The sequence below is a fragment of the Meleagris gallopavo genome, chromosome 2 (assembly GCF_905368555.1).
Source record: "Meleagris gallopavo chromosome 2, MGAL_WU_HG_1.1, whole genome shotgun sequence".
Lineage (NCBI taxonomy): Eukaryota > Metazoa > Chordata > Aves > Galliformes > Phasianidae > Meleagris > Meleagris gallopavo.
The window spans coordinates 45,017,852-45,162,030 of NC_139405.1; the positions used below are offsets into that span (position 1 = coordinate 45,017,852).

The window sequence follows — 144,179 nt, forward strand, 5'->3', positions numbered from 1 at the left end:
CAAACCTCTGTAGCTTTTGTGGGAGCAGTGGATCACTGAACAATCTGCGCAAGGGCTCTGGAGACACACTAACACTGCAGAGCTGGGATGTTTTCTCCAAGGAAGGGCCTGGACAGTATAGCTGAGCACCATCAACTTGCACAACCATGAAGCAGGTCTTCAGAGTTCAGAAGTTGTGCAGCCCTGAGCAGCATCCAGGGCCTCATATGGGCAAGGAGGGACTATAGGGTCTTAAATGCATTTTAAAGCACGTGACCAATCCCACTGACTTGCAGTTAGCATATATGGAGGTGCTAACTACATGCAAACCCACATAGCCCTGTTGGACTCACTGCAGTTCAGTTTGCAGCATACTGCTTTCCAAGCAATTAGATAGGAGGGGAAACAGTGCATCATTGATACTGTTACTAGTTAATATCATAACTTATCATAACTTGGCTGGCTTCGGCATCACGCACCGGTTGTGTTGCCCTGCCTGCACACTCAGCAGTTTGCAGGAGTTTTGCTGAAACAAGGGACCAATGTGGTGATTTTGTTTAAAACGAGCCTGCTGGCTAGAGCAAAAGCTGATCTCTCCTCTCCCTCCCATTTGTCTTTCAGCTGGAGGGAACCATGCCAGTCAGTATGTTGTAGATTATTCAGATCCTGGCAGGAAAAGTCAAAATCAAAAGGCAAGTGAATGGGGGTGGGAAGGAAAGGCTTTGAATCAAACGTACTCTTTATTCTTTTTATTGGGTGCCAAGAGCTCTGAGTGATGTGTGTGGAAGCTGTAAGCACTTGAAACCCTCTCTTCAGAGTCATCCAGACCAGTCTTTAGGCCATGCAATAGGATGAGTGGGAGTCTCGTCCCCTCCCTTATATACCTGAAGCTAATTACCTAAACCCAAGTCAGTCACCTCGAGTCTATTGGAGAGAAAAACCTCCTTCATGTGCAGTTCTTCTTGCCTTAGAATATCTGGATGCCCACTGGCTATAGAAGGAGGGTTGGGTGCTTTCATCGGTTTCAAACCACTTTGAAATGTCTGAATTTAATATGAAAATTCCCTAATTAAATTCTGAAAGAAAAATATGAGTAAACATACTGGATGAGACCCAGAATCCACCTACTCAGATGAATGGTCGCATGCCTCTCTCCAACAGCAGGTGGCTGGAAAGGACACAGAAGTAGGAGAAGACTATAGAATACTTTCAGGCATTAGTAATTTCTTATTTGGAGATTTCATACCACCAAGGAGCCTCAGTCTAATTTATTTATTTATTTATTTATTTATGGAGGAATTAAAACCAGTAACTGCCAGCCCAAGATAGAAACTTTTCCATTCCAATTTTGAATCATAGAATCACAAGGTTGGAAAAGACCTATAAGATCATCTAGTCCAACTGTCTTCTCATTACCACTGCTACCACAAGCTACTAAACCATATCTAAATGGTTACTAAACCATAATGGTTACTAAACCATATACTAAACCAGCTCCTCATCCAGACGCCTTTTGAACACCGCCAGGGATGGCAACTCCACCACCTCCCTGGGCAGGCCATTCCAGTGCCTGACCACTCTCTGAGAGAAAAAGTTTTTCCTCGTGTCTAACCTAAACCTCCTCATGTACAACTTGCGGCCATTTCCCCGGGTCCTGTTCGTTGCCTGGGAGAAGAGGCCAAACCCCTCCTCACCACAACCTCCCTTCAGGAAGTTGTAGAGTGCAGTGAGGTCTCCCCTGAGCCTCCTCTTCTCCAGACTAAACAATCCCAGCTCCCTCAGCCGCTCCTCATAAGACTTGTGCTCCAGACCCCTCACCAGTTTTGTTGCCCTTCTCTGGACACGCTCCAGGGCCTCAATAGTAGTGAGGGGCAATCTCACCCAAGATGATTTGCTCCATTACTTTCCCTGGTATCAAGGTCAAGCTAACAGGCCTATAGTTCCCCGGATCCTCCTTACGGCCCTTCTTGAAGATAGTAGTCACATCAGCAAGCCTCCAATCCTCCAGGACCTCTCCAGTTAACCAGGAGTGCTGATAGATGGCCGCGAGCTCCCTCAGCACCTGAGGGTGTAGCCCACCCAGTCCCATGGACTTGTGACAGTCCAGATGGAGGAGGAGCTCCTTTGCTTTCAAATATTTATATGCAACATCAATTCAGAGGTTGCACGCTCTGAACACAGCCTGCTAGAAATATTTGGGCTCATGAATGTCTGAAAACTGCCTAATTTAATGGAGATATATCATGTGTGAAGATTTTCTTGTGTAGGTACAGATGTAAGCTAGTAAATGGACATTTAGGATTGCCTAAACTTGTGTCACTTTATGTTTCCTTCTGCATCTCATCTGCACCCCCTGTGCCACTCTATCACAGTGTGGGTCTCCTGTAGCTCTGCACTGTATCTATGAGCCCTGTGCAGTTTTCTCACATGCCTTGTAGCATCTCTGATGGCATTAGAAGATATTTGTGTTTTGGCAACTGAAACCTGCTGGTTAGCTGAAATGTTATCAAGGTGCTGATTGCCATTTCAGGTCCATGAGCTATAATGGCACCTTAAAAGCACAGTGCATATGGAGAGTTTCACCACAAATTAGATTCTATTACAGGTGCCCACCACTTTCTTCTCATTGTTGAATGTAATAATTGATGCAATAATAGAATGTTAAAGCCCCATCTCTCCTTTTGGCTTCCTTGATTTTTAAGATTAACTAGGAAATTAAGATAAAAGTTGTACAGTTAAAAACAACAGCAAACAGAAATATGAGTAGCAAAAAAGGCTTCAAATAGTAATGTTAGCCTGACTAGGCTGCTTAATAAGGTCACTTCCAGACATTCAATGCACAGATGCACCCCATTCATTCTAATTTAAAAGAGACATGAATTTTATCTTGCATGATCCCTGTCTTTCCTCTCCAATTTAATAAATAACTCCATATTTTAATGCCTACATACAACGCACATTTACCAGCTGTGCACTGCAATTTTCACACTGCATGACTCCACACTGGTGTTTCAAGCTTTGCACTTTCTCATGCGAGGAGATTTCAACTCCTTCACCTAAGCTCTGTGGTAATACTTTCAATGGGTATGAGAGGTATCTACTGCACCAGATTCCTCTGTGTCTGCAATGCTTCTCCATGTTGGAGAGTCCGAGGGCTGAAGCCAGCAGAGATAGGAGGCAGCCAGCATCTCTTTGAGGTCCAGTCCTGAGCACAGTTATTCCCAGACTGCACTCTCAGCAGTTCCATTTTCCTCTTCCATCATGTGGGGAGGTGGATCAGCTCCTGTGAGGGGTGAATTTCCTGTCCTAATTTCCAGTCTGCCTCCCAGCACCGACATGATCCATCACAGTGCTAGCACCTCTTGGCCCACAGTAGCATGAAGGAAGCCCTACAGATTTGATTCTTACATATCTGAAGGACAACTGAGCTGCTAGTTCCAGTTATGTGAACCATCACCATCCAAAAAGCTCAGTTAAAAGGGTGAACATTTTCCTCTTATTACCTGCAAGAGTCAATACTGAAAGTGTAGAAGGTTTGCTTGCCAGAACTCCTTAAATTTTAGTTCCAGCCAGATGTGGGCTTTATTTTTCTTTATTTACCAAATATTCTTGGAATTTACCTTTTCATTTACCAATTTATTTATTTATTTTTTAAAATCTTCCTCTCCTTTTCATCCTTGTGAAGGTTCTAAAGTCTAGTTTTATTGGTTAGGATCTAGAATCCACATTTTCTGTTAGATGACATTTCTTCAAGCTGGCATTATACTCGGGAGGATCGTTTAAAGGTAGTTCATTGAATGCAAGAGAGCATGCCCTCTGACACAGAAGGTAATGTGTCAAGTTCCCAAAGAGAACTGCCAGAGTAGCACAAGCTGATGCTCTATTTATCTGAGAGCGCTTCTCTTTCTTAAGCTGAGGATGTTTATGTGCATCATAAATATATGCATGTTATAAACATTCAGACATCTGCTGTGAAAAACACAAGTACATTGAAAGTGATCCCAATATGTTCAGGATTCTGTTTCCATATCGTCCAAGAGTCCTCAAAAGAAAGACCTGTGTACAACACTCTTCTGCAATATCCAGACTTGATGTCTGGAACTGAGAAGTTGATCCACCATGATCATTCCAACATACTAATTAATTAGCCTCCATCAAACAAAAAAAACAACAATTCTTAACTTTACAGGCTCACTCATCTGGAGCTCTCTCTCATCTTGTTTAAGTCTTCTTGCCAAGAGTCATGGGGAAAACTGTCGGAGTCCAAAAATATTATCCCAAAACAAAAACAATCTTTTATTTCCAACATTCCAAATCCCCCCAGAAGACCCAGCTGGCCAGCCAACAATATTTGTAAAATTATCATTACAAAATTAAACAAATAATGTTAATTTTCATTTTTGGTCCTTCACAAGTAGGAAGATTAGAGTGAGGGTTAGAGATGGGGCAGCGTAAGGAGTATCTACATGCAAAGGAGGAGAGGGAGAAAGAAATGTAGGTCATACGTCTGGAAACATTTTCTCGCTCTTTCAGTGAGAGATGTGTCAAAGAAGCCTTTTCAAAACTGAGAGCAGCAGGAGGATTTCATCTGTGAAAGGCCTTCTCCAGTGTGAATGCTGGTGGAAAGCAGGGTTCTCCATGTGTGGGCTGACTGCCTTCCCATACCTGAGTTTCCCAGGTGGGATGTATCAGTGGGGTTCCCAGAGCTCAGCTGAAGCAGGGGACAGCAGCCATAAAAACAGCATGGCATTTAGTGGCATACTCCATGGATGGCAGCAGTGTTGCTCTCTGTGGCTTTGCATCAGTGCTAGTTGTGCTACCAGCCCTACCAGGCCTGAGCTCATGTGGGATGTCTGCACCTCCTTTGGCCCTATGAGCACATCTGCACCTGCCTCTAGAGCCCTCCCTGCCTTTCAGGATGTCAGCTGCCAAAATGCACTACTAATCCCAGGTGGCTCCATGCAGTCAGAGCTCATAGAGCCAGGGCAGACACAGCTCACCAGCAATACAGGGGATAGCAGTCAAAAGAAAACAGAACTAGAGTTGGAGAATCTGGATGGACTCCAGATGTCCCACTGCATGGTGTTCCCAACAAGGGCTGCATCAAAAGCAGGACAGCAGCCCTTCTCTCCTCGCATAACGCAGAACAGACTGCACTGCCTGGTTCCCTTGCAGGAACTAATTGAAGGCAACAATCCCAAGCAAGCATGGGGCTTACTACTTCTGATTATGGGGACTTCATGTGCATTAATAGAGTGAGGGTAGGATCCATTTCACCTAGCAGCTGAGCAAGCAGGTCAGGCTGCCTTTATACCTTGAGAAAAAGACTTCATTTAGCTTCCAAAATAGATTTGCTCTGTGCAAATGCATGGTAGAGCAGGATGAAACTAGTTCCAGAAGTCCAGCTTTTCAGACCTCTTTTCCTGAAAAGTTGCAATTTACACACATTGATCCATATTACACTGAATCCAGTCACTCTACTTTCAGCCAGCACAGATTCCAAGCAGAGGAAATTAGTTGTAACACCATAATCCAACGTACACAACCTTTGCCCTTTCTTATTCTCAACCACTTAAGATTTTATAGGCTATTATTTCAAACTCTAAGCATAGAGAAGCAGGAAAATGGGTGTCATTTCAAGTACACAAGATCAGAAAAGCAGTAGCAGAAACCACTTGCAGACCTTACTATTGTCTACAAGTAGATGCATATTTTTCTGAATTGAAGGTGACTGTTCATATAAAATAAATCTGTTTAGGTGTGATCTCTAAGAAAATCATTGCCAGATGTTTAATAGAAGCTACATATCTAGGATCGCCCCTCCTTCTTCCCTCTCACTTAGAAACATCTGTGATTTCTTCAGTTTGAGTTGCTAGCCTACAAAGTAATCTCAAAAAAGTAAGTCTCCTTTACAATCCACCTACCTTTGCTACATGTGATTATTACCTGAACATAAGTAGCTACTGTAGTAATCATGAAGTGTACTTAAAGATTAATTATTTTGAAAAAACACATCTTGTTAAAAGTGTACAGTAAATATTTGTGAAAGATGTTTACGTTCTCATTTTTCCAAGTATAAATAAATTGGGTCAAAAGAGGCTATTGCATTAGCAGCCGGCAAGCTGCTGACTTTATCTTGTCTCCATAACTGTAGAACTCAGAGAGCAAGGACAGACACTGTGCACTGACAGGCTTCCCTCTCAAACTGTTGTGATCTCATGTGCAAAATGCACACCCACGGATACAACCTTTGTGAAAGTTACATTTTGCTAACAGGCCTTCACAGAATGGCCAGGGTTGGAAGGGACCTCAAGGATCATGAATCTCCAACCCCCCTGCCACATGCAGGGCCACCAACCTCCACATTTAATACTAGACCAGGCTGCCCAGGGCCCCATCCAGTCTGGCCTTAAACACCTTTAGGGATGGGGCATCCACAACCTCTCTGGGCAACTGCTCCAGCACTTCACCACTCTCATAGTAAAGAGCTTCCCCCTGATACCCAACCTAGATCTTCCCTCCCTCAATTTAAAACCATTTCCTATGTCTCATTGTTACCTACCCTTTCAAGAGTTGATTCCCCTCCTGTTTGTAGGCTCTCTTTATGTACTAAAAGGCTGCAATTCGGTCACCCCGCAGCCTTCTTTTCTCCAGGCTGAACAAGCCCAGCTCCCTCAGCATGTCTTCATAGGGAAGGTGCTCCAGTCCCCTGATCATCTTTGTGGCTCTCCTTTCTTGTACTGGGGGCTCCAGACCTGGACACAGTACTCCAGATGGGGCCTCACAAGAGCAGAGTACAGGGGGACAATTACCTCCTTGTCCTTGCTGGCCACCCCTCTTACTGATCTTGCCTGATCTCCTGAGCTAAGGACAGTGCATCCAGCTCCTCTTCTCCACAGAGTTGCATGGGATCACAGAATGGCTTGGGTTCCAACCCCCTGTCATGGGCAGGGCTGTCACCCGCCAGATCAGGCTGCTCCAGGGACCCGTCCAACCTGGCCTTGAACACTTCCAGAGATGTGTTCCAGAGATCCACAACCTCTCTGGGCAATATTTTTCACTGTCTCACCACCCTCTAAGCAAAGAATTTATCCCTAAGAGCCCAAATCTCCTCTCTTTTAGTTTAAAGTCATTCCGCCTTGTCTTATCACTATTAGATCATGTAAAAAGTCAGTCCCCCTCCTACTGGTAAACTCCCTTCAAGTACTGGAAAGCTGTAATGAGGTCTCCTCAGAGCCTTCTCCTCCAAGCTAAACAGGCCCAACTCCCTCAGCCCCTCTTCATAGGAGAGCTGCTTCAGCCCTTTGATCATCTTCATGGCTTCCAATGGACCCACTCCAACAGCTCCGCATCCTTCCATTATTGGAGGCCCAGACCTGGACCCAGTACTCCAGATGGGGATACTCAAGCCAAGGCCAAATGGCACTGAAGTCATTATTGCCACGTGTGGCCCAGTGTCTCCTCAGTCCTTTTGTACCTTCTCACCACTACTGAACTCTGTGGTTTGGCCATTTTAAGCTCCATTCCCAAAACTAAATTAATTTAGATCAAGTGAAGCAAGAATGCTATGTATCTGAGCACCTGACATACTGCACAGTACAACAATGTCCAACTTCATCCTAGACAGGCTGCTAGTAATGAAGTTAATTAGCCAGTCTGGTATAGAAAGAGCATAGCTAAAGGGTCAGAGCAGTATACATAAAAGTGTTGATGGAGAACAACGTCAAGGCTTGTTTTAATATTTTGTATTTGCTAAGAAAGTAAAGACAAATTGAAAGTGGCTTGAAACCCTGTGTGCTGTGAGAGGACAGATGGCTGAGTCTAACTCTCCAGGTCTAAAGCTATCATGAGTGTCTGAATGTCAGCATGATCCTGCTGCCATGATTGGAGCTGTAAGAAGTCTCAGCATCATCTTATAGCTAGGTGGTCCTTCCCTCTGCCAGAGCAGCTCTCTTCCCAGCACCTGGCATCTGATGATTCCAGTCTTTAATCTTATCTTTGCAGATTGAAGGCATCTGTAGACCAGAATTTGAAATTCCCATCCCAAAGACTGGCACCTTGAAGGCCTTATTTGTTCACAATTGTTTATTTAGATCTGCTGCTATAGGAGCAATGCTAATCTTGTTCTTCCTTTGTTCTCACCTGAGATCACACTGCACACTCACCAAATAACAAAAGCTTCCAAGCAGCCATGCCAGACATACACATCCCACTAGCCTGGCCAAAACCAGACAATTTTATATGTTCAGTATGGAAAGTAGTTGGCTGAATTCTTAATTCTGTATCTCAAAACAATTATAGATACAGAAATAGACATAATCTGAGATTATTTCCTTAGATTTTTCAATGTACTTAGGTTCTTCTAGTTCATCAACAAGCCAATTCAACAGCACTCCAAAATGTTGTTGTTCATCATTTCTCTCTCTTTATAGCCAAAGATTTCTGTAGAATTTTTTTGGGTACTATTTTATTAGAATAAAGCCTCAAGGTGTCTCTGAGGACCTCACTTGCTTTCCCTTCCTACTGTCTAGTTTACTGATAGAGTCTTACAGATTTCAGACTTGATTAGATCTTATATCTCCAAGAATGCAAATAAAACACCCTCCAGCTTGCTTGCACTGAGTTCCTTTTATTGTGATAATTCTTCAGAATGTAATTTGCTTTTTTCTTCCTTACTTTATATCCTAGGAAGGAGGTTTAGATAATTTTTTTTGACTTTCCTTTTTTAAGTTTTTATTGGCTTTATAATGTATTTCAAAATCCACGTATCCAGGTATGTTTGTGGCAAAGTTGTAGATCTTACCCATTACATATCAGCATAGCAGATGACCAAACTGCCACTGGGAGAATTTTGTTGAAAGAATACATATATTTTTCCCATTTTGTAAGTTTATGGTTTCACAGGTCCATTGGAGATCTTAACTCAGCAAGTGTTTGCTGTACTAGTTCTGGCATGGAAAGTTCAAAAAACCATTCCAGTGAGACTTTATGCCAAAACAGCAGAAATATTGCACATGGTTTTCATTCCTTAGAGCTTTCTTGTTCACACCCAAGATGTGTGAACAAGATGCAAGAACAATTGCCTCTGAGGTTGACAAGTTTCTTCAAGTTTGGTCTTAAGAATTACATAAGATTTCAAACTTCAAGCGGGAAAAATCTATTTCAATATCAGATCTATGGCACTGGTGAATTCTCTAGCAATTACTTTCTCCGGAAAAGGAAGCTATGCCTAACTTAGGCTGGTTTGAAAACCATTAACAGCAGTTTTCATATGCATTGCACGTGTTTTTATTCTATGGGGAATTTTAAGGATCCTCAGGCAGACCAATTACAGCTGTGTCCTTGGAAAAATGGCAGGAAGGAAACAATTATTTTGCCAAATTAAAAGAGTAATATATGCATGTTATGATAGAAATAATTCTTTGCAACTTAATGTCCTCTTAATGGACACCATACTTCAGCTCTCTTAGCATAAATAGCTAGGCTTTTGTCTTCCCTCAAAGAGTACAACTATCTCATAGATAATACATGACTATCTTGTTTTCTACAGGGCTTCACATCATCTCATCAGTGGAAAAAAGCAACCTCAACTAAGTCCTGCTGAGTTCTCACATCTAGTAGCAAAAGATTCCTACAGAATTCTCGTTTAAATGACACTTTGATTGGAAGTATCCACACACAAATACTTTTGCCCAGTAAAGGATTGGGTTTTGCTACCTCTGTAACTGCACCAAAAAAATAAAATAAAATAAAAAAATAAAAAAAAAATTGATACTTAGTGACCAGTATTTATTTTCGTATCTTTCAGAGTTCTCACCAACAAAGATAGAGAGAACGGATTTACTTAGTTTGCGCCTTCAGGTTTTTTTTTTTTACATGATAAGACAAGTAGAAACATACACACATACACCCTAAAATTGTCTACTCTTTTGGCTCTCTGTCATCCTTATTGTCTTTACACAGGTAACACAGTAAGTATTGTGAAAAAGCTCACAAGCCATGTTACGAGATCTGACCCGTTGTGCATACACTACAGGCTGCAAGGATTCCATACTACAGAGTGCTGTGCAACTTCCTCCTACCACCACGGTCAGAAGATAAAAACTCCCAGAATTAGACAACAGCCTCACAGATCTATAAATACTGTGTAATGAAGTAGAAAGCACAGCAAAAACAGCAAGCAGTGAGGTCCTAGGCTGCAGCAAGTGAGGACTTGCTCAAATGCAACAACCATGGGCACAGGAATAAAGGAAAAAAGGTACTTACCTTCAGAAGGCCTCAGGTAAGAAAAGATCTCAGAAAAATACCCTTGCCTCCACTGCCAACCCTTAAATGAAGTCTGGGAAGGGATGGAGCCAGGATCCACCCCTTTTGGACACTCAGGTACACTGCATGCATCTGAGCTCCCCTAGGTTGGCCCTGCCTTCCCACCAAGTGTTCAGTCACTGCTTCTGGCATTTCCACTACTTGGCATTTCCACTATATACTGTAACAGAAATTTTATTTCTCGCTGGATAAGCAGTAATATTACACCTATCCTGAAATGAAGATTCTGCTCTGAATGGAGGCACGGCCTTGTCCAGAGCTGCTTCCTCCCATGCTGGCTCAGAATCTTCCTTGGCACCTTCCTGCAGATCCAGGTCCCTGAACTCATGTCAGCATGAAGATAGCACAAGGCTGGTTCTATCTACAGCTACGGCACAACAGGAGCTAAGAGAGCAAACAGCATTACAGTACCAAGGGCTGGAGAACATGTGCTGGGTGCAATGATCTCACACTGTTTATGCCCCTACCCCCAATACCCTATCCAAATTTGCCAGCAGATTACACTTACTGTATATTGGACTTGTCCATAGCCCATGGTGTGCATGTTCCAAAATGCAGTGAACTGCAATGGGACATGCTCTGTCCCCAGGTGCTTCAAGAGACGTTACCGTTAACTTGAATATGTAGTGGGTAGGAGCTACAATTTCAGCTAGGTCTGTATTCAGAGGGAAACTGCAAAGGTGACAAGATAGTGGCCAGAAACATCCCTCAGTGACAGGATTGTTGCGTTGGCTGCAAGGAGGCTGGGGCAGACTGAGGACAGGGAATTTTCAGATACTTCTTAGGCACTGAGGCAGGAGGTGGGCTGTGTGTGCTGCCTGGGTCAAAGCTGTGGGCTGCACCACTGCCTGCAGGCCCTGAAGTCCTACCAACATTGTCCTTTAGAGAACCTTGCCAGGACTGTACACTTTTCATCTTCACATTACTACTGCTGGCTTTGGTTTTATGCTTCACAGTTTGGAGCCTGCAGCTATCTCCCACTGTATCTGCAGCACTACAGCTTGGATAGTTGCTTTTGCCACTGTTTTGCATCTTTGTTTCATTGGTTCCAGAGGAATGTAAAATGAAGCTGAAAAAGCATTTCTGTAAAACCATGTATCCATCTCCTTTACTAAGGGCAGGATCAGCTCCATCTACTTCTGGCCTCTCATCATTCTGGGAATTTCACAGCCCTCCTAGAGAATCCGTTTCAGTGTCTGCTGGCCTTTGTTGAGAAAACATTTTCTAGTGTCTAACTAACCTCAAACCTCTTGTCCTTCAGTTTCCTTCAGTACTTACAATCCTACTTGGAGGAAGCAGACGAAAGAGCAAATTCTCTTCCTCTATGCAGTTTTAGATGTCTGAATACATTTATTATTTTTCCTCTCCGTTTTTTTCCTCTGACAAGACTCCTACCTTTCTTTTAACCTTCCTCAATTCTTCATGCCTTACAACAATTCTGGCTATTCATCCCAATAAGACATCTATTTTTTTCTGCAACTGTCTGACACTGTTGATTCAGTCTATCACCATGTCTAATCCCCAGGTCTTCTTCTAAAGACCTACAGTCTTGCCAAATTATTACATCTTGTACTGAACCAGACATTTTTTTTCCTATCCAAGCATGGTACTTTGCACTTTGTTTGCTGAGTTTTTCCCACATCATTTCAGACCTCTGCTTCAGCTTGTCTCTCTTTCAGAATTTTGGAAATTTGGCAGCAAACCCAATTTAATAAGCAGACTCTTTATTTCATCTTTACAGTCACTGAAACAGTGAATAATGCTGTCGCCAAGTGTCCAACTCAGTACCCAACTTCCGATGCAATGCTGCCTTTGTAACAGCTACTCTTTTATTCAGTTTTCCAGCTGGTTTTGTATCCACTTTGTTCCTCCTTCCCAAATTCTCTTATAAGGATAATTTGCAAAATACTGGGACAAAACTTTACAAAGTAAAGATGTATTACATCTCTGCTTCTCCCTGATTCTTCATCTTTGATGAGACGAAGGGATGAAATGATTTGCCATTGAGTTATCTGAGTTAATTGTTCTTCAGTTCTTTTCATCTTCTAGGAATCCGAACATAAAGTATTTGATGATTTTCAGATCTTTCTCTGGATAACTAAAATTATGCTGTTCAGTTTGTCATTCCCTCAATCTTGTTCTCTAAGGGAAGGTCACTATCTTTTTCTCAGTCTCCAGGAACACAGACTGTCTCCCTCAGGCTCTGTAAGGTTGGTGTATCTCTGTCTTGCCTCATGGACTTCTCCAGATCAGGTCTGTGGCCTTATGTGCAACATAATCATTCTTGTTGGGATTCTCCTTGCCATTTGGAAGACTCATATAGGCTAGATTTATTCTCACCCTGGATGCTGTAGTTGCACTCCCATATATGACCCAGCTTCTGAAGATGGAAGACTTAATACCCCCAAATATACTAAAATACACATGGAGATGGCAGCCAGACTATAATGATAATTTTTGAACTTGTGGTCCATTTTCATTTATTTCTTTAGGGTTAAAAAAAAAAAAGTCACTATTTTAACATATTCTGATACTGAATTCTGTTTCAAATCCCAATACTCCTGTGCTCCTATTTGTTCTTCTAAGGTGTTTCAAGTGTTTCTGCAAGTATCAATGTCTCATTTATTTCCCTGTCTTAATGACTGTATAGAAAAGAACTTTCCTTTCATTTTCTTTAAACTGATCACCCTTCTCAAATATCAGCTTTGCAACTGGAATCAAGTATTGTTTTCATTGCATTCATGCTTTCAGTTTTATTTTTTTTTAATCCTGAAAATCAGCCTTCCTGGTATTCTGAGCGTCACATGCTGTCTGTTCCCATCTGCCTCTTCTTTTGTCTATTCATCACAGCCACATCCTTGCTGTGCGGTTCGCCAGACTATTGGCTACCAGCAGCTTCATATACCATATCCTGACAGACAGTGCAAGGGAATTTCCATCTTGCAAAAATTGAACTGGCTTTTTACTGAAACAAAAGTTTCCGGAGATGCTATGATCAAGCTAGCACTCTGAGCAAGTACGTGCAAGCTGACTTCCTTGCTTCCCTATAAAATAACTCCATCTTGTCCCACCCTTGAAGATTTCATGCAAGCTGTTTTGTTCAAGAATGATGGAGTCTAGAAAGCCCTGTGCAAGCTCTTTCCAGCCTGGGGAGGCTTCAATTTGCTGTCCCTTGATTTGAACCAGCTCCTCTGGTATCCTGTTCCATGACTTGGTCCATGGAGGTGGTTGAGAATGCATACGGACCCAAGACAGTCCTAATAAATCATATTATTTGCTGTGGAAACACTTGATGACTGTGCAGACAACTACAAAGGAAGAGTAGGGATTTGTTGCCTAAGTAAATAGCCCTCTTAAATATTTCACTCACTCAATTCCTTGGGCAGCTCAGTCTCAGCAGTGAGCAGTTTTACAGCCACTTCATAAGGGAGGAGGACGGGAAGCAGTAATTAAACTATCTCCTTTTGGCAGCACAGCCCCTGTCACTCAACCTAATGGGGAAGTCTGGTGCCAAGCGGGAAGGCGCACTCAGAGTACAAGATCTGCAGCACTCCCTGAGGATGCATAGTCTCCAAAAATACCTTCTGGGGACAGACTGTACCTGAGTTCTGTTCAGCCCTTATTCTCCTCTCCCTGCCCAGATGGGGAGGAAGCAGGTGCTGGAGCTGTAAAAAGGATGAAGTTCTTTAACATGCGTGCACACTTCCAGCTGTCTGGGCAAGAGCTTTGTGCAGTTATATTTTTGTCCTGGCCCTTCAATCTCACAATTATTTTGTATCATTTACAATACATCCAGCCTTACAGTTTTGCTTGGGGAGCATTTCTCTCAGGGAGCCATGGACAAGCTGGAAAACATTGATCAGTTTTCCAAGTGCTGGTATTCCACTCATACTCTCCAAGCTGCCAACAGCCTGCTCTTGAATTAGCCAGGCCTCGAATTAGCCACAGCACCAGTAGACATGGAGATGTTTGACTGGGGACTGATGGAGCCAGCTCTGCACAGAGAGCTGCTGGGCTTCTCTAGGGATGCAGGTCAGCAGCACTTTAACAGGATTTGACTGAAGGGTGTTTGTACCTGAGATTGTAACCAACATCCATTATGGATGACAGCCTTCCCACAGGAATTTCTGCTCAGACTTTCCTTCATTCGCTGTTTCTGCCTGGGAAGCTTAGGCTTTTGTCTTCACCCAGAAGTACTCGGAAAGCAGAGGATTCAGCGTTACCCACTCAGTGTGTTACCCACTGAACCTGAACCACTGCACTCCTGTGAAGGAATTTGCCCCCTTTCAGTCACCAGTTCTCCCATTGACACATGGCTTATCTGAGCCTGCTATGCAGCCAAGCCTTGGACCCAGAAATAGTCAGTTAAGTTCATTTATCTGACTTATTTTGTAATCCTTTTTCAAAAATACTATGTGTGATGGTTTTTCTTTTCCTTGCCTCCAGGTTTTTGAGCCCTCAAGACTATTTTACTGGTCTGCATTTTTTTTGGATCATTTTCTAAAGGAGATCAAGGCCAGCATTCCTTGCTGCCATGGGACTGCATATTGAAGAAATGTCACTGGATACTGAGCAAAAACTGTGACTGCTCTTTCTGCTTCCTACATTCATTTTCCACTGTGGAGTTGAGAGAAACACTTGTGGAAGTCTAGCTGCATTCTTCTAGTCACCTGAGACCTCTGATATTTGTCATCATTAGCACAGTAGAAAACCTGAATAAAGTTGGTACAAAGGAAAATCTTTTTTCTGAGATCGGCACCCCAGCTAACCTACCTAATTTACTGCATCTGGCTTGCCCATAAAAACACAAGACAAAGACATTTCCAGCATTTCTGTAACAAACTCATCCAAAAAGCACCAGCTAATTCTTACTTTATGAGACATTAGCTTGTCCATGACTATTTCAACACACCCTATCATTCCAACAGTTTGTAAAGCCTGGTCAACACCCCTGATTCCCTGAATGACTTCTGCTTTAATCCTCTTAGAGCAGGAATGCTGGCTTTATTTCTTGGCTCCAGTCACAGACTCTGTGGTTTTAGAGATATTTGAGTACCAATATTGGTTTTCTCTTTAACTGTTGATGCTTTCCAAAGACTGTATATGCAGTTAAACTGCCATTAAATGCCATATTTTTCAAATCTGTCTTGCTCATTACAGTATGAGATACAAGCTGAAACTGTAATCTGTATTAGAAGGCTGCGTGTCTTCTGGTATTGGGTAATGGAGCATTCTGAAGATATTTCCATGTTGCCAAAAACAACAATAAAATCAAGAGACAGCATGTCGCATTTCCCTTATAGACAGATCCAGCTGTTCTCAAGTGCCTGGAAAATCACAAGGGTGATCAGCCACAATAGTTAGTTCATCAACACTACTCATCTGGCTGCCAGAACCAGCTGATCTGAACCTTCAGTAGCTCCATTTTATAGGCAATGGCCTTAACTGTCTTGAGAGTGCAGACTTTTTCTTCCATCTAACCTGAGCTTGTCTTGCATGAAAACATGGACAAGAAGGAATGGGCACCCACTCATTTTCTCCTGGCCTGACAGTTGCCTATGGGCAGCCCCAGATAGAAGTCCTTTTGGATTTTCCTGATGAAGAACACCACGTGGTGGGCTGAGATTTGCTTGAGCCCTCAGCTGGAAGGAGTCAGGTAGTGTGAGTATTGTTCATACTCCTATGAAAGAACGGCAGAGTTTACATTGTGCACTTTCTTCAAGGCATATCCAAAACTGCAATTGAGATGGGTGTTCTCATCTCTGACTTGAACCTGAGTCTTAACCCATATCTAGAATGCTATTTCTCTTCAGGGGCAGACCTTTCAAAATGCTTTTATTTCAAAGATTGCCATGAATTGTGGCAGCACAAATAAACCGGAGAGTCCTTCTGCCCTCCTACACCAAGGCTCTTGTCAGTAATATTTTTTGGTTTACAGTGATTTTGCAGCCATTCAACACTCTGATGCCTACCCTGGCCGAGTGATCTAACCTGTGCAGAGCAAGCAGTGCAGCCTGCTTTGGCCCAGAGAAGGTCTCATTAGGGCAACCAGCTCTGAATTTCCTTGATATGGCAAATCTGTATGATATCATTAGCATTATTTGGATATGCTTCAATTTCATGCTCTTATGCTTTCCTTCTTTCTTAAGTCTTAAGAGACTTCACCAATAAGCTATCAAACAGAAGGAAGGGACAAGAAAAACAGCATGCTTTCCACACCCTTGAGTAAAGACGATGCTGGATAAATTCAAGCATAGTTAGCAGCATATCAAGGAAAGGCATACGTGTTGGAGCTTTTTAAAAGAAGCTGGTTCTTCATTTAGATTCAATTAGAGTTGGAAATCAATTCAGTCTAAACATTTTAGTTATGAATATAGTCCCTTAATGCCAGAAATTGTCTGTAAACAGATCATGACTTCTCCTGAAATACTTACTATAAGCTGCATGTTTTCCACCAGTAAACATCTGTCTGTGACTGGCTCACAAGCTGTTCACCACAACTATTTGTTCACGTATTTGAGCTACATAATTAGTTAGTATAAGCCATATTGTGTTGCTTGTCTTTTCAGCCACATCTGAATGTCTACAGAAGCAGCTTCAGCACAATGCTTATTGAAAATTCCACATTTATATGACCATTCACTGTCTTGCAGCAAATCCTGTCAAAAATAGAGGATCTGTCCCTTTCCTCTTCAGATTAGTCACTGGATTTATGCAAACATAAATAAATCATAATACATTTAAGGATTAACTAAAATATTTTCAAAATTCTTCACTAGGTTCTGGTTTCTGCTTAATTTGCCATACCTTTGTTAACAACACGTGCTACCTGTCATTTAAAGGCTTTGAATAATGGATCTTGTACTGAAAACTTTTATGAAGCATACACTTGTTGTTCTGGCCCTTTCAAGTGCCACAAGCAGAAGCTGAAGGAACTTGGTTATAAAGCCACTTGCAGTATGAATGAGCCCCAGCTATGTTTCAGAAATTGTGCTACACATTTCAGTGAAGTGTTATGAAATTATCATCCTTTCTGGCTGTTTTTTTCTCAAGCAGATCTCATCTACTTTTGTAGTACAAGATCAGCTTTTGTTGTCAGTATAACTAGACTTGCTTTCAATAATTATGATTGAAATACATGATTTTACTGTTTGAAGGCAAGAAAGCATGTTATTTCCCTAAGTGAGAGAATTGAAAACAAATACTGGAGAAAAGATAAAGGATTTTTCAAAAGCCTTGTTTGTCTGTGACTATTCTCATGTTGAGATGCGATGCAATTCAGGAACAAACTGAGATGGGTTCAGTCCAAATATTATTGAAAACCTCACCCAGGTTTTTACAGTGTTATTTTATATTCCAGTTTACTCACAAACATAGAATCATAGAATCATTATGGTTGGAAAAGACCTCTAAGATCTTCTAGACCAACCATCCACCTACCACCAATACTGCTCACTAAATCATGTTCCTTAGTACCACATCCATACATTTTTAGAACACCTCCAGGGATTCAACCACCTCCTGGGCAGCACATTTTAGTGCCTGATGACTCTTTTGGAGGAGAAATTTTTCCTAATATCCAACCTGCATCTTTTCTGGTACAACTTGAGCCCATTCCATCTTATCCTATTGGTAGTTACCTGTGAGAAGAGGCTGACTCCCCACCTCACCACAACCTCCATGAAACAGCTTTTGGCAATGACATAAGTTTCAGGACCTCATAATCTACAAAACAAACTGTTGAGCATTGTTAAATACTGCCTTTGAGGACTATGTAAGTTTCATGTTGAAATCTGCTATCCTGGTTACCTAGTCTTCTTTAAACACTAACTCTATTTTTGACTTATATATGGTGCTACTAAGTCCTGCAAATATTCAGATAGGACATTTGGGTGGTTTTCTTGGCTTTCTTTACCTCAAGTTCCTAGAATTACCAGTACCACAGGCTTGGATTTCTCTGTCCTTGCAAGTCTGTGTTCTGAAAACAAGAGTTTAAATTGGTTTTTAGGGGACAGAACTGTGCCCATTCCAACCCACTAAAGTTAATGGGACAGTTAATAGCGAGTAAGTGAAGGACTTGGCCCAGAACCTGCCTAATTAACAAGTTGTTTCAGGAAGAAGGTAGCTCATGTTTAAAGACATTGTCAGCAGAATCATAGAGAGGCAGGAATCTCCCATTACAGTTATTCCAGAAAATTTATATGCCAATATTTGAGTATAAATTGGGTCTCCAGCTTCTTTAAAACTAAGTAATTAGGAGTGACCATTAGTAAAATTTCTGTTTGAAATATTAGCAATTTTATTTTGGAAGTTTTCATTTCAGCAATTCTGTGAGAAAGAGCCTGGGTCAGTTTACATTTACAAATTTGGAGCAAATCCTGGCGAACTCTGCTGAGACACATTTAGTAGTGTACAATAGCAGATCTTGTCGCTTTGCCTAGAGACATATTTTTTTATTTTGCTTTGTTTTTATTTTATTTTATTTTGTCTACGTCTCCCTCCTATTCCCTCCACACCCATGATGGCAGTTGGCTGAGTCATTTTGAGAAGTCTGGATGTAAATTATTAGAAGTTTCTGTTCTTCATCTTCTGAAAGTTTTGCCAAGGTGTGTTGGCAGCCTAAAAACCCTAGCAAAGTCACGGCCAAATCAAAGGCCATCCAGCCATTTAAATTCACACTGGTGTCTAAGCTCAGCAAACTGCAAGTGTCAGGGAGTATTTTCCACCTAGAAGCCCACAGCAGTTCAAACTGATTCTGGCAGAGAGTCCAGCGAATTTAAGGAGAGCACAAAAACAGGGAAATTATGAGGACTGAGATACCTTTATGTCACATGGCATAATAAACTATTACAGGTCGCTTACATATTTTCATGGCTGGAGAGGGAGAACAGTCCCCATGAGTTTGGGGGGACCTAAAGGGTACTGGGCTGAGTTGGCGAGGGGCAGCAGCCTAGCCCCTAGCAGCTCTGCTGTTCCTCAGCTGTGTGCTCCACCATCTTAGGGACCACGAGCAAGCCAAGCCTCCCCACTGAGCAAGATGTACAGTGAAATGGCTTTTGTGGTGAGCTGGGTAAATATGCTGTGCTGGAGTGACTCAGAGCACATGTCATCTGTGGCCCTGAAAACTGTGTTTACTGAGAAATGTCGTCCAAACCAGCATCCTTCTGGAGAGAAGTGCCTGGTTTGGAAGGACATTTGCAGTAAGCTTGGGATATCACACAAGAATGTGTCATGATACTCTCTGATCTTCTTCTCTTGACGTGATGAAGCAGCCAGGATCTGTTTTTTATTAGTTTTGTGGTGCATGCATCACTCTGTCCCCTCCTGCCCTTTTGACAGGTGCTTCACCAGCATCTGTGGTTTTAGCCACAGAGCACTCAGACCCCTTAATCAAAAGACAACAGATACTCTTGTACTCTTTAAATAAATCAGGCATCAGCATGATGTCCATGGTGACTAGGCTGTTAACAAAACAATTAAAACAGCTTAAAACAGTGAAATGATAAAAACCATCAACATGATGTTACCAACTGCCTCAGACTAATCTATCTTCTTCCGTTGAAGGGATAATTCTCCTGGAAAATAATGGAAAAGCTTGAGTTCTTGTCATTCTCTACTCCAATTTTCTTATGCTAAACCAATCAAAACTGTCCAAGTGGAACCGCTTGCACATGGATATCTAACCATGTGCAACAGTTACCTGTGACATGCTGTCCACCTCAGTAGAAATGTCCTGCAAAATCCAGAAGTCTGCTCCATATCTTTCTCTTACATGCAGTTTGAATCTGATCATAGAGAAAACTTCTGTGAAACTTATTAGCAAGATGGAAAGACAGGAGAGAACAGACATCAAATGGAATTATTTTAATAAATTAGAGAGATGCTACCAAAAGTGTACTATTTTCTCTCTCTCTTTATGTTTTGTTTTGTTTTGTTTGCACATAGCTATTTGACCTTTCTCTATAACATTCCTGTCTGGCTGACTATTTTCCTTTTTATGTCTGTGCTTGCAGAACTTCTCATTCGTCTTTCACCAGTTTCCTTCATAGTTGAAAGTGGAGGACAAGAGGAAATTTGCAGCAAAGAAAGTCTCAGATCAATATGAGGGAAGACTGTTACTTCTGGGATGGGGAAATATTGCTTTCAGGGAAGGAGAGGCGATGGACTCCCCTCCATAAGAAGCTTTGAAAAGCAATGTGGGAAGCATCTTTCAGATCTGATCTCAAAGTTCTGAACCAGAAATGACTGAGGACTCTTCCAGCCCTGTGTTCCTATGGTTAACTTTAGGAGATGTGTCTCTTGAAGATACTATATACTTGAAGAGCTATAAAATTTAAAAAACGTATAGCTAGGTTTTGTTGTAAAATACAACATTTCCAGTCTCCCTCCAATCATAGGCATGTTATGTGTGCACTTTTGAATTCTCCTTCACACAATCCTCCTGTCACATCTGCTTGAGCAGAGGCCCACTGCACTGTCACAGCCCTTCTGAGAGTCCTGCTGGGACAACACAGCCAACACTAGCTGCAGACGCTGGGAACTAATTAGCCCCAAAACAAATGCTACAAATAGCATGATTTCCTGCATGTAACATGGTTCCTGGCTCAATTAAGGGCTTTCAAATGCTGCACTACACTCTGGGAGAATGGTGTTTCCTCAGCACATTCAAGTAAGTATTTATGTTCACAGTGCAAGAAAACAGCCCTTAGAAGCATTATAAATCTCTGTATTCCTACAATTAACAAAAAACTCATTTATGCCTTATAATCTTATGGATCTGTGAAGAAAAACAACTCCATCCCAGCTGAAACTAAGACAGCCCTCTGTTTTTCTCCATTAGCAAAATTCTCAAGAGGCCTCTTAAAAATGAGAACAAACTAACTGAAGGAAAGCATATCAGGTCAATCTCACTTGTTAAAAATAAGTTTTCCCTAGAAAATGTAAAGTCTCAAATATTCCTATACAATCTGTTTTGGTATATGAGGATGCTTGCTCATTCATTCATGCTTAAGTTTTTCAAATAAACAAAAAGTTTAGCAGCAACCTAAAATTATCTAATTCGATGGCATTTCTTTCCTGGTCTGCCAGCACAACACTTCAAAAGGCCTATCCCTCCAGAGGTGTGTCTGAGGCTGACTGGATGTGTCATGGGACTTGTCAGAAGGTGACAAGTGATCATCATGCCTTGTTCTCAGCTCAGTGCTGAGGATAGACTTCCACAGCTGTTGCTGGCTGGAGCCAAACCAAAAATGCTGAAGGAATGGTTTTCAAGAGACTGCATGGGATGTGTCAATCTTCCAGTAACTGTTAACTAAGCTGTCGTGGGAGATACTAACATAGCTTCTTGGCAAACTTAGCCAGCATGGATTGGTTGTGGTGCCATAGGCACCCCCTGCCTTTTCAGACTGCAGCAGTTCCTCTGCTCCTGCCCAGCTAAGGCCCACCAGCAATGGAGACGGTGGTTCTTGCGCACTGTTTGCCATCCACTTATCTTAATTCTGGGAGCCCCACATGCTCGTCTCCACCAGACTGCGATTTTTTGCAAGATGGCACCATAAAGGACACTTAGAAGAAAAGCCAAACCCTGCGTGTCCTGGACAGGGGAGTAAGTTGTACGGCTTTCTTCTGAAACAACTGCCTTTTGCCATTTCCTTTCTCTCTGTGGTTCTTTGCAGAAGGACAGCACGGGATTATTATCAAAAGGAAGGTATTTCTAATACTCACCTAAGCCACCTCCAGTATATGTTTATATTCCACCCCAGCTGCACCCTTTCCCTCTGTTATCTTTCTGGTATCAACAAATGGAAATGTTTAGAGATGACTGTGGCTGGACCTGACACAGAAGCTGGCTTATTTTAGCTGGGCTGTCTATTCTGTGGTTCGACACTGGCAGCCAGCCAGAGAGACAGAAAATGAGCATTATTATTTCCAAATGAATTCCCAAGAGTGCATTCAATTAGAAAGGTTGTTTTTTGACCTTTTGCAGGCTTCATTAAAACCCCTATCACTTTTCCAGAAAAAACAATTTTGAAAACAGATGGGAGTAAATGAAAAATTTATGCTTGCAATGCCACGTGGCTGAAAATGAGCAGTCTTGAATGATCTCTGCTATGTACCACAATGTGCAATTAAAAGGATGCATATGAAGCCTTCATACTCGGAAGTGCAAAGATTTGCCTATAATCTGCTGGGAATCACCTCACAAGACAATAATATACACTCTATTAATGGAACTGGTATGGAGTTTTGAATGTGGACTATAAAGTGACTCAGAAGCTGGGAGCTTGTGGAGGCTGGTATTAATCAGTATCTGATGATACAGAGCAGGAAAAAATACAGGAAAGAATTACTTCCTAGAAACAGCTTTCAAAAAAGCATAGGAAAACTCTGAGGAAAAAAAAAACAACAAAATAACAGGAAATATGTTTGGGAAAGACCCAAGAAAGTCATCTAGTCGTCTTAGGTACCTAAACTCTAAGAAATGCTAGAAAGATGGGATGGTTGTAGGTCAGTAGTGCAGGACAGTGTAACTAGCTGTAGAAGAGCTTTGGGTGTCAGAGCAGGACCAAAACAGTGTTATTCTTTGTTGAATTCAGAGCAATCATACTAGGTGAACACTGCACAGAGTAGGGATGCCAGGTCTTCCTGAGCAAGCTCAGAAGTTCAGTACAGTATTGCATAAAAATACTTGGTTGTCCACCTATCTTCAAAAAATAGTTTGGCCTTTGGCCACAAAAGGAGCATGCTGGTGCTTTTGTCATTAAGACCACTTAGTCTAGACACTGCCACTGACCTTTGCCATTTTATTTTAGTACATGCACAGAGAGGGACCCCAGTGTTCAGCATCACAACTTACTAACAGTTCGTTGGTATTTCCTCCAAAATTATTCCTATCCCTTCCTCCTCCAGAAGTACTTGCTGGTATCTATGCCCCTGGTCGGCATTCACATCATGCAGGAGAAGGGACCACCTGTTATCCATAGGAGGAGCGGTGACAGGTTCACCCCAGATGACAGGGCTCTGCATCACACTGCTGGGGGCTGTGAGCACCAGGTAGGTGAATCACTCCTGTCCTGCTGGGGGGAAAGGGAAGAGTTTGTTTGGTCTGCAAAGAGAGCATATGTTTAACTGTATGGAGAACATATGAATCATTTTCCTTATGCCCAGCTGCTTGCTTTGTTTCTCTGGAAATAGACTTTAAGAATTATTACTATCCATATGATGGGCAGCAATATGGATAAGCTGAATGTTGCCTGGAATAAGATTAAAAAGGGTTATTTTACTATGGCAGTTGTAGTCTATTTATGCTGGGTAAGAAGCATTTAACAATTATTTTGTCACAACCAATGTTTGATCATGCAGGCACATGACGTTTGCAGCTGTGTATATGACTAAATGTAAATTCTAAATATAAATAAATAAATCAAAGACCACGCCTTCCTATGGAAAAAGACACTTCTTAACATTGGCATTATTAAAGATCTTAACTTTATTTAATGTGTGAACATTTGAAAATCATATCCTGACCTATGACATTTTCTTACAAACAATTCCTAGTTCTTCTTGACTGGGGATGATAGGGCAGAGGGAAGGAGAAGTATTTGAACCTGCTTCTGCCAAGTTGACAAACTTGCAAAATTAGGCTTATTATGCTCATAATAATTTCCTGCTACAGCTTAGTATCACCCTGTAGTCTTTCTATTAAAAGGAAATAAACAACAATAACAAACATAAGGTTATAATTTATAACATCAGTGAAATCTGCTCCTCTGGAGATGCCACAGGCATGCGCTTCCTTCCCTAGCTCTGCAAGTACTCAGAGACTGCCTGCCCCTCCTATCTGGCTGCACAGTGCTGACACAGAGCTGCCCAGGAGTGTGTTGCAGTGCTGTCAGCCCCCATGTGGCTCACTGCCAGAAGACCCTGGGGGAAAAGTGCTTTGTGTTGTGCCCCAACCTAGATTTCCAAGAGGTTACTTAGCAAGAGTGCCTATGCTCCTATGGGTTTACTACAAGGAGAAAAATCTGCAGCTGGAAAGAGCAGCTCTAGGAAGAGACCTTTGCTGTCCTCAGTGTATCTGTCTCTAGACTTAGCACCTTTCTCCACAACTCTTTACAGCATATGCCTCATTAGGCCTTTGTGAGTCAGAAGCCATCTAGCAGGCAGGAAATTTGAAGAGAGGAACCAGAATATGCAGCAAGGCTTTAGATTAGAGGGTGCTGGGCCAGTATGAAAATTTTCACTACTAAGTGACTTCCCATTCTGTTCCCATTTCTTTTCAAAGCAATATGTTTAACAGTTTAAGAAGGAGCATGAGCCGCCATGGAGCATGAGAAGGAAGCTGCTTGCAGTTACTTGGAATTAACAATTGAAAGAGGAAGAAGATTGAAGGAGTTTCCAGAGGAAATGTGAATTGCTTCTCATTAGATTCAATTCCCCTCTGCTGCAGGGAGCTCCCTCTGAGGTAGACAATGTCACGGCACCCATGGCTGAAGCTCTTTCCAGCACTGCACTCTTCTGCAGGCTTTAGAAAGCCTGTCCCAGTCTTTTCTGGGATGTAGCATGTGTAACCAGCAGAGATCCAAAGTTACTTTAAGAAGCATTATACAAAGAGGAGAAAAGCTTTTCTTCTGTGCATCTACTTCTGTTTACATTGGCCAAGGCTTTGGAGGAATACCTAAAAACTGAGGTTTGTAAATGCATCAAGTCCAATGTGAGCATCATAATGTAATTAACACTTTGTGCCAATGATCCCTCTCTGCATGCTTCTTCCACATGATCCAGAAGCTTTGAGACAACTGGTGTAGTTAATTTTTTTATATGCATGACAGGTTACATGGCAATGATATTACACTCCTTATTAAACCCCTGAAGCTGGCCTATTGCTTGCTGTTAATTCATTTAGTGACTCTCGTCTTGAACTGAAACAGATGGAATTAGCACAAATCTGGTGTTTTTAAGGTTCAGCACTTGGCAAACAAAGGTGCTTTGTTGCTAGGAAAGCAATTTCTAATAGCACATTTTTAAAATAGAAATTAATGCTTTACTCTTTGCTTGTGTGATCCAGTGTCATGTGCCTCTAGAAATTCATTTCTCTTCTTGGAGCAAAAAATTCCACTCCTTGAGTCCAAACTTTCCAGTCTGCTTGGGAGCCATGAGCATACAGTACACAGGAAAAAGTAAGGTTTATCCAGAAACAAATTACTTCTCAGCGTTAAGAGCTGGATATTGTCTTCATGTTGAAGCACCTCTGTAAAACAAGCAGCCTTTGTTAGCAAGGAATTCAGGCCTATGTCTCTAATCCATGGGATTCTTGCTGGGATAATTACTGGCCCATAATCAAATGTGGCCAACATAACATTCTTGTGTGGAGAAGTGGAAGAAGTCATGTTACTGTACACAGGGACATTTGGAAAATGACCATGAAGCAGGCATGGATAAAATCTGGGTATGCTATCCACAGTGAAGCTGATGAAAGGCCATGACAGAGGTAGGACATTGCTCTAGGTGCACTAGCTATGCTGAAGAGAGATCAGGCTGCATTGGCAGAGTCCCGGGTAGCACAGCTATGCCAAGGGCCTGTATCTGCCTGCTCCAGCAGTGGGTGCTTCAAATCCATGGCAGAAGCAGTACCCTGCTGCAGCTGTATGCTGAGGGCTGGTATGGCAGCTAGCAGAAGCTGGGAGAGGTGAGGGAGAGCTGCAGGGGGAGGCAAGGGAAGGGAGAACTGTGTGGACCTGTGCGGGAGGGCGAGGAGAAGTCTGGAGCCAGAGAAGGGAGCAGGCTGAGAAGAAAGTTACAGTGAAGACTCTGTAGGAGAAGAGAGGGTGCCCAAGAAAGGGGGTCAGTTTGGCAAGCAATATAAAGAACCTTTATTTTCCTGTCCAATTACTGGCTGCTTTTATAGTCCAAAATTAACTGCTGTAGTCCAAAACAATTATTTGCTTCATTAAAACCATGGGAAAATGAGCTGTCAGACTAAAGAGCTGTCAGGCCTTTCATCTATGGAGAAAGTGAAAGGCTGCAGGCTGCTGTGAGCCACGCTAAAGGCAGCCCCAGCAAAGGAGCAAGGCTTTCCTCTGGCAATGGGATGGTGTGCATGCTGGAATAGCAAAGCCAGGTGGAATTGTGCCCAAAGTAGGCAACAGCTCAAGCTTCAAGAGCCACCAAGTAGGCAGGTTTGGGAACAGCTGCGTGGGCAGGCACTGCTGCTGCTGCTGGGCCCTCTTGGGAATGGGGCTCCCATATAACCTAGCAGTGTCTGGCAAAGCCATGTCAGACAGCCTCCATTTGTATACATGGCAGTCCTCCTCATGGAAACCATCCTCCAGATGCTCTTATTTCCTCCAGCTTGACAGTGTCATTGGCTGGGCAATGACAGGCATCTAAAGAGTACTAGAACAACTTTATGTAATTTGGGAGTGCAGAGGGGACCCACACTCTGCATCAAGAACAACTGAGATAGATGGCTCAACACATTGAAATGAGCATGCCATGGTTCAGCTGCTCTCATATCAGCAAGATGGTAGGCTTGCACCTGCCAGGTGAAATGCTGAAGAGTGCATGCTCAGTACACCACTTGTGATCGACACAGTATGGAGGACTCCTTACAGTGAGACCACAGGCCATCAATTTCATCTCCTCCTTCTTTCAAGTGTTAAACTTGTATACTTCCTCTTCTCTGAGACATGAAATAGAGTTTGAAGAATATTTAATGCTTAAAAAATTTGTGCAGCCGTGTTCTATTTAAGACAGCAGCTTTACATGGAAAATATGTTGTTTTTTCCAATATGTTAACTTTTCACAGCTCCGCTTGCCAGCTATGGATCCTTGCTTTCAAGAACTGATGAGCCTCAGCATCTGTTCTTCTGGGCATCCAGGCCTCTTGCAGATTCTTTAAAAGCAAAAGCCATGAAATATTCTTTTCATAAATTGACTGAATGTCTTCCAAAGTTGGAATCAATTAGTGAAATAGCCTCTCAATATATTGTTGACATACTATTGCAAGAAGAGGATTTTGAGGACTCATCTATTCACTGTAAAGCTAATACAGCCATTTCCTATGCTAATCTGAGCAGCAGAGGACTCCCAGGCACTGGCATGGGAGTGGAGAAGTCAGTCCTCCCAACAAATGGAAAATTCAAAAACCAGTTTTGAATATGGCTGAGCCTATCTGCTCTTTATGTCCAAGTTACAACATGGTCTCCTTACGTGGAAAACAGATCAAACATTTAAAAAGGAAAAAGTGTATGCAAAATCTCTGATTAAAACTCTAATGGCATTTTTTTCAGCTTGCAACACCAGACCCCTATGCTTTTTGGCCAACAAGAAGAGTATTCAGCAGATGTCTGTGAATCAAGCCAAAGTTTTGTGACAAAGATTGTCAATTCTTTGCTATCCAGCCAAGTTTTGGCTATGGAACATTTTAGTAGTATTGCTTTCAGCAATCAGTGACTCTCACACTTACCTCATCTATCACAGCTAATATCCAGGTAGACAGTAGGGCCCAGATTGAGAAGAAAGCCTTTTGCAAAGGTTCTCTGAAGGAGGGCTCATCATTTCTTATGGATATATGAGCTGAAAGAGATGCACAGAGCTCCACATTTTTATCACTGCTGAGATGATGGGGAGAAGATGCCTTTTTTCATGCTAATGACAAGCCTGGGAAAGAAAAGTGCGGCTGGCACATATGATGACTGAATGTGTTACCAGTGACTGCAAAGTGGCTTTCATTGTATCTTTTGCTGTGTCAGAGTTATCTGCACATTCTGGGCCACAGTCACTTTAGGGACACAAGGAATCGTAAACTTTTATGTTGGAAATGGAGACAACCCCAAGGTCTGTCTGTACTCTCATCCCGTGCATATCCCACTCCACCTGAACCTGTATCAAAATGGGAAATGATCAGAAATGAATTATAACTGTTTTCAGTGTATCTATCCCTTGGCCTAAACACAAGTCCATTAATCAAGATCTTTGTTTTTCCTTTTTTCCTTTTTCATCAAGTTAGTCTTCCACAAATATTTTGTCTCTCTCAATTTTTCCCCATTTAATCATGCTGGTTACAATAGCCCTCAGATAAATGTGTTCACAGACTAGAATTGAAACTGGTATCTGGAGATCCTCCTTGCTGCAGACAATTGTATGACTTCACCTGCAGTAGCCAGCAAGGAGTTGCCAATGGGTGTTCTGTTGCACATAGTGGCCAGGCAGATCCTGCCTCTCTCCTGGCACCCAGAGAGACCCCAACAACTCCATCCTCCAGTTTTCAGACTTGAAGGCACAAGAAAGACAACTTCAGTTGTTTTATAAACTGCTTCCTTACAACTTTGGAAATAGGAGAAGTGCCCAGGTCTACTTCATTATTTCTCTGCTGTTGCACAGATTGAGGACATGGATAGTACCTTTGATCTTGTGTCTGCTTTTCTGAGGCACATGCTCATTTTTGTGGCATCTGTTTTTGTGTCTGAAGGCCTGGCACTCAACAGTGCTTGGCCAGATGCACGTTTTAACAGATATCACACAAATGCAGAAAACAAAGGGTAATAAATTATTGGTGAATCATGTCACAGTGTGCTCTTTCTAGTACTAGTCATAATGCTGCGTGTGCTGTGTGGGAACAGAAGATAGCAGAAAACAAAAACTCCCTGCAGATGTGTACTATGAAGAAGGCCAAATTTGAGATGCAGCTTTACACATCTCTTTTACTTCCATTACAAGCTTTTAAGTAACAGGAGAAATATGTGCTTCCACCTGATAAACTTCAGCTTGTTGTAGGGCTTTAAAATGGCCACCACTGAGCTGTAGAGGGACAGAACAAATACAGTTAACTGGGGCATTATAAAAGAGACTTTTTTTTCTGCTCTGTTTTCCCACAGGAAAGTCGCTGCACATGAGGAATAAAGAAAAGCTGAAACTATGCACAAACAGATGAAGAAATAAATCCAAGGGAAACAGGTGCCTGGAATCAAAGAACTTTACACAGGATTGTGTGGTTTTTGACAGCACTGCCACCCACCAATGTGCAGAATCATCAGCTCCACCCACAAGGTCAGCCAACACCACTAACAAGTAGTTTCGCTATTAGGAACACAGCTCTCATGTAGAAGAGGTCAGATCCCAGTGTGAAATTCCTTAATAGCATGCTGTGATCAAAGCGAGTATCTATATAAAAATGTGCATAATTCCAAATTGTTGTCCATGTCAGCATGTACAACTGCTGATTCTCTTTTTCTGGTGCCCTTGGAACAAAATTTAATTAATAATTCAAAAGATCACTGCCATTTCCAGTCTGATCTCCTCAGAGTTTTCTTCTCATATAAAAAAAATAAGGTGAAAAGTTTGTCCACATGGTTGTAGGAGTGGTCCCAGCAGTGAGGAACTTGTCTGCTGTGTCTTTGTATCTTGTAATTACAACACTTTCTGGGACATCAGACTTCAGTGTGAGGTCCTCAGCGAGCTTTGCACAGAAAGTAGTATTATATTCACATACTAGCAAACATATTTTCTATCAGTCACATCAATCTCTTCCAAAAAGCAGAAAGTGGACAATGGGGAAGAAGCTGAAGGAACTGATACGGAGTGTGTTTACCCCAAAGCCCATAGGGACACTGAGAGATGTTGCTGCTGACTTCACTCCACCCAAGACAGGCATCTGCAGAGCAGTCTGTGGGGAACTTCGTGCTGCAATGGTTGTACTACTTCTTGTACTTAAATCACCTAGTTCAAGACAGGTTTATCCGTGCTATTCTGCACTTTGTGGTGTAGATGTTACCCTGGAAATCCGATTTCCTAATTAAGGAGTACAAAACTGAAAACTAAATTTCTGAAATCTTCTCCTAGCTATATTTAGTTTTGTATTGGCTTTGCAAAAACTCAGTCGAAACTTCAGTCACATACTACCATCCCCCTAAAGGAAAGAAATAAAATCAAGACAGAAGCTATCCCTCAAAATTTCTGTTCCATTAGAGGTTTAGTGGGGCTAGGTCTTGCTTGTGAAATGTAGCAGTCTGCCAGTGGGAGGATAGCTCACTTGTCACCACCTCCTCCTCCATGATGGTGGAACTTTTATAAGGAAAATCTAATTAATATCAAGATATGTTTTTTTTCCCTCAGTGTTAATTTCCTGTTCTCCTTTCATGTGAAAGACTACCTGGACCAAGCACAGTGCCTGGTTGTCCTGCTATGCCTTTCCACATAATGAAACCAGAAGCTATTCAGGGAAAATTTTTATCAACCAAAACGAAAGGTGTACTGTGGAGAGACTCCAACAGAAATTTCCTTTTTTTTCACCACAATTTTATATGGGATTAAAATCATATTCATCAGCCCTTTTGTAAATGTTTTTCACTGACATTACAGCTGCCAATTTCTGATGTTTTCACATATAAAATCTTTTATTAGACATCTCGATCAATTACCAAGCATAAAAATTTCCCCATGATTCCATCTGTGTTGTAAAAAGGAGTGTATTTTACCAAGATCTGGAAATTTCTGTTTACCATAGCCATCTGTTTGACATAGCTCTCTCAAATTTGAGTCACAGTGGTTTGTTTACTTCTTCGTTGGCTGGCAGTCTGACTACAATCGAGGCTTTTTTGTCCGTTGCCCCATTGGTGCATGTGAGGACTAACAGTGCTTGTACAGATACGTGAAAAAATCAGGGCTTGGAAAGAACGAAAGATGAGTAAGGGTCCATCTAAGACTGCAGTACAGTATGTCCTCTGTGGAGTACTTGTGCACCAGATGGCTCACATGCAAGGAGATTTCCCTCTCTGGTTCATCTTGTGAAAATGATCCTCTATAGTCTATCACTTCAGTGTGGGGACTAGTGTGTTGCGCCTAGGGAACAAGAAACCATACTGTAATGGATGCAAATGTTACAACGGTGAGTGAATGGCACATGTGTACACACTGGGCCTCTGGCCCCTCAACTCTGATTCTCACCGACACCTCCAGTAGCCTCAAGTTATTGTGGGAATTCGCACATGCATCCCAGTCTCTAATACCCTGTACAGGGTCTAGCCAGTCCAACTGCCAGTTTCCCCCACTGTCCCACAAATCTACACAGGGCCTGTCACTGCAGAGCTTCTCCCTCCATACCTGACAGTTAAGAATACCTTACCTAAGTCACAAGATGTTGTCAGATTCAAAATCTCCTAAAACACATTGAAAAAAATAAGTGTTTAGAGAGGAGATGTTGTTTTATTTCTGTGCAGAGCTCAGGGTGGGTAATTTCCACAAGTTGAGTGCATCCAACTCATCACACTATCTGCTACTTAAAATCCAGAAGTTCTCAATACACGTCTATCTAATACATAGGGCACACCGATCACATATTCATGAGATTATTGTGGTTACAAAGTTACCCAAACATATTTGAAACTTCTGTGCTTGTGTGGAGGGTCTCCACTTCCTTCAGTGATCCTTTGGGGAGGTGTCCCCGTGCTCATTTTGTTTGTATATGGGCAATTTTCTAAGGATTTTCTAAGGACACCTGGTTTCCACCTCGTTTCTACTGATTGGTTACTGTTTTGGATTTGAGCCCCCATTGAAAATGTTGCTCTTATTATAGAAGCCTCGTGGCTAGGAAGGACATTTATCATAGATAAGCAATACATACAGAAGCTACAGCAAGGACCTTAAATAGACAAAATGGTGGGCATTGCTCTAATTATCTTGTGCAGAACTACATATGGAAATCATAAGCAGCAAAAATGGCAAATAACTGTTTTTCAGACATAAAGACACAATGTGTTCAGCATGTCCTACCTGGCTTTAATCTGAGACCTAAATTAAATTAAACGGAGACTTTAAGGCCTGACCCAGCATTCATGGCCTCTGTCTCATCCCACTCAGTGGGTTGTGAGTAAGGTGAATCTTAGGAATTTCTCTGAATAGGGCAGTCCCTACTCTCCAGGGATCCCTAAAGCAGCGGGGGTCAGACAGTGACCAGGACGATCAATACAAGGCAGTTTATTGAGATTTCTAACAACTAATCAACTACTTTGAGGCAAAATCAGTCAATTTTCCAGCAATTAGCAACCACTTTAAAGCAAATTTAGACAATGCTTACTTGAAGAAGAGTAAGTGAAAGAAAACCTAGAGAAAAGAGAAGAGAGAGGAACAGAGGCAAAGAGATTAAGAGGTAGAAACACTGCCTGCAGCCAGCACTGCCTTTAGTCTGGGATCTGTGGAAGGTGGGTAAACAAAAGCAAACATGCATGTTCACTCTTATATAGTCTAGTTGGTCCAAGACAACCCTTTGAGTTGGCACTCCACTTGTGTCTAGATTTGAGAGTATTTGATAAGGATCTTTGGTGATCATGCACCCCCTCCTCCCTTTTCTTTTATCTGTTTATCTGCTGTGAGCAGCCATGAGGGGAACATAAACAGTCTATCACTCTGCCCTTGCAGAGTGATGTTCCATAGATCTTACAGCTTCCAACTTGTGTTGTTAAGGCTCCATTCCTTCATTCGCAGATGGCTAACTTTTTAGCCATATTAAGGCTAACTGACAGTCGTTAAGGCAAGTTCCATTCTGTCTAGTTGTTTGAGTCAACAATTTGCAACAGGATCTTTGTAAGGCTCAGACAGCGTCACTATGCAAACTCAGAGTGCTCTTTCAAGGTATTAAGATCCTATAAGAGCTAAATCCTGGCATGAAAGAGTTTTGCAGTGTGGAAAAGAGCATGAACTGACCTAGTACAATGATGCACTTCTCTGAATGAATAATAGCTTAAACAGCTTTCCAGGGTAATTCTAACAGCTTACCTTCCATACTTTGGACTGAATTTGCAGAAATCCAATTACTACATCAATTATCACCATGCTGCTTCCTTCTGCCACATCCATCACAATTCTTCCTGTTCACAATATCGTGCCAACAGGTAACACATTTACTGTATCATCTCTTCCAGACCTAGGTAAAATCTTGCTGGTCCGTGAAAGGCTATACCCCAAAGCCAGCAATGAACTCCTGTATTTAATGGCTAGGAAGGAAGATTTCCATTAATCAAGCCACTTCTGTTACTTGGCAGCTCATGCCAAGAATCAGCTTTGCAATAAGTAGCTGTGAATGATTCTGATTGCTGCATGCTGAGGACTAGGCAGCCATCATCTCCTGCAATGCCTTTTGCAGTCAGGCTTCAGTCTGCATTGCCTCTTGCCAAGAAGTGGCTCACTCTCTTGAAGGAGAGCAAGCAGCTATATATTCAGACCTGCGCTGTCTGACATGCAAGTTTTCTGGTGTGCTGGCAATTCTGATACTTTGGGATGTGTTTTCACATTGAAGTGCACCAGAAGTACCTAATTCTTGTGAGAGGAAATCTCAAGAAAAGAAAAAGAAATACAGTTATTAGGAAAACTTCACATAGAGATTTTAGAGTTCTGTGCCCCCCTCTGGGACTCTGTCCTCCTGTTACTGAGAGCTGTTCCATTCCTTCTGTCTTTAGACACTTCAGGGCCAGTAACACACAGCAAGCACAGCAGCTCCACATGCATAGCAATGAGACACACTGTCACAACCAGCTTATTATGTTTGGACAAAAAAACAATTAGAAGAAAATGCAATGGGACCAGATCTCTGAATCCATGCGTGGTTTATCGTTTTCTGGCATTGTATATACAGTTGTGACCTCAAATTGTTCACCATTAGATGTAAATCAGAAGAATAGAAAAATGCCTAGCGATGTTACAAGAGCAGTTCAAAAGCAGTGAAGAAGGTTGTCATGATTATGTGTGGCCATAAACAGCCCAGAATTGAGCAGGACTCCTCCCTGCTATATATAATCACCTGAAAGAGAAATTAATTTGGCTTTCACTTCTTTACAAATACCTCCCTTCTCTGTGGACTCAGAACCCTCCATTACCTTTTGTCAGTTTTCCAAACAATATTTGATACATGAAAATAAGTATTTTCAATCTTTAAATATGAATCTTAAAAGGTGGAGCAAACAAACAGCTGGAGAATGTATCACGAACATCTGCATGTATGGGTTCAGACATCATGGAAGAGACTGGGGAATCGAATGTCGCTTCTGCATTAGAACAAGATAAGAACTTTCTTAATTTCATGGCCTCTGCTACCATTTGGGTCCCTTCTTAGAACTAATAGTTCTTTTCAGAGGTCTTTCTACTTCACTGGGGTTCTCTGATAGTTTTTATTACTTATCCTCTAGATAAACCTTCCTCAATAACACATACTCAGTAAATAAGTAATATATACATATTATATATATATATATATATATATATATATATATATATATATATATAAAATATATGTATATATCTCCATAGAGATTAGGTAGATGGAATAAGTTACAAACATGAGGACTGCAGCTCCTGTCTGTCCAGCCATCTGAAAAACTTCTGGGCCTTCGCTTGAAGGTAAGCTACATGCAATAAATACCTTTACAAATCAGAAACCCCTTGATGTTGGAAGACTACTAGTTTTTGGTGCTGGACAGACAGGACCTGAGTAATAGAGAATTAAAGGAGGAGAAGTTAAATAATTAACAATTTACATATATAAGGTAGCAACAACTTTTTTATAGCCAGCATGAAAATATGTTATACTTCATCGCACACATTGCGAGAATATCCTGCACACATTAAAAGGATGAGTCAGGACATGCCTTAGGGAATGTCTGAAGAAGGTATTGAGGAAGGCCCTAGGACAGCTACTGATCCCTACTGTCCTGCACCTTTCAAAGTCTGAGGAATATCTGCCCCTCTCCCTCTTTCTTTGTGTTCCCCTTTCTGCTCTGTAAAGGCTGGGAGCAAGGTGGAAAGTAGAAAAAATTATGTCCCAGCTGTGAAACTGGGCTAGAAATGCCCATCTGATTCCCTGTGTGTTGCAAAGGCAGTATTTATCTTCTCCCTTTCCAAACAGACCCAGAGCTTGAGGTCATCAAAGATGCCTGACATGCCCAATGAAGGCACCCCGAGGGCATGGGATTGTCACCGTCCCCTCCATCCCAGTCACCAGCTACTCACCACTGTGTCCAAACTCAGGCTTCTACAGTAGAGGTAGCAATGGTGCACAAGGACTTAACCACTGGGGAGCAAGAAATGTAGGAAGTAGTCCTCAGATTGACTAGCTACAGAACTGTTTAAGCCTTTATGTCCTGGCTTGTCATTTCTCCAAGACTCCTGCTCTCCAGTTGCTTGGAGCAACTCAGAGGAAGTTGACCACACTCTGAACAGGCAAAAGCTTCACTTGAAGGTTTCACATTCATCAGTGTCCTGTTTCTTGTAGCACAGAAGTAGAAAGAACAGAAAGATCTGCATTTTCCACTGGCAGAAGAACGGGGACGATGTTTCCTGAATGCAGAAATAGTTATGAGGAATACAGTCTTATGATTTTAAAGAAAAAGATAACGAGCTACAGAATTGCTAATTACTGTTAAGTATCATCTTCCTTTGGCTGATTTGAGTTTTTCCCATTAACTAGAAGAGATAGGCTTAGTCCCTCTGGCATTGACATGTCTGTAATCAAGATTAATTATTGCTATTATTATTAATGAAATAGTAATAAACACCTCTGAGCCAGTAGCTCTTCATGGGATACATTCTGCCATTACTGTCCTCATCTTTTCAGAAAGGCAGAATATTGTGATAAAGATTGGGTGGGCTGTCCTTGCTTTCCCAGTCACAAAACTTTCCTGATTTAACACGCTATCCCATCAAACTAAATTATTTTTTTTTCCTTTTGTGTTTGTGTGGAAGAAAAATATTCATTTGATTGATGGCACAACTCAGGCTCCATCAAAATTAAAGCCATAAATTCCCCATAACAGCCAAAACCACTGAGCAAGAGAGTCTGGCTTGGCAGGATTTAGAGGAGAAACATTTTGGGAACTCAGAGGTGAGATGCCTGGAAGATGCTTATAATGTGGTGCAATTCATGTGAGAGTCTTCTGGCTGTCATGAGTTGTGCTCCAGAGAGGAAGAGCTAGAGAATCATTGTTTCTGATAGGCAAGTCAATAAAATTGAAATTTGTTAGTTTTACATATCAGTTTAAGATACAGTCCTAAAGCCAAGGAGCTCTATCTTGTGATGAGCTCTAAAAATCTTTCATATCACTAAAATCCATTAGATATCTGCTTTTCCCCAAGAACTAAGGTCCTTTCCATGCATGGAGATGTCCATGCTCTCTTGCCAGTTTTTTCTCACGTTATGAAGTAGCCAGTCAACACGAGCAGAGCATGCAGAGAGCACCGATCTCCTCACCAAGTGAGTATCTGGGACATGGCTGAAAGGGACAGGAGGCAATACCACTCTTTTAAGAAGGATTGGTTTGGCCAGAAGCAAACTGGGATAGGTCAGGCATGAAATGAGACTACCGAGGACCATAAGTACTCCAGCTGTCTCAGCTGACACATACAGACAAGTACATATGGCTTTAAGTCAAAACCTCACTTGCACGTACCTTCTACATGGAGTGGGAGACAGTTCAGAAGTGAGTGCAAGTACTCAGGGCCTCTGCAGGAGCAGTCAGCAGCAGCCTGACCCCAGAACCACGCCATGAGTGGAGTCCCCACCACTTTGTCCACTCGCATGTGCCACTGAGAGCTGTTGGTGCACAAAACTCCCACACCCTTGTAGCATCACAGTGCAAAAAAAGGAAGTCTGGGTATAGCTGGAATATATGGCCACTCCAGCGTGCCAAGGATTTACTTTCTAACATTTATAATGGCATTTCCGTTTGAAAGGTTTGGGAAGTTATTTGAGAAAAAAAAAAAAAAAAAAAGAATTTGGAAACATTTCTAAAAGGTCAAAATCAAAATAAACATTTGGAAAATAAAGTATAATAAAGTATCTGCTCACCCAGTCTGAAATATTCATTTCCTTTGGATTTGCTGTGCATAATTTCTTTTTTTTTCCAAGGCTTCAACATTTCTTCTTTTCTGGTCAGAAAAGAATGTCAGATTCTGACAGTTCCTGTGGGGCTGGAGGAACCTCTCCCACCCGGTCCTTCTCTGTGTGCAATGTTCATATGAGAAATGGGCCCTTGGATTGTACACCAGCTGAGCAATTTGCTTCCAAAAGGAAACCACCACCAGAGTAGAAAAAGATGTTGAGAACAAAAGTTATTGTTTAATGTGATAAAGGAAATCAGTGTTGAAAACAGCTTCCACTGCATGCCATCTCCTACAGCTTTGTCATCTAGAAACAAAGATCCCACTCTCCCTCCTCCGCAGACTTGACCTAAAGCTTATCTTTCTCCTGGTTGTGTGTCACTTGAATTCTATGAATTTTATGCTCCCTGCAGTCACTCTGACTTTGCTTGGCAGGTCCACGGGCAGGATACTTTTGTTACACATTTTCCAAAGCACAGCAGGCTACTGCTCCCTGATGCAGGCACTATACCAGTACAGATAATAAACAAAGAGGAACGTGCCAAGCCATACAAGAATTAGAACTTTGAAGTTTTCCTTCTTTTCTGTTTTTCTCATTGCAATTTTAATGTAGCCATTGAGAAGTCAATATATTTCACCCTTGCTGCTCACTAAATATTCTCAAATCAGCAGAGACGTAGAGCTGTTGAACACGCTAAAAGCAAGAACGAGAAACTGTTTGCCAAACAGATGTAGAACATTATTACTAATTTCTTGTTTTTCATCATTCCTCCTCAGTCAAGAAAAAAAAAAAACAACAGTAATTGAAGTCTGAAACTGGAAACAAACCTTATAGCATTTGGATTCTAAAGTAAAAAGAGAAATGCGGAATTGGCAGTTGTCCTTTAGCCTTCATGTGTTTGTTGTCCTTGGTGTTATTTTTAAAACATCTCTACCTCAGAAATTATCTTCTGACAAGAGGGGATTTCTGAGGTGTTGGTGGTGCCCACTCCATAGCCCAGTGAAGGGAGTAGGTTGAGAACACTGTGATATCCCTGAGTATCACACACAGGGCTGTTGGTAAGTGCAGGCTCAATTATCCTAAATGCAACAAAGCCATGTCAAATGCTGCTCTCCCGTATAGTGCAGGTTTCCAAATTCCCAGCAATGCTCCTCATGCATTTGGGATGCCACCATGCACAATTTCAGGACTCTTGATTTTCTTTATCTTACAAGACCTTCTAAATCCATTCCTTATGTGATGGGGTTTCAGAGCTGCATCAAATGCCTGCCATTCCCAGAAGCAGGGATGCCTTGTGCCCAACACTGGCACATCAGATGGCCCTACAAGCTATTAGCTTTGCTCAAAATGTGTGATATCAAAACAATAAACACAGGGCTCTTTGTGCTTTGCCACCCCCTTATACCCTTAGTCATTCATTTTGGATCATCAAGCTCTGATATCCAAGCAACAAAAATGGCCTGAAGAGAAACCAGCTTTGGCTTTGCAGCGCTCTCACAGCAGCTGCTGAGGGGCTGTGCCCATGTAAGCTCATAGTTCCCAACCTGCAGCTTGAGCTCTCTCCGAGTGTGGGAAAGGGTCTGAGGGCAAGGTGCCCCAGCTGGACCACGTTCACCACATGGTCGGCATTGCTCTAGGCCTGGATAGGGACCAGGCCCTGAACTCTTCTTTCTGAGTTTAGTTTTGTAACCAATTGAAAGTTTTGTGGCTGCACACTGCTCCCTCATGTCAATGCTAAAGGCAAGTAGCACTCAAGTGAAATCTTGTCCAGCCAAAGGTGAAGGAAAACCAAGTATTTCTATTGCCTTCTCATCAAGTAGAGGGCCCCTAGCCAGGAACACCTCAGGAATAGCGAGAAGCTCTAAGGTCTCAAAGTGGATCAGAAATACCCTCAAATGCTGTGCACTTGCCCAGGGATGCTGCAAGAGGTTCTGCAAATAGCAGCACAATGAGGAGCCAGAGGAGGCTGCCAGAGATGGAGGTGGTTTGGGAGAGGATTAGAGGAAGATGAGGCAAAGACTTTTCTCTAAACTGTGTGAAAGTTCAGCTTGAGAGTGGGTGAAAGTTGAGGGCTGTGCTGCCTTTATCCAAACCAGATTTCATAACTACTTCTTTTCATGTGCAGAATTATTTTTTAGTTACCGTTTCCTTGCTTCCCTTTTGCTTTTTGCAGTTATCCTGAAGAATATTCAGCTATTTTTTAAAATTTTGAGCTTCATCACCAAGGTGGGTTTTGGGGAAGGCCGCATGTTTGCCTGCATCCACAAGCAGTGTGGTGCAGTTGGAGCAGATCTCTGAAGTGAGTTGGTGCTGAGGACCAAGCCTCAACCACACAGCTGCTCAGAGCTCCCTTTAGTCCAGCTCCAGCCTGGCTGGGTGCCCACGAAGACCACACGCACCAGGAGTGCTGCTGGGCAGCACTTCTCCTCATGGGTTTGCCTAACAGAAGCCCAGCTGGAGCTCCTTGAGACCAGTCTGCAGCACAAATCTCAATGGGTTGTACCTGGGGAAAGGCATGATCATTTCATGATTTGGTGTAAACTGCAACAATTAGACAGGTTAAGGACTAGCTAAACTCTTGCTCTGACTTCTCTCCATTGTGCTTGTTGTCTCCTTTTTCAGGAGTGGATTCTCAACAATGAGAAGAGTTCAAGACACTGAACTCTTGGTCTTGAATGACCAAAGTCTTTTACTGGAGCCACGAAGATATAACTCCTGGGCTTAAGCGGGACATTTATTGAGTAGAAAACAAATATTCTGTGTTCTGATCCTGCAAATGACCATGAGTCAATAAATCTGAGAAAGCTGTTCATGCACATAACCATTTGCAGAACTGAATCCCCAAAAAGGATCTTCATTGTAATAATCAACAAATAATGGATAGAGGTCCAGTGCAGAAATTTGGATGCTTATTATACTTACGTAAACCTTTTGGATTGACATCACTTGGCTGCAAATACACAACCTAAGACAGCGGAAAGTGTTGTAGCACTTCTACTATTAGTCAGACCCCTGAAGAGCAGAGAGCATCATGGAGAAGAAAAAACACTGGAAATGAAATAAACCAAACTTTGCTGAAATGGCAATAAAAGCTTGTTGCAAATGGAAAGAATATGATATATTACCAGAAATTATTAGCCTTTGCAGGTCCATCCCAGCCAATGCTTCAGCATGTTTGTGACTTGAATGCTCTTATCTTCTGAATTTGAACGTGTCACTGCTCCTGATCCTGAGCACAGTCATGCTGCTGCCAGCATTGTACCAGCTGGTGGCATCTGTCCTACCATGCTTCCAGGACACTGTGGCAGCTGACCTGCAGCTGGTGCACGTCTCACAGTCAGAACCATGACCATAGGTACAAAGCATATAAGGAAGAAATCACAGATCTAAACAGGCAGTTCAGCTTAATGAAGGAATACAGTATTTTCAACTCTCAATGACTTCATAAAGCCACCATTTCACAATAAGCCTGTATTTCCTTCTTACTTTCCCAGTGCAATTGTGGCTACAGCTCCATCATGACAAAGAACTCTGCAGTGCATCTGGAAATGGGACTCCTTGCAAAGGAACATATGGGCCCCTCAGAGCAGCATGGTTGAGGAATCCTAGTGATGCAGTTCCCTTAAGTGCCAGAAATTTCATAGATCTTATCATGTGCATTGGCCATATGGATGTATGAAAACTGAAAAGAAGTTAAAGATTCAGGCTGTGAGCACTATGGACTTTGGTCTGGTGCTCACAGGGAGAAGGTGCCTACCCAGCAGCCTCTTCATGGATTTAGGTGTATGGATCAGATAAATCGCTGTTTCGCTTACTTTAATCCTTTGAAGTTTGGTGGTTAGTTTTTATTTTTAATTTTTTTTTTAATTTTTAATTTATTTTTCAAAATTTATTGGTTTTTGTGGTTTGACATATTTTACATATATTTAAAACAGGTTTCTACATCCCTCTGTTGCCCCCCCTCTTCAGCTCATGAGAGGAAACAAAATGCAAGTACTGAAGCTGAAGGCTATTTATTCTGATGCAAATTATCCTCTCAGGTCTACCAGGATAAAATTAGTGACTAATTTAAGTGCGAGCAGAGTATGGACCATTCTCTCTGCCATTTCTGCCCAAACACAGTAGAGAAGGCCAGAGGCACCACTGCCTGAGCAGGAGCATAGCCAACCGAATGAGGGAAGTAACCACTCCTACCCAATACTCAATAGCCCACATCCAAAATACTGTGTCCAGTTTTGGATACTCCAGTAAAATAAAGAGATTAGTAACCTGAAGAAATTTCAGTGGAGGGTGATGGCCAGGGCTGAAATACTTGCCTTATGAGGTTGAGGGACTTTCTGCAGAACAGTTTTGGGGAGAAAGAAGATGGAACCAGGTGCACGATGAGAAAACGAGAGAAATCAGGCATAAGTTGAAATAAAAATGATTCATGTTGGATTTAAGGAGAACCCTTTTCACCCTTCAGGGAATCAGGCAGGGAAAGAAGTTGCCCAGAGAGGCTGTGCAGTTTCTTTCCTTGGGAGTTTTCAAGATCAGACTGGGCAGCCTGCTCTGACCTCAGCACTGCTCCTGTCTTGAGCAGATGGCTGGGTTAAAGACCTCCCGGGGTCTCTGCCAGTCTGAATTTTCCTGTGATCCTATGACAAGGGAAGCCTGGTATTTCAAGTGAGTCCCCAAGGCAGACCTGACCTCTGAACCTCCTGTGGGCTGCTTATAGCCATTATTTCCAAAGTAAGAAGAGAACATATTTCATCATTCTGTCAATGGACTGACTGATATGTCTGTCTGTCAGCTTGTCTATTGCTAAGATTGGAGACAGTTGGAGGAGCCCTTCTCTTCACGTCTATGCAATGCTTGTACATTAAAGCAATATCTATTTCAGGTATAGCAGCAAAACTTTTATGACTATTCTGGGGGGGGGTCATTCTGAACTGAGTTGGATAATTACTAATTATTAATTAATAGCTTTAACTGTTCTACAACCACCATCAGTAAGAATGACTTAAAAGAAATATTATCTTTCAGCATCCCTTAATTGGGATGTTTTGGAAATAGTTAGCTACTCAGACATTAGAGATTCACAGAAATTGTAGTTGTTAAAAGATATATAAGATTGCCCACTACTTGGTAATTAAATACAAAATTAAAAACATTTGGCCCAGACACATTGATGCATAATAATCTCTTTGATTGATTTCTTAACTCTACCATAGGGTTCCTTTTTATTACTCTTAGTTTTATTGAAATATATTTCCTGGCATTGAAGCAAAAGAGAAAAATAAGAGCTGTTAGTTGTTAGTAAATGATTTAATTTTGTTCTGCCTATTGTAAACACAAATGAAAGTATCTTCTTTAGAATTGCTGAAGGTCTTCTTTAGAGATAGAAGTGTGTACAAAGATAAAGAGAAGTATGGTACAGAAGTCTGAGAGTCAGGAAGAGAATCATCTACATAATGTAAGGATCTATAGAAGTGACAAGGAAGCAGTCTGAGAGGAAGCCAGTATGAGATGGGCCTTGGTTGACTTTTTCAGATACTTTAAGAGAGCCAGCTGCAGCTTTCCTCGGGACACTTTATCATTATGTTATTTTTTTTTTTTTCTTCCAGTTTATACAAAATGCCAAAACAGTTCTTCTGTTGGTTGCATAGAGATATTGCCAGGATCCTTGAATTTATGAAACACAAAGCTTGGACATTCTTGCAAGAAAATGATATCTGATAACATTGCCAAAGCTGTATCTTGCACTGTCAGGCAACAGAGAGAAATAGTTAAATAAATATAATCATATTTGTACTGACAAGTCAACAGAAGGGATGAAATGTGCCCACCACTAGTTTTTATTTTGTTGTTTCTTGTAGATATCCTAGGTATAAAGCAAATTATCTTCTGTTCTGACCTCTGGAAGCATCAGGAACAGCTTTGAAGTGATTTACGTGGGTTTTGGCAAACTGTTGTGATGCATTCAACCCTTTATTCGCTCACCACTAGAAAAGGACCCTGGCTCTGCAACTGGTAACTTGCTCCTTCACCCAGAAGAAATGACACCTTGGTCTGCAAAGTACTTTTTGTGGGCTTAGTCAAAACTGGTAGTTGGTGCACTACTGACAGCTTGACACTATTGTAAACAGAAGGTGGGGTAATTTTGTTTTATTTATTTTAATTTTTATTTTTATTTTTCCCAAATCTTACGGTATTGATAAGAAAACTGAATTATCTCTATAGCTCTGACTAGAGTTTGTATCAAATATAATGCTCTTTCATGGGGGATGTGGAACATTTATGACCTATTATTTGATGACCGAAAATGGATTGTTCCTCTTCTGTTACAGATGTGATTTGAAATCAGACTGGAAAGGTTGCTGAGTGTACTGATATAATGGGATGATAATAGCAGGGTGGCAATATCTTTGGCTACAGCAAACAAGAATACACCCAAATACAGAAATGAAGGGGAAAAAAAAAAAAAAAAAAAGCTGCTTACCATTTAGAAGGTCTCAGGTAAGCAGGGATCTCCAGCAACAGATGCCCTCACTGCCACTGCCAACCCTTAAATGAGATCTGGGAAGGGGTGGATCCTAGCTACACCCCTTCCAGTCACTCAGGTATATTGCATGCATCTGAGCTCCTCTGGGTTGGTTCTGTCTGTCCACTAGGTGGAATTGATAATCAATGCCACCAGGTATTGATTATGATTCTTATCAATACCACAAGGAGGTCTGGGAAGGGGTGGATCCTGGCTACACCCCTTCCAGTCACTAGGTATATTGCATGCACCTGAGCTCCTCTGGGTTGGTTCTGTCTTTCCACCAGGTGTTCCATCACTGTTTCAAACCATGATGTAGCATTTCACTGAGCACTGAAGAATTCAGAATTAGTTCATATTTTCTATGTTCCTGCCTGATCTGAAGATCATGTTCACTGTATTAATTGTCTTAAACCATATTCAATTAAAAATCAGAAGGTCTAAAGGACACTGCAGGCACCTTTGAGGCATCTGGCCTTCCAGGGAGTTACTTGGTTCTCAGCAAAAGAAACATTCCTCTCCCCTATCCTGAAGGAAACATTGCATTCTAAAAGAATGTGTTTAGATATCTCAGCATTTTGCTATCAGAGAATGCTAACTTCATACCAGGTCTTCTGTATCTAGTGGATTCCTAAGTGAGACTTACAAAAGGTGGGAATGCTTGGGCTCTTCAGGGTGTTTAATGTGGGTCTACATTTCAATGGCATTCTAGCTTTTGTGTTATATCCATAAAGTGGAAAATGTACAACAGTAGTAGAACCTTTATACTTCTGAAAATCTACCCATGCTTCCAGGAGCTACAGAGATCTGAGTGGGATGTCTTAATTGCAAAGAGAAGTGATGAGGCTTGAAAAGTACAGGATGAGAGCTGCCCAGTACTGGTTTGTTTTGCGCAGCTGGCCATGGTCTGGATGACAAATGTAGGAATCTGCCTTAAACTTTCTAGTTTTATTAGATCTTCAGCTTTTCCCTCTCAACCCTTTCTTATACTTCATAGGTTTGAGAAAACAAAGTGTGGATGAGGGAGCAATACTCAATACAGAACTGGCAGTACCAGGTGCTGTGTATTTTGGAATGCCTTTTCAGCACAAGCTGAATAATGAAACCACTGAAACTCTGAACCAAACTGATGATTTTTCATTTCCCAAGGGCTTTGGAAATGACGGGGCTTAGGAACATAACTTTTAAAATTTATTTTCAGTTTAAAATTTCCAAACACTTCTGCAGTGCTCTTTGGGAAAAAAAAAAAATCATTCAGACACTTCAGTTTTTAAAGCCTTATTGGTAGTGAGGAAAAAGGTGAATATTGGCATATGAATAATGTGTGGATTACAACAAGGGTAAATACAAATTGTTTTAAGTGTTTTTTCTTATTTTCAACTCACTGTACTTTTGTCCTCTTTCCAGCTCAGCAGAACTTCTAGGCAGCTCAGATGTTTCCTCAGAGACCCATAAAAGCTCTACAGCTCAGAGCAAGCTCCATAAAATAAGTAAAATCTCCCAGTGTAATATTTTGCCTCCCTCCCACTCAGCAATTAACTCTTCTTCCTCTCACTTACATACAAGTCAGCTTCCCACACACTTAATGCCAAGTTTCCTGCTACTCGTTTTTCACACCAACCTCAGGAGAAGGGGAAGGGATTTTTAACCATCCACTCCTTTGATTATTCTGCATCCTTCTCATCTTTGGGTCTCTCCTGGGACATCTGCAGTCTGATACTGACTTGTCTTGAGTTTCTTGGCCATAGGACACTCAAATCTACATCCTTTCAAGGACTTCTCAGATAAGAACATATCTTACCCAACCTACGTGCTTATTCTCTCTGACTATCACCTATGCTGCTGATTTAGAAAGTGAACACTCTGGTTCCTGAAATCAATATTCAGGTGAAGGTCTCAACATTCATTTGGCAGTGCTTTTGCCTAGCTCTAGGAACACAAAAAGATTATAGTAAAACTCCATGGCCTCAGTTAATTCTCTCATTTCCCTGTGATCCAGTCCCAACCCTTTTCTAGTTCCCATCCCTCCTTTGCTCTTGATGGCAGACCTGCAACACACTTCTTTGAACGTACACATTAGCCTTTTCAATCTTTTTTTTTTCCCCTTTTATGTTCTGGAGGATGAGGAATGACTTCTACTCTTCATTTCGCTTTCTTACAATTCTAATTATTTAGTGGCTGAGTTTGTTCAGAAAAAGTACAGTGCAGTTTGTTTTAAAGTCCATGTGCAAGAGCAAAATATAAAATGTTGGTAACTACAGCACTTATAAGATGAAGTTCCCCCTCTAGCATGTTCATGTGAAGTATTCATCACATAACAACATCACAAAAAAACATTTGACACTGACTAATTGTTTTCAGAAACAGCAAAGTCTCTTCTGCAGCTGGCTTTCAGCCCCTTTACAGTTGGCTAGCTACTGCTGGTTTCACAGGGACAAACTGGATGAGTAAATGGACATGTATGAATGTGGCCTATTTACACTCAGTATAAAAATCTAAAAGCTTTGGGAGACAAATCTCAGAAATCAAGACATGTTCAGATGTGGATGCACCACTCCTTGAGATACTGTCTGAAGTTCAAGACTGGGTTAAGCATCCCATGTTGACACAGCGAACACATGGAATATCCATACAGCAAGGGAGCCAAATGTGAACCTGGCACCGCTCATCAGCTTCTCTGTGGTTGTTCCAGATATTAAGATCCCCATTTCCTACCTAAGTGGAAGAATTGTGATTCATCTGGGATTTGACTGTCTCTATCCAACCATATCTGTGCATTACGCCATGTTTATTTCCTGCTAGATCTACTCAGATCTTGGGGAAGAATCACATCACAGTTCAGCATCATAAGACACAAAACAACCTAACAGTAGCCAAATGAACTTTTCTCATAAAATAGGATAAGACACAGATAATGTGCTTGAAAAGAAGGCACAAGAACATTTGCTGTGTGAGTAGAACAGAACCTAAAGTCAGTCAGAACTGGAGGAAACACTTATGTGGTGAGTTTTTACATGCCCTTACATGGTAGCATTCATTCTTTCTAAAAGACAGATTTTCTTGTGGTCACTTCTAAACCTAAAAATTATGAGTCTCAGAGGTGAAGTGTAACAGAGGCATCTCTACTGATACACTACGTTGGCATATTGACATGGCTGCTCTGCCTTACTGGCAGCACATGGAGGCAGAAACTGCAGTGCAAACCCAAGCACAATCATTTAGTTTACTGCATCTGTAAACAGTTTGTTGTCCAATTTTATTCACCAATTCAAACTCAAGACCACTAACTGTTCTTCTCCTGAGGATGACAGCTTATGTGAAACCATAATTCCAACCCTGTTCTAAGGCAAGTTCTCCTAATTAATGCCCTATTTCTACAGGAAACCTCAGATTTCAGAAGGCATATTTTGCATTTTCAAGAAGTGAAAACATCTTCTGCTATCATTTAGGGAAGGAGGTGGAGATTATGCAGCTCTTCTGGAGCTTTCAGCTCCAGCCTCTTTCTTTGTGGCTGTTAGCAGATGGCTGACCTACACCCCACGTCTCTAGGAGCCTGTGATTCTGGCTGTTAGTTGAATTCCTGCTGAAGGAATACAGATGTGTGTGAAACATGCAGATCCTGTACCAGAGTGGCTTCTGGGAAACATTTCAGGCTCAGTGGCAATTACAAAAACAAAAGGTTGTGGAAAAGACACAAGAAGATTGAAAACAAGATCCAATGCTAAGTAGTTTTGCTTGTAACTGGACTTCGCAAACAATGCACCAGTCGCCCAGGAGAGGTGAGATTTAAAGAAACCCATAGACAGATTTTGATTTACTCTGAAGGATTCCCAGAATCACTAAGTCCAGCCCTGTGAAGCATCTTAAAGTGGTGGAGATTCTAGGTGATCCCTTTTATACTTCTTTAATTGCATAAAGCAACATTGAGACAGATATAATATTTGCTGGGTGATTCTCTGATATAGGAAACCACCCAGCCATTGACATGATTGCAATCTCCTTTGCTGTTATTCCTTGATAGTGTGAGATCCAAGAGGACCAAAGTAGGCTATGCTTTGTGTACTGCTACTGAATGAAATGCCAAAGTTGGATGTAGGAAGACCTCAGGTCTGGCTGAGTAATAAAGACATATATTGCCATCATAAAGGGACAAATGAAGAAGTGATGACAAAGCCAGCAAAAAAATGGAGGTCAGCTGGCTATCATACTAACTCCTGTCTTTTTCTCTGTTTGGAAAGCAAATGAATGTCATGTTTAATTTGGCTTATAGCAGGTGATAGTCATAGAAAAATGAACATTTACCTTATAGAAGTATATGCCTTCTAACAAAAATGGAGCCAACAAATAAAGCCTTGAATAGAGAGAAGAAGCTATTTTAAGCTATAAAAGTTATAAAAATCCCAATATTTCATATACTCTAGACATTAATCTACATTACAGTATTTTTATCTCCCAACTGATACACAGCTTGGTTATTTAAAGAAAATGATTTTCATAAGTTTGAAGCTCTTACTTGGTGCTGTGATACCTCAGATAAACAGAACATTTGTGTAAATGAAAATGTGGATGACAAGAATGGAAAACTGCAGTTAGGCACCAGGGTGATAGGAATGCCCTTCAGCTTGGAGAAAGTAGACACTTGTCTCCAGCAGCTTGCTTTTGCTATGACAGAGCAAAGATCTCTGAATCAATGCTTGCATTGGCAGCCTGTGGTTCAGCCCTTCCTTTTTGCAGAGAAAACCAAAGGCCCAGGAATCTCAGAAGTCTAAAGGATCGCAAGAAGAGAGTCAAATGTTGATGACTTAGTTGTTTGGAATCACTGATAGTTGCAAGGGACATTGTGCAACCTCTTGAGAATGCCATAGCAGGTGGACCACTGAAAGATTCCTAGATGTTTTGGGAATTTTCCAAGGTCTTTCAACTTGAACATAGGTTGCATGTGCACTAAGTCATCCTTCCTCTGTTGGCAGTTAGCTTATCTTTCCATTGTCTAAGGAGGATAGTTTTCTTCCTGCTGCAATGATTCTAAGGCAGCTCCAATAACCTTGCAAAGTCTGCAGAAATACATGGTGGTGGATCTTGCAGTAAACACAACTGGAAAATCGTTGGCCAGTTGAGCTATGGATAGCTCACAGAAGCTCTAACCTAACCTGGATCATCTCAGTGCCAAAAGCAAGTAGAAAAACTGGATATCAGAAATCTCACTGTTTCCTGACAGAGGAAGATTTCCCATCTCCTTGGAAATCATGTCATGCTTGTCAAAAAGACCAGTTCTGAGCCTTTGCAGGCTGAGGAGTAGTACAGTATCTGGCAGGGGATCTGGTAGGATGCACAGATGCTCTGTGCAGGAGCCTAGGCTGTTGCAGGACAGCAGAAAAGTTTACTAGTTTGCAGTATTGAAAAGAAAACAGAGCCAGAAAGTACTAAAAAAATTAATTGCAGAGATAAAATAACCCATTAACTTTATAACTTATAATGTACAGATATATCCCCATTCCGAATAGTTGTTTTGTCAGGTGATGCTGCCTGAAGGCAGTACTAATGATTTTATTCATTGTATAGGTTGCACTTTTCTCACATTCAGAGGTGGGAAACGGTAACATTCACAGTTTGGAATCATTTTCTCTTGTTTGTTCACTGCTGATTAGCAGTATAAACTGAATAGGACCTCTGCTGACTTGTGCTTACATACTCTGCTGTTGGGGTAGAGAAAACAAAAACACATTTACCCTTTGCAGCTTGTGGACCTCTTATTCATGTGCTGGTGCCTTTAGACAGCTCTTCCTATAAGAGTGACCATGTCACATGGGCTTGGGTTCTGACCCTGCCTTACCATGAGGGGCAGGACTGTCAGTATATGCTTATGGAGGCCTGGAGGTAAAAGGGGTGCAGCTCTGCAGGTGGCCTCTCCCTTTCTCAAGGCTGTCCCAGCCAAAAAGCAGGGGAACCAGGAACTTCTGGGGAGCCATTTGAAATAGCCCCTTCCTTCCTCACCACAACCTATTCAGGAATGCCAGCCTTCCAAGTCCGATGACACACACAGCATGGGGGAAGGAGCTGATCTGATGGTGCCTGATTGTAGTGCATGGGCTTGAAGCATGCATGGAATGTCCTACACTGTAAGGAGACCCATGGATAGCATAGGAATTGTTCATCCAAGGCAAGTTTTGCAGTGTGGACCAGGCCCAACAGTGGCCAGCATGAAGGCAGAAAGGCCAGGTGAGATGGAGGAACGGGGAAGCTTTGATCCAAGGTCATGTCCAGTCTTTTATCACCTCCATTTAATTCTTGATGCCACTTGCCATAGCGAAGGTAGGAATGCTGCTACTGGGAGACTTGGGGGACTTGCAGAGTTGTAGCATTAGCATCTCCTCTGTTTATGGATGAAGTAAGATGTGGGCAAGGCAGGTTAAGCATCTGCTAGAAGATATCAAATGAGACAATATCCATGGCTGCAAGGAGGGGAAGCACTGTGAAGCATTTTTGGACATATTTCACAACATAATTTTAGAACACAGTACTTCACTTATCTCCAAGAATATTCAGCTACAGAAGGAAGAGGTCAAAGGGGGTGGGGGGAGTGTGGAATTACAAGGTTAATGATGCAGGATCAGAAAAAGCTTATGGGGGTTTTATTAACAGTTTAAATAAATACAGTTTATGCTTTTAATGGATGAAGAGGACCTGCAGCTCAGGGAACAATTACCTTCAAAATGATGAACTGTTGAAAGCAGTTCACTAAGCAGAAATACCACTGCGATCATATTCCAGAAGAGTTTGAAAGCACATTTTCCTTCCTAGAAATGGCCAGACATGTTTTTGCTTCTACTGCAAGGTAAACTGGTTCTTGCTGCCCACAGTACTCCAGGGAAAAATCACAGTGATGGAAATTTTAAGAGCAACATCTCCTGAGAAAACATGGCAAGAGCACATTGTCTATTTGCACTTTGGTTCTGCTTATAACCTTCCAACGCTGTAGACATAACATCATAACATAAATTTTGTGAGGAATGGGCGACCTTTTTTAAGATGTTGTCTCTAAGGGCTGGGAATGGACTTTATTACACCTGAATCAAAACCAGGGTCCTGTTAATACTGTTTTCTTGCTATGCATGTACGATGCTTAATGTACATGCCATCTGCAATGCTTTTGCACATCTCTCCTGTAGGGAGCTGCTGCAAGACCTGGCCAAATAGCATCTCCTGCCATCTAGAGGCTTATTGCACATGTGTGAGGGTATCACTAACATTCACATGTCACCTGCTTCCCAGAGGCAGTTGTGAGCTTGCACAGATCATATTTGGAGAAGTACATGCAGGAACTACTCATAGTGAGCAATCTAAGCTCAGAAATTCTTCACAGGAGTCTACAAGACTTCTCTCTTTCCTTCTATTCTGTCACAGCTTTCCTTGCAAAATCACAGAATCACAAAATCACAGAATGGCCAGGGTTGGAAGGGACCCCAAGGATCATGAATCTCCAACCCTCCTGCCACATGCAGGGCCACCAACCTCCCTATTTAATACTAGACCTTACAGGCACTTAAGCCTTTATCTGTGAGCCACTTTGCAACTTACATTTACAAAAAAAAGATCAACTAGAAGTTTTTTGTTTTTTTCTTTAAATAACAGTGTTGATTTCCTAAAAGAAAATAAATAATGACATTGTGGTCTTGTAGACAGATTTAAAGGCACTGGTTTTCCATAGCAAGGAAACATTTCCTAGCACACCTCTACGGAATGACAAAGCTACATTAAGCCAGCTACAAGAACCTTCAGGTATGGAGTTTCCTTCACTTCTCTGGGCTGCTGCTCCTATGCCTGATCACACTCACACTAAAAATAGTTTCCTAAAACTTCACTGAACTTTCCCATGTTGTAGTTTGTTTCTGTTGTCCTCTCTCCTTTCACAGTGTGCCTCTGACAAAAATGTGGATCCATCTACTTTACAACCTCATTAGGATGTTAGAGATATCAGTTAGATTCACCTCCCTGCCAAGCTTTCCCACTCCAAGACCAAATAATTGAAGCACTCAGCATCTCCTGTATATCCTGTGCATATGCTGCTCCAAGTTCTCCTTCCTACTATGGCCATCCTTTTCACCAACAGTTGTGATGCAATGGGCATGGCAATGTGGCACAAGTCCTGTGGGAGTGCTCCTGACTTTATGAGACACAGAAGCACAATGAGAAAGGAAGCTGAAATACAAGGCATGGCTTTATTTTCAAATGTTGCCAGCTTTGACCCTTCAGACAGGCTGGCTGCTTTCTAGGGGTGGGATTTTTTAGACAATTGCTGATGTCAGCTTCACCTTGGGGGGAAGCAGTGCCACGCTGCTGCAGCATTGACCTCATTCCCTTTTGTATTTACCTCATTCTCTTCTGCTGGAGGAAGGCAGTTCTTCACAAGGAGAAGATATCTGCCAGGCTGCAAAAAAGGACATGGGCTTAGGGGGATAGAAAACCATGAAGCTTCTTGTAGGGAGAAACCACAGGGAGCATTCTACATTGTTCACTGGGCTGGGTTACCTCCTGCCAAGGCCTTCAATTATTTTTCCAAGTGACGCCCAATGCTTCCTTCATCACCAAAGAGCTCTTCTGTTCACATCCTGGGTCTGCATGCTGGGCTTTGGCTGCCCCCAAGAACTCTTGGCATTTCTCACATGCTGACAATTGTTCCTGTTGCCTTCAAGGCAAAAATCCCAATTCTCACAAAAAAATACGGTGGAGTGAGCATAGATTAGAATCTGGAATTGACCAGGGTCAGACAATGCTTCAAGCAACTTCTCTGCCTGTCTCTTCCTCCCCACCCCTTCCCTGCTGTGTTTTTTTTCCCTTTATTTGCTAGCTCTATAGAATTCCCCACCAGGCAGGGCCCTGGCATCCTCCACTCTGGAGAAACTTGGACAAGAGACAGTGCCTGAAAAATCTGCGTGAATATTCTCTCTGCAGGGATCCTCCCTCTTTTCCATTCCATTCCCTCAAGGATTGCTCAGAGGAGAAGACAGGGTTGGTGCAACACCACTCAGAGCCTGTGAATGGACATGGTATTCACCGGTCTGACGCCAGGGGCTTGGAGACCAGATGAAGATGTGGATTTGCCAGTGGGAGGAACATGGGAGAAGAGATGGAGGGAAAAACCCGTCCCTCTTCCTTTAGCAACATCCAGAGCAGTACAACATCCCTTTACAGATAGTGCAGTCACAAAGCTGCACAGATATTTTGATAGTGTAAGTTTTTACCTGGCACATGGGCACACTGTTTGTCCTACTGCTTGTTCTATGAAGACTCAGGACCATTGTGTCACAGGGACAGTGGGGAAAGGGTCAGCAAAAGGGTCAGGGCACTGCCAGAGCCTGAGAAAGAGGACCTGGATGAGAAGTGGCTTTTCTGATTCATGCGTCTTCAGTTTCCTCCTTCTGATCCCACCACCTTGTAGATAAAAAATGAGCAGTGTGCAGAAATACTATCATCCAGAAATAGTATTGTCTCTTCAGAGAACTACTTATTATGATAGTAATGTGTTACCTTGTTCATGGCGCAAAGCATGCAAATGCATTGATCAGATCAACTCACACAGCACAGACAGTTCATCCTGACCCTAAGATGAGGGGAACATATTGCATACCACAACTGCCTGAAGGAAGGTTGTGGCAAGGTGGAGGTCAGCCTCTTCTCCCGTGTAACTAACAATAAGACTACAGGGAATGGCCTCTGTTTGGTGCCAGGGGAGATTCAGGTTGGACATTAGGAAATACAACTTTTCCGAAAAGAGTGGTCAGGCGCTGGAATGGACTGCCTGGGGAGGTCTTGGAGTCACTGTCCCTGTCCCTGGAGATGTTCAAGAAATGTTTAGGTGTTGTACTGAGGGACATGGTTTAGTGGGAAATGTTGGTGATAGGTGGATAGTTGGACTGGATAGTCTTAGAGGCCTTTTCCAACCTTGGTGATTCTGTGATACTGTGGCATCTCGTGTGTTTTTCTCTTGTATCCTGCTGCTGACTTTGTCCTGGCTGGCTTAGCCTCGTCAAAAATTTGTATTGGAGAGTAACAATGGGCAACGCCCTCCACCCCTTCTCCCAAGCACTTCCCAATTCTTTCTCAGCTGAGGCTGTGGGAGAAAAAAATTACGCCCTGAGCTCTTCACTCTAAGTGGGACACCCCTGAATGGGACTGCTCCACCTCAGGAGTATTTCCAGCAGAGGATGAAGGAAACAGATCTCTGTAGGTGAGGAAATCAAAACCTACCCCGTGGTCTCCGAGGGTGAAAATGCAGAATGCATTGACTGTAGAAGAGAACATTGATCTTCAGTCAGCCAGATCGTGACTGGTGAAACCAGGCGCTGCTCTGCCAAGTCAGTGGCACATTCCATTCACTCATACTGAACACTGGGCTCTAGGCCAAGGCATGATTTTGATTTAATAACAGTAAAACTATGTTTTATTATGGAATGTCTGCTCTACAATCATGAAAAGTCACTGAATAATTTATATTGGAACGGATCTCTGCAGTGCTCATATTCAATCTGTTGTTCACACGGACCCCAAGTCCTCTTTAGCAGAGCTGCTGTCTAAAAAGTAAGCTGCAGCCCATGCTGCTGCAAGGAGATATTCCATCCCACACACCAGACTTCATTTCCTTTGCTGAACTGAGACTCCTGTCAGCTCATTTCTCCAGTCTGCTAAGGTCTCTCTGAACAGCAATTCAGCTCTCCAATATGTCATTCACTTCCCAGCCCCAGTTTAGTATCAGCTGCAAGGTTTTTGATGGTGCATTCCTTCCCATCATCCAGATCATTAGACTACCGCTCCCAGTCCTGGCCTTGAAGGTGTTGTGCCTATAATCAGCTGTCATCGGGACTTTTTGATCACAACTCTTTGAGTTTAGTCCCTTGGAAAAAATCAATACCTCTTCTTCCAAGAAAGACTTCAAAGAAGCAAATAATTTGTTACATTGTCAGGTTGTTTGACACAGATGACCAGAAAGGATGGAATAGAAATTGAACGATTTATCATAGGTTTATTAGGGAAAGAAGGTATATTTCAAGACCATATATTTGGCACTGTATGGAAGGAAAAGTATCTGAGAACAGTTAAAATGTTAAAACTCAAATAAAATGTCCTCTAATCACTTTAGTCCCTCTTCTCCCCGTACAATTTACAGTAACTACTGGAAGGAACTCAAAAGGTATTAGTGCTATACTAAATGTAAGCTGGAAGGAGATCTGGGCTATCAGAACAGTGGAGACTTACTAATATGAGCAAAGGTATTGAGGTGTTAAAAGGAAATTGTAAGATTTAAAAAGTTATTTGGTAAACCATTAGTGCTAGATTGCCCAAACCTACTCAAATCTTACATTATTACAAGCCTACAAATGCCTGCTAAAAATCATTATAACTTTCAGTCATGTCAGATTTTGCTTTCTGATCTGGATGGAAGAGATTTTGGTAGCATTTTAAAGGAAGTGTATCCCGATTTGTCTTAGGATGGATCAAAGTCAGAGGAGTTTCTTAGTATTGGAGTCCTGTAATGGCTTGATGGCTTTGGCTTCCTTTTGGAAGACAAATAAGAGCAGTTTCCCATTTGCAAGTTACTTATCTCATGCCTCCACAAAGTGAAGTGAAAGATAAGGAAGGAGCAAAGAAATAAATAACATACTCATTTGATGAAAATTGATTGAAGAAAGGTTGCACTAAACCTGTCCTTATCTCAACCTATAAGCTTATTTTTTCATTGTACTTTCTCTCCCATATCACTATGGAGGGAGAATGAGAGAGTGGTGTGGTGAAGCTTAGCTAGTTATTGGTGTTAAATGATCACAACTGTAAAGCACAGAAAATTTAACAGATGTTGATATACTGCTGGATAAGTGTTTCTGCTGGAATATACATTGCCACTCTAATATGGACAGAGGAGTAGATTCCTCGTGAACATCCAGTCGGTAGGTTGCCAAGGAAATGGGACATGGGTTTTTGATCAATAATTCATATATCAGATCAAGAGTACTCACAAGAAGAATATAGATCTTTTCTTGGTTAATATATTGTTCATAGCATTATCTCAAAGAATTAACAGCACCTTTTACATAAAAATTCCAAATATATTTATCTAGTGAACAAGAAAATCTCAGCATCTCTAAGCAGTACTTCTGCAGATGTACAGTACTGTATTTATATAGATATACATAGATATATATATCAAAGTGAATTTACACTGTGACCTGGTGATTAGTCCAGCAGCGAGTGAACCCACAGATAAGTCTTCAGGAAAATATATTGCTTGGGCGGGCGGCCAGCTACAAGGCATGACTGCATAGGAGAGCCCTGGCAGCACCCGCTGCTGGCAACGAGGGACAGTTTAGCATTCCATTCAGCAAGCACAGCATGCTTAGGTCATTCCTGCAAGATATAAGAAACTTCCATATTTTCATGGCTAACACAGTTCTAGTTTTCACAGGTCGCGCATGTTGCAACCACCTCTCTCTGCCTTAATGACCCAGAGGAGGAAGGTAGGACACCAAACCTAGATCCTGTCCATGCTTCCAAGCGGAAGTCAAACAGTACCAAAGATTTAGGCTCATGAAGGTAGGACCATGTCTGGTTTCGCAGAGGTTTCTTGAGCAGATGGTCTTCACTGGTTTGCTTAATTTGTGGTGTTTTTTTCTTTTTTTTTCTTCCTTTTCTGACTCAGCTGCTCACAGTCCTCTGGTAGAAATCATTTGAAAAACGTGGTCAGCCTGTCCTGCCTAAGACGGAAAAGCAGACTGCTACCATTTCCCTGGGATGGGCACACCGCACTCATACCAGCCCACATAGTAGTAGGGAGTTGTGTATCCAATGCGTCCAAATGATACAGGCTCCTGGCGGTACTGGCGGTAATACCCTGTTGGGAAAAGACACAGGAATCTAACAAAAGTGACAGACACAGTGGGAGTCAATCCTACAGTCCAAATGAAAGCATACAAGCTGTCTGCTAGTGAGCTTTATCAAAAGGCTATTTGTTAGGCCTGGTATTTGGCCTAGGTCTTTGTTGAATGATTTAACTCCGGTCTTTTATATTTCCTGCAGTTTTGATCAGTTTTACTGTTCAAAATCTTTTCAACTATTGTGTAATGCTGTGGTCTGCCAAAGAGCTTCTGCATTTCACTCCAAAGGTGGCTATATTTCAGCAACTTTTATGAAGTTTGCAGATCAGTTTAAATATATGAAGTACTCTAGGGCAAAAAATACCATCAAATCGTATTATCTCATCGGGCTCAAAAGACTATCAATAAACATCAGCTTTTCACAAAATAAAAAGGTATCATTTCATGCAGTAAATATGAATTTAAGCCCTTTCTGCCCCATCTGATAGACTTCTTCATTTGTTGAAAGAATGCAACTGCTTAATGCGTTAGGGGAGGCTCAGCATTCTTCTCTGCATAGCTTGTGCACTGGAACATCTGAAACACTGATATGTTGTGCCAATAACGTAATTCCTGCGTGCTCTTTATCTCAGTCTCCTAGACCTACTAATACACAATTCTTCATTCCCCTTCTGAACACAGAAATGCAATACTTCTCAGGAATATATAAATATCAGTGAGTACTTCAGTTTCTTCCTGGTAACACCACCACGAATATAAACAAATAGCATGGAAACTATTAAAGCCAGCTGAATAGTTTATATCAACTGATTTTTTTGAAAGGACTGGCTGAATTTCATGATTGGTTTTCTTTTGCGGAGTAAGACATCAGCCTGTTGGCTGCGTTAGTTGAGCAGTGTCTCAGAGGAGCTCCCTCAAGGTGAGAATTTTCACTTGGAAAGAAGTTTCTATCAAGCCAGAATAAAAGTGCTGCAGACTGACCTAGACACACTTCTATGTGTTTTGTACTTAATGAATTGGTCAGAAACCATTTGCAGAGCAGCCTGTTGAGCTGTAACTGTCTATTGTGTTAAGTGGAAGAGGTTCTGCCCTTTGATTCAATAAAGCATGTCTTAAAATTGGGAAAAAAAGATTTCATAAGACTACAAAATTTCTTTCTGCTTTAGTACTCTGTTCCTGTAAATTATTTGCATTACATGCCCTTCTTTCTCTTTCTTCCTGTGCAGTGCTCCCTACTCCTGAACCCTATAGATAGAGTGACAAGCACTTGGCCAGCAACCCACTCCCACACTGCCATACCTCGGATGGTGGGCAAGGCTTCAATGTACGACTGAGGTCCTGTTCTTCCATCCAGGTGTGAATCCACAAACTGGCAGTGGTCTTCACCCCTTCCCCAGCTATCCCCAATGCTATAGAAGGTATCTGAAGAGTAATAGAGACACGTTATTTGATTCAGCATTATTTTTGTTTGGGATGCTCTTCTACCACTGTGGAAACAGATATAAAAGAAATATAGTTAAAACGCATGCAACATCACCTGTGAACAAACAGTGGCCGAAAAGAGAGAAAATGCTACTTTCACATTACAGAAATAGAAATTATGGAAAACAAAAATGTTTTATAACTCAGTAAGGACCATTCTCCATTTTACAAGTTTATGGACGCATTGCACCAATGATGACGGATACAGAGAATTTCACTGCAATACATGTAACACAATAGCAGCCACTGAGATGATCCCAATACCCCAGATCAACAACAGGGAAAGTTTGGTTCATTATCTTTCAGCAAACGGGTCCAACTATTAACTCTTGGGAGTACCACTTACTCAACCACTGTGATACCAGCCGCCTTCTCCTCCATTCCTATCTGAATCTGCCCTGGAGATCTCAAGGGCATATTGCTCTGTTTGGCCATTGCATCCAGCGACCATCTATCTGCCTATGGGGCAGGCATGAATCTTCCCAGGAAGACATGTGGGGAGCAGAACATTGCTTTCAAGGGATAAAGCACAATATCTTTACAATACAACTGTGCGTACACTTTTCAAGTGAAACTTTCTCCTGTTCTCTGTCTCAAGAGCTCTGCTTAAAAGCTAATGCTATTGTAGGAACAAAATGCAGAGGCAATGCAGCCTGGCTATCACACTGGATCTTCTCTAGAGGACTCTCAGATAACCACCACACAAGACTCAGTGAGAAGTGAAGAAAGTGAGAAGACAGAGACAGTATCGAGTAATCATACAGCAGGAAAATAATCTCAGTGCCTACCTTTCAGGTCATCGCTGAGGTAAATCTTGTACCTTAAGGAGTTACAAAGAACCACTCCTACAAACTTCCGATACCAAGTTCGCTTCACATACTGCTTGCCACTACAATCTGAATAGGTAGGGTCATATTTGAAAGTGAATGGGATCCAGATAGGCTCACCACCTTGAAGAAAAAAGAATCAACATTAAGGACAGACATAATCAGTCTTAAATAAACATTCCCACTAATTTTATTAACAGACTTCTCTACCTACAGATTCCTAGTTCCTTTTCTAAACAAAGCCTGAAGGTAGTTCTGACAGTGAAGCTGCCTAAACAGTCATTTGCATTTGAACACAATGTACAATCTGTTGCTAAACAGATATTAAAAATTCTGTGGTGGCTAACAGACTGTGATGTGAAGGAAAGTCTTTTCTTACTATTGTCTTAAAAAGATGAAATTGGAAACCTACTTTTCTATTTTGTTTTCTCACATTACATCAAAACAGTGAAGGTTCCAATAAAAGCCAAGTGAGTCTTTTCGTGGGGAACTCTGCCCAAAGCACTGCAGTTTGATTATATCACAAAAGATTAAATATTCTACTGGCTTGCTTAAATGTTTGCTTTATATTTTTCTTGCATTAATGGTACAGAATGAGATAAAGAAGTTCCAATGCGGTAATGGTATTCTCTCTACCTACAGAGCAGAGCCCTGTTTTTACTGTTCCGTTTTGAGGTCAAAGGTATTTCCGTTAGTCGTTCTTCCTCCTTTTCTCTAGGCACATGATTTAAATCCTGCAGACACTTGCAGGTGAGAAGCAATCACTGATCAGTAACCCTTAAAACTCTACCAGTATGAAGACAAATGTAACTGGACTGACTTTATGCATTTAGTCACATGGCAAAAGGATTGCAGGATTTTGGCCATTGATTTTTTTTTAGAACAAAGTATTATCTATTTCTTGAATGCAATGCTATTGCTGTGAATAGTCCACTTTCACCCATCACTTTTGCTCACTTCCAAATTCCTATAAGAGATGAATATTAAATTGTCCCCTAAGAGCTTAATTCTCAGCTCTTCATGCCCACAGTTCCCAAACCGCTGCTCTGGTAGACCTCTTCTTGGTTTACCTATCTCTACCATTGCAACAACATGAATGTTAGAATCATAGAAAGGCCTGGGTTGAAAAGCACCATAATGATCATCTAATTTCAACCTCTCTGCTATGTGCAGAGTCACCAAACACCGGACCAGGCTGCCCAGAGCCACATCCAGCCTGGCCTTGAATGTCTCCAGGGATGGGGCATCCACAATCTCCTTGGACAACCCTGTTCCAGTGCATCACCACCCTCCTAATATCTAACCTAAACCTCCCTGTCTCAGTTTAAGACCATTCCCCCTTTTCCTATCACTATCCACCCTTGTAAACAGCCATTCCCCTTCTATTACCTTCCAAAAATCTCCTTTCCTTAACAGACCCACAAAATAAGTGACAGCAAAAAAACCTGGAGGTGACTAGGAGTATGGGAAGTCCACTATTCTTAGAGGCCTTCCATACTGGCTGCCAGAGACACAGCATATCTGTACATCATCAGAGACACGTGGGTGGACATGTAAAAAACAGGCTAGCAAGCATAATCAAAATAGGAGGGAGTAACATGCTGGACATTGTTTCTATGAACAATGTAGTTGAAAAGCCCCTGGACTAACCATTTAAACTGCTTAGGAAAGCTGACAAAGTGTAATAGCTGTGAAGGCCTTTTTCCTGCTTCCCTTACAAGAACATGTACTGCCTGGGGTTACATATCAGCAAGGCTGTTCCTAGCACCAAAATACAAGCTCTTCTGATTATAGGCTGAATGTGCAATAAGCCACAAAGGATGCAAAGTGATAGGCTTGAAAACAGAAAGCAAGCTCAGCAACTTCATGGCATGTCCCTGTCATACAGTTCAGTTACAAATCCTGGAATTTGTTATTATTTATAAGAGTATGACAAACAGTGCAGATGATTGTAACAGCTAAAGATTGGAAAAACTGGTTACGCTGTCCAAGCTATGCTCAGGCAGCTAAAGGACACAAAGAAGCAATACAGTTCAGTGCTTTTTACTAAGCAATGAAGGCTGACGTACCAGGCAGAAGGTGGGCCCAAATAAAGCTCATAATCTAACAAAACTTAGCACGTGTTTCTTTTCAAAGAGTAGGGGGTCCTAAAACTAGCACAGTGAACTATTTCCCTCTCCTGCTTAAAACTGCAAATTCAACTGTCTGTTGGGATGCTTCTCTAATATGTATATTCTGTTTTTCATAAATGTCACGCCCTGAATGAAAAAAAAATGGAAAAAGACTTACCAGGTGGTCTGACAATAAGGAGGGGATTATCTAGAAGAAGGAAACAAATACAAAAGGAATCTCAGTATTTTATTCCAAATCTTGTTTTATCAAATGAAACGTATAGTATCTCTCAAGAAAATAAAGATCAAGAATAACTGCCATTAGTTATGCTGTGAATGTGGGATTTATTTCTCACTGATTTGCAGAGCTAAACCATATGACTAACACATGCAGGCCTAACTTCCAAAGGAAAAGGTAACCTATCTTTTGCATGCAAACTTTAGTCCCAGACATTTATCATGTTTAGCTCATTGTTGAGTGGTATTCATTAACATGTGAAATTTATCATTTTAACTCCTCATGTCAGAATGGTAGAAGATTTTCAAGAGCCAACTGGACAGTGTCGAGCTCTGTCCAACACATCAGGAGCTTCTACTTGTTTGAAATTTTTTCTTGACATAAGGAGGATGGAATAGGTGTGGAATACGGATACATCAACAGTATCTAATAAGTGAACTTCTTGTTCATTTCAATGCCATATCCGCTGTCTCTTAACTGGCTTTTATTATATACAAAGTACCTGAAGAAAAAGTATGGTGCTTATATACTGATGGGAAAAATAAACTCAAGGGATTTTACAGTTTGATTAAAGAAAAGAATGGTTTTCTTTCCTCTTCAGTACATTACTGAAGGTAAGATGCAATATTTTCAGTAAGCTACTTGATCCCGTGGTAGCATTCTTTATGGGATACTCTCATCAGCTCAAACCTTCCAATTGTACTCAAACAGCGCTTAGAACCAGCAGTTTCTCACTTTCTTTTGATCTATTAATCACTGTAACTATACCATTTGGCTTTAGTTTTAGAAACTGCTTTTGTATTTGTGCCAGCTGGAAAGCCATCTTTGGCCATGTGACAAGTGCAGGAACAGTGCTGCAAATAAAACTTTAACTTCAGTGGATTTAACTTCTTACATAAAGTTCATAAGGTGGCTGATTTTGGTTGGAAAAACTAGGCTTTCAGAACTGCATATTGGCAGTTAGCTAATCAGCAAAACTCCCCACAAGGCACAGCATGCTGTATTTGCCCAATGTCAGACCTCTTGGGATTTATATTTGAGATTCTGCTACTCCTTTAAAAAAAAAAACAAACTCTGAACATGTTATGCAGGACCATTTACTTTTCTTGCATCTCTGTCTCCTTTCTGTGTAGCTTACATTCCATGTGTCTTAATGGCTCTACTGAAGTGAGCACTACAGGTTGAAGCTAAAGAGCAAAACCAAAAACCACATAAACCCCATACTGTCAAAAGGGTAAAATTCATAAGAAACAACTGAACTATTGCTCAAGTAAAGATAAAAGTATTTGTACTTTATTTTTCAGTGGAATCAGTGGCCTTTGGCTCAATGGAAGAAGAAATGGGTAAAAATAGCTCACTGAACACACTATTTTTAAAGGGGTGTTGCTCTTGAGCACATTATTAGCCCTGTGAAAAAGAAGCATGCTTTGTCAAAAAAGGAACAGAGAACTTTGCCCATTTGATGGAACAATTGTTTCCTATATTTCTTCCAGAGACAGCCACTTCCAACTGCTCAGCTGTTCACAATTAGGAAACCAATTTACCAAATGTTTGGTCAATCTATCAATTACATTAAACTTCCCATTGCTTCTGTATTTTGGAACATTAGTAATCTTTTGTATTTTAAATTTAACTTCCTTTTCCCCAGAATCTTTCACATCACTTATATTTTCTTAGTGGCATTATGACTGTGTATTATGTTCTTAGCTTTACTGAAAACAAATAATTAACCTTAAAAACTCTCAAAGTAGTAATTTCAGGATAATCACCGTTACTACCAAGTTACCACTGCTTTCCCACATCTTTTATTATGAATTCAATTCTGTGATGAAAATAAAAAGTAGAACGTACCAGACTCTGTGATAAATGAGACTGAAGAGCTAACAGGTCCATAACCAAAGGGATTCTTTGCTTGGACTTTAAAATAATACCTGAAACACAATGAGAAGAAAAATAAGATTGAACCATTGATTTCAGTGCAATGACTACATAAGAAATAATATTAAAATACGGAGACAATCAAACCAGCACAATTCCAGTGAGTTTGAGTGCCCTTTCTATTGTATTGTAGAATTGTAGAATGGCTTGGGTTGGAAGGAGTATTAAAAGACCATTCAGTTCCAACCTTATGCCATGGGCAGGGCTGCCACCCACCAGATCAGGCTACCCAGGTCCCCATCCAACCTGGTCATGAATACCTCCAGTGATGGGACATCCATAACTTCTCTGGCCAACACATTCCAGCCCCTCACCACTCTCTGAGTAAAGGATTTCTTCCTAATATCTAACATAAATTTCCTCTCTTTTAGTTTATAACCGATTCCCCTTGTCCTATTGCTATCTACCTCTGTAAAAAGTCTATTTCCCTCTTGTTTGTAATCTCCCTTTATAAAAAAAGATTTGGACTTGGATACTCAGCCAGGCTATGATCTGGCTGTTACATACAAATTTCATCTTTTTGTAATTCTCATTTATTTTTATCATCTTCATAATTACATCCACTTTATAAGTAACCAATAGCAGTAGACTACAAGAAAAAGGTTGCAAGGAAATAAATTTTGACCTCGGGAATCTTTATCTGGATTAGTTCCTAGGAAAGTAGCGGTATAAGCTGCAAAACTAAAACTGTATCAGGTTTATACAAGATCAGAAGCTAAGCTTTTGACCTTTCTTCACAAACTCTAGCAGCATCGAGATTATTTAAATCACATGCTTAAATTAAAGCACATGACTAGCCACTAGAACTCCATTCTTTGCCTGACAGAAACAAAATTATCATTCTGACTGAGGGAGAAGAATGCGTAAGCATATTTTTTACTTCGTTTCAAAATATCATGATTTTTATTTGCTGCCTACCCTGACATTTATTTTTATGTTTTTATCCAGTCCAGCAGAAACAAACAAGAATGGAAGATTACTGTAAAAAGCTCCAGCACAATATTTTTTAAGTGCCTGTGTTTAGGTTTCCCTTTCTTGCGTGCTTGCTCAGTTACACTCTTGTAAATAAATTAGTAAAAAAAAAAAAAGAACAACAAAACTCTGTAATATCCACACAGCCTAGAGCTAGCTTTTCATCCAAAAGCAGACATTTTCAAAACCACACTGTGTGACCCGCAATATTGGGCAAGCACTTACTCATAGGAATAGGTGCTACCAAGCATTGATGGGCAAGGTCCCATCCAAGTGGCAGTCTGAAAGCAAGCCTCATGAAAAGCATCAGCCTGCTCGTGGTGGCAAAGGTCACCCCATCGTGCAGAGAAAACCTTCAGCACTGCTGTACTTGCATGGCTCAGCAATGGGGTGCACTGGGCTAAGACAGAAAGCTTCACAGCAGTTGTGGTCTGCCATCCCCTGGAGGCTTCTGCCACCAGGCACAGTCTAAGTACAAAGTACAGATGCCATCTACATCAAAAGCTTAGCTCCCCTTCCTTCACTTCTGTGCACAAAAAATGGCAATGTTACGCACTTACATTGCAAGGACTAATGGCTTACTGATGAGTAAGATGCTCATGCTTTGCAAGCTAGCAGGAAGCAAGCAAATTCAACAGCATCCAGCTGCAGGAACCTTGCTTTTTTCAGCAAGGAGTAAGTGGGAGCAGGAATGGGAGTATTCAGGAACATTCCTGAATGTACACAAAGGGCTCGCAGTTTTCTTTTAAAAGACATACACACCGTGGCAAAATGCAACTACATTAAATAGTGAAATTTAGCAAGGCTATGTTTTTTGATAATTCCCAGCATAATCCTGATAAAAGTCTTGTCCTGTGGTTTCAACTGTTGGCCTTGATTTCCTGACAACAGCTTGCGAGTGTTCAGTGTGGCTGGGGAAGGACAGGGAGGCGAAATCCTCCTGCATGCCCCTGTACCATGGACTAGAGCACGAAGCAGAGGACTGCTTTAATTCCCAAGTTATCAGTGTTTCCAAGGGACACTTGCCACACTCCATTCACACCTCCTTTGTCACTCACACCTCTATGATCAGGTGTCCTACTGTGCACATAAAAAGCCCATCCGAGATACACGATTGTTGGGGTAGCCTGATTCACTGTCTGGAAAAACATGTGATGAATTTATGAGTACATTTCTCTTCACTAAATTGGAAAATTAGTTCCTAAGCCTTTAAATATACAGGAAGACTTTCATAGTGCCAGAAAGAAAGCCAGGACTCATGACTTGTTGACCTGTGATTTAAGCATAGACCATGCAGTGCTTGCTGTATTAAGTGCATCAATAAAATAATGAAGTCAGGATATATTTATTTCTCAGACATGACAAATAAAGAAGAAATTGCCAAAGCCTTTCTAGGCCAGGCGTCTGACATTTTCATTAGTCAGGATCCTATTTGCATTACAGTTGATGGATTTGCCAGGAAGTCTCAAATCAATATAACTCAACTGTTCTTCATCACATAAATATATGATGAAAAACTGTAGTGTGGAAGTTGATTGTGCTTTTATTACACTTTGCTCAGCCAGACTTGTAATAAATTGTTACCAATAGGCATATAAGAGTCTCCGCTGAAAGAGATGCAATACTGTGTGTTTTTAACACATACATTAAGCTTTTTTTTGCTAAAAATAAACCTCCTTTGAGATTTCATATACAACATCTACTGACATGTAAAGAAGGCATTTAATAAACACAACAGAGCAATGAATGTGATATTTATGTTCATCTGACTATTCCTATCCATACCTGTCACTTGGAGCAAAATGATTTTATGACTTAATTCCAAGTGTTTCCCTCCTGCTGAAAATTAATTGGTGGAACTTGTAGCTACAAAGGGAGATCATCGCTCAGCAGAACAGTTAGGGAAGCAGTTGTTGTTAGAAAGATTAATCATTCACAAATCACTTCCCAGGACCCACCAGCAGCAGCCTGAGATGATGAGACATGTAGGCTGTACCACACGCATCCCCTCTGCTCAACCTGGGACCACCCCAACACCACAGCTGCATGTCAGCAAGGGGTAAAAGGGACTGTGGCTGCTGATATCCCCTCAGTGCTGGAGGAGGGTGATGGTGGTTGTGCAGAGGCAATGTGGGAAAAAGGGACTATTTCTATCAGGAAGCAACTGGCATGTGCACCTGACCTGGCTGCAAGGAGGAGACCCACATGGGGTGCTGCCTCCATCAGAAAATGGCTCAGCACCATATATATCATGAGTATTTATACTAAATACATAATAATTCACTAGAGTGGGGTTGGAAGAGGGGTTTCCCTGCATGGTTGCAGTCAGATAGGCATGCATCAACAGGTCTACCGCTTGCTTGAGAAGAGGGCTTCATCCACATCTTACCTCTTTTATGCTGCTCTGGTGACACAGAGCAGCTGGTTGTGGCTGATGCTTTGTTTAATGGAGATAGAGAAAGAAACAGAAATTTTCAGCCCATTTGGCCCTCAGAGCTACAAGGTCTCGCAATTGCTCTGTTTGCAATTGTGATGCCTGAATCTGAGAGCCTCCTGCAATATGCTCTGCACAACACCAGAAGTGGTAGCAGACATTCTGGAGTCAAAAAAGCTGTGAAGGGAATAGAAACCATGTAGAAACGAAAGGTTTGAAGATAAAGCAGCAAAAGATGTTGTTGACATCAGACAGCTACCTAATTCCTTCTGTAAGGCATTGCCACGGCTATCCTGCAGAAACACAGAGAAAAGCCTAGCCATATTCAAGAAGGAGTTTGAAATGTTTATGAAGAGAATAATGTGACTGAAAGAGTTTGGATTTAGTGGTGAGTGGATGCTCTCCAGCCCTTATCACTGCCCTTCTTCTGTGATGGTGGAGAATTAAGATTAGGAAAGGGATATTGTCAAGATTGCCACTTTAAAGATTTAAGGTTTAAAGTAATATTAGCACCTATATTCCTATGTCATGAGGAAGCAATTCCTGTACCCACCAAAGCTGACCAGTGTTTTGCAAATGGGAAAAACTTCTATTCTCAACTGGACACCAGGCCAGGCCTCCAAAGAAAGCTTATTGCGTGGGCTAAATTTAGACTTCAGTTTTGTTTGTAAAAACTGAACACAAGGCAGACATTTTCCAGGACATGTTGACAGCTTCAAGTCTTCTCTAGAGCTGACTTCTGACACAATACTAACCCCTTTCTGGTCTTCTGTGTGCACCACAGATTGTACCACCAATAACCTTGCAAGGAACACCCACCAATCCATAGCATCTGCATACAGCAATCTGACTTAATCAGAGATATCTCGCACTATGCATTCCTAAAGCAAACACAACATTTTTAGACCAATTTCAGATACCACGCCATGTTTTCTTAATTAGGATGGAGTTCTTTCCCAATGGTTAGGGAGTTATTTTTAAGACTAAAAATATGCAGTCAATTCAGCCTGTGGATGTGGAGAATGTGAATGAGACTGGCTGATATGCACAAATTTTCTCTTGTAAAGAACCCTACTTCTCCACCACAGATCCCACACAACGCCTTTCTTTCTTTCATAGAGTATACAACAGAGGCCAATGGATTACCCTGCTCTTCAGAAATAACAAATGGATTTTGTTTGAATCTCTCTGCTTTGAAAAAGCTTTCATATTCAACAAAGGAGTCAGTATATTTGTGGATATGCAAAAACCTTGCTGTTTCTATAAAAATTCATTCTACTACTTTAATCTTCTGAAGCCTGGAGTTCACATACGTCTCAGCAGACATATTGCTGCCTGGCAGCTCAATTCCCACTGATTCCTCTGCTCAGAGTATGGCTGGGGCTCCATGGGATTTTCACTGCAATTGCTCATTTAGGTGACAGAAAACCTTTGAGGTTTTGGGCACAAGAAAGACCTATAGTAGACATTTGATACTGTTCTGAGGACAGCAGGAGAAGGAGGCTTGAATGAAAGACATTAATAGGACGAGGAGCTGGGGCTAGAAAGTGGAAAGGCCAGAGAAATAAATGATGGAAGATCTTTCATAGGGGAAGCTGGGGCACAAGGGCAGTGCCTTCCTGGCCTGCACAAGGCATAGTAAGAGTAGGGGAGTGGGAGAGAAACTATGGAAAACTGGTAAAAAGGAAAAGGGCTGTGGACGTAAAGGAGTCTGGGGGGTGGAGGCAGGTACTAGAGGCAAGAAGAGAGAAGTTTAAGGAAGTGATGTCCTCGTAGAATGAAGATGTACACACAAAGGCAGGAAGGTCTGCATCTGCTTCTCTCACTATCTAGGAACAGAGTTTAAGTCATCTGAGATGTCATCTGTCTTGTTCTAACAGGTGAAATCCAGAGGTAAACTGTGCCCCACACCTTCTTCAATATTTTTATAACAATGACATTTTATAATAAGGGCACTAGCAGATGCAGAACATCCAGTTGTAGTTATCTGCTGTACAAATAATCCTTCTTTAATGCACCATGCACATTTCATAAGGACTTAATTAAAACTTCTAGATAAATAATCATTAATATAGGTGTAACATATTTAAGCAATTTAGATAGACCCTTATTTCTTCAACACATTCCTGCAACAGACAACAAGGATATTGCAAACTCTTTACAGCACATTTCACAGCTGGTTCCTGCTCAGCATTACTCTACTGCTGACAAGGAATCTTGTACCTTAATATTGTTCCTGAGAGCTACAATAAGAGAATCGACAATAGCTGGGCAAAATCACTCTGAAAAGCACTGTGCCATGGTCAGAAAAAATATGCCAACTCACTTTTGAGACCCGAACACTATACTGCACTGGCTTTTCCTAAATAAGTTAATTAATTGTTCAGATGAATGTTCAGATAACTCTTCTACGTTTTCCAAGTTGAGGTTTATAGTTTTAGCAATTACCCAGAACCTTGAATAATATGAGAAGTTATACAGCAGTTAAAATAAGTGGGATGTAAAACCTTACTCTCAACTGCTTTTAACTCTCATACATAAGCCATTTTGGAACAAAAATATCCTTTAAGGAACACTGTTTCTCTCTTCTGTGCTGCTGTGGCTGTTCTAGGAATGACTGGTCTGATTTATACTTTCTCATCAAGTGAGGCATGCTAGTCACCAGGTTCAACCCCAGTGCATCTCCCATACTATCAAATACACGAGCAGCACATGACACCAGTGCTTAAGGGACTGTAGTCATCATAAAGTGAAGAATCATCATGTAGCAAACAGCAACAACAGAAGTCTTTCAGACTCAGAATTTGAGAGAACGGGATTGAGAGACACTATATATCTGTCAAAATCAGTGATTTTAACATGTTCCGTCTGTGCCCATTCACTTCCCACCCAATCACCATAAACTATTCCAACATCATGCACAGCAAGCACTCTTGCTTTGCATATTCTGTGAGATTTTTTGCAAGATAAAGAGCTACAGCTCCTGCCAAACTGACTTCTACGCAAGTGTCATGGCCTCTTTTACCGTGAAGCCTCCTCTACTGACACAACTGATGTAAGCAGACAGCAAAACCGGGCCACAGAGAGCTGGCACCTTTTCCCACCACCCCATAGCTACTAAATTTTGAGTACATTGGTATGTTGGAATGGCCACATTACATTACAACAAGAGTATACTTTAATACACTCTTCCCACAAAATTTGATTCAATTATGCATATGAATAGAACACAAAGTTTTTAAATTATATTTTTTCTTACTGGTAAGTGTTTTTATATACACAAACATATATACTTGTACACACAGTCATCTATTCTAGGATTAACATGGTAAATACGTCACATAAACTGCTGTGAGATTTACAAAACAATTTTCTGCCAAATAGAATGAGTACAATCTATATCAGGCATAGATATTTATACTAAGGCCAAGAAAAAAGAAGTTTGTAAATAATCAAATTTGTTTTACTTTCCTTCTAGAAATGAAAAGAATGGATCAAATTCTTACCGTGTGTTTGGCTTCAGGTTCTCAATTGGCAGATGAGTAGTACCTGCAGTCCTAGTTGACCACTTGTTTTTTAAAAAGTCATCGTAGGATGCACTGTACACCAGATAGCCTGTAAAAAGGAAAGACAAAAAGCTGGGAGGATTTTAAACTTAAGTAGTATCCCAAGCTTAGGTGCCATGTTAAATTTCATGAGTTAGAAGGAATGTAAGCATCTTTGAATTTGTGAGTTAATGCCTAGCTCTCCTGGAACTTCCAGGCTACAAGAATTTCCTGTCATTAGCCAATAACGACAGTGCACTGTATTACAGAATGGTACCAATATGTAATTACTGATTTAAAAGACACTGAAGACAAAAAGATGACAAATTCAACCTATCCGCTGCTTTAAGTTAGACACTGACTACGCAGAAACATGAGAACTGTATAGATGTTGTGCTAAGGGATGTGATTTAGTGGGAAAATGGTGGTGGTGGTGGATGGTTGGACTGGATGATCTTGGAGGTCTTTTCCAACAGTGGTGATTCTATGATATATAAATGATATTCTCCACTTCAACACTGTGGTGTCTAATTTTTTTTTATTTTTAGACAAACTGTGCTCTGTGAGGTACTGGATCTACAGCTTTGAAGAATTAAGTGCTGTAGGATAGACACCACGTGGCCTGTTCAGGTGCAGCCCGATTCCTTACAAACCGTTATTACCGCTTTGTCTCTGCTAGTTCCCATCTCCTTGCCACTGCTGCCATCCACAGAAGTGGTAGCACCAAAGTCAAGGCCTTTTCCATGACTTACTTCAGATATTCTGGGTCCAATGGCAAATAGGCTTTGATTTTCTTCTAAAAATATTTCAGTAATTTATTTATTTCAGTGTTTTCTAACAAGTTTTGAGATTCATTTTTGAAGTCAGTTTGTGCTTTTATGTGGCTCTTTAAAGGTCTGAGGTTGCCTTAGCTCAGAGGAGACTGAATGCAAATGTGAAAGATGCTCCAAAGGCAAATGTGGGAAGTGCTTGCAGTGGTGCTGAGAGTGCTACCCAGGAGCAGAAGTAGTCAGTCAAACTAAGTGCTATCACAGACACTGCACTGGTGAGAAGTAATGCCTTCAGAACTGCTGCCACAGAAGCGGAGCCAAAATCTGAAATATCTGGACCGGCATGAACGGATAACTCTGGCACTGAAGGATGACAAAAGGACCTTTCTCACCGCTAAGAAAGCAGCTCACCTCCCTCAGAGAACTGTTAATACAGAGAGAATTTCATGAGCAGTTGGCTCAATTTGATAAAAATGGTCTCTTTCAGCAAAATCTTCCCCCCTCAGGAGAACAGCCCAGCCTACCCATGTGCTGGAGACACCAGCTCTCCAGTACCTGTTACCATGTCTCCTCGAGCAGGCTTGGCCCAGTCCACGATGACAAAGGAGTGACAGCCTTCTACTGCCACAACAGTGATGTTGTGAGGGGCTTTGAGGGGATGTGTGTCTTTCTCTTTAAGGTCATTAGGGATGATCTCATCAAGGCTTTCCACTTGGAAGTGCTCCAGGGCCTCTGTCAAGGAGCAGGGGGCTGCTGGATCTTTATTTAGATAGGTCACGTAAGGTGCTGGAAGAGACAGGAAGGGTGACATTTAGTTAGCACTTCATAGATTTCAGAGTAACAGGCAGGCTGACAATACCCTGTGTGATTCCTACAGCTCTGACTAATAGACAAGGACCACTGTCGGCCAGCTTGGGATCACACCAGAATTTCCTATGTTTCAGTTTGTGCCCATTGCTTTCTCTTTTCAGTGGGCACCAAATGAGTAAAGCCTGGCTCTCTCATTTTTACAGTCCCCATCAGCTATTTATGCACATTGGCAAGGTTCCACACAGTCTTCTCTTCTTCACATTGAAGAGCCCCAGCTCTCTTAACTTCTCCTCACATATCAGAAGCTCCAAACCTTTTATCACCACTTTCATGGCTCTAGTGGCTTCCTTCATTTCTGCTTACCCTACCTAGCCAATCTGACTTGGGCAACTCTGGCTGTCCAAGCTCTACACATTTCTTTGTACTTTAAGGTGACAATTCCTGCACTGGTCTCAGCCAAGTTCTGTAGACTTCACTGTGCTATGGCAGTAAATCTGACCTAAAGGAACAACATAAATATATATCGTGGTAGAGAAATGATTAGTGCTGCTTGTGCTCTCTTTAGCCTTTCCTTAGCTTACGCCCCTCAGACCAGACTCTTGCACTTACCAAACTTAAATTACCAAAGGAATTTAGAAAGGAAAGCTAAGATTTTGGTGGTCTCTAGGTAAACAAGCAGTGTAGAAATCCCAACAGCTTTAGATTATAGCCTTGCCCTTGCCTGGCAGCCAGGAATCTTCTCATGCATGTTATCTCTCTCCATACAGAAGTCATCTGCACCAGGCAGATATGCAAGAAACACTTACTGGTCTTTGTAATCAGAAACTACTGCAGCAACAAAGCATGGCTCCTGCTCAGTTCGATTCATAAGCAGGGGAAAGTGGGATGCCAACATTTAGGGCAACCCCACATTCACAACTGTACCTAATTACCTAAAGAGAGGAGGTCCATTTTTACCGCAAGAGACAGAGGAGAGCAGTCTGGCTGCAAGAACCTCTGCACACTACCTACAGCTATTCTGGGATGTTGGGTGGAAACATCACACAGATTCTTGGCATTTTACACATGGGAACAGACCCTGCCAGGACCTAAGTATCTAAGACTTCACCAGGTCCTATTCAAACATTCTGAAACTAGGCTGAAACAACAGGATGAACAAGAATAATAATTCCAAAGTGAAGTCTGAACACTTAAAGCAATTAACAGAGTGATCCCCTGGGTATTAAAGGACTGGGAGTCATGAGTCTCCACCGTCCAGGAACATGACCTGTAAGCTCTAATTTTAGAATACTTATATTGACTGGAATTTCACTTTGGCTCTGTAAATAGATTAGACCATCTTGTTACTTATTTAAATGTCACTATAACATTCAAAATAAGGACTATAACACTTGCTTTTGGAAATGTTTATTCAGTTGCAATAAAAAAAAAAACCATTGAAATGGTAATATTTTTCCCTGGTGCCTTTAAATGCTCATAAACTAATGTTTCTTGGTTTACCTTATTGGATTTCATGCCCTTAGGAATTTTTTCCAGATCTTGCAATGAAGCTAATTTTAGCCCCTCTAGCTAAATGAATCAAGAAGCACTGTCAGTGAGAGAGCTGAACAGAAACATCATGAAATTGTTTGGACAGCAAAACTGAAGATGCACTGGAAAAAGTCTTGGCAAATATAAAAACAAATATTTCACTCCAGCAGCAGAGCTCTGCTATAAAACACGTGAAGCTTGCAGATGTTGGAATGGAAAGCAAGACATGATTCAAAGATGACTCTCCATCTCCTGAACTCACATCTGAAACACCAGGCAAGCTAGCACAAGACCAGATCTCATTTGAAAGCTCAGACATTTGCAAAAGAGTGCTAGGGGTCAAGCAGTCTTGGCTGGAGGCTGGAATACAATGCCCTAGCACCTCAAAATCCCTCTAGTCTGATCTCAAGCTGTTTCTCTGACAAAGAAGCAGAGCTGTTCTGAGATGAGAGCAGCAATGCCTATCTACACACTTGAATGGCTCACATATGCTAGAGCAATGCTCACTCTTCTTGCCAGCATACTGTGGGTTCATTCCCTATGTTCTTTCTGCAGAGCAAAGAAATAGCAAAGTCAAATTTACGTCTGCAGGCTTTACTTTTTGGAAAGGTCATATTCAAATGTCATTCACTTATTGACTTTCCCCATATGTCCTAAATGAAACACACCTTTGATGTACGTGGCGAAATCACAGGCGTTACATAGGGCAGTGAAAAGAACTAGGTCCTCCAGAGGATGACTCACATCTATGTGGAGACTTGTACTGCATGCTCTACTGGTGTGAATTTAAAGTGATGCAGCTGAGCTTATTGGAGCAGCAAAGCAGATACTCTTACTTTCTCATTGACTTCAAGTAAACTGAACATGATGCAGAATATAAAGCAGAGTACTTACATTATAAGAGTTGAGAAAGGTTTGCACTGCTTCAACAGTATTGGAGTGAGTCCACATGCAAACGTGCAAACAGCAAAGCAATGAGCAAAGAACTGTTGTTTAGGTTTCCCTGGTATCAGTCATTACAAGGACCCCACACTAGTCTGTTATTCATATTCATGAAATAGCCTCGGCTTAATGGCTGATCTTCCTAGAACAAGAATTGCAGCAGTAGCAGCAAGCTACATAATACAAAGTATATCCTTACCAGTGAACCGTTTCTTCCCAGCAATGTCATATTCTGATACAGGGCCAGTACCAACAACACTAGTCTCTGGATAGACAATTTCTGATTCTGCTGTTGTGGTGGTAGTGGTAGTGACAGTAGTGGTGGTCGGTAGCAAAGTGCTCTCGAAAAACTCATAATCTTCAAAGGAAACACAAAATGAAAATGTTAGCCTGTTTTGACATTCACAACATTTCACACTGTTTTGGCTTAGTTATAAGAAGGAAAACATTTACATGACCAGCCACAATCCCAAAGAAGTGCTGTGTATCCTACTATAGCTACTGCACATTTCTTGTGGGCCTCTAAGTCACAGTTAATCATACTTCAGTGTCGCAAGTGTTTCCACTAAACTGCACAAAGCCTTAGCAAACTAATGCCATTGCTGACTAGGACCTCATTCACACAGGTAAAAAGGGTGACAGTAAACAAATGTATATTCTATATTTTTATATAATCTATATTCTGAATCCGCTTTATCTGCCATCTCCTCTTACTACGCCTAAAAGAAGACAGCACAGTAATTGAATTCACAGCCACAGCTTTTTAAGCAACCTCCATATTACTAACCTAAAATCTTAGAGTTGTTTCCTACTGCTTTTAAATCCTTCAATAACTTACAGACACGGTGTCTTGTACTTGCCATTTGCAGTCCCGTTAAGGGCACGCAAATTGGCACATATGAACCTCCTGATATTCAGCTGTACTTGATATTCAGTACCATTAAATCCAGTGCTCTTTGAAAAGCTACCATGCTACTAGACTGACACAGAAATTGAAGGGAAAGAAGCATTTGACATCCCTGCCATGTCCTCATATGGGCTATGAAAACTCATCTGATCACTTTTCCTAAAATTGCTGCAGTCTCCTGTAGGTGACCTGCCCCTACAGGGAGCCCCAGAAGAAGACCTGCATGCTGAGGATGTGGGGATGTAAGGAAACTCGTGCAGTTTTTAATTCATTTTCTCCTCGTTAAATTCTAAATGTCAGCCTCAGTATGAAGCTTCTGGAATAAAAGTACAAAACTCTCAGCCATTTTTCTCTCAGCTGCTACACTCTTTTTCAGTGCTTTTTTTGACTAGTTGGTTTGACTTAAATTTCCAGGACCACATCCATCAAAAGAAAAACTTTTTTATTCTAGAGCCACAAATTATACTACTGATACTAAAAGGTTTGAGTTCAGCAGAGGCCTGTACTTATCTGCTTTAATATGTGGGTGTAAGAGCTGGAATATGAGAAATAAAAGCAGCAGAACATCAGAAACCAGCGGTGGTGTACAATGCATATTAGTCCCAGTAATTTATTATTTCCCTTCCTTCTGTAAATCGATAATTAAATGTTAAGACTTGAAGCTACCTGTTAAGCTTCGTGTGTCCTGACTTATAGGACCAAGGTGGCATGAACATAACTGCAAAAATGTTTCCCTCTTCTCCTTTTATCTGTTTGCAAATCTCTATAATTTAAATTCTACAAGGATTCAGCAGACTAATTATTTTATGCCTAGGTGATCTCATTCAGTGTGAAAAGATTTTATAGTCTAAATGCAGACTACACATCAAAAAAGACAAGAAAATATTCATAACACTGGATTCATAATTCACTGGGACTCTAGTGCTAAAAAAAAACACGTGTTTCCAGGACTCAAACAGTATTTTGATTTTCTATTTTAAAACAATTCAGTGATTTTGGACTAGATGTTGTACCAGAGAATGTCTAGCAGTGAGTGTATGAACCAGCTCTGAATGTAATTTATTTCCAGAATAGGTTCCTGTTATGTGGCAGGACTGAGAGAAGAGGAACCTCATGTCCATTAACAGTTGCATTTGCACCACTGTCCTTCATGTATGATGCAAAACTATGGAAAATTTTTCCAGCTCACCATTGCTTGCTTAAGTGCTGAGCATGTGCATCGATCTGCCATGCAAACTCAATTTCAAAGAAAGAAGAGGGGAAAAGCCAGCAACCCAAAATGTGTCATTTGCAATAGATACTTATAGTTAAACTGTACCATCATCGTATATCACATATGCCTCTGGAGTTGCTGTCACTTCTGAATCCAGTCCTGAGAATGTATCTACTGCAGGAAAAAGAAAAAAAAAAAGTTATAAAATTCAATTGTCTCATCCTCACCTTCCTATTAAAATATCATAATAAAGTTTAAAATAAAAATATTTATCTGGTTGATTTATAAAGAAATAAGACAATCACCAAGTTTGCCAGATAACACAGTGACAGTCCATTCCGCATATTTAGAATAACAGATGAATAGTTAACTGCAACAGCCAGGAGTTCTGCTGAAGGAAAATGGTTTGAGAGCTGCTACTGAAAACTGAAAGCAATAAACCTTCCAGGGGCTCTGCCCTGGGCCCCAGGGCTCTTGGAGTAAAGGCAGACTATCTACAACCACATAGCACTCATGTCAGGATTTAAAAATATTCTATAGTCTCAAGAGTTGCAAATATAAGAAATTCATATTTAAAAAAAAAAATTCAAAGCAATTCAAACAACTGAAAATTTCAATTCAAATATTTTTTGCAAGGTATAAAAAAAATTAAGCAATTCACAGATCCATATCAATGCAGTCCAAAAGATATGAATTTGTGCAATGATGCAATTTGTGCTGGGTGTCCCAGTGTCCAGCACCCAGATCTCCTCTGCACTTGCTCTAGTCTGATCCAGACATGTATGTTAGGGCATATACATGTAATTCTGAAGTACTGCTTCTGCCTTGGTTTCACCCAAAAGGAATAGAAATTGTTTACACAGAGATTGCCCCATAATACATATAGAAGCATGGCAAGTAGAGATGACTGGGAGGTGCACATCAAAACCCTCCAATTCAAACCAAAGGCTAATGCTAATGCTTCCTAAATTCCCGCTCACGTGAATCATCTTAATGTCTCTGCACATGAGGTATCCAACACCTGATACACCAACTGCCAGGTAGCTCAACTTGTGAATTCTGAAGGCTTTCCAGCATGCTTGGAGGAATTTCTCCACAGTATTCTGAGTACACAAGGCTCAGCCATGAAAAGCTGTGCAAAGAAATCAGAAGTGCGATGTCGAAATTCACAGCAGGTAAAATCAGAAGTCTTCAGTGAAACATTGAGTTTGAGGGGAGGGCAATATGCAAACAGAGAAGACAGGCAGCAATGACCTCAAGGTAACTGCTAAATTAGGAAAGTTCATACAGCACTTGATATGAGAAAAAGAAATGTGATTTTCACTAGGCCAGTACTATGAATATTGGAATTTTTCAACTGCAAACATTAAATAAATTACAAATTCAAATGATACATTTTGCATTGCTTTTTTAAAATTTAAAACCAACAATTATTGTAAAAAATGACGGATTTTTTCTACTACATGAAGTTTCTTTTAAAAATGAATAATACAGCAATAATTTTAATTCCAATATAAGCTACAAAAACATAGGAAATTGGTTAATTCTTGCCAGACTTTCATAGCAATTCTGATATTTTCTAAGACATGTTTAGGTCGCACTCTTCAGAAGATCAGCCACTTGAAAGACACCTTACAAATTAGATTTTCTGTGGAATTCTGCAGATCTTCTTTGACCCCATCAGAGTCATCAGAAGGCTCAGATAAGCTAGAAATTTGAAGTATTTTGTATGGTAGATTTCAACTCATTCACACACCTATTAGCTAATCAGCTTTCATTCATATACTCATTATATATATTCATGTATTTATTTATGCTGAATTCTATTTTCTATTTTTGTGTCTGTGCAGCCTATTCTACTTCACTTTCTGTATTTTGTTGCATTAGCTGTGGAATGAAGAGGATGGGGTAGTACCTAAAAGACCTGTCACTATTATTTTCTCCCCATAAACCAGCTGCATTTGTCCTGCTTGCTCCAAGCACCCGTGCTGGATCTTTTCATTTAACCCTACCTGTGCCAAGTAAGGCTAAGTCTTGTTTGCTGTGGTCTTTTGCCATCTGTGAAGACAGCAGACTGCTCAGCCACCACTTGATTTTTATCACACAAAGCAAATGGTTGAGGTTCCACTTTTATTCCATGTGAGATCACAAAAAAACTAACTAATTTCACTGGCAAATCACTCCAGTGTGGTCAGTCCCCTTCCTGAAAGTTCAAGACTTTTGAATCTAGTGAAAAGTTGATAATAAATTCTGCTGGGTTAAGCAAAAATTCTGCCAGAGAGTAAGAGAATTTGCCAAAGCTTAAGTAGAACATGTGGCGGTGTTTTTTGGCACTTGCAGACTCTGGCTGTTTAGGAGTAAAGCTCTTAGAAACAAAATAACAAGCTTTGGAAGAATAAGCATTTCATTAAATGAACTGGAGCGTGTTCCAGATGCAGATTAAAAGGAAAGACAAAGCAGAAATATGATTTGGAAACTGTCAATGGAGAGCAGCATGAAATGTTTTGATAGTTCAAGTAGTAGTTGTTTATCCCTCTTGAAACAGATACAGCACTTGTTAAACAAACAAACAGCAATCATTAAGTAAATACTATCATCATGCTTTCTTTCCAAGGAAGCTCCTCTGTGAACAGGCAGGTTGTCTTGCTGCATTCATAAACTGCTGGCCACTAGGATGAAGGGAAAAAAAGAAAAAAGATGCTAGAAAATCCTAATAATCACTCTTCAGACAAACTTTCATACTTGTTAGGTTGCTCAAGTTATGTAAGGAGCGGAAATCCAACATCATCTTGTACTTGTACACCTCAATCCATCTGCAGACTTACTGTTGAAATGTCAGACAGTTTAGGAGTGACTTTGAGAGTCATTCTCACTGAACACACAATCTGTACAAAAATACTTTTTCTCATTCATGGCTCTAACAAAGTTCAAAGCATCATCAAGCTACCTGGTAGAAGGCAAAATAAAAACTCCAAAATACACAGAATCACAGAAACGCCAAACAGAATGTTTTTACATGTTCATAAATTCACAAGAAAACTCCACAACCCACACCTCTCCTAAAAATAATTTGTATTGGTCAGCTTCTGGAGCCTTTTCTCAGATTTAGCTGCACAGATTTAGCTATGCTTCACAAAATGTTATTGTTCTTATAATATATATTGTCAGAAGAGGTCCTTCATGTATCAAACAGCACAAGTGGCAGCAATGGGAGGTACACTAACACAACCAAAAATTATAGTCCCATTTAGGCAACTTAGAAAATACCAGGCTAACCATGTACAGCAATATTTGTAACACTTTCGTAAATACATAACAGCGGAGAAAGTACCAAAAGGAAAACCAAAAATCTTCAAAGAAAGATTTAATGACACAGACAACCATGGGGCTAAATATTAGATATACATTAATACTATAAATTATTTTAATTCCATCTGTACAAGGCAATAATATATCTAACTTATTACTTACCCAGTGTAATTGGTAAGGAAATTTTCTGTCTTCTCAGATCCTTTCCAAAGCTGCTGTCTTTACACTCACTACTATTTGCTGAAGCCATATCTTTCCATATCTTCTTTACTCTTCAATGTGATAGTTCAGACTTCCAGGCCATGGTTACATGACCTACTAGTAAATGTACTTTGGCTTCAGAGACACAGGTGTATAAGAGAAGGTAAATGGGCTTAGTTACCCATTGAAACTAGCTACTCCAGATGGTAGATGTCTGACTGCAAACTCTTTCTTTATGTTAGAGCCATGCTTCTGTTGCCCCTGGATAGACTGAGCTGGGGACTACCTATAAGTGGAAAGAATAAGGACTGCCATGGTGCTCCTTGATCTAGTTTCATAAAATAAGTAGCTAACTGATTTTCAATGTAACATTCTGGTGATGAAAGGATAAAACCTGGTAAGAACAGGCTCAACACTCCACAACTCCAGTGAATTTATGTAAGTTTACTTTGGATTTTTGATTTGCACAACATCCTGAGCTTGTATAACTGCATGAGAGAAACAATGGCATCTAGCAACATCATTTTTTACCTTTAGATGAGAAATAAATTAATATACAAATCTTTGCATTATCTGTGCAGAGCCAAGGTTGTCTTTCCCCAAGTTCATCCATACTGTGCTGCATTTCTGCTTGAAAATCTCTACCTCTGAGGTCTGGCAAGATAACAAAAATCCCATTTTTTGAACATTCATCCCATTATAGCTCAAAAGAGAGACTTTTCAGAACTTACTGTGAGAAATGGATGCAAAACAGATAAGCTGTAGAGACTCTTTTGGGTCCTTCCCTGGCTTGGAGTGAGGACTTGATTCTAGGTGGCTGCTTCAGCCACAGAACCGCTGCCTATGTTTGTGCATATGTGCAAACATATGTGAAAAGACTGGATTCAATAGAAGGCGAATGTTTTTCCGAAATCAACATATTTCCATGATAAACTTCAGCTTTGGGGCAAGCTAACATTTTCTAGTGGAAAACCATTTAATATGCAAACCCTTCTCTAGCTGCTCTAATTTCAGCTTCTTACTTTTTCATTAGGACCAAAATCTTCAGAGGCAGATTCCTTTCTGCTTTACATTTATGCAAGTACCAAGATCAAACAAGTTCAAACAACAAAAAAGAAGTTACCTTCTGCATTGCATTCTGGCAGGCCATCGAACCCTAAGAGCAAGTTGCCTTCATCATCATACTGTGCATAGGTGCCTGGAGGACAGGTTGGGGGTGGTTTCTCAGTGGGAGGTTCAGTTGTAGTTGGTTCAGGAGTGGTAGTTGTAGTAGTTGTGGTGGTGGTTGTAGTAGTTGTTGTGGTGGTTGTTGGGAGTGTTGTAGTTGTAGTTGAGGGAGTGGTTGTTTTCTTAATCATTTCCAGACCAATCAGAGGTTTCCCTCCAAGACTTATTATAGGTTTATCTTGTGCACTTGCTACAGGCTTACTAAATCTGCCATGTCCAAACAAAGGTATTCCATCAGGACTCACCATTGGGGCACCCTTTTCATCTAGGACAGAAGAACAAAGTCAAAATATCTCATTTATTATCTGTTGCAGACTTAAAGTATGGTACTTAGCAACAGTAAAAACCACATGAATGCTGAAAGTAATTACAACCTGCTGTAATTAATGTGGCAAAAAAGAATGTTGTTATGTAGAAAAGACACATGGCTAAGAAAATCAGTAAAAAGTTGAGAAGAATCTCAGGTAGATCACAATACTGTTCACTGATACTAGTTGTATGATGAACGCTTATTGGGAAGAGTAGAGGGAGATTTCCTTTCAGAATCGCTATATCACAAACGATATGCAGACTGTGTCCATATTTAATTTAAGTCAGTCTTTTAACTGATGAAAAGTAGGATGAAACCATATTCTGTTCCCTGTCAAATATGCACAAGGAAAGACTGGAATGAGAGAGGCGCTGTCACTGCAGATTAACTTTTGTGCCAAGTCCCAGATACTGCATGTATTCACTATCACCAGTATAACTGCAGGCACTAAATCTGCATTCAAGAGATCTATTCAGATGGAGTGGTAGTGCCAGCAGTGTTTTCACAAATCATACACAAGGTTTTTTGCTATCTGTAGTCAGTTTCAGAAAACAAACAAAAACCATCACATACCTAGGACTGTGCAAGTAGAAGAATAATTATTTCTATGTATAGAAATAAACAAGTATCAATCTCTATTCTGGCTCAGTTCTGCAGTCCCTTCTAATACTGATACAGGTGAGACAGACTTGGGTTATTCTTTCTGCCCCATACTCAAGAACCTTGCAGTGTGCCCTCAGGCATCCCCAGATCCTGTGAATGTGCTGACTGTCTGATGGTGACCTGAAGTATAGTAATCCTAAATGGCTTGCACAGGACCTAGGAATGCCTGAAGCGCCAAACAGCTCAAAGATTTGTACCGTGTGCAAAAAAAACTTTAGATTTTTTTCTGTAAAATGGAAGCTGTAACTTACCAACAATTGTACGTCCGTCCCCTCCTAATTTCACTCGAAGTGGATTGCCTTGGGAATCTTGGAGGTATTTTCCTTCAACATTTAACACTAGTCCTCGGTCAAGATCTACAATCTAAAAGCAATAGATGGACTCAAATTTAGCTAGCGTGAGAGAATATGAAAAGAAATCATGGGGAAATTCTGTTGTTAAGTGTGATGAAGAATAGGTACAGCACCTCCAGACAGACTTTTAAAAGTGAGTATAGGAATCACTGATAAATTACTGCAGAAGAAGGCAAATCCCCAGGAGCGAGGCTTCAATGTTGCGTAAGAACCATGTTCATATTGGCCTCTATAGTGCTGGCATGTACAGGAGCTACTCCCTTGACTTGCTGCACTGAGTTTTTTGGGTTGCCCTACTCCTAAGGTGGATTCATGTAACGCTTATTTGAGTATGACCCCAAGTCCTTTTAAAAACAGTATTTAAAAATACATCTGCTAATCAAAAAAAAGAGAAATATTAAACTAGTTAATTTAGATTGAAATAGCAGTGAAAACAAAGTAACTAAGATTTTAATTGAGGTAGGAGACTGAAGAAAAGCCTCTGTCTCATAAAACAAATCTGTCTGAGAGCCTGGACTGAATTAAAGAGGTTACTTCGACTAAAATCCAGTCCTCATTGCTATTTCAACCAAAAACAGCTGAATTGTGTGCTGTTTTAACCCGGGTTATTACACACTGTGGCATAGAGCACAAAAATACAAAAGCTGCTAGCTGATGAGAACTGGGAAAAGGACAAAAGCAGCACTTTCAAGTTGGCAAGAAAAACTTGAATTTGGTGTTGCAGAAAAGACTGCAGCAGGAGGAACAGCTAATCATGAGATTTGCAGAGGTCAGGCAGTCTCTGGAGGCCTTCAGGCCCCAAATGATGACAGATGACAACATAGGTCCTCTTGCTTTATAAGATGTTTAGAAGGTTCTCCTTGCAGCAATGTTTTCCTCTTCTGCAGCAGGGACAGATGCCTCACAGCTTCCCTAGGACTTTTCTAGCCCACTTTCTGAAGTCTATCTGAAGAGTCTTGGACTTGCTTTTCCAAATGCCTTCCTTGAACATGAGTTACCTGATGCACTTTTCTGTGCTCCTCTATTGCAATCAAGAAGACTGAAATGGACATAAAATAATTGGTTTTATGCCCCTTCTTTTACTTGTATCATGTGGTGTTCTACTGTATGAGCAGCTCTACTGACATCACTGAAGCTGGTCAGAGCCTTACCCTATCCAGTGTTTGAACAAGCATGCATGAAACATTATTTTCTTCACTACAATGGTTGGTCATAAACTGACTGTAAAGGATTTTATAAGTCAAGTATTTAGGCTCCTAGTAGGACTTTCTATTAATAGTGCCTGAGATCTGAAAGTATCACTAGAAATTAGACTGAACCACAAAACACTCAAAAGTATCACTTTGAGGCCTGTCACCCCATAAAACCTACTTTGACATATTTGTTTTTAGAGCACCATGCCATTTATTGAGCAACTTCTCATGTTGACAGTCTTGTTCATGAGCCTCTCTCTGGAGATGCATCTGGAAGAAGCATCATCACAGAGCCCATCTTTCATGGGAACTGTTCTGGACAATTTCCATTCACACTGTGCTGCACCATCCTGAGTCACTGGGGAGCATAAGTTCCACTGACTGTGATTGAAAAAAGTTTTGCTAAGTCTATGGGAGTACTGATACAGTTAAGCATTTAAGGTTTTAAATCAAATGTTTGAAATGGAGTATAAATGGAGTATTTAGATTTAAATGAAACAGTGGAATTACATCATTAAACATCACCTAATTTTACAGCTTCTTTGACTAGGGGCACTGTTTCTCCTCTATTCTCAAAGAAAAAGTAAGCAAAACAAAAGGCCAAAGCATCTCAAATTTGCAGAGGTCACCCTACCCACTTTGTTCCTTGTGGGCCATTGATTACTCTCTGTCCACTTGGTTTTCCATTATTACCAGTTAATATTTTTCCATTTCCATTCTTTGTTGTAAGGTTAGGTCGGCCATTGTAACCTGAAATAAGAGAAGGAAATACACTGTTCAGAAAAAAATTGTGTATACTACAAAGCATAGTAATTTATAACATAGTTTAAAATGCAGTTTAAAATGCAAAGGAATACAAAACCTCTTAAGAATATACTGTTAAATGCAAATCCTCTGTAAGTGTTTTACTGGTGAAGGTTCTAAGATGACTCCCACTAGCATCCCTTAGCTTTGTTTAACAGATGCAGATATTCAGGACTTTCTTGTGATACATCTCAAAATCTGCAATCAATATTCAAAAAGTAAGCAACTGAACCAATGTGTAACATCATTGCCGGATCTGAGAAGCCATACAAAATCCAATTCAGCAGCCCATTTGGGCTGCCATGCATTGCAGCAGAGGTGGAAACATGGCCATCAAGACAGTTTTGAACTTTGTAAACATCTGGGGTGTGTGCTGGGAGAAGAAATTGTATTAAACAGAACAACTTTCCTAATCTATCCTCACACAAAACTGAAGACCCAGAAATCACTACGGATGATGGGAGCCTGTGCAGATCAGACTTCAGGACCAAAGGCTTAGGACACACATGGATTAGACAGTGTCCTCAAAAACTGGGCTCCCTGAGAACATCCAATATAAAAAAAATAGAATGTTATACTAAACAATTGAGTTTGCATTCTGATAGAGAACTTTTCACAGGATTATTGAACTTATGAAAACCTCAGTTCAGTAACATTAATAGAACAAAGACAAGATACCTTGCCTATAGGGAGGTCTAACAAACTGCCGCTGGGAAGGGCTCCGTAGCCTGGAGTTCAATAGTCGCTGGCGAGGGGACAACGTGGAAGAGGAAACAGTTGGAGGAACAGTGTGTGTCGTGGTAGACTGAGAATAACGTGGCCAGATGAAGCTTGGTTTAGAAGGGGTATGTTTGTTTGAGGAATGAATAATTCGTGACGCTACAGCAGATTTGCCTGGAGATTCAGGAGAAGATATTTTTAATGTTGGAGTTTCTTCCTTCTCTTCCTCTTCAGATCCTAGTTTTTGAGGTAGAAGAGTGTCCATAGATTTCCTCTTATTGCTAGCAGTGTCATATGTGTTTTTATTACCTCTAGAAAGAGAAGGGGACCACTTTGCTGCCAAAGATGTAGGTTTCTCTTCCATCTCTTTTTGATCATACTCACTGTTATAATCATCCTCTTCATCAGAAACTGATTGGCGAGATTTAGAAGAGGAGGAGGAAGGAACTTTTTGAGGAAGTTCAGCTTGGGACATTTTAGATGGTAACAGATCATATTTTTTCTCTGTATGGGACACTATTCTTGTAGCAGCCCTTGATTGACTAGGTAATGAGGGACGAGTTTGTCTTGAAGAAGTGGATGACAACTTTGAATTATACTGGTTGTCTTTTGCTTTACTGCTGGCAGAACTAGAGTCTGGCTGATTAAGCTTTGATTTGTAGGAAGGTACCTGAGAACCTGGCTGCTGTTGCTTTGATAGAGACAAACTTGAGCTTCCCTGAGAGAAAGATGTAGGTAATCCCCTAGAAGTGGACAGTTCCTTAGGAAACACAGAGCGACTGCTGGCTCTGTCACTGTCTTCTGTTACATCCTCATCATTATCTTCCTGCAATTCCTCATTACTCTGGGATGAGACAGGAGATGGAAGCCGCCTGCCCCTGGAATGCAGCAAGGAAGGACTGGTTTGTACCTTCTGGAGAGGTTCCGAGCGGGAGGTCTTCTGGGTCTTTTGTGATGGAAGATGAGAAGAGAATGTCTTTTTAGGCAAAGATACACTTGAATGGCTTGGGTCCACCTCATGAGTTACAACAGACTGCCGATTTGATGGCAAACCCCAGAGTCCAGGCTCTGAAGTTTTAGAAGGCACTTTCACCAGCAAAGGATTTGGCTTTTCTTCCACATTGCCAGAGAGATCATTATTTTTAGCAGGCAGAGAATGGGAAGAGGCTTTAGGAGAAGGCACATTAGTGTTACTTTGCCTCAGTTGCTTTGTTTCGTTATCTGAGTACTTAGGAACAGATGAGGCAGAAGAGCGTTGTGCTGAGGATGGTGACAACGCTAATGGCTCACGTTTCTCTGTGCTAGTCTGCTGTGATGCCTCTGGTGTGTGGATTCGAACAGGGGTCCTCCCTGAGGCAAGAACAGGGTGGATTGTCCCACTAGAAGACAGAGGTCTGACAATCCTCCTGTGATCCTGGGCTTTTGGCAATGTCACTGGAGCTTCTTCAGATGAATTATGATCCTCTGTCACTTCAGTAGACTGAAGATCAAGTTCCAACTTTCCTATCTTTCTGGAAGGTAACTGAGATTTACTTGGAACACCTCCTCGAGTCAAGACTTTATTCTTATATTCAGAAAGAAGACTCTTTTTATCACCAACACCAGGTGAATGAACAGATGACTGCTTAGAGGAAAGTGACATCTGCACTTGTGAAGAAACAGAGGAACTTTGAGAAGGAGATGAACCAGCATTCACAGGTTTTTTAACCCCTGAATTGTCTTGAATCTTTGTTTGTTGCTGAGCAACTGAATCCTCATTAGGAGCTGAAAAAAAAAAAAAAAGTGTTTATTCATAACAATAGCAGAACAAAATACAAGAAGAGAAACCAGTCAGGTAGCAAGAACAAGACTACTTAGGAGAACATGAGACAGTATTTATTTCTGTACTAATCCACTTATGTGGATTTTTTGGTGACTTGAGTAAAATTTCAAGCAATTAAAATCAAATATCTAAAAGTGGGGACTGCAACATTCGGTCAACAGAACCAGATCTTTTGCAGAACTTAGTCACGTTTATGACAGCATGCTGCACTGTTCTGTCTGAGGCAGGACACATTTTTAATTTAGGATTCAGCAAAATCCCACAACAGCACCTCTTTGGCAAGAGGTTGTATGAAAGTAGACCAATTTAGCTGACTTTAAAGAGCAGGAGTTGTCAGGAATAGTGCAACCAAAGAACCAAGTATGATTTTATTTGGCCTTTGCATAACAAAAGCACATGTATTCATGCAGCATACCAGGAAATAGAGTATGATTTGCCTTTATTTAAAGTATTACAATGTTCATAATATTACACGTGGTAGAGGAATGAATGCTCATTTATAAGCTTATCTACTATAAGCTTATCTGCTCATCTACAAGCACCTCTTTGGATGATATAATGATGAAAAGAGCTAGCAGAAGCAGTGTTGAAGAAGTAAAATTCCACAGGTTAGATAGAGGGAGCACAGGAGAAGCTAAGAAAAGTCAGAGAATGAATGTAACTGGAACCAAGACAAGAATAGACAGACTAAGCAATTAGTGACTGACTTGCTGCTTACCTGCTGGGATGGCGACACTGAAGGCTTTAGACTGAGGACCGGGTCCCCTCCTGTTTGCTGCACGAATTTTGAAAATATAGCGCTCCCCAGCCTGCAGACCATCTATTATGGCTGATGTTGTAGCTCCAGAGTAGGTGATGGACTTTGCTCCAAAAGGCTTGAGAGCAGGGGCGTATGAAAGAATGTATTCTGAAATGATTTGGCAGACGGTTGGAAGGAGGAAACTGAAAACAGTCCTGTTTCCAGCGGACAGACTGTATGGGTAGGATGAATTAGAACGTGCATTACTAAAATTAATACACTAGAAATGCACGTCGAGTCAACAGCTGGAGTACAAAGACATGATATATCTACAGATAGGTAAGTTAAATAAGTATTTGTCAATCTTTATAGAAAGATAAAAACAAATCATTTCAATGATCTAATGTCTGAGATGATTTAAGAAATTTGTCTTGTTCTCATCTTTCAGATTAGGATTACAGTGGTACACATGCACCTGCTAGTTGTCTGTAGGAAGGGATAACTGTGGGCATGAAGAGGAGCTTAGCCACATGTAGATTTCCTTGTCTTTTGAAGCCTCTATAAGAGGCCAAAACAGGATTCTGAAAATAATTCCAAATGAATGAGTGAAAAACTCTAAAACTGTAAAACTACTAAGAACATGGAAATTATTTTTTTTCTAAAAATGAGATTGTATTCAGTGCATTAAGAAATAATCCAAGCACGTGTCATCAAAACAAAAAAAAAAGTCATGAATATGGAAACGCATTTGCTGCTTAGACAAAACAAACACCACATGGTATTAGAAGGTATTATGAACTTTGAAATAGATTTTTTGTTTGTTTGTTTTAGAATGCAGAGGAGATGTTTTAATTACAGAAAAACTGGTGTTACTCCTGGTAGCTTTCAAATGGCTACCAGAAGGCAGTTCTTTAATATGTGGTATAAACACATAAAAGGGAAAGACTGCAAAACAAAAGGACAGAAAGACAAAAATCCCTGATTACCATGTGCTATCAAAATGACTATGAAGTGCTAATTCAGTGGTTTCACTTAGCCAGTGTAAATATTATGTGTGCTGTTTATTTAGTTTAAATATAAGGCCTTTCTTGTAATACTTCATAGCCAAGCAAAATGTAATGATACACTAAGTGCATATAAGTGTTCAGCCCACCAGTATACAGGCACCTTTAAAATAGTTCATCTAGTTGAATCGTCTAAAGATCAGCAGCCAAATATGGAAGAAGGGTTACAGGCTGCTCAAAATTACAAGCAGATTTTAAATTTCAGATAATGTCCCTGCATGATCTTATTTTAAAAATAATAATTGTTAGACAGAATTCAGTTCTATTGAAGTAATTGGCAAAACTCCTTCTGAGTTCAAAGAGGAAAGAATTCCAGCATTGCCTGGAAGAATGCATACAGAAAGTCTTTTACAGGGACACAGCACACTTCCCTCCAGGACTGGGACTTTTTAAACCCTGAGATGCTACAGCGCTGATAAGGCACTTCCAGAAACCTGTGTAATTGGAGAACACAATCCCATCAATCAGTGGGAATGAGAGAGGCCAAAAATCCTGCCTATTTCTTTTTGGAGGGAAAAAGGAGAAAAAAATCCAAGAAAGCTTTTTTTTTTTTTTTTAAACATCCCATGAAAGTTAATGGCCACTCACTGACAAATGAGCTTTCCACCCACGTATGACAGTGCTACACTGCACAAGCCTTATGTGTGAAATCTGTTGAAATCTCTGTGCTTGCTTTATAAGCAGAGGCTTTCCTTCTACAATAATCTAGAAATAAAACACAGTACAAACCCACTCACATTCTTGGCAGACACTCAACACTTCCTTAGGTTTTTTGTTTGTTTGTTTGTTTTGCCTGTTACAAATCTTTTGGGAAAAATCCTTCCTGAGCTCCACTGCAACCTGCTTAATGATGAAGAGGTAAGTATGCATGTGTGATACCTCAGGAAGCTCTGTGATATCCTGGGAACAAGGTGATGGCTTCCCAGCAGTGCAGTAGAAAATCTGGGCTGGAAACAAGGATATCTTGCTCGGGTGTGAGCCACTAACAACCAATGGAGTCCCAGCACAGTCAGTAGTTTCAGCTTGCTGAGTAGTGGCAATCTGCTTTTGAGAAGACAAGATCCTATTCAGAGTTACAAACTGAGGATGATGACTTACCTTTGACTTTTCCTTCACTCTCTGGGAGAGCATCCCAGGATGCTGCTACAGAAGTTGGTTTACCCTTCAAGGGCCAAACATCTAAATTTTCAGGTGCACTTGTAGGAGCTGTGAAACAGACAAATAATAAAAAAGGTAATTAAGAAAGCATGACCTACTCGCACTTGCTTTTTGCTCCTTCTTCTCATGGCAGAAATGCCTATATGGTCATTTCAAAGACAAATGCAAAGTACGTACAGAGCTCAGGTCCATGCATGCCCCTATTACATCTCTGTCAGGCTGATGCATCCAAAGAAAGAGGCAAGTCCAAGCTGCTGTGCTGTCCTCTAATATACCCAAACCACCTCTCCCACTCTCATCTCACTGCAGCAGCACTAGATCTTTTCCATACATACCCGCCTCTGGGGTTCGCTGGAAAACAGACACACTCCATTTGCCTTCCTTTTCTCCCTCCAAGATTTGGACAGCAAACTCATACATGGTGTCTGGTGCCAAGTTCTCCACCAGCGCCCGCCGGTTGGACACCTGCTTGTAATCCCACCTTGCTGATTCTCCCTTTTCCCGATAACGAACATTGTACTGTCTGAGATTAGACACACAAGAAAACAAAAGTTCAAACACAAAGCACATTAGCAGAGTGAAAGCAGCAGCCCTCGAGGTCTCAGCCCCATGTTGCTGCCTAGTCCCCATCCCACCGTGGTTTCTCTGCTTACTTTTGCCTCCAGATGGTGAAGCACCCCCTACCAGCCACTGTCACAGAGACACGCAAATTCCTGTGCCCTAAGTGAAACTGCTCCCATTACCAACTGTTACTAAATAAATACAGAACTAATCAGTACTGCACTGTCAGCATTTCACCTCCAGCACCTATTCAGAAAAGGACACATGGGCTAACTACCTATTTGCTGCAACCTTCTGCTTTTCATATTGTTGGTCCGTCCAAGCAACAAGCACAGACTGAGAGGACATCACTCGAACAGTTATGTCCTGCACCACCTCCACCTCTTCTTCCTCTGAAATGAGAAAATAAAATGGCACATCAATAACAAGAATAGTGGAGATCTCATTTAAAAAAAAAAAAAAAAAAGACCCCAGTAATTTATGCTATAATAGGTAGACAGCATGGATGCATAGCAAAGACAGGGGTAGTGAAAAAGCAAGTGCATTTGCTTACAGGACCTGAGTACTCATATATTCTGCAGCTCTTTAATATTGTGCTCAAGCAAGCAGCTGCAAAGCACACTTCACTTCTTTCAAATGGGTTTTCAACGCAGCTGGTTCTCAGAGAATACAAGATTTTCCAATGTAAACAAACTCTCCTGCACAGTGGCAAAGAGTTCTCATCTACTACTCAAAATGGCTTAGAGGACCTATCCACAAAGAACACACGTTTTTTACTACCTCTCATGATGGCAGTATCTCATAAACAAGCCACAGAAGTGGAAATCTCTGCCTGTCTCCTGAAAGTGGTTGCTCGCAATGGGAGCATGTGAAAGGAGAAACTAAGCGTGAGAAGTGGATGGCAACACCTCCACAGAGAAGATGGGATTTTAATAAGACACAGCTCCCAGTTCTGACAGAGGTATTTTCCATCACCATCAAAATACTTGAAACAAATCCATCCACTCTACACTGTTCTAATCATAATGCAAGGGAGCAAGAAGGCGGCATAGGCAAGGAGATGACTCAGAAATTCACTCATCCTTTTTGATCCCATCTACAGGATATGTAATACTTTCCCTCGAAAGGAAAGTGAACACTTTCCTATGCCTTTGCTGACTAGGCTTACTGGAAATCAACTCTGCAGAAAACAAGGCAGAGGTATGACAAGAAGGCATCTAGTTGTGGAGGTGCTGGCTTCCATTTAATCAAGCCTTCTCATGGGGTTATTGCAGTTTGCAATGTTTGCCAATAGCTACAGCAGAGGAGATTAAAAAATAAAGAAAAACCAAAAACTCAACCATATTATGGGATTCTATTTTTTTATTAATACTGCTAGAGACACAGAAGCAAATACAACCACCAAGCACTTTAACCCGCATAGAAAAACCTATCTCTTTCATTTGCAGTCAAGAAACACAAATCTCATTTCATTCAAATGTTTCCAGGAATTGACAGTTGATGTGAAAGAAACATACCTATGACTTTCCTTTTAGTTAAAGATGACCTATAGACAGGTTGACTGCGTCCTTGGGTACTTCGTGATGGCAAAGAAACCACGTGAACTGATTCAGAGGCTGTATATAGGAGGGAAAAACAGACTTTTCTGTAAACTTGACAATTGTAAAAAAAAAAAAACAACAAACATCTTTACAGGCAAAAAATCCATTTTATTCTTTCTTAAGATACGAAAGGATACATAATTTATTTGGATTCATATAATTTACTTCATAAGTTTCAGAATGCATACGGTAAGATCAATAAAGTTGGTACTAGAAGCAGGAAAGCAAATTATTAACATGAAAAAAACACATTACAAGATTTCTATACTCTAGCCTTGAGTTTCTCTCCTGAGAATTTGATTATTTAAAAAACATTTGTTCTCCATCTTGAAAAAACTGTAGTACAAAAGAATGCAAACAAGATGGTTAAAACCACGTTACATAGAATTTCTCATCAAGATGCACTATGATACCGAATTCCCTTTAAATCCATGGCCGAAAAAAAAAAGATAAAACAAAAACCCACAATACATAACACCTAGAGACAACCTCAGCCTGAAGAAACATAGAGTAAGGATGAAAGTGTAAGAAACAGAAGCAGCAGCAGCAAACACAGCAGCCAAGCACTACAGAGAAACTCGGACCAGAAGAGAACTGGATTGCCAACACAACATTTGCACAGATGTGGAAGAACTTCCAGCTACAGTGAGTCTCTTTCCAGAGCTGGTCTTGGCAGAAAGATGAAAAGTGAAGAGAAGGGATGAGAATAATTAGGAGATCCCAGCTAGGAAAGGCTGTGAAACCCTGGAATAACTGATAAAAGTGACCTAGTAGTTCTCTCTCCTTGGATAAACCAACATAAATATGTTCTTTTTGTACTAAGCCTACAAAACAAAAGAGGAAACAGATATTTAGATTACAACGCCAGGAATTCTGGCAGTCATATGTGATTTTTGAACCATCACCAGTCTTGTAATCCAAGACCAAACTGTCTGTGGGACAGGCTTTCAATATACAGGAGAGATTAAGAATTTTAACCTTAAGCAAATGCATCCAAGCAGTAAAGAGCAGATAAAACTTCCAAGAAGGTTAAAGTGAGAGCCATGAGTGTAGACCTTGAGCCCACTCAAGGCAGAGAGCTTACAGGACAAAGAAAGGTAAGAGGAGAATGACACAACACAAAAAGAAATGCCCTGCCTATAGAGAAACAAAATTGCTGCAAACCCCATTGATACAGCGAGCTGGAAGTCCTTTAGGTCAAGAGCATGTGACCTAATGAAGGAACACAAATCATCGCAATATGGCAGGACAGGACAGGAACCACAGCAGAGGCCAACCTGACACACACACAACAGTAGTGGCCAGAACCTCTCTAAGAAATTAGTGAGAACATGGGCACATGAGGGTAACACTCCAGTATGGGGACCGTGAAACAGTTTTACTAGTAAACATGGATACCTTTAATTTGTTTTTTATCCACTGGTCTGAAATAATGCAGGGGCAGGGGCACAATTTTTAAGAAGTGAAGAAGAAACAGTGGATTTGAGAGGTGCCCCCTCACCATGTGAGGAGATTCTGAGCTATGCTTCTTCTTCACTGCCCTCCCTCTGCTATTCACACAGGTAACTTACACATGGTCTCCTTTTAATATATTTTATTATGCTTTCCAGCTTGGTAATCGCATTTTCATGTAACATCAAACATACTTACAGCAAACATTTTCATTTATAAGAGGAAATAATTCTGATGGCTACAATAACATGATCTATGGCCACGTAGCAGCAACAGACAATTACAAAAGATTGCTTTTTGCCAGGAGAACAGCCTTGTCAGATACGGCAAGAGAAACCAAAGACAGAACGAATTGATGGGGTCACTGCCAAGGGCAGTCTGGCAGCAGTTCTCCCTCAGGTGGTATCATAAAAATCTGGCTTACCAAGTTTTCTTGCTTCCTGGTTTTGCCGTTCTTGCGGCAGCGGAGCATAGCTCATCCTTCGGCTGCTCTCTCCATACCCACGGATCTGCGATCTGCTGCGTGGACCCCTGAAGCCAGCTCCGTAAGGAGGCCTCCACCGAAAAGAAAACCTGCCATCTGGAGACTGGGCACGAGCTCTCAGGGGTCTGCTTGGCATGTCCTTCTCTTCAGAAAATAAGCAAACACACACAAACCCCACCACAGTTATTAAAAAGCATATGACATATATAGCAGCCCACATACATCTGTTGCAAGCACACATATTAAATAACATCAGAACAAAGAATATAATTTTATAGTTTTTTAATTTTGCTCTAAAACCCCAATGCAGAAAGAAGGTTTGCTAGCAGGATACACAATATTCCACAATTTCTTTTCTCAGGCACTTCAGACAGAGTGGTACAGCACACCCAAAGTGAAAACACACTGTAGTACAAGAACTGCTGCCAGAAACCAGGATTGTCTTGCAGCTTTCCTGTTGAATCTCTCCCCCTTTTTTTTATAAATCCCCTTTCCATAGTTCAGGCACACAAGAACATTATTTTTCTGGCAAGTGCTAAAGGTCAGTGTAAAATGAAGCACAGAACAATTTCACTATTTTTAAACTTTCAGAAAGCAATCTACATTAAAAGCAGGTTCTCTTCTCCTAAATCTCTCACTAATGGTTCTGCTCACTTAACAGCCTCGCATTTAACAGGTCTGTTCTACAAATGCCTCCACTTGACTTCACAAACTCCCACTACACGACACTTGAGCGTTCTGCACTGTAACAGGTACTTCATGCAAGCCATTTGGCAAGTTAGCAGTGCTCTTTTAAGAAGCAGCTATAAAGCAAGCATTCCTCAAACAGCTAGTTTGCTTGTACTCAAACCCTCTCACCCAATGGCTAAGCCAGCTACTGTAACTACAGAAAAGCCAGAACAAAAGCCTGGGACTGTACCAGCAGCCAGCTGCAGAGACCTGGGCAGACATCAGTGCACTGAAGTACCCCCTGCCAGAGCAGCAGTGAAATCCTCTTTCCAGCACCAGCTTGGGAGCTCCTACTTATTTTCAGTTATGTTACCTGAACTGTGTATCAATGCCCCCATGTCCCCACATAAACCAAAAGCAGATTCTTTGCAATGTTCCTGCTCAGTGATACATCTAAAACCAAACTCCTGATCTGCTGACAAAGTTTCACCTTCTCACAGTCTACCAATAAACTTTTATTCTATTAATTTATTCTTTGGAAAGGACCATAGTGACTCTCAAAGCTGTTTGCAGAGCTCTCTTTGAAACCTCTAAGAAATGCAAGATTTCAGTGCTGAACAGGTATATAACGCATGCAGAGAACACACACTCCCAGGGAACTATGCTATTGCCTGAAACACTGGGCAGCAGCTCAGCACAGCAAACTTCTCTGCTACTTTTATTTCACCTACAGAAAGACAAGGTCATCACTTTAAACACACAGACTTAACTGTGCCTCCCTGGTAGCTGCTTGTCACCAGTCCAACAAAATGAAGCAGCTATAAACCCAGATTAATCAGCCAATTAAATCAGTACAATAAAGAGAATTGCTTTCATGAGACTCTCCAGTCACTTTTCAAGGAATGTTCAGTCACACATGCTGTTAAACACCTGCTCCCACAGAGTTTATTCTTCTTGCTCTCCTGCAGTTGCTGAGCACAGATTTCAGAAGCTCACCAGTCATTGATCATGCAGGCAGAAGTCTTCAATTACAGCATCACCATGGAGAAACAAAAGACAGCAAAATCCAAGTTGGAAGGAAGCCTCAGAGGTGGCCTGTCTAATAGGAGCCAGACCACCTCCAACACTGAGCAAGGCCAGCTAAGTCTTCAAAACTCTGTGGACAGAGTTCACAGTCTCCCTTTTGGCCCACTCCTGTGCTGCACCAGCTGCCTAGAGGGAAAGTTTTCCCAAATGTCCCACCCAAACTGCAACCTGTGGCTGCTCACACAGCCTAACAGCACCAAACAGCAGCTTTCTTGTAGCCCTGGTTTAAGCAGTGGCTGGCTGCTGTGGGATATCCCCCACCTTCCTCTTGACCAGACCAGGCAAGCCCCACTCCCACAGCCTCTACTAGCAGCCCACGTGCAGCTGGCAGCCATAACCTCTTAAATCTCAGCATCCGTCCTGAGCCCCATCCTTGGAAGTATTCAAGCCCAGGCTGGATGGGAGCCTGGACAGCCTGATCTGGTAGGTCACAGCCCTGTCCACGGCAGTTGGAGCATAATGATCTTTAAGGTCCCTTCCAACCTGAGCCATTCTATGATTCTATGAACTGGGTCCGATTGGACAGCCGTTGTGGCTGTCCAGCTCTGGCCAGAAGGCAATGATAAAAGCCCAGGTTTCTTCTCAGCAGTCCTGAACGCTGCTGAGAACTGAGAGCCTGCTGGTGTGGAGAGCAGGGAGCGACACTGGAGTGCATCAGCTCTGCTTCACCAGTCAAAAGCCATGGCTTCCAACTGGAATTAAAACAGAGAACTGTAAGTGAAGAAGGATTCAAAATAAACTAGCCTAGCCAGAAAGTCATATGGCAAGAATTCAATTTAAAACAAATGTGGCTTTAAGCAAAGAGAATTTTACCGGCACTGATGTTGAGTGAAGGAGATCAGCTGAGGTTTTAAAACCAGTGCTTCCTAAGGGTTCAGTTACTTTCCTCATTGTAGCACAACATTTACTGCCCATTGCTTCTATTTTGCTAGTTAGCTTCACTCTTATTATTCTTCTCTCATTACAGTTTGACCAACAGGAAAGCATCCATGACAGAGCTATCAAAGAACTGTTTAGATAGTTCTGATGGTAAACGTGGAACCACCAAAACCAGTATTTTTATGTGAAGTATGTGTCCAGCTAGGCAAGGAGGTTCTTTCTCATTAAGAACAAAGAGCAGCAGAATGAAACTTCTCCGTGCTGCTGCAGCCCATGGCCTGGGAGCCATCGGCCTCATCCAGAACATGGTGAAAGCCCTGACCTTGGACACAGAAAAAGACTGCTTCATCTTATATAAGCACCTGCAAGCTTGCTGTCCCAAAGGGCTCAATTGCATCACAAAGCTGGACTCTCCACTCTCCACCAGTCAGGCCATTTCCCACTCAGTAAGTCCTCACAGACAGCAAATCACTGCTTTCTGCTGTCACATCCTCTGTATCTGTGCACTCTCCTGCAATTCAGTTCCCAAAGTAGTGATTCCTGTGGGGAGCCTCAACTCCTCAGGAACAGTCTTAAACAGCTCACAGTTCACGAAAAAAGAAAGGTCAAAGCACTACAAAGGTCAAATCCCATGACCTTCTTCTGTCACTAGGATCCAGGTGCTGGATGTGCACGTGGAAATGTCAAGACTTGGATTTATGAGAGTATGCAGTTTGTTTATTTGCCTTGCTGAGCTAAAGAAAACAAAAGAAAGCAAAACCTTTTGGGAAAAAAAAAAATAAGGCATTGTTTTCAGTCATACACTAAGAGAGACAAGAACAGGTACAAGAAATGGGGTTTGAAGAGGAGAGGCTGAAATGATGAAGAACCAGGGAAGTAACTGCTTTATAACAATATTAAATATTATAATAATACTAAAGGCAACATGGAAATATGAATACAAATGGAAATTTGGTGTAAACTGGGAAGAAACAGTGCTGAAATTGAGAAAAGGACAAGAGAGAAGTATGGATGGAAATGAGAGATGGATGACTATAAAATGGATCCACTGGGGTGATGCTGGGCTTCATCTACCTTCAACCAGACTTTGTACAAATTCTCTAGCTTCTTCCAAACAGGTTAATGTGACAATAAGAACTAGTTCACTTAAACACAAAAATCCAACAGGTATGCAAGTACAACAAATGGTAAAGAGATCAGTAAATTAAACCTCTTCCTGCAGATGGGAGAAAAGATGCATTGGATTACAACTGGGAGTTTTCATTTCCAGCGATGCAGAAAGTAGTACATTTACCAAGAGGAGATCCAAACACACAGAAACTCCCATATCTTGCTCGCTACCTGGCATAACATATCCCCATGTTGTAGGATGGATGCTTTGCACTGTTGCTCACTCCCAACATTAATACTACAGGTCCATCCATGCCTGGTGAGTCATTCCCAGATAGATGGGCTTTTTAAAATGGACTTCCTAAAACGGACAGTGAGAGCAATCAATTTTAGGGTCCCTGAGAGTGGGGGCATTTCCACCACTTCCTTGGATTGCCTATAGGCTGATCCAGCCAGGCATCTCTCTTTGTCTTTTACAGTAGTCTAAACATAAGCAAGTTGCTTGAATCCTCAGTGGAAGATAACTCCAAAGGGTCCAAAGACAAGATTTCAGATCAATGTGAAAACTGAACAACTGACAGCTGTGACAGTGCTTGTGACTTCTCCTATGAGACACAGTAGATCCTGCATTTATAAAAGCACACAAGCCTGCCATTATTGTTCCCCAGTTAATACCTACTCTGGCACACCAGGAATACAACTCGATTTCAGCAAACTCTTGATGAGGCTCAAAAACCATAGCAATGAAAAGACTAACACTGCAAATGCATACACTTGCCCATCTCCCCAATACTTGTGCCTGCAAATACGACCAGGCTTATTGCCTGAAAATTGATTTAACAGTTTTGTGGACCTCCATTCTGGGCAAACTATAAAGATTAACTACTAACCATCTTAAGACCTCATCTGAAGTTCTATCTGCAATTAAAACAAAATCAAGTCCTTTTCTACATTCAGGAAAATAGGAACAAATGACTCCACTGTGCTGTCTTCAGTGTAGAAATATTAGCTACAGCTGCAGGAATTTGTATATTGTATCTTGGACCCAAAAATGCAGGGCTGATTAAAGCCCTGGTACTGACTTATCATAGTTGAAGCATTCACTAGTTTTGCCAAAGTTTCTGTGTGTGTCAGGACTGTGGGAGAACATTTTAGAAATGATGTAAGCCCAGAGTTTGAGGTCTAAGTCGAGGATAAAACATCCTCTAAACAACCACACAAGAAGGCAGCTTGCATTTGCCAAATCACACAGATTCTTCAGAAGGCCTCATCAATTATCGAGCAATGGAAAAACAGATTAGCTCCAGATGAAAAGGAAAGTACTGACCCCTAGTAATCAATCTGTAACTGTGGGGAAAAAATATCCCAAGCAATTCAAACCAATTAGAATATGAATGTAAAAAGTAGCTGAAATCTGAGGACACCAAAAAAATAAAAAAAATCAAAAAATTGGGCGCTGTTAATTTACCACCACAAATCTAAGTGCAAAATGTTTGCTTTTGCCTTTCGCAGTCAGCAAGAACTTTTCTGCATTTTCTCTCCATATGTCATTACTTTCAGCCCTGGAAAACTGGACCTATAAAATGTGTTCCGCTGCAGAGAGAACACGTATTTGGCAGAGATGGTAGACAACATTCATACAGTCTATAAACATCTACCAATCTTTTCATTCCAGGCAGAAGTTTGGAAAGCTAAGCACAGTGACCCAAACTAGCAAACTAACAGATTGAAAAGAGACATTGCTTGGAGATAATGAGCTCATCAAATGCACGTATTAGCAAAGACCAAAAATGCCATCTGGGAAGGAAATCCTGATGTGGACAGCTCTGCTAAAAATCATCATGTCTGCACTGTAACAGCAAGCTGGTGGAATTTTTTATAGATAGAAAGATATTTAATATTTTAGCTTTTCAGATAAGGCTGATTGATTCTGTTCCCCTCAATTTGAGACCAGTGCTCCTTTACTAAAAAAAATAAAAAATAAAACAAGGAAGACTAAATAAAATGTGCCAAACTGCTCAGTTCATTCACCCTCCTGAAAGAGTGGATCCTTGTCTTAAGAAGTCCTTAGCTGCTCCCTGAGCACAATCAATTGTCCTCTGAGATAATAACACTGCACCACTGCCAAATTGCAAGAGCTATCCAGTTTCAGAGCTCAGCAATTCAGTTTATAAACGCCCTACAGTTTCCCTCCCAAGACCCACCACCAATGCTAGAAACCAGCTATGGTTACTACATCTCTAAGATAATTCGTTAGGATATAACGCTGTTGTATACCATGTGCTTCTAAGTGTTCAAGCCCTGCCATTGTGGAGGAGAAGACATAATTGTATCAGTTGTACTTGTATAAAAAAAAAAATTGACAGAAAACAAACAGAAAAGAGAGGCACTATATTTTGATTCTTTAGTTGGCAGCTCTAAAATGAATTCCATTTGTGAGGCAAAACTCTTCATAAAACATCAGCACTCTATAGCTTATTATATCAACCTCTCCTCAATGCTGAGAAATGTACATTTGGTGACACTTAAGTCTGTAATGTGTGGCAAATGCAGCCACAGAAGGCACCAGGAAAGCCAAAGAGTGTTCATGCACCAAGGCCTGTATCACAGCCAGACCTCTGCCAGGAAAAGAGCTTATTGTTTTCAAAAATGCTTTGCAACATGATCTCCTATCATTTCTTCATGCCCGCAATGGGTGTTGTTTTCCACATGGCTCTCCATAGTCCTCCAGCAGGTAAACCACTTAATGCACTGGTATTAAGGGCTGGGATAATTTGGATACATCATTTCATTTTTCCATCCAATTTGAAATAGAGTATGAATCTGAAAAAGGAGAAAGCAAAACTTCAGTAGCAGAGCCAAGCATCTAAAGTTCTACAATTCTTTGTGTAGCTCAAGGCTTTCTATCCAGCAGCAAAAGAAAAGCCGCATTTTACCATCACTGAGAGGCAGCGTAGAAAGCACAGCTACCTTCCTCATCCAGCAATCTGTGCAGGGGCAGCTGCTTTGTTCTCTGCTTTCACATCCTCTCGATGTTACTTATCTTCACACAGCTATCCCAAAGCCACATCAGCAGAAAAGAAGAGAACAGACAAAATAATACAGGAAGACATTTGTTTTCTACCCAAAAATTAATGCACCGTGTCACTTTGGCAGAATACTAATGGATTTTTCCTTTTTTTTTTTTTTCTTGAGCTGATAGCTTGATCCAAGGTTCATTGAGAAAATAGGAGCAATTCCACTAGCTTCATCGAGGGCTGGACTGGGGCCATGCTGAGCGGAGTTCACTCCTCAAAGATATTTCCTGCAGTCGGTGAGCCAGCTCTTGCAGTGCTGATGTGGCCCTCTGAATTGAGATGTGCCGCCTGCTCCAACTGCACAAGACCTTGTCCTTGACTTACTTTCGCTCAGTCATATCACACAGCATGGCACTAACTCTAGCAGGGCTCTTCCTAGCATTGAGGCACTTTAACGCATAGAAAAGTGGAAGTATCCAATTAGAGAAAATAGGATTGAAATGGAAGCCCAAATCCAGCCTCAGGCTTACTTTGAAGTAGGCACCATCAACCTTGACCCTGCATGGACTGATTAGTTTATTTAATGCCGCTAATTCATATGCTCAGCATCAGATCTCCTCCTGGAAATAAGCCAAACAGTTAAAGTCGCAGAGGCAAGTGACACACAAATCCTTTGTTGCACACAGAAAATTCATTCAACACATTTCCACACACACAGGCTTGGCCATGGAAAGCAGGGACTAGAACACATTAGTTCTAGCAAAGCACAATAGAAAGTGTGCCATAATTCACCAGGCTCCAGCAAGGAGTTTTGGGCAGAGGACCAGTATCCAACGGTAATGTTTGATTTATGCAGAGCTATTTATTATACATCCGTAGAAGAGTTACCTAGCATCCAGGAGACATTCCTTAAATTGACAGCATTAACAGAAGTTTCCAGGGCTCTCTCAGAAGAGCCCTCTGAATGCCAAGTAAAGTAGGACTTTGCAATTTGCAAACTCAACAACATGCTTCTATGTGTTTAACAGACAAATTACAACTTAAGAACAGCAGAGAGCAAGTTACTGAAGGCTTCAGTTGAGGCATCTCCAGTGACCAAATCACAAAGGCCAACTTCCTCTGGTAAAATCCCAAAACCCTGTAAGGGTCGCAAAAATCACACCACAGCCCTGCCTTGGTCTGCATGTGCCCACCAGGCAGGGCCACTTCCTCAGCAGCCCCAGGAGTGAGGGCTGGGAGAGCAGAGGGAAGGACTGGAAGGAAAGGGGAATACATGCACACACACCCCACATTGCATTCAGAGCAGAGGGGTTTAAGAGAATGAGAAGCACGTCTACCATTGAAGAAGGAAAGAAAAGGGGCTGCAAGTTTATTTCAAAATACTTTCCAATTTGGACCCCTTTCCACATCCTTACCATTAGATCCGTTCACTTATGTGAGCAATCATGTTCAGAGTCAGAATCTGAGTCCAGCTCTGCAAGCTTCACATCTCCCTTATCAAAAAGTTGCACTACAGTGAGACATTCTCTTCTTGGCTCTCTATCAATCAGTAAATTTGGAAGAAAAGGCAGAAGATTTGTGAGTGGCACAACTCTGTGTGACATGACATCCACGCAGATGACAGCTTCATTCCTGCTTTCTCCAAGGAATCCAAAATGACAGATGTACATACTTTTACTATGGTAGCATCCACCAGCAAAAACCATTCCAAACGCTGTTCCAGACTATGAAAAAGAGCCAAGTCCATAAATCGCATTATTAATAACATTTATTTTGAGTTGACTTTTTACTGAACTAACCACAAAGCAGACTTCCACGAGTTCTGCTGTGAGAGCAGTGCTAAGCTGTTCTGATACAGGATGAACACTCCCAGCTCGTCTGGGAAAGACTTCAGCACCACTGTGCAGATAAGACTGCAACTTTAACTTGGAGTTTCCTGAATTCAAAACTTTCAACACCAACATTATGAAGAATGAGGTACGCATATAATAATAAAGACATTCAAGTAATAAGCATGTGTTTGCTAGTTTAACATTTCCCTGTGGTAATATACATGGATACAAATTGCAGATATACCTATATGCACTGACAAAATTTATAATACACACTGAAAGATTTAAAAAGACATCACAAAGAAATAAACATGAAACGAAGAATACCATGCAAAGCAGCAGCATTGTCGTTGCTCCCATATTGACCAAAGTAACAACACAAAACCATTAAAAAAAATAATAAATAAAAATAAGTGAAACTCTGGTTGTATTAGTTGGAGATTATTCTAATCTGCAGTGCAATTAAACCTTGCTGCTGTAAAACTGTGTTCTACAGTCAGTCACTATGTTTTAAGAGGGATACAGGTCCACCAAAGAAACATAAAGATGTTAAGAGATCTAAAATGTGACCTCAGAGCTAGAAGAAACAAGAAACATCACAGTGCCTGGGGAATGAGGCATTAAGTGCTGTCTCTGAAAATAAAGGGCCAAATTGCAGCTGGAATTCCCCTAAGGAACACCTGCAAAACCTCCACAAGGGGCACTTCCTATTGAACATCTGTATTTTCTGAGAAATTATCAGTAGTCCCCTATTCAATACAATACTCTATTAGATTTTTTATTTTTTTTTTAAGTCAATGCAATATATTCAGGGAGGTTTTTCTTTTTTTTTTTTTTTTAATGGATGCAAAAATATGTTTCCTTCTCAGTTGCTTGATTCCCTATTATCTACTGATAACAAGACCCACAGATAAATAGGTAGCTCCGACCAGATGGCTTGAACCATCAACACAGAAGATGGAGAAGCTTCAGTCGCCATTTGGAGCATACCCTTTTGGAAGGGATTGCCTACAAAGATCCCAAGACAAAACCAATGTTATACCAAGCAAAGAAATGCAGCAATGGATTAAAGCTCACCTCTGATTACCTGAAGAATGACAACTACAAAAGGCATTGACAACATCTCAGAAACTACCAACAAGGCAATGGGGTAAAAACATAGCAGATGGCAGTCTGACAAGCACTTAAAAGTATCTCTCTTTGATTTCTTTCATTCAAGACTTCACCCAAAGCTCTTCAGTGCTCTTCAAGCTGAGACCTTGGTAGCACACAGCTTATTTTGTAAGCTACTCCCACTCTGGAAGGAGAGGAGGAGACAGCAAATCATTGCTCCTTCCCATTCATGGTGCAGATAAAAAAAAAAAACTCATTCCAACAGTCCAGCGAAGCTGAGCAGGAGAGTCCTGGCCTCCCTTGGCTGCAAGGGTCAGGCCCCAGGCCTTCCTACTGCAACACACACAAAGCGGGCTGCCTGGACTCCAGAGCATATGGTTTACATCAAGCCACTGTTTCAGTTCCTGGAGAACTATGGCAACTGCTTGACTCAGCAGCCATGTCTGGGATTATAAAACATGAAACCCTTTCCAATACCAGGCCTACTGAAAATTTCCAGGTGCTGAGCATGAGATGGAGATGGATGTAGCACAGACTGTAAAATCAGGTATGATATGTAGAACTGTAACCCATCTGCAGTAAAATCTTCAATTGCGAAAAGAAAATGGAGCAACGTTTAGAGAATAATGTATGTCATAAAAACTTTAATTATTCTCAACTCCCTAATAGACAAGAAATAGAAAAAGCTGAACATTTGGCAGAACCATTTCCGAAGTGTTTTTAAAACCAGCTACTTCAAAAGCAGTACCGGAAAGTGGCTTTTAAATCCATCACTCAAGTCATGTCTTTGTCCAGATACATCTCCTCCACCTGCTGTTTAACGCACATTGGTATTATTCTGTTTTCCATCCTAGAACCTTTCTAAGTTTGACTATGGATTCTCTTCAATGCATCCTTTATGGTTGTAATATTATTAGCTTGTTTACATTTGAAGTTCTTCACTTGGCAAAAGTAATCTTTATTTCTAGTATATCATTCTCTTTGATATGGTTCAACCATCTCAGCCAGAAGCACCATCAGAATGACTAAGAAGGTAAGAATTCCTTCTCTCCACAGAGGACAGAGCCACAAATTCAACATCAACTGTTCTTTGCGAGTGTGGTGAACCATCAAAGAGTACAAATCTAATAGGTGTTACCATCAACAGAACTAGGCTTATGACCTTCAAGTTTTTGATAGCAATTAAATTTCAAATCTCTAGCCAAGCAAGTTTCAATTGTATATGCAAGTATGCTTTTAATCTTTGTTTACTGACTTAGTTTAACCTTTTTCAGGCTTTAAAAGAGAAGCAGGTAAGGAGTTTCTGAACTCTATGGTACTCTAAGTTTGACTCGATATTCCCTGACCTCAGGGAGGGAACCTCTCCTTTATCACAGCTGTCACGGGAAATTAGGTTTGCAAAAAGTGGAACTCACTGATTAAAAGAAAAGTTGGCAATAGACCTGATAAAGCCATCAATTCCACCTGATTCTCCCAAGTACATCCTTTCAGTTGCCCATCCTTCCAAAGGAAGGAATTTGGTGCTTCTCATCTGCCATGCACCTGAGGTTTCCCATTGCTGACCCTGCACTGCTCCTCAAGACTGCTGGCTGATTCAGCTGGGGGCTCTGATGACTCTCAGACTCAACCAGATGGGCAAGAAATTCACACTTCTAGGCTTCAGTGTACATCCAACTGCAGAATGAGCACAAATATCAACTTACAAGCTCTGTTTCTGCGATAAATTAGAGCCTAAAGGTGCTCTAAGTGGTGAGGTCTGAATTTAATCTGACAGCAACAGAAACATGTCAGAAGCAAAGAATAAAGACAATAGAGTTTGTTTTCTTCTAGATTCTCTTTTTACAAGCTGTTTCCTAGCTCTAGTCAGAAATTCATTGACAGCCAGGAGACCTGCTGGAGGAAATCAGAACATGAATCCACATCAAGCTTCTCGTGCCATGGCAGGAGATTGTCTGGAACAAAAAGAGCTGTTTCAAAGCTTGTGTCATTCTACACTGTGGACATGACTCTAGTCTGCACATTATTTACACATTTGATCCATGGTGATTTTCATAATCACATTCCCCTGTTACTTAAACCTGACAGTAAGTTAACTTCAGTATCTAAACAGTCTAAAATGAAGTATCATAGAATGGCTTAATTTGGAAGGGACATTAAAGATCTTCTAGTTCCAACCCCCTACCATAGGCGGGGCTGCCACCCACTGGATCAGGCTGCCCAGGGACTCATCCAACCTGGCCCTGAATGCCTCCGGAGATGAGGCATCCACAACCTCTCTGGGCAACCTGTTCCAGCACCTCACCACCCTCTGAGTAAACAATTTCCTCCTAACATCTAACCTAAATCTTCCCTCACTAGCTTAAAACCATTCTCCCTTGTCCTATCACTGTCAGACTGCATAAAGAAAATTGGACACCCTCCTGCTTGAATGCTTCGTTCAAGTACTGGAAGGCTGCAGTGAGGTGTCCCCAAAGCCTTCTCTTACCCAAGTTAAATAAGCCCAATACCCTCAACTTTTCTTCATAAGAGAGGTGCTCCAGCCCTTCGATTATCTTTGTGACCCTCCTCTGGACCCACTCCAACAGCCCCGCATCTCTCCTATAATCGGGCTGCAGGCCTGGACACAGTACTCCAAATGGGGTCTCACAAAGGCAGAAAGGGACAATCACCTTCCTCTTCCTGCTACCCACCCCTCTGTTGATACTACCTAGGATACTGTTGGCCTTCCAGGCTGCAGTAGCACACTACTGGCTCATGTCTAGCTTTTCATCCATCAAGAGCTCGAAGTTCTTCTCTGCAGGGTTGTTCTTAATGAGCACTCCATAGGATCATCGAATGGTTTGGGTGTGAAGGGATCTTTAAGATGATCTTGTTCCAATCTCCCTGCAAGTGGGGGGATACCTCCTACTAGACCAGGTTGCTCAAAGCCCCATCCAGCCTGACCTTTAACACCTCCAGGGTGGGAGCATCCAAAACCTCTTTGGGCAACCTGTTCCAGTGTCTCACTGCTCTCACAGTAAAGAATTTCCTCCTCATATCTAGTCCCTCTTCCAATTTAAAGCCATTTCCCCTTGTTCTGTCATTACATGCTCATATAAAAAGTCCCTCCTGAGCTTTCCTGTAGGCCCCCTTCAAGTCATGGAAGGCTGCTATAAGGTCCCCCTGGAGCCTTTTCTTGTCCATGCAGCCCGAGCTTTCTCAGCCTGTTCCCATAGGGAAGGTGCTCCAGCCTCTGATTATCTTCATGGCCCTCCTCTGGACCCTCTCCATGCCTTTCTTGTGTTGGTGGCCTCCACTCCAGGTGGAGTCCCACAAGAGCAGAGCAGAGCAGAGGGACAGAATCACCTCCCTCGACTTGCTGGTAACACTTCTCTTGATGCAGCCCAGGATATGATTGGCCTTCTGGGCTGCAAGCGCACATTGCTGGCTCATGTTAAGCCTTTCATCAACTGACATCTCCATCTCATTCTCCTCAGGGCTGCTCTCAAGCCATTCTCTGCTTAGCCTGTATTTGTGCTTGAGATTGCCCTGACACAGATGAAGAACCTTGCACTTGGCCTTGCTGAACTTTATGAAGTTGGCACAGGCCCACTTCCAAGTCTATTCAGGTTCCTCTGGATGGCATCCCTTCCCTCTAGCATGTCAACTGCACTACTCAGCTTGGTGTCATCTGCAAACTTGATGAGGGTGCACTGAATCCCACTGTCCATGTTGCCTACAAAGATGTTAAATAGCACTGATCCCAGCACGAATCCCTGAGGAATGCCTCTCGTCTCTGGTCTCCACTTGGACATTAAGCCATTCTTCTCTCAGACTGTACACATACCTGGGATTGCCTCAACCCAAGTGCAACACCTTGCACTTGGCCTTGTTAAATCTCATTAGATTACCCTGTGCCCAATTTTACCCTCTATTGTGTCAACTGCATCACTCAGCTTGGTGTAATGAGCAAACTTGCTGAGGATACACTCCATCCCACTATGTCATTAACAAATATATTGAAGAGCACTGGACCCAAGATGGACCCCTGGGGGACACCACTCATGACCAGCCTCAATCTGGACATAGAGCCGTTAGCCACTCTGTGGCTACATCTATCAGAAACCTCAAAAACTCTGCCAAGAAAGCAAATATTGCCATAGATCTAACAATCCTACTACATATCTAGATCTAACAATACTACTACATAGATGCTCTCTCCAGCACTGATGCCTGCATGATGCTGTTCTGCCCAATCTGGACCTTCATCTGGGCATAATTTCATCACAGCCTGTCCACAAGTCTTTATTCCTGTCTGCAGGTGAGTCAGTCTCTTTCTCTGGAGTAGGCCTCCAAAAATACCTGCAGGCCAGGTAACAAAAGAGAGAGGTTATTGTTTCTAGGCTGTCATGCATTCCCTCCCCATCCCACATCCCCACAGTTAGCTTTGAAGTAGATTGGCAGGGGACAGAGCTTGAGCACGTACTTTGGTGAGCCAAACCCCATCCTGCTGCCTGCAGCCATGGCCATCGATCTCCAAGCAGTAAAACACACCCATGAAAATTGCACTGCTCATTAAGAGGCCAACTAAACCAAAGCAGCATCTTTGTGTTGCACGCCTGGATCATTTCCCATGAACTTAAATCTCCATTCCATTGCTCTGTTTTCATATTAGTGCAATTTCATTAAAAATCACTGGCACATTACAGAGGCAGTGAAGTGAAGAACATAGCCTTTCTCCTTCAAAGGCTGAAGGAAACATTGCACATAATTATCTTGATGGGATATATGGACAGGGCTTATAGAAACTCACAGCAGGTGTTACACCAGCCTACACTAGCTTTCACTCCACCCCCACCAAGCAGTGGTTACTCACACACATAAAGCACAAGGCTTTATACCCTTAGTTCACATTACTCATTTTCTACGCCTAGTATCATTCAATGAAATACACCCATTCAAACACTTAATTTCCTTCTAAACTTTCCTCAGCTCTTGGCTGCTGGGATGTTTTATGGAAGATCCACCAAGCAGGAGACGAATGCTGCTCCTCTTGCACTGGTTTTGGATTCCATGTTAAGAGAGAATCAACACCTCTCTGCCACATTCACTTCTTTATGTCATTATCCAAAACCTTTGAAGAAAGAGTTCATCTTAGGTACCTTAACACCCACTAAATGGATTATCCTAGTCACTTGTGGAAACAATACTAAGTGCTAACTAACCAAAAACTCATAGCTTCAACTGTTCTTCAGGTACCTACACCATAATATTGATCTCCCCTCTCTCAAAAAAACGATCAGTGAGACACTTCTGAAGAAAAGACTAGTATTGGACCAAAGTCTTGTCAATTTAGATGGTGTGGCTCTGGTTTTGTCTCATTTCTTTATGTAAATCATAGACTTCACCAAAAGCTCTGGAGAACTTGCATATATAGAAGGGCCAGTTTACTTCTCTCCCTAAACCCACCCCAATACATGCTAAACCTGCTCCCTTACTCTGTAAAGTAGCATAGATCTTTTAATCTACCAGAGATTCACATGTTTACGTAAAGTTTTTCCATTCCATCTCTAGCTGAAGTGTACGTTTAACTTTCCACTACAAATTGCCAAAAATTCCTCAAGCTCGCAAAGTCAGAAAGTAGGAATTCAAGCTTCATCATGCACTGAAGGAAAATAAGTTAAAACTCTCCACATATTCTTCACATTACAAACCTTTCATAAATCAGAAAAGTTTGAGTTTTCCAAAGCACAGGTTTGCTAAGAACAAAACACTGCCTCTGCACTAATCTCTGCTCTTTCATTAGAAGTTTTTAGAGATTAAGTTTCTTCAAAAAGATTAGAGAAAGTACATCCTAAAATAACACAATCAAACTTGCTTCTTCTCATTCACAAAAGAAATGAAAATAAAAAGCATTAAAACATTATTTAATGACCTGTAATATACAACTGCTCACGATTCACATCTTGAATTAATACCAGCTCTGATTCTTCTAAATAACTTTATTACACATTATTTATTGTAAAAGATCTTTCAAAAAAAACATGCACAGGTTTGTACTCTGAAACAGGAAACTGTCTGCACATAGTCCAAGTCTCCAAAAGTTTGAAACTCATAAATACTGGAAAAAATGCAGAATAATTTTACCATTGTCTTTCTGAACTCTACACTAGGTTGGACTCAGAGAAGAAATAGGTAAGCACAGATTTTCCTTAGTGATAAACAACCTTCCTATTTCATTTCATTTTCAGAAAGGCAACACCATCAGTGAGATCCAAAGTAATGTCTTCATGCAAAGCCCAGGGTTGTACTCCACATTTCTCTATACCCAGTCCTATAACATCTGAGCACATACTGCTAAGGCAAACAGCAACAGCCCCCAGCAGTCACATCTGTTTACACACTGTGGTCTGCCAACTATTAGCTGGGGTGGCTCAGCAAAGATTGTACCCAATTAAAACTCTCGAAGAGCAGCTGAATGTAGTGAAAAGACATACATCTCTGCAAGTTTGTGAAAGAGAATCCATTGACATCTTTCCTGGTTTAGCCTAGGAATATCTACAACTCTATACACAGAGTCCTACAAAGCCATTTGTAGACCGCTACATTATCAATCTGCACAGCCTGTGGTCTGCTGTTATTATTGCACTCCTATTGCAGCCAGTGTGGAAGATTTAGTAGAAGGGGTGGGTGGAAGGAAAGGAGTAACTGATGCTACAAAGAAGAAGATAGAGGTACAGGACAGAAGATACTTTTTTTTTTCCTTGACATAAATGCCCTTCATAAAAATCTTCTTTTGTATTTGCTTTTATAATGAAGAAAGTCCTCTCCATTCATTGCAGCAATCACCACCAACAGGTCTGCCAGCCAGCATCAGCTGTTTCCTATTTCCAGGACATGGAGCTGTGACAGCATCACTGCATCCTAAGCACAGAAATCCTGTGGCTCTGTAACAACGTCCAGCAAGATCTTGCCTACAGCACAATTTCCTACCATTGTCCTCAGCAAAACAGTCACTGGCCACACTGCTTGGAAGGGAAGTAGGGCAGAAGTTGGCTTTTAGGATACTACAGCAGCCTTCCCATGGGGGTTTGAGACTTTCCAAAGACATAGGGAGTTTTAAATATTCCAGAAGATAATTAATCATAGAGCTCTGCACCATTAATTGTCTTTTTTATATCTGGTTTCAGATTATATCTACTCAGTGATAGTAAGACTGTGTCCTGTCACATGTACCAACATTAGCTTCAGGAAAGCTACTAACAGAGTAACTATGAATATGCATGAGCAAATGTAGTAGAATCTGCTCTTTGCTCCCTGTTTTTGTTAGTGAACTTTGACTATGGTCTTCAAGGAGTACTTCAGTAATTGTTGGCTAAATAAAATCACACTGAGGCAAGACAATCTGAGCCATGATTCTGGGGAAGAAAAACTGAACAAAGGAGTAAGGCAGAGGGAAAGGAACAACTGGGGTCAGAAAACTCAGAAAAAATAAAACGGTAATTAATAGCTGCTCTTACCCCAGTGACAAGCTAGAAAACAAAATGAGCGCCTGCTGAAAACCATCTCCAAAAATCAATGTCAGGAAAATCCACCATCACAGGGCTTTGACTGAACCTGCACGGCATGCAAGGTGCTGTTCAACATAGTTACAGGCAGCCTGGATTGTGAAGTTCTGTATGCTGAACACTGAGGAAGCAGCTCTGCTGGGACAGCAAAGACAGAACCCTACCTTGGGTCCCTCTAACCAAGGCTACACCCTACTGGCAAGGCAACAAAGTTTGCACTGCTCTACGCACAGCTTAAGCAATTTGCGACTGTCATCTGGGTTTGCCATCTGCTACCGTTCAGAAGCACAAACGTTCTGTTAAAGAAGTGAAGCTCCTTGAAAACACAGTTTTCACAGCCCAAAATACCTAAAGGCTCCTGCAGACAGTTCGAAGTTTTAATATTTGCCCTCTCCATTTTTACAGGGAATGCTTGTAGAAATAATAAACGTTTAAAAAGTAAGAGAATAAAACCTAAAAATATTAATACAGAACAAACAGCTTAAGATATAAATTCTGGAGGCCCACTAAGAACCAAACAAGTCCTTTCAGTACCAAAAATCTTGCAAACCCTTTGGCTAATTTCCTGGGAGCTCTTACATTTTCTTTGGAGCCTGTTTCTGCCACCCTTACTGCAATTATTAGCAGCATGTTCTGCAAAACACTGGCCTTAGGAAAAAGTCTTCTTTCTCTCCAAGCACAGCAACAGGTTGAATGGTGGCAATGTGCTGACATGACTCACCACTCTCTTCACGCATCCTGTCTTTGAGAAACATGATGCTACTCAGCAGCTACTCTGATGCTTGTCCTCACCAGAACAGGAGGTCCTTCAAATGTCTGAACTCTCATTCCAGCACTCTTCACTGCACTGACATCCTTACTTCTGGATGCTCAGAAATGAGCCCATGGTTTGTGTATAACTGCCTACAAAGATGCCAAAAAGTCCTGATGGAAGCCCAGCCCAGAGCCATCTTCACACTCAAGATATTTCTGCAGTGGGGGCAAGCACCCCAAAAGAGTTTAAACCCACTTAATCACAGAGCATCTCTAGGAAACGACAATCCTGATTCCTGATGAGAAAAAAAGAGACAGCACTACAAAAGCTATCAGAATGCAAATATTAGTACCAATGCCAAACTTTTTTTGTTCAAAAATCATCCTTTTTCCTTCTTTGTCTTAAAATGTATGCTCAAGAGATCTCCCCTCTCCTTTAGGCAAGTCAGCTGAGCCTAAACAGACAAGTGCCCTGCACTGCTCCCAGTAAGGCCATTTCTCCATGGTGCCAGCTCTCAAAACAAATGCACTCTTAAGATCCACACAAAATCTCCTACTGTCCTGAGACATCAACACACTTTGCTCTCCATATGCCTTTGCTCAAGACACCCATATCTATCACACACCCTAATTTAGGAACTGCTTTTCTGCTTCCCTCCTATCTCTGAGCATAGACCAATAAGACTCCTAAACAAAGCCACCCCAAAAAACCTCTTCTGATCACAGCCAACCAAGCAAGTTAGCTGGACTCTTCATTCAGTTTCTCTGCATGCAACCTTATCCTTGTATTATCCTCTATCAGTACGCTCCCATCCCACTGCTGGTCCTGGAGAAAAACTTGTTTTCTCTTTCACTCCCTCTTGCCCTGACACAAATACGGGTGTTGCTTCCTTCAGTCCAATGGAGAGCATAGAGTCCATACTCTCCTGGAAGCTCTCTCAGTGATTGGCTGTGTAGACACTGCCATGTCCAGGGCAGCCTTCCTGTGCCAGCACAGTGTCATCACCCCAGGAAGGGGTATGAGAAATACAAAGCCATTTCTCCTTTAGCTTTGCTATAGTGGCGATTTAAAAATCTGTTTCCACTTCTCCAAGGTTTCACATTCATTCCCATTACCTCACACCATCAGCACAGCCACTCAGACGCTGGTCTGGAAAGGTTGCCACTGAGATGCACACCAAGCCCACTGCATTCCTGACGTGGCATATCCTAGGGCTGCCTCAAGTGATGGCAGCCAGGAGGAGCGAACAGCAGGAGCCCAGAGCTCTGCCATGGGCAACACTGCCCTGCAAACAAAACTCTACATTGCTTCGCACAGCTAACGAGAACATTTGGCTTCCTAAGATTGTTCACACTTTCTAGGTTTTCATTGCTGTAGCTGTGCAGCCAGAGAAGAACCTACTTTTTCTGTTGCATTTCATTTTCTGTTCTTTTCTGGGGGACCCATTTCTTGAAGCAGGGATGCCATTCAGGACCTCCTTGGTGGACCCACCACAGAGGTGAAGATATTCAGGTCCTCACACCATGCATAGCAAGGGCAGCTCTTCCTCTCTCCACTGGTACATACATTCACTCTGTAACTGAGGAGAGGGCTCTAGCATCACAGAGATCTCTAAGCTCCTACAATACCACCAGTACTTAGATCAGCAGTAAACCATCTCACTCATAAACCAAACAAATTAAGGCCTCCCCCAGAGCCTTCTCTTCTCCAGGCTGAACAGCCCCAGTTCTCTCAGACTGTCCTCGTAGGAGAAGTGTTCCAAACCTTGGATAATTTCTGTGGCCCTCCTCTGGATGTATCTCTCCTGTTCTGAGGACTCCACATCTGGACACCTCTGGAGTGAGGCCTCACCAACACAGAGCAGAGGAACAGGATCACTTCCCTTGACCTGCTGGCCACATTTCTTTTGATGCAGCCCAGGGGATGGTTGGCTTTTCAGGCTGCAAGGGCACATTGCTGGCTCATGTCCAGCTTCCCATCCACCCCTAAGTCCTGTGCTCAATCCTTTCATCCCCCAGGTTGTATTGGTAGTGGGGGTTGCCATGACCCAGGTGCAAGACCTTGCACTTGGCTTTGTTGAACTTCATGAGTTTCACCTGGGCTCACTCCTCAAGCTTGTCTAGATCCCTCTGGATAGCATCACTGCGTTGACCACACTACATAGCTTGGTGTCATCTGCAAATTTGATAAGGGTGCACTCAATCCCAATGTTGATGTCATTGATAAAGATGTTTAATAACACTGGTCCTAGGTCTGATCCCCAAGGGATACCACTCATCACTCATTCTCCATCCAGACATTGAGCAGTTGACTACCACTCTCTGGATACAAACTTGCAACCAGATCCTTGTCTTTCAGCTGTGCCTAGGACCACCACTTCAGCAGAGAAGCAGGCGTGCAAGCACTGAGTAAATCACAGCATTGAACAGAGAGAGTCTACAGTAGGGACAAAAATCACAACCTGCTTCCTAAGACACAGAGGGGAACCTCAGTCCCTGCACTATTGTCCTCCAGGGAGAGTTCCGAGTGGAAGAGAACAGAGGCTGAGGCTGGGCATCACTCAGGCACCAGGTCTTCAGAACAGGTAAAGTGGAGCTGAGGAAATATGAGCTATCACCCTGAAAGTTTGTCTCTGACATAAATACAACCAAGTCTGCTGGTCTCCAGTGCTCTGCCCCTGCAATAAGATCTCAGACATTTAGCAAATACATGTATAAAAAACACACAACTCAAAATCACATTAAAGCCCCAGTCCATCTGAGCCAGATGGAGCCTTTCTATCACTTCCGTTTGCTCTTTAATTGTTTATAACACATTCACTTTGGGAGACCAGAAACAGCAAGCTGATGGCACAGCTCTGAGAGAAGCTGATACAGAGCTTGTCTGACACTGATCACAGCACAGCAAACACATAACCCAGAGCACCTACTTCTGCAAGCACTGAGTGCCCTCTGCCAAGCTGGCTTCAAGCTGCTGCAGCCACTCTGTTCTTGAGCTGAGGAGCCATCTGCAAAGGATCCAGCACTAAAAACCCCACACAATTATGTCACCAAACTCAGCATGGCTTCAAAAGGTGATGAAAGGGAAAGACATTCAGACTATGCAAAAGCACAGCTCAGTTGTTCATGCAGGGCATGATACTGATGCTGTGATGTATTTCAGTGGGGCTGCCACATAAAGCAAGACACTATCCACCAGGAATAGCAACATCCAAATCTGGCCCTCCATCTGCCTGGACAGAGGGATGGAGCATGCTCTTACAGAACATCCAGATAAATGATATTGACTACTCAGTTTCTCTTACTTTTGTCTTTTTTTTTTTCTTCTTTTTTGAGGCAAACGAATGGGAAAACCAACATTCCAGCTCCAGCAATTCCATACTTTCTTCCAAACAAGAATTTCAGCCAAAAATATTGCAGCCAACTATACAGTAAACATGACGACAAATATCCATTTGAAGAGTCGCCTCTTACTTTACAGCAGACATATATATTAAGAGTGACTGACTCCTTTACTGGAAAAATAATCAGTATAATGCCAAAAGAATACAGCAGTAGGAAAGATTTGCTGGAACAGAGACTGATGCGAGATGCCCAAAAAGACTTGATGAGTAGCAGTGAAATAGCTATGCTGCTGGAACGATGAAGTAGGAACACACTCTATAGTCCTCAAAGGGTAATTTGTTCTGTTTAATGAAGAGCTGATTTGATGATCAAGTTACTCATTGAATTGGGGTGATGTAAAATGCTCACTTCTCCAGACCCCATTCTAACAGGTTCATATGTAATTTGGATGCACATGTTAAGTTTCCTTCCAGAGCAAGGAGAAGCTTGGATTAACTTCCTTATAGCACCATTTCACTATTTCCTCTGTGGTAATCAATAATAATCCATTAGTTTAGCACAAGCTCTTTTTTCTTAGGATATACAATTTCTACATGACTAGGGTCATTCCTTCACCTTTCTTAACTTTCTCCACTATTCAGGGCTGCTGCCTGTTCCCAGTATAAACCAACACTGCCAAACGCAAGCCCTGCACTGAAACAGAGCTACATACACAAACCAATTGTGGGGGCAATGCAGGTTGCACAGGCTCCTTTACCACAAGGACTTGGAGAACCAGGAAATCCAGGGCCAACAGGTATCCTAAAGGCTCTGGCTTTTACAGATCATTTCCGTTCATTTGTGGTAACTGTTTATGTCCTGTTGCCACTACACAAGCACTGGAGAATCCTTGCCACTGACACAGTTGTTATTATCCCTGTAACAAGCAATAGCACCATCCTGGGCTGTATAAAATGTGCCAAAGCCTAGGCATAGGCTTGGAGGAGCAGCAGAGAGAGGGCCCCGTGTTACATCCCTGAGAGCAGACCCTGGAAGCTGGGGAAGAGGAATTGAAGTTGGCTGAGCTGCACCAGTCAGAGAGCCAGCAGCTGCCTGCCATGGGAGGAGAGGTCCATAGAGATGCGTGTACCAGAGAGAAAAGGACCCACAGCATGGAGGAGTAGAGAGTAGTCAGATGCCATCAAAGGTCCCACTGGGGATATGGTGGCAGTCACCACAAACTGCCCAGGCTGCCAATACCAATACAAAACAAAGGTGTCATCATGAAAACACTTTTGATGTTGTCCTTGATAGCAGCTGAGTGCTCAGGTACACAGTCCGTTTTATTATAGGCTTCTCTGAAGCTTACCCACGAAATTTGATACTCCCCAGGTGCCTGTTTGTCTCCAGAGCACCCAAGTGCTACTATCCTATGAGAGGGTGCTGCCAGCAAGTGCTGCAGCTGGAAATAAATCAGGGCTGGGATCAGAACTTCACGGAATTCAGACAGACACCAAGCCAATGCAAAACCCCTTGCTGGTGTAAGTGCCCCTTTAGTGCAGAGGCAGGCTGTGGAGATGCAGGCTAAGCTGCCAGCCCTCTAGATCCCAAATATTCAAGGGCGTGGAGAAAAGCTCAGGAACGTGTGTCCCTGAGACCCAGAGAACAGACAGCAATGCAAAACATCTCAGCCCTTCTCAATTTTAAATCTTGGGCTTTCTAAGCCACTGTCTTGATCTTGGCAATGCTTATCTTGGCACTGCAGCCTGTGAACACTCAACACAAGCTGCAGGCTTTCTAAGCCAACAGCACAGAGAAAGTATAGCAAACACATAGACAAAAATGTAAACCTGAGATCAGCAGCTTCACGCTGGTCATGCACAGCAGACAACCTCCCAGGCCACCTCCTGTTGCTTCAGAAGCCCCACTGCTCCTTTCCAGCCCTGAAGACATGAGCCACACTCCTCCTCAGGGGAGTAAAAGCACTTTGTGGTGTAACATCAGCAAAACAGCTTCTGCTTCACTGCACTGAAAGCAGAAGAGATGAGTGGGACTTTCAGGGAGGGAACTGCACCAGCACCAACTTAGAGGACACAGCACCTGGTAGCAGCGCATCCTCTTGCCACCTCAGCCTCACTCCTGTCTCCAGTGATAGCGAGAGCTGGGTAACACTGGGACCAGCTGTCAGCCAGAAAAGCCACAGTCTCAAAACACCAGGAATGGAGCCTGGTAAGAATACTGCTCTGCTTCAGTGTTCTGAAGACAGCAGAGCACCTGCAGGCAGCAGAGCACTGCCTGGAGCAGACATGAAGTCCAACCTCAGTTATTCAGGAGCCAGAAGCCACGTTTACCACTTCAGTGTCCTGCATGAGAAATGCCAATCTCAGGCACTGCATGTATATGAGGGGGAGTTGTCTATATGAATGCACACCCAGTACACTGGGTTATACAGACAGGATCCCGTTCCTTCTGCAGGCACAGTGTACATCATGTCTTTTTTTGCGCCGTGATTTACACCTCTGTAGCCCAGCTTCTGCAAGTATCTCCTTAACCACACATCAAGACAGCCATGGTCCTTGTGCTACCTGCAGGGCTGGACTTACACACTTGAGCAGCACCAGGGCTTTCACACCTCTGCACACCCAGAGGCTAGTACAGAGCTACACAGTTAAGCCATTACAGCATCATTCTCAATAGCTGAGAAGATACATTGCATAGAGTCAAATGAAGTGGAAAGTTCCCTTTGAGACCTCACAGCTCTCTGCGTGTATGTCACACAGTCTGGACAAGGAGGGAGCACGAGAGCTGCTTCTGCTGTCAGTAAGGCTCTCCTTCTGAACTCAGCTTCGTAACGTTCCTCCCAATTTTCTCTCGCCGTCCACCACGGACGGTGCTTCAGCGTTCTTTGTATGAGAGCAACCAAGGAGGGGTTGTTCCCACAGGAGGACAGCTTTCCATCTGCCTGTCAGTAAGAGCTCGGCACCTTTCCACACGCGGGATTTGGCAGCGGGCAGCGAGGGTCTCTCTGGGCAGCGCACAGCCACATCTCCCGCAGCCCGGCTCTGCCACGACGCCCCTCTCTGTCGCCTCCTTGGCCCAAGGGGCTGCCCGAATTCGACTGCGGCGCCAGTGCAAGGCCAGAGCTCACATGAGAAAGCCTTTTCTTTCTTTCCAGACAAAAACGCAGGGCTCCTTCCCTCCCTTTGCCACGGTCCCCCCTCGCGGAGCTCGGGCAGCCTCCCCGCCCCCCGGGCACAGCTCAAGGCAACGGCTCCCAAACGCGAAGTGAATTTGGGACCGGTTCCCAGCAGGGGAGCACCAAAGCGAGGGAAGGGGAACAGGGATGGATTTACTCCCACAGGCTTCAGCCTCTCCCAGAACCACTTCAGACGTTGCAGTCGGATGAGCAGAAGGCAGCGTTCGGCAGCTGGCTGCCTCCCCTCCCGGGCGGTGACACTTCTCACAGACATTGCCCGTGCCCCAAGCACACCAACTCCCCACTCCACCCCCTTCTCCTCACGTTCAGGAGTCTCAGGGTCCTTTCCCTCGGCTCGGGTCAGACAGAGCTCTCCGGTCCCCTGCAGCCGCACCGGGCTGGGACGGAGCAGGGAGCAAGAGCCGAGGAGCAGCGCCCGTCGTCGCCCGGCGACGGATTGCCCCTCTGGACCCCCTGCACCCTTCTCGAACCGCGCTTCGGGCACGGGATGAGGAGCTGAAGCGGCTCCGCGGGGCCGACGGTGCCGGCAGAGCCGCAGCGCTGTGCGCACCCCCGGGGGAAGGGTGGAGGGGATCCGCAGCGCGCACCTCCGGAGCGCCGCCAGTCACACACCGGGAGCCCGAGGGTCGCGGCAGCGCTCCCAGCCGCGCTCACTGCCCGAGGGTGCGACGCGCGGGGCCGAGGGAACGCACGGCGTTTCTTTCGCCTCTCCTCCCGGAGAGACGTTCGGCGCCGGGCTGCCCACTCGCAGCCCCCTCGCGCAGCTACGGGAGAACGCGCCCGGGCTGAGGAGCGACAGAGACGCGAGGCGGCGACAGGTGCGGCTCCACGCGGGGAATTGACTCGCCCGTGCCTGGGTGCTGCCTACCTGTGGCGGCGGGGAGCAGCGCGGCGAGCAGCAGCAGCATCGGCAGCAGCGCGGCCCGGGGCTGCGGCGGGGCCGCGGGGGGCGCCGCCATGGGGCCGGGGAGCGGCGGGGCGCGGAGCTGCCGCCCGCCCGGCGTCCGTCTCCGCGGGGTTGCCCCGCTCCTTCCTGCGCGCCCCGCCGTCTCCTCCTCCCGGGCTGCCGGGACACTGCAGCGGGGCGGCCCCGCGGAGGCGGGCTTCTGCCCTCCGCCCCCCGCCGGCCCTAGCCCCAGCCCCGGCCCCGGTCCTCGGTCCGTCCCGTCCCGCCCCGGGGGCGTGCGGGCTGCCCGACGCCTCCTTCTCCCATCCGCAGGTTGGTGCTCATGCCTCCCGCCTGCATCCAAAGGAGATCCGTAGTGCCGTGGCATTCGTTAATAGGTCGTCTGCTAGGGGGAACTAAGGAAGAAAAGGAAAAAAAAAAAACCCAAAGTGGTTGAGAGGGGTGCGGATATCACAGTCCTTGCCTGCTAAGCAGACAGCAAACCAAACGCCCTGCTTCGCACCTGCCCTGTGCAGACACCCGCCCTGAGTGCTGCTGCAGCGTGTGCAGGATGGGCTTGGAGGCAGCTGCGGGGGCCACGCTGCCAAACCGCATCCGCACCTCTGCTGTTTGGGGTACTGCTCCAAGGCCCCGCTCTGCTTCCTGCTCAGTGCCGAGCTGCTCGCAGCCTTTGCCCACGGGAGCGCCGCGGCGCGGTCTGTGCGCGGGAGAGATTCCTCTCAAGCCTCAGGTGCCAGAAATTAAGTACAGACAGCAGCTTGTGGTTTTATGGCAGAACGCTGCGAGCTGTATGCCCTGGTGACACTGCACTGCTATACTGGGATGGTGCCCACTCTTCCTTGCTGGGTTTGGGGGTATCCCCCCAAAGAACCGTACCGGTTTGCTTCCCAGCAAAGTGACTCCTGTGCCCTGATGTGGCCACGGTTAAGTGGAAGCTGTCGCTGAAAAGTGAGCTGGAGTCCCAGACTGTGTGTTAGCATAGGCACAGCAGTACTGACCAGCCAAGGGACCTGATCCCTGCCCTCGGCTGTTGGGGTCTTCAGAAAACGCCTTTCAACACTCCTGGAGTATTTCCTCCAGAACCTCACTGCTACAACACAAAAGAGACTTTTAGAAGCAAAGCTGCCTACCAAGCAGGAAAGGAACCTCCAGGTGACGGGGTTCAGGCAGCTGGAGGTAAGGCACAAATACCACCTCCCATCCAGATCCCAGAGTCTGGGATCTCAGCATTGGTAAAGACCAAATCCTGCCTGAGACCTGCAGCAAAAACGTTTGTTTGTGAAGGTGTTGTTGGACAAGGCAGTCATCTGGGAGTTGCACCTGCTGGATTGATGCATAGAGCTGGGTGTTTGCTTTGCTTTGCTTTGTGCTTAGCAGAGAAGGACTGTGATATCCACACCCCTCACTCTCATTTTCCTTTTGGTTGGGTTTCTTTTTTCCTTATTTCCCCTAGCAGACCTATGGGTATGGGTGGGATGGATGGGCAGATACTTGCCCTCAAGAGCAAACATGATGCTCGGTAACTGGCAAGGCAGGCATACAGCCTCAGCACTTCCCCAAGCACCCACATACCCACTGAAAGGCTTCGCATTTCTCTTCCATCTTTCTTCACCGCCTGCCCAGTGCAAGTGCACCCAGGACAGACAGATGGCAGCAGCGCGGCCATCTGTCCCGATGGAAGTGCCCTCCCAGCCCACCTGCATGTGCTGTACACCAGAGAGGTCTTTCACTTAAAAGGCAGAATTGCACTGAGATGGTGAATAACTCATGAATCAAGCAGGGATTTTGATGAGTAGGGACTTGTTCCTATGGTAATGTGGAATTTGTTTTTCTGCAGTAAAGGTGTTTGCTGTAATTATCCATTAGCCCAACTGACATCTGTGTAAGTTCTGGGATTAACATATAGCCCAAACCGAGACAAGGGATATTTGGAACTGCTGATTCTTCCTCTCTTCTTTATGCAAGCATTTCTCTTCCAAGCTATGTGCAGCCAGGCAAATTATCAATGAAAGCCCCAGAGCAGCAAAGATGCAGCACTGGGAGCCTGCTTTCTGAATTTCTGAAAAACTCACTGGAGCAGATCCTTTGCTGGCAAAGCTCAGCTTCTAGCAGAGCTTCTTGTCTCATTTCCTTTGATCCCCTTTTGCGCTCTGCTAATTATGAGGTAATGAAACAGCTTTGTGCATTTGGCAAACAAATTTCTTCACTGCTGACTTCCAGAATGTTTGTCATCATCAGCACAAAAGAAAGATGTCTGCAGGATCTTTGGGTAAGAGTGGTAATCCCACGGGATCACAGAGGCAGGTTTAGAAGCAGAAAACAGACAGAGGCACATTAAAGAAAACTTTAATGAGCAAAATTGTCCTGATATTTACTGGAAACCTCAAGGGTTCTGGACAGTTTATATCCTGTGCAATCCAGAGCATGGACTTGGACACAACCAAGCAGGTTTCAGCCCCAGCATTGGTGTGGATATGGAGGTGGCAGTGTGGGCTGTGGGATGGGCAGCTGGCAATTGTCTGAGAGCTGGCTTCCACACAAGCTGCAGTCTCATCTCTGGATGCAAGTGAGAACACAGCAGCTTTCATGAACCACAGTAACGTTTCCTTTACCTACACACATGAAAGTATGACTGCTATATTAAAGGAGTTTCTGAACAGTTATTCTAATGGTTTTCATCACAGCATTGACAAAATTGTTTGAAACCTGCAAGAAGTGCAAGAATTACCTGTACATATTAAGCCTAAGTACCTATTTCACTTCAAGATGAGTAGAAAACTGATGTCAATCACTTAATGCTTTTGAGTTGAAGTGCACAGTTCTGTTGGAGGCTAACAGCTGCAGCAGAGAGAATCAGGATGAAAGAGAGCCAGATATTGCCTTCTAGCCACATAACACTCCTGTGAGCACCTGGTAACCAGCCCCTTCCCTGCAGATTGTCCTCCTTCAGCACCAGTGTATGCACAGGTGGTAGAGGCACAGGCCTCTGAAAAGAAAAATGTTAAAGTGAAGTGATTGGTGGAATGTCAGTGTAGTCTGGGTTCCTGTGCCCATCTGGTAGACTCATTTAAGCAGAGATGAAAGAAGAGGCGGTTGTGTCAAACAGCGTCTGCATGTGGACACATAGTGCGCATGGTTTTTCAGACAGCAGTGGAGCTGGCATTTCTTGCTCTTTGAGTTGTTTGTGTCTGAAACCACGTCTACTCCATGCTGTTCTGATCACAGAAACCCTGATGTTTTGATGCAGGGCCCAAATGCCTGGCACTGCTGCTGTTGTGCTCCATTGGATGCTCCTCCTTCCAATGGCTCACAGCTCTACCCTAACTCTCCTCTTGCCTTCCTAAAGCACTTTCCTGCAGCATCTCCTTTCAGTCTTTTTTGGCTTTTTCTTCCAGGGAACAAAGATCCAAAAAGTGTTCTCTGTAGCTGATCTGAACAAATTCCAATGTACTGTATTGACGAATACACTGAAAAATTACTTACTGCCATAGGCCCAACCCAAACTCCAGTCACGGATCTAAAATAACAATTCTGCCTTCAGTGTATTTCCTGAAGTTTATTATATCAGTTTGTTTATTCTAAGCTTCTTTCATTTGGTTCTTTTTCTCTCTTTTTTTATCAATCTACCTAAGAAGGCATGTCTCAGTTACTGCTGCAGCTGCCCCCAAATCCCAATTCTCTTCCTTCTCCTCCCACCCAGTGCTTTATCTGCACAGAGACTCGTTATCCAACACAATGAGATTGAGTAGTAGTAGCATGCTGCTCCTCTCTATTAAACAGCTTCTGCTCCTAGAATAAATAAATGATTACCTTTGAATGTTTATGGATATGGAGATAGCACTGTATTATTCTAAAATGTGATTTGTCATAACAGTGAACATACTGTGATGACATGGTTCCCCATTCCTCATCTCTTGGTGATTTTCTTTACAAGATTGTGTTGATGTAATTCAACCATATAGAGATATAATCTTTACTATTCACCAGACACTTTTCAGCACTATAGTCAGCAGTAAAACACAAGATCTGTTTCTGAAAGTGTTCACAGAATTTATGCTTAAAGCCTCAAGAACACGATTCCTTTGCTCTGGCAAGGTTTCACAAAACCCAAGTCTAGCTCTGGGACTGACAGCTCAGTCAAAAATTAGGTGGGTAAATGCAGAAAGCCCTAAAGTTTATCAAACCCAAGTGTTGCTGTTGCCTGCCTGGAGCATACAGTACTCAGAGATATAGGACCTATGCCAGAGCGATGCCTGGAGAGGAATGTTCACACCTCGGGGACTATCAGGAGAAAAACTGACTGACTTGAAATCCAGTGACAGGCATCATGAGAGAGTCAAACTTGGCTAACTGGGTTTAAGGTTATTTCAACTGCTGAAATTCACAGTCAGCACAAAGCATTGAATCCAGTAAGCATTGTCTTGGCAAGCAGCAGTCTAACAAAAAATGTGTCACCTTGGCCACTCTGACTGTGTTCTTCCAAATTAAACACAATGGTAGCTGCTGCTAAAATGGGGTAAGATGCCTTGTACTTCTGCACTGAACCCTCAGCAACAGAAGATCACTTAACTGGAGAGGCCCTCCGAGTTTCAAGGCTGTGGTTCTTGAATGGCTTTCATATCTCCACAATGAAGATGGTGGTGACATTGAGACAACACTCTGAAGAAAAACCTCAAGGAGAGAGAGAGTTTAGGGCTCTACACAAAACCCCAACTTTAGCCACTTTGCCAAAATAAACTGGTTTCCATCACAGTTCCAAGGGAGCTCCCCTTAAGTCCTACAGAAGGAGCTATGCATTCTGCCAGAAATTGGGAGCACCGAGGACACAGAAGAAGCTGCCCATATTCACTACTCTTTTCAGAGCCGGCAACTCAGAGGGAGCCAGCCCAGAGACAAGGAGCTCCACTCTTATGAGGAGTGGGCTTTCTCCAGGCTTGGAACTCATAGGGATTGTTCTCTCTATCTCTTCGGGCTCCATATTTGTAGGGATTTTGTGAAGATTAGCGATGCTTTGTGAAACTGAAAGTCTCGAGGACTTATCTCCCAACTCCCATAAATGTCTGCAGGACCCATGTAAATTCTGTTAATTTAGCAATTTGTCCACGCTCCTTTTCCCTAATTGTCCTCCACCCATCAGGAAGCAAGTGACAAGCCCACTTCTGATAGATACCTTCTAAGAAACTCATTTTCCTGGAAACTCTGGAGTACAAAACCCCTATTTTTTTACAACAATACCAGACACAACTTCTCATTAATTACATAGACAGGAAAACTTTTTTCTAGGTTAAGAACTCTTCACAAAAATATAATGTTCTCTTCCCTCCCCTTCCAAAAAAAAAGTTTTAAAAAAAAATCCTGATGTTGTATATATTTTCAATTCAAGGTTTCCTGAGGAGCTTCACATCATGTTACATGGTAACCATAAGGAAAAAAGTATGATTCAGACCTATTAACCTATGCACAGCACAGGCTGAGTATCACTAGTTTTAAAGGGGGATCCTGACCAGGGCTACTCACTTTCATGCAGTTTGTGCATGGGCCTCAGCCACAGTGCCCCTGATTCTTCACACAATTCAGGCAAATCTTCTGCAGCACTAAGATGCTTGTGCTTTCCTTTTTTCTTCAGAAAGAGTCCCCGTGGACAAACAATAAGGAGCTCCATTGCCTAAATCTCTGTGTCAGCCTAGAGACTGGAAACAATGCTGCTATTGCATAAGCCAACCCCCCAAACATTGACAAGTTGTGCCCGATTTCTTCATGAATGGTCTCTCTGTCACCAGGGCCCTGAGGAAGGCCAGATCCCCACCCCCAGCCCTGGCTACCACCCTACAATAGCTGGGTGTTTCTGCTAAAGTGCTAGGCAGCAAGCACTGCTGGCATTCAGCTGTTAGAGCTCAGCACCTATTAAGCTTTCCCTGGCCAAGAGATGCTGTCACTGCCGGATCCACAGCTGAGAGGGCAGCACACCCCACAGGCACAGCTGGAGCTGCAGGGTGGGGCTGGAGAGCACTGCCACAGGCTTCAGCTCTGCCCATGACACAGAAAGAAGAGGGATGCTTGGCTGGCATGTGAAGTTCCCTGAGCTCAGAGGAGACGGCCCTGCTGTTACTGTCTTTGGAGAAAGATATTCCTAACGAGCAATATCTCCACATGATTTAAGGGCTGGTTTGGAAACAGGGCACAAGGCCACCCTGGCAAAACTCTTCTGCAGCATTTATCTTATTCAAGGTGCTTTATCCTTCAGCTTTGCACAGATTAAGTTCTTTCTCTGCTTCAGGGATTAGGTACTTTTATTAAGATACCTGGCCTGGGAGTGTGGACTACAGACTATTGGTATCCAGATACTGTGAAGGGAGTCGAAGTTCAGCCTGTCAACAGAAGCCAGTGATGATACTGCAGTTTCAGAAGCTCTTCTCCTGCTGTACCCACTGCCCTTTTCTTTTCCAGCACCGTGGTTTTGTCATATCTCATTTTTCCTTTGCCTAGTCAAATCTTCTCACTTTTCAGTTTTCATCCCTCCTCCTCAGATTATACTATATCACTGTTTCCTTCTACTTCTTCCTTTTCCCTCTTACATCTTTCTCAGCAACCAGGTCCAGTCCTCTCCCCCAGGGAGACAGAAGCTGCTGGACTTTTCTTCTCATTATTACCGATTCCAGAGCTTGCCCGCTCTTCCTCACTCTTTTCCCATAATCACCACTCATCCAATGCTTCTTCTGGCCCTATCCTGGCACTGCTGTCTCCTGATAACCTTTTGATGTTCTCTCTCAAGCTTTGACTTTCCTTTACCTCATTACCTCCTAACTCACCAACTCTCACCTCCTCACGGATGTCCATTTGATTACCTGGCATCTTTGCCCTTTTCCTTTGATTTGCCCAGCATCTGCATGTTTCAGACTCCCTGAAACAGAACTTGCTTTTGCCATGGACTACTTTGCTATTGGTCTGCTTGGCTGTGAGGATGGCATCCACTTTAGCACTGCCTCCTGTGTCTGGCAAGTCAGTAAAAGATTCCACTAATTCCCCTCACTCCTTCACATGAAAGGAGTTCTTCTATTGCTGGATAAAACTGCTTCTGTGTCTCAGTTTTCTTCACCTTCTGCAGTCTCTCTAAAATCTTCCTTAACTCACATCATTTCACAGCCCTCCTCCTTCCCAGACTTGTTTGCTGTTGTGCATACTCCCTTCAGAATGCTACTCTAAATCATTTTCTCTTCATTTCCACTCTTTTGCTTCCCAGCACCTACTAGCTCCTCTTTTCACCTTTCAGACTCTCCCCTAGGTGACCATTTTTAGCATCTTTCATCCCTGAGCCTTTGGCATTTCCTTGCTTTCTGCCATATAAAACTTCTGCATGTGAAAATTTGCTGTAAAGGGCTGTTTCCTGTCTCATCTCTTAAGGAAGGGACTCAGCTCCCTGATTTCACACCCTGTCTAAGCAGAATGACTTCCCACCTGCAGCACCAGCTTGGGAAAGAGTTGTACTATGGCCAGTGAAGTGAAACTGGCTTGATAACAACAGCTAAGTCATTCTCACCTTGATGGAGAACACCTATGCAGATGGATGGAGACAGGATTTAAGTAAACCACGTAACATTTATACTTCCAGGTAATCTAAATTACTTCTGCATGCATCCAAGTTTAAAAATAAAAAGACCGCATCATGGTTGATTCTTAGCAGTTTTTGGTGCCCAGCTATTGTATGTCTTTCTCTTTTCTCCTGTAGACACCTCTCGGCAGGGTTCATCTCATTTCTCCTGCTGTACAACAGCCAGAAGAACACAACCTCACTCTCAGTGGGGCTCTGGCAGCACCAGAACTGGGTGGCAGTGCTCCATCTAAACAGCACTGCAAAGGCAATTGGCATGAATTTTCTGGTAGGAGAAAAGACTGCCTGAAGGGAAACTGCTGTTGCAATAGGGATGCAAAACTCAGTATTTCCTCATACTTAGGATGTTTGGCACAGAAGTTATGAAAATAAAGGACAATCAACTCTTTTCTAGGGAAATAGGTACAAAGATAATTCCGATGGAAATTCTTCTCATAAACCCATTTCCTCCATGAGAATGCTGGCAATTAAATGCATTTTAAAAGCAAAGAAAAATGCTTAATTTGTCCTCTGCTGCCAGACAGGAACACTGCATTTCAGATTTGTCTCAAGAACTTCCTGAGCAAGTTAGTTTGACGTGTTAACCTCACTCTCAGTTGTGGTTAACTTCAGCTCAGTGCCAGTATTGCTAGGAGTTTATTGATTGCTGAAAAACAGCAGTGTTTTAAATATCCAATGGGATTTCACATTTAAACAACTACACACTAGTTGTAATGGAGATAAGACTGTTGCAGACCAGACTTTTTGGAATGATGGAACATTTGGATGTACAGAAAATGATTGCTCTTTTCTTTTTCAGAAGAAGACACCAAAGCACTGATTCTGATTCAATATATTGAATTTCTGGCTTTTTACTGCTTAAGTGAATGGTTGATGAATGATGAAAACTGGAACTAGATCTTTACTAATCAATTTAGCCAGTACTTAGGTGGTTAATAAAAGGAATCTGTTGTATTTAATGCTAAGTTGATTTCCAGTGTGTCCATTAGAGCCAAACATTTTTCACAGTGTTTCTAAATTGAAGTGGTGGGAATTCAGACATGGGACAAAGAAGAACCAGGAAAACTGCCACCAGAGGTGCTAAAAATCTCTAAGAGGTCAATCAAATATAAAGATCTCACATCTTGTTTGGTGAATCCCTCAGCTAGAGATCACTGCTGCTCAGATGAGTAGTGTAGGAAACAATCACTCTACACTGGCTCTATTTTCTGTCCTCTTGTCTAGGTTCTGTCTTTGGCCATTGCCAAAAATCAGATACTAGCCTGTGAAATTAGTGTGTGATTCAAACCAGACTTTTCTGTGGCTGTGATGTAAGTTGCAGCTAAGCAGAGTAGCTGCTCTGGTCACCCAATTTCAGTAGAAAGTAGTTGTTGTTAATATGCAGACAGGGAGAGAACCAGTGCCTCACCTCACCCATGTCCTCCAGGAAGATTGTCTAAATGAACTTGTCCCAAAAATATCTGAATACAAATTGCATCTTTCTGGTTTGTAAAGAGGATCATGAACAAACACTATTCTGACTCAACCCCTGCATCATCCAGAAAGGAAAGTTTTCCTTCCTCCCAAACTACCACTGAGGAAAGCTGAGGGAGATGCTCTGGCTTTAGCCAAGTACTGATCAGGATGAAGACTTGGTCCGAAGCACATATATAAAGCAACTAGCTAAAGATTGCTGATTTCCAGTTACCTACCTAAGCATGATCTAACATGAACATGAATAGGTTCAAGCAGCACTGTGCATCTAAAGAGAAAGCACTGAGAAAACTCCTTCTTGCACAGACTGTTGCTGTGCAGCATCCTAGTAATACAGGTCACTGTAGATACACTCACCCGTCCTCCTGACAGTCCCACAGAGAACTGATTCACATTCAATATCTGAGACACTTATTTCTGAGGCACTGTGGGGTCTGGATCCATGCCATCCAACAGACTTTCCACTGCTGCAGTGTGATTGAAGTTGATGAGTTAATGCCTTGGTACAGGAGTTCTTCCCATTGCTAGTCAGTGAGCACCAGACAGGGCTTTCTTGAGAGTTCATGTGACACCAAGATTCACACAAACATCACAGTTGGCCAGCTGGGATCAGGCCAGCTGCTTCGTGATCCACAGATCCACAGTGTGCCCAGAGTCTGCTAACACTGGGGCACAAACACGAGGCAAAACTCCTCTCTTTCCATTCATTAATTTCCCAGTAAACCTGAAGAAAATTGGTAGCATCTCCTGTGACACAATTGTTTGTGCTCTTGGAACAAATGTTCTGGACTTCAATATATCTTAGGTGATAATATTTTTGATCGTGCTGGGATTAGACAAGCTGATACTATTTATGACTCCTGAGTCTGAGATTTAAGGTCCAGTGAAATGATCATCCAGAAGGATTTCCTCTGCAAAACAGGATGGCGAGAAGACAGATTTCAAGCCCTCAAATCCGAAGGACTTAGTAAAAACTATTATAATTGTAGTACACTTACAAGACATAAAGCCCCACCTTCTGGTGAATGGCTAAATAGCAGGATAAGATATGGCTCTAGGTTAAATAAAATAGGAGAATTTTTACTAGACGATGGTATTCAATTAGTAAAATGCCTTAAGTATACTTAAGTATTTTAGTAAATACACTGATTTCCACCAAAATATCAACAAGAAGGTTTTAAAAAACATCACAGTGTTTTATTTGAAGAGGTTTTAATGTCATACATTCCATGTTCATCACTTGGTATAAACTGTCATGCTATTAAATAAACTTTATGTTTCAACTGTTTTAAACAAAACAATTTGAAATGCCCTGCTGCACAAAACATTTCAGTATTTTTTCTTTTTCTTTTGTTAAAGCGAGTAAAAATACACACTGAAATGTTAAAGTTTCTCCAAGGACGGTGAATGCTTCCCAGGCAACACCCCATAGCCTTAAGTCTCATGTTGCTCACTGTCAACACTTCTCTTTTCTGCATACTGCAATAGATGCAGCCCCAGCAGATGTTACCGATGTGGTGTTCCTTGGCAAACAAACAGTAAACATCAATGAGGTGATCTTACTCCACAGGTCTCAGAAAGGAGCTATGCACATGTACTGTGAAGAAAGGTGGGGAAAAGCAGGAACTGTGGCAGCTCTTTTTCACATTATTACAAATGAATATTTTAAGGAAGGATTGGAATCTGAAAGGAGACATAAATATGACAGGGTTTTCCTCTAGGTGCACAGGACAACAAAGGAGAAATCACAACGGGAGAGTAGCCTTCCCAGTGGGTACAACAATCTTAATGTGTTATATTGGCTAGTTGGAAAACCAGGGTAAAAAACAGCATGACAAGAGCTACAGTTGCTTATGAGTGCTTGAGTTCTGCTGTCTGCAGTGCTAATCCTTGTCCTTTTCAAGTTTGGCTTCTGGCACATGCTTGTTCCTGGCACATCCAACAAGTTGCTGCAGTGCTCTTAAAGAAGGTGAGGGGGGTTGTTTGTAGGCTATTCACATCCACAGAACATCCACACAGTGTGAAATGACAAACAAAGCTGCATCCTTGGGAACAGCATGTTTTCGTGAGCCACAATTTACAGTGTCTAGAAAACAGATTTTCAAGACAAACCAGTTTTCCTTCAGTTAGCAAATGGAAGATAAATATCTGAGGTGTGCCAAGATGATGCTTGGAAGCAGTAGCACTTAAAAATACATTATCCAACTGTTGGCCCAGTCTGTGTATAATGTACACATATATACACACAGTGTCAGTCCATCATGAGGTTTTTTTTTCCGCTGCTGCTCAAAGGCCAAGGGCTCTCTGTTTTTTTTTTTTTTTATGCTGCGAGAGAGAAAATAATGAAAGTTAAACTGTTTCAAAGAGCAATTTGGGTGTGTTTTTTTGGGAAGGTGGAATGAGGGCTGGATCCAGTCACCCTGTGGGACATTGAGCCTGTCTTCCTTTTCTTCCTTTACAGTACACAAGCTGCAGGCTGTATAGCCTGGTGCCATGGGAATGGGCTTTGCCCTTACCACTCCTCTCCTTCTCTTAGCACTCCCTCTTCCAGCCACAGCAGACCCATGTTGAGGGGAAATATTTCCTTCTGGCTTTCACATTGACATCTTCTAACTTCTCCAGTCTCAGGAGAAAGCCACCTTCCTCTGTAAAATCATGCTTTCCTTGTTGGAGAAGCCGGGAGATGTGGGCAAATGAATCATGACTCTGGGAGGAGCTGACAGATGGTCCTGCCGTCGTGGAATTTGCATTTAGCTCTGTGGGACTGGGGGTCTGACTGGAGGATTTGGGATGATCTCCTGTGACACCACAAACACAAAAAGCAACTAGAGCTGCACATTGTTTATCAAGTGACTATGGAGGAAAATTCAACTCTGGAGAGTCTCCAGCCTGATTCTGTGATTCTTGTGCATGTGTATCTCAAAATATATATACGGAATTCATCTGGAACTGCAGTCTTCCCCAGATTATTCCTCTGGGCATCTGATACAAACCAGTTGCTCGCTGACAGCTCAAAGTAGAGCAATTAGTCATAGGCTAACAGGCTTGGCCAAAATAAGTTTGCTTTTTTTTTCTTTCTCTTCTAACATCACTGAAAGACGGAAACAGAGGTATCAGCACTAGGAGCTGTTGCTAGGCTGAGACATCAAGCAGTAGCTAATGCTTGGAATGCTATGCTAACTGTCTGCTAACAGAAAAAAGTGAGATGAAAAACACAGGCAAAAGACAGAGTAAGAGAAGGGGTTACATGAGAATTGTCTGTAGGAAAAGCAGAAAGAAGGAAATGTGGAGAAAAAACAGTCAGTCATTTGACTTACCTCATGCACCCAGTAGTGCCTCAGTGGGAGGCAAATCAGAGAGGGCTAGCTGGCAGGGGAAAGAAACAGGCCAGCAAAAGCTGCAGCTGACCTCTGAAGTGTGAAGCTCTTCCCAACCACAAAAATTCACAAGATCATCCAGGGTCTTCCAGGTGCCACAGGTTGGGACTCAACAGCAGGATACAAGACTTCATGAGCAGAGATGAGAGGCCAGATTAAGATCTAACCCAGAGAGATGATGAGGACTTGAAACTCTCTCTAGAATTCACTGGGAAGCTCCAGGTGAGATGTCAAAAGCTGAATAAGATCTGGATCCAGATGCCCAATAGATTGTACACTCAAGTGCCCTGCTCAGTTTGGAAAGTCCTAGCCTAAAAGTAAGCACTGTTAAGGACCAGACTGTAGCCTTGCATTGCCCCATGTCTTGACATTCCTCCAAGTCAGTCATCCTGTGCTGCTGCTGGGATACCACAGGCCTTGTTGCTTTCTGGGGCTTGCTTGATGAGCATATGGATCATTTCTTTCTCTTAAAGCTTCTTCATAAACAACTGGTCAGAATACTGGGAATGCAATCACAAAGCAGAGTCTGGAGGGAGCTGTCTGCCAAAAGGCTCACTCTAGCTCTCCCAGGTCATCCCAGGACAGCTGCAGTTAGCTCTGCGACACAACAAGTTAAATTGCTCACAGATCTGTCTGCACATAGCTGCTTCAGAACCGATTGCTTAGAAGGAAAACATTTTAACAAGCAGTGCAAAGCAGCATACGGCTCCTTAAACAATGGGCTTTAGTGCCACTTGTGTGAAGGCCTGCTGCATCTACTCAGCAATGCCACAAAGCCTTGGTGTGGGTGTAAGCTACTTTCCCAGCCTGTGGACAGACTCGTCACACTCTCAGGGCAGCTGGTGGAGGTCCAGCTCCACAGGTCCAGCCAGTGATGTCTCACAGTTTGTTTTTTCATAACCTAACAGAAGGAAACAATACTAAAGAAACATGTTTCCCTCTAGTTATTACAGCTTTTACTACTCTATAGAGATTGAATAAGAGCCTATTCTCAAACACTGACTAATGTGAAGACTTTTTGCAAAATTAAGAGGCAAAATGGACCAGATGCTATGTCCTTGATCTTTTTCTCCTTGTTCGATTATTTCATGCTCTACTCATTCTTCAAAACCTAGTTTAGAGAGCTACATGTTTTACTTGCAACAATGTCTTAGCAGATGCAAATGCTACAGAAACAAGACACTTCAGAAAACTACAGCTTGCGATCTGTAATCTGCTCGTACCCTTATATCTGAGTTAGCTCTCAGAATAATTTCAGCAAGGAAGAATCATAGAATTGCTAAGGTTGGAGAAGACCTCCAAGATCACCTAGTCCAATTGTCCACCTACTACCAATAACTCCCCACTAAACCATATCCCTTAGTACAGCATCAAAATATTTCTTTTGAAAAGTTCCTCCAGGAAGTTTTGTCTGAATAGTAACTTCATGAGGGATATTTAAAGACAGGACACATGCTATCTCTGGAAAAGGTGGGATAGGAGAAAAAAAAAGATGCTTAAAATGCAACTAATTTTATCTAGATATTGAACCTGACATTGGGAGATCATCGCTCTTGAAAAATTACATTTAACAACAGCACTTCCACCTCCTTTATATAGCACTTCTTCACTAATGCTGCAGATCAAACAGCAAGCACAATAAGTGTGATGCATACTAAAACTGGAGGGATCAACCCTAGTTGCTGATACATGCTGGGAAAATTGTTAGAGTGAAAATATTAGGTAACTTTCCCTTTTGGGGAAAAAAACAAAACAAAACAAAACAACAAAAACAACTGGGTTTTTAAATTGACATTACAAGAACAATACCTAGATTTTACTTAAGCACCAGACGCTGCAAGGCTTGGCTGCTGAAGCCTGCCCATGGCATGTGTGACCACTGCAAGCACCGTTTAATGGCAGCGCTCTGGTTTTCCAGGCTTTACACATGTGAGCTTAGCAATGCATGCATCCAATTGTGCAGCAGTCTGCAGGCTGTTACCCCAAACTTTCCACACAGACTGTAAAAACTTCTGGCTCGGAATATAAAACATATCATGTTTTCTTCCTTTAGCAAAAGTGACTTTCAATTGTTTTTGCTTCCAGTTGGTTAATCTCAGCCTGTTGACAGCAGCTCACGTGATTCAGTTATGTCAACATCACGTGCAGTCAGGCTTTAAGCCTGTTTAAACACCACCTCCTGACTTTGTGTGATGCTTACAAACCGTTATCACCCATGAATATTTATTTAAATGATCTTAAAAAACAAATTCGAGTTTTATGCTGAATATAACTAAAGTGAAAGAAGTGACTTCAGTTGGATTGTGTGCGGGAAATAACTCACTAGTGCAATTGCTTCACCGTGCAAGTGTTAACTAAGGCACTGCTGTCATTCCAATAAATCAGAAAGAAAGAAAAAAAAAAAGTACTCGAAATGATAGTGCTGTAGTACTGTACCGGGTTTTCCATATTGCTCTATTTACCTATTCAGAATAAAAGGTATAATATATGTTCTGAACCTTAGAACTGTCCCATAGGAAAAATCTCAGTATTTCTGCTTACTGGTAAGTTTTAGCAATTTTTTAAAGACCCATCTATTTCTTTCAGAGGAACTTTGGAAGATAATGCACAACTTTACTTATTTCAAGTAATAGCATGCCCTCATTTGAACAGCACTGTCATTTGCTGCCCTCTGGTGTCATAAAAAAGAAAAATCACTTTTATTGGAAATTAGGAATTCATAAATTGAGTAAACTGTTAAGATTTCTTAATTTCCAGAATAACGTATTCATCCTCACACTTCTACCTGATATATAAGGCAGACACATTACCAAGAAAACAGTAAGAAACAGAATTAAAAATGAAGGTAGTAGTGCACTTCTATTGTAATGTTCTCTGTATCGAGTATATCCAGCTTGTAAGTAAAATGAACCCTCTCAGCTCAAAGCTTTGCATCCTTCTTCTTAAGGAGTCAAGCTTGATTCTCCTTCTCTTGAATAATCCATAATTACAGCACTGTCAGCAGGCCTTTCTCCTCACTTACACCTGCCATCCTCAGAGTTCTCACTTTATTCAGAAATCTTACCTAAGTCATTTTGGTATTGTATTCTTAGCTAAATAGTTATTAAATACCATATGTAACATCTATTAGAATTTTTAATTAAAAATATCAATAGAATAGTATGTATACATTCTACTCCACAGAGAACTTACAAAAACAGGATAGTTGGCAGAACAGGAACAGGTGAAATTCCTTTGTGCCAAACACAAGGCACGTCTGCATTAGAAACAAATTGTATTTCTCACACTTCACTTTATCTAATATTAAGCTACATACATTTAGGAAAATGAGATGGAGATCACACAACGGAAAGCCAAATTAAAGGCATACTGCTTGGACAGAAGAACAGAATGCAAAACACTAACCCATTTAATAGATAAATGGTATCTTTCATCTTTAAATTAGGACTGAGGTAAAAAAAAAAGTGCATCCCAATGGGCTTGGCAGTTAACTCCATTCTTTACAGTTTTAGAGTATCAAAATGGGAGAGTTCACTGCCTTCACTGAATGGTTGTGAAAATGGTTTGAGACTTAGGAAGTGCCAAAGGTTAGAAACATAATCTTCAGTTTCTCCCAGTTGTATCTAAGTTTGATTGGAATATTTAGGAATACTAACTTCCCTTCAGGTTTCTGCAGTTCCTAAGAAAGTGTTTGTAATGTTTCACAATCAGAACTTAATAGAGCCTCTCAAAAAACTTTTCCCAACTACACAAAAAGACACACGTGCTTAACTGAGATCCCAATGTCTGTACGTATGCAGCAAAATGAGCAAACAGGTTAATTCACCATGTAACTCAAGACTTCTCCCTGAAAGCAGCATGGCTTATATCATGAAGAGATAGCCTGTGGGAGGGAGGTGTTCAGCTCCGCCCATGTGCCCTACCCTTATTGCTCACATTTTTTAATATTCTGTGAGTACTGAGTATCCATGGTCAGAGCTAACTGTTAGCAGTTTAGTCTGAAAGAAAATTGCCTTGAACATATATTTCATTCTAATTTTTTGCATGGTTTTCCATCCATGTAGTTCTTCTAACAAAAAATTGCAAATCCATTTTCCAATCCATTAAAGAAACCTCCATACTCTCACTCTACACTTAGTCACTGCACTGAGGCTCAAGTTCCTGGCTTGTTTATTCTCCTCCCAGCCCCCAAAGAGAGCATAAGAGTGAGAATGTAAGAGTTGGTATGTTTACATACAGCAAGAGAAACAGAATTTTCCCATTCTATCCTCTTCCACCAAGCATATTGACTACTAATATAGGGAAAAGACAAGTTTCTAAGCTTTGCCTTAGAACAGCAACGAGAACACTTGCTTTATTTAAATATGAGTTTTGCTTGATTTTTGCAAAACTGTATCTCATGTCTACTTTGAAATATCTGATCTCGTTCAAGGAAAATCTTCCAGCTATGTTTCTTAGTTGGTAAGGAACTGATTCTCTTTAAATTACCTGCACCAGCTCGCACACCTATTTCAAGCTGTTCTGCTACACCAATTTTGAAGTACAACACAACCCTTCAGAAAACACCAATTTTAAAGATGAATTGCAGTGAAAAGTGCAGACGAGGCATTTTCTAAAAATTACTCCTACAAATTAATTTCTTGAAAACCGCAGTAGTCCCCCATAGATCTGACAGGTTACATTTATTCAAGATCGTTTAATCTTTGCCCTCATTGTAGTACGTGTAACAGCAACAAAAAGCTATTTCTGAGCTTCTGAGTTCTCCAGATGGATACTGTGGCTTGAACATGACCTCAGGAGTGAATGCTCTTGTTCTTACTGCAGCATTTTGAACAGCTTAGTTTATAAGGCTCGGCAAAGAGTATGAGGCATTTATTGCTCAGAAGTTCTGAGATCATCAACTTCAAAAATGGCATTGGTAAATTTGCATACAACCTTAGCCATGTTTTACTTTGATGTTTTCTATTAGAAATCAAAATTTCTTTTTACTACAATAAGAGAAAGCCTATTTTAGGTGAAAAACCTAACATCCATCCTGTTTGCAGTCTGACTATAACTAAAGTGAAAGTCACTTCATGGGAGTTTCTAGGCATTTTACTTCAAAGTAGTAATAAACTCTTTTTTTTTCTCTCTTACAGGGAGAAGAGAAATACTGAAAAGTCATTTGGCAATCGGTTTAGTTTTTCCTTTGCCTCCACATCACTCTTATTTACAGTGCCTAACTCCCACATCCATACTCACTTGTGCAGTGAATCACGGAAACATTTTTAATCACTGGATGGCCTCAAACATAAGTAAAAAAGAAACTAAGCTGGAATAGACACAATAAATATTTGGAAAATGCAACATACAGGAAAAAGGAAGATGAGGCATAAAACAGTCCATGAAGAAAAGTCTCTGGAGTTTCAGGGCCCTTAAGCAATTGGCCTGCATTCAGTCACAGATTAATCAATTCAAGAAATGCTAACAACAAATCAAACCATTTCAGTGCCAACAGACTTCTTCCTCTCCCTCCCAACAAACAATGCTGGTAAGTGAGCACCACTCAGCAGGGCTGGCAAGGTGCTATCGTGCTATCTGTTAAGCATCTGGACAGCTGCACTGAAAAACTTAATATATCAGTATTCCCTTTAGAACCAAGGGCTCTTATCAGCAGATTACCACACAACACGCTAGAAATGCCCAGTAGATTTTATTTCCCGTTAAAAAAACAAAGGGCAAACAGTTGTGCAACTAAGAGAAACTAAGGTGTCCAAGAGCGGGCGTTTTATAGAGCTTCCTCCTCCCTCCAACACCTTTCGCCGAACACAGGACGCGGGACATGAGGATGGGGCGACTCCATCTCCCCGCGGCGTGCGGAGTCACAGCGAGACCGGTGCCGGCGGGCAGGGCGCAGGGTTAGGACTCGTCGGGCTTGTCGGCGGGCGGCCCACAGGGCTGCAGCATCTTCTCCATCAGGTTGAAGCGGACGCGCGCCTTGCTCTCATTCTCGGCGATAGCGAAGTAGTTGAGCAAGTCGAAGTGGCCCATGTAGGAGCAGTACGAGTCGCGGTGCTGGTTCACCAGCCACTCCCATTTGGTGGTGTCGGCGTGGCCCGTCCCGATGTACTTGGACTGGAGGTGCTCCAACTGGCTGTGGATGGTGTAGCGGTCCGTCATGGCGCCGCGCCCTCAAGTCAAATGGCGGGCGGAAGTGACGTCACCGGACGGCGTGCGCCACTTCCGCTCCCCTAAACCGAGAGCGGAAGGGACTTCGCCGAACATATCGGACGGGTGGGGCGCAACGCGCATGCGCGCCTGTAAAGGCGTGCCGGGAGGTGTAGTCCTGGGCGGTGCTGGAATGGGGCCGAGTGTCCTGCGCCCGCTGCTTCTGCGGGCTGGGAGGGACCCAGAGCCCGGCCAGCGCCCGTCTGCGGAGAAAGGCGACAAACTAAACAACTGTCCCATTAGGGGGCCCTCGGAGTTGCTATCAATCTCTCTGAGAGTAATAAGTATTAATACAATATGAACTGAAATAACTTCTTATTCATTACTTTGACTGAGCAATCTAGTAGTGAGCCAAGCGAGGATATGACTGCAGGCCAATGTCTGTCTGTATTACTCGTTATTCTGAAAGGTGTGTTTGAGGACCCGGTATTCCCAAGACAGACACAAGGCTGTCTCCCTGAAGCCAGCACCAAAGCCTCAAGTTGATTCCTAAAGGAAAAGCACACTTTAAGCGTTATAAATGCTGCTGAATTCACCCATCTGAGGATCATGTGAGCAGTTGCTAGCACATCTGGCCACAAGCTACCTAGATAGTATCTATGTAAGTTATGTAGATATTAGGAAAAAAATCTCCAAAAGAGTGGTGAGGTGGTGGCAGAGGCTGCCCAGTGAGGTGGTGTGGTCACCGTCTATGGAGGTGTTCAAGAACCATGTGGATGTGGCACTGAGGGACATAGTGATACAGTAGGGATGGGCTGATGGCTGGACTTGATCTTAGTGGTCTTTTCCAACCTTAATGATCTTGTAACTCTATAATGGGGCTTTGGGGACAAAACCATAACATCTCAATTTATCAGGAAATGCCAGAAAGCAAAATTAATGGAGCGTCTCCTAAAGCTCATGTTTCCCTGCTCCTGGCATTGTCTCTGTACAGATTATGTCTTATTTTGCTTTTAAACAAGTGACACAGGAAGTCTGACTCTGGAGGAAGAGAGCTCTAACAAAAATAGCCACGAGATGCTAACACTGTCATTAGCTCTTTGCTTAAAGGGCAGCACTGCACTTTTGTGATAACTTCATTGCAGGAGCTCCGTACTGAGAAATGCTAAAATAGTGCACTGAATTTGAGAGTCCCCTCAAAAGAAATATTTTGGTAAGGGCAGTGCAGCTACAGCAAGCTGTGTTAAGGTACCATCTTGTTTCCTTTATGATAAGCAGAGCTCTTACTTTTCCCCAGGCAGACTTTGTAGCTGAGCAGGGCCAAGGGATACATTTAAGCCAAAATCAAATGTTACCATTGGAAAAGATTTTTTTTTCTTTTGTTGATGCACATAATATTTTATGTGGATATTAAACTCAAAAGCAGATATAAAAATCATAAATTATAATTTGTATCACCTATCTAACTTGGTCAAAGTTGAGACTGAAATAAATTCTATTATCCATCAAATAAGTAGTCTTTCTAGCTCTCTTCAAGAGAGCTATTTAAAAATTCATGTTAAATACAAAAGGTGTGGAACAATACATGCTTTCATATGGGAGCACTGACTTTAATTACTTGCTTTAAAATAGGAAAGACATGTAGCCAGAAATTTTCTGATAGGACACTTCAAGCTATTTCTTGCTTTCCTTCTGTATGCTGCGTAGTCCAAAGAAATCCACAGAAATCTAATCCAGATGATTCAAGGCCCCTTCTTTACAAATGAGCATCTTATGAAGCCAAGGCCATGGAAAGCAGTGTCAAAGCAATAAAGCAATATCCTAAACTGTTTTATTGCAATGAACTAAATGAGGACTATAATTTTTGTTTTGCTTTGTCTTTATGAGGACTTGTAGAGTCATTATCAAGGCTTACTTAACAGGAAGCAGTTTTACACAGCTGGATACAGCAATTGCATTCTGTAGTTGCTTCCAGAGAGACTAAGGGAGGGAGGGGGGGAAAAAAGTAAAACACCACTCCTGCAGAAAAAGGCAGAGATATCCCACTTCTGGAACTTTGAAAAAGCTGTCTGTGATTTATATATTTTAAAAATCTGGGCCAGAGACTATCAGGAAGGAAACTCACCGATGTAACAAAGAAGTGAGGTATATTCTTAGGGGCTAGCCTGTGTCAGATGAGAGAGAGTGCATGTAAAAATGTCACATTAAGCACTTGAGATGCTGACTACGATAGGGAGACTGAGCAATATAGGTATTCAGCAGGACTTTAGAGAAGTAATCTAAGGAAACTATCTTTCAGAAATCTACTCCAAGCTTTCTAATATTAGTGGCCTCTTGTTTCATCTTGGAATTGTTTGTACATGACTCTGGTTTATAGCTTAGAATCATGGAATCATAGAATGGCCTGAGTTGAAAAGGATCACAATGATCATTTACTTTCAACACCCCTGCTATATGCAGAGTCACCAACCACCAGACCAGGCTACCAACAGTCACATCCAGCCTGGCCTTGAATGCCTCCAGGGATGGGGCATCCACAACCTCCTTGGGCAATCTGTTCCACCCTCTGTATAAAAAACTTTCTCCTAATATCTATTTTAAACCTCCCCTGTCTTAGTTTAAAACCATTCCCCCTTGTCCTATTACTATCCATAATGTCTTCTTTCTCACTACAGGCTCAGTCTTCCAATCTTAGTCTTACAAGAGGTGCAGTTTAACATGGTGAACATCCCAAAGACTGCATATGTAGTTGCTGAGAGTAGGGTGAATAAAGATGACCTCCATAAAGGAAAAGCCAAAAAGGTTTATTTTACTAGAATAAACATCACTGATATGCTTGAGAGACAACTGTTTTATGGTGAAGGGATGTACTACATGCTGATATACAGAAGGAAATGGAAAAATCTACTTAAAATGTGGGAAAGCTTTCATTTCTTTTTAAAATTGTATCTTTATAAAGAGTGGGACTTTATGAAGGACACTACTACTTGATAGATGTTCAGAGACAACACAATGACATATAGGGCTGACCTCTGTGTTGCTTTCAAATTGTCACCTTGAGAATTCTAAGCTAGGAGATGTATTGATTAAAAGAATCCATTTTTGGAATAGAAAGATGCCCAGGAGCTTATCCATCTCTTGCAGGAGTTCATAGAATAAGTAACTGCATTTAACAAAATAAACATTAGAATTCTAGTTTAGAAAAAAAAAAAAATCCTGGAAGTTTAAACTTGAATTTTTCAACAAGCCTGAAAGTGGGACAGAATAAGACACTGAATTCAAACATCCAGAACTCTGGGAAAATATGCACAGAAATGTCACTCTATTGACTTTGATAAAAAACAACTCTGTGGATACAAGACAAGCTAACCAGAACCAGGAAGAAAAAAATAGGTAAAATTATTAGTCAACAGGCAAGTAACAAGTATTTATAAGCAATTCTCCAAATTCAATGTTCACCCAAGAAGAGGTTTATATGCATGCACAGATGTGGATTTATAAAGTGAGAATTATTACTGAGTTTTAATGTGCTTCTGTGGTTGGCATTTCTGAATAATTCAACATTCAAGGAGGTTTGAAAGTTTTCATACTGAATACTATTAAATATAATTATCAAAATAAAAATATTTTGCAATTGTCTGGCCCCCTGCAGTAGTGTTGATAAATATTTTAGAGTTCTAAACAACAGAAGCTTACCTATGGAAATCACTGAAAGAAAGGCATTGGTTTTAAAGCAGAAATTATTTTTTTGGCGATAAAAGCCATTAACAACTGAAGCCAAGTTTGGAACGGTCTGGAATCCAGGAGCAGGTCGTGAGTGAAGTGGCCGCTGGGTGTCAGAGCTGTACCTACAGCACCTCAGTACTCATTGCACGGGAGCTGCAAAATCAAAAGGAATAGAATAGATGAGGCGGATGCACCAACAGAGGGTGGTAGTGACTGTCCCCTTCAAGGTATAACCGGGTTTTCACATTTCCTTCAGACTCTTTGGTTGAAAGAGTAAAGACTTTTGCCCCTCCAAGAAGGGGAAAGGATTACTTGAAAAGATAAATGCAACAAATGCCCACGCAGGTGATGAAATGAAGGAAAGGATGTAATAAATTTTTTTGAGAAATTCCTCTATTCTTCACTGTATCAATTTACCGTGCAAATAAAATTTCAGAGCAAAAAAGTTGTTTGAAGTTATGGTAGCCTAGAAAGAATGAAGATTTCTTGTGATAGAAATTAAGTAAGGATTAATAACAAGATTAATGTATTTATGTGGGAAATGACATTTCTTCTGAAATATGTTGCTTCTAGTGTAACAGGATTCTTAAATCCTTTCTTGCAGAGGTCACATTACAAATTAACAATTTTAGGCTGCAGAAATTATCTATAATAGGTTGCATGTTCTTTTTGTGTGTGTGTTTTTTTTCTCAGATTTCCTGTGTCATCACATACACCGTGAAATCTTTTCTGAAGTGTATGCAGTTTGTCAAGTGTTGTCATAGCCTACAAACATAAACAGCCTCAGGAAATGCTTCTTTTGGCCGTGAAACAGGTGGAAGATCTTTTCACTGTTTTTTCTCAGAGGTCCTGTGACAAACCTTTTTCATAAGCACGTATCTTTCTTCACACTGTCTTGCGTAAGCTCCTCTAATTTATTCCCCTTTCTGTCATAACTGTGGTTCTGCTCCAGTGCAACAATAATGCCTTAATGCTGTGACCACTTGCAGGCTTTGGGAGTCATCCTGAGATGGGGGAAATGCAGTCACTGGAAGCACTGTTGAATTTTAAACATTCACCTCTAGACCAAACACTAGAAAATGTGTTTTGCTATTGTTTTGAAAGCATAAATTTATAGTGTGGATATACCCAAATATCTGAAAGCTGCTTTTAGAGTTGTGCTGCTGATTCCTAGCCAAGAAGAAGAACAGGAAATAAGCAATAGGAAAAGGAGCAATACTGTTTATCCTGCCATTCAAGCATACACTTCAAACTGTGCGTCAGTGTTCTGGAGAAGAAAATCATATTTTAAATCAGCCTGCAAGATTTCTTTCTTTTGTCTGATACAAAATTCACTGCTGAAAAATCATCTTGTCCTGAGGCTCAGGAGAAGTAGCATTTAGTACTGGGCAGTACCATGCTCAGTCTTTGATATGTTGTGTCTAGAGCTGGGGCAGGAGGCTTTTGCCACTGAGTGGTTTGCAACTTATTGGAAATTAAATTAGAAATGAAAATCCTAAACTTCTTTTAGTGTCAGCTTCAGAACTTTTAGATTATTTTTGTTTTGTTTTCATTGCATCATATCCTTATGCAAAACTCCTTGAAGTATTTCTGAAATAATATGTTCTAGAGCACTAATTGCATTGATGATGCAATCTAAAAGTCTTGATAACGTGATCTGATGCTGCATGAGACCCTTTGCTATCAAACTGAGCAGATGTGAGACCTGCCTTCAGAGTCTTTTGTCTGGGAGCAGCTTACAGAATGCAGAGGGTCTGTCTAGCAGCTTTAGCACTGCATTGCTTGCTTGTGAATGTTAGCATATCATTGTACTCCTTCTGCATATATCTGAGTAACAGCTACATGCCTTAAGTCTGCCCTACAGTTCAATTAGCTGAATTTAGAAGTTAAAAGCCATTTCCTACTGTGATGCTGGAGCACCTTAAAAGTAGAGACACAGTAGGGGTCACTAGCACAGTGTTTACAGGTGGGACTCTGAAATACCACAAGCTGATAAATGTGGAGCACTGCTACCGGGAGCACATCCGGGCTCTGGGATAGTCAGTGATCATTTGCTATTTTAGGGGAAAGATTTGTTTTCCAAAGCCATTACTTAAGAAGATAAAAATCCCTCCGTTAATATGAGCAGCCTTCCAGCTGAATATAGAGCTCGTAGTGTGTCAGGTGAATTGAAATTGCTTCTGTCCATATGCATTTTTGTAGTGGGGAAGGATTGTTCTTTCCATGCATTTTGAAATAAAATGAATTGATAACAGTAAATGCAACAAAATTAGAAAAGACTGCAAGATTATTCAAGATGCAGCTGTACCCAAACCAAATTTTTCTCTGCCTTTGCTTCGTTCACTCCACATAAATTGTCACAGCTCATGCAATTAATAACTGTGTTCAATAAGGTATGCAAGAGTAGAAGTGATGAAAGACAAATCTTTAAATAAGCCTTAGAGAAGATACCA

At 42.0% G+C, this 144,179-nt stretch overlaps 2 protein-coding genes across 2 annotated transcripts; both read right to left on the reverse strand.

Moving 5' to 3' along the window:
- Positions 1 to 54,694: 54,694 nt before the first annotated feature.
- Positions 54,695 to 119,776, reverse strand: FNDC1 (fibronectin type III domain containing 1). The gene is made up of 20 exons (XM_085216956.1): positions 119,356 to 119,776; positions 93,881 to 94,084; positions 91,921 to 92,019; positions 90,681 to 90,795; positions 90,178 to 90,365; positions 89,783 to 89,890; positions 87,600 to 87,788; positions 85,018 to 86,823; positions 84,170 to 84,285; positions 82,241 to 82,352; positions 80,913 to 81,281; positions 76,385 to 76,453; positions 74,359 to 74,517; positions 71,433 to 71,663; positions 70,069 to 70,177; positions 63,070 to 63,149; positions 61,159 to 61,188; positions 58,831 to 58,992; positions 57,860 to 57,982; positions 54,695 to 56,577 (listed from the first exon to the last, which is right to left on the reverse strand). Exons 1-20 carry the CDS (start codon positions 119,759 to 119,761, stop codon positions 56,462 to 56,464), a joined length of 4,791 nt encoding a protein of 1,596 aa, XP_085073082.1. The 5' UTR covers positions 119,762 to 119,776; the 3' UTR covers positions 54,695 to 56,461.
- Positions 119,777 to 137,526: 17,750 nt separating this feature from the next.
- Positions 137,527 to 138,068, reverse strand: SF3B5 (splicing factor 3b subunit 5). Its single transcript, XM_003204083.5, has one exon. The coding sequence runs from the start codon at positions 138,010 to 138,012 to the stop codon at positions 137,752 to 137,754; it is 261 nt and encodes an 86-aa protein (XP_003204131.1). The 5' UTR covers positions 138,013 to 138,068; the 3' UTR covers positions 137,527 to 137,751.
- Positions 138,069 to 144,179: the final 6,111 nt, after the last annotated feature.

What these genes read in the sequence shown, in the direction of transcription:
- FNDC1 (XM_085216956.1), bottom strand. Translation starts at nt 119,761, where the DNA reads ATGCCACGGCACTACGGATCTCCTTTGGATGCAGGCGGGAGGCATGAG. An exon ending in GAGTGAAGGAAAAGTCAAAG is followed by an intron (nt 87,789 to 89,782) that starts GTAAGTCATCAT and finishes AAATCATTTCAG; the next exon opens with AATACATTCTTTCATACGCC. An exon ending in TCGAGGAGACATGGTAACAG is followed by an intron (nt 70,178 to 71,432) that starts GTACTGGAGAGC and finishes TCCTTTTTACAG; the next exon opens with GCTATCTGGTGTACAGTGCA.
- SF3B5 (XM_003204083.5), bottom strand. Translation starts at nt 138,012, where the DNA reads ATGACGGACCGCTACACCATCCACAGCCAGTTGGAGCACCTCCAGTCC.